The sequence below is a fragment of the Lissotriton helveticus genome, chromosome 1_1 (assembly GCF_964261635.1).
Source record: "Lissotriton helveticus chromosome 1_1, aLisHel1.1, whole genome shotgun sequence".
Classification (NCBI taxonomy): domain Eukaryota; kingdom Metazoa; phylum Chordata; class Amphibia; order Caudata; family Salamandridae; genus Lissotriton; species Lissotriton helveticus.
The window spans coordinates 88,265,203-88,409,381 of NC_136057.1; the positions used below are offsets into that span (position 1 = coordinate 88,265,203).

General features: G+C 49.0%; 1 protein-coding gene across 1 annotated transcript; it reads left to right on the plus strand.

Moving 5' to 3' along the window:
- Window positions 1-4,339: 4,339 nt before the first annotated feature.
- Window positions 4,340-90,229, plus strand: LOC144753841 (uncharacterized). The gene is made up of 2 exons (XM_078641416.1): window positions 4,340-4,477; window positions 86,409-90,229. The coding sequence occupies exon 2, from the start codon at window positions 87,607-87,609 to the stop codon at window positions 88,618-88,620; it is 1,014 nt and encodes a 337-aa protein (XP_078497542.1). The 5' UTR covers window positions 4,340-4,477; window positions 86,409-87,606; the 3' UTR covers window positions 88,621-90,229.
- The last annotated feature ends 53,950 nt before the right edge of the window (window positions 90,230-144,179 follow it).

The window sequence follows — 144,179 nt, forward strand, 5'->3', positions numbered from 1 at the left end:
TCATTGGGCTTGCTTACTAGCCCCCTGCACACACCAACACTTGGTAGAGCAAGGGGGAGGGGAAAACAATACTAACAAAGAGAATTTGGGATCACCGAAGAAAAGTGCAGCTAGTGAAAGTTAAAACTAGCTCGGATGTGTACCCACTCAAAACTTTATTCCTGGGTCATCGGGCTAGTTTTTAAAATGTGAAGGATCGTGGTGACAGGAGAAGACTAAGATGCCTTCACCCCTCTTTACTGCCATGGTGTTGACATGTTTCTGCCATTTAAATTGTGCCCACAGTGTCGGGTCACTTCCGGCATTCATCAGGACCCTCCCGATCCCAAAACGTAGTACCCTCTGATCCTGGCATAGGTATCTATGGAATGCATTCCTTCCAACATGGGGTTCCCTAGTTCACCTACACTTCATAATCTGTGGGAAAAGCACACGGAGGGGAGAGAAATATTACTAGACTTCATATGATCCTCCACAAAGTATCAAGGAGTGGAAAATATAAACCCCTGGGTGCTTATTCCCTCTTTGCATCACATCCACGCACCACCTCAAAGCTCACAGTACCCTCTAGGAGTAATATTTGGAGCATTGCATCCAAATCGTACTAAATTGTGGGACAGTGTCCACACCTCATAACACTCAGGAAAACGCTTTAACCATCACTAATGCTGCGCAAGAAAATATCACTCACCGAGATTCACCAATCGAATCGCTTGAATTAGCGAGGTGTTGGGAGGGACCCTGTGTAGTCAAACTCTATAAGGAGATAAAGCATATACATAATGGTGTTATAAATAGGCATGATTATTTGATATGTATGAATGGGGAAAATCAATAAATCTGGATGCAACTCATAGTGCCATTTGACACATTCGGAAGGGTCATAACCGCTGAAAGAATGCTTGGATTACAGTGGAAATGCTCCAGTTCACGATATACTCGCGTATACCACCACACATGGTCAAAATTAAAGTAAGCTATCGCGTATTTACTTTGTCGGTGTAACTGCACACCCAGTACTGTAATCTATGTCTACATCTTGTAGATGTTCCTTCCCAGACCCCACCCCTAGCTCCTTACTTCTTCAAGGTGGGTACATTTTCTGGACATTCTCCAACTCTCGCCATATAGGTGCGAGTTGCGGTCCTCCTCCTACCCTAAGACAGGAGAAGTTCAGGTAACGCGGGGGACATAGGAGTCACATGATCTTGACGTCTACGGCGTCATGCGTCCGATCTTCAGATCTATACTGTGATTTTTTTTAGAGGTTATTGGAAAGATAACTTTATTTAATGCGTGTCTATTTCTCAAGTTACCAAAGGAACCACTAATCAAAACTGGAGTCTATATAGTGGTCAACTTTATATATTCAGGGTGTTCCAAGGAATATCATCAGTCAATCCCAACACGTGGCTTTTTATTCTGTACACCCACTTCGGTTCCCTCATCAGGAGTAATCTCTTTTTATCTCCTGTAGATGGTCTGATTCCTGGTTAGTCCATCACCATCCAGGATAGGTCATTTACTGTGTGGTGTTCCTCTAGGTAGTGTGCAGTAAACCTTGTATTATATTTCTGCCATCTAATGGTACTTCTGTGTTCTTACTCCTAAGGTTCACATTAACTTGTGTCTCTCCTACGTTTTCCTTCATCAAGTTTTTTCTATAGCCACACAGCATGTTCAGTTGTTTGTATTTCTCATATGTTATTTAGTTTTATTCACAGATAGATGCTCATGGGGCAAGGGGGCATCATGGAACACAAGGTTGTTAGTAAGCAAGCCCAATGATGAAGCATGTCACAATTTTGTGAGTAAGAGCAGTTTTTTCTCACTGAACATGTGCCAACTTTTATTATCCACTTTCCTACTCATTTGTGTGTGTTGTGGTGACAGTACTCACTCTGGCAGCCGGACAGGCTGCTGACTCGGACTGGCATCAGCTCTATTGCCAGCGCTGGTGGGCTCAGTCTGTGTGTGACATAGTAACTCACGGAATCCATACCGCTGGGCTGGTGAGCATATGGCAATGCTGACCAGCTTCACCAAAATGGCAAGTCAGGCGTGGCCAACTCTGGGTCCGGGAATCAATCCTCATCCACAGTGCTGTGGTGCGAGTGGCAAAGAGGACCTGAGCTACCATTAATTTGCCCAACACACTGACAAGTGTTAGTGAACACTTCCTGAAATGCCACGCACTCGCAACGCTGCCAGTAGCGCGGGAGGGCAGAACTGCATGGTTACCCCGTGACTCAGCCCCCCACTTATTAAAATGTCTCAAGGATTCACAATTATATTTTAAGTATCTACGTAGCCAAGCCATTGGGTAGTGACTCCTCAGTGATGCCGCGTTGTATCGGCATGTGGTGTGTCCAGTCCCAATACATTGTAACAAAGTAGAGAACTTCGAGGGGAACAGCGTGCATCACGCATTGCCACTCAATCATGGTGCATTATAGCAGCTGAGGAGGCTCTATAAAGTGTGACTCTAGATTTCAGTGTGGTGATGCGGACCACCACACTGAAATGCGTTAGTCGAATGCCTCATGCATGGTATGTGGCAGGGCTGGCCATACTGATGCAACTAAACTGAGGTCGTGGGCACGTGGCACGCCAGCTTACTTGGCAGTCGGAATCTCTGCTATAATGAATGATTTTTATTTTGCTTCTGTGAGTTGTTAGTGAGTGTGTTTTGAAATACAGCAGCCTGCCAGGCTGTGATCTAGACTACTGTTAGCTGACTATAATTATGAAGGGTGAGGCACCGGAAATCTGTGTCGGGCCTCTCACATCCTACAAGACTGGACTCGAGAGAGAGCCACCTGGCCCATCCTGCCAACAGGTATCCGAGGCTGTGGCAACATGTCCCTAGTTCAATTTCCTACCTGCCTGGGCCCCTTGGAATTGTTGCTATCGCCTGGCAACACTAGTATTTTGAAGCTGGTGACATCCACCTGTTCAGAGAGCTCCTCTCACGTCCAGCGTGCCTCCTGATTCGAGACAGAAATCACAGCAGTCAGCATGAATCCTTATGAAATACACCATTTGTGCTGCATGTGCAATACAGAAATAGACAAACAGATTTAGCTCCATCAGTCGATATCACAGAAACAGCTTCACATCATGGCATGCATGGCGAAAAGTAATGGTGAAACCATAGGTGACACACCTATTGCTTATAAATGGTTTTAGGAGTGTTTTAGATATTTTAACTAGTTGCAGCAGTTAACAGTAGTGTTGTGCCTCTGACTGTACAATCAGTGTATTCTCTGTAAATATTTGTCTGCAAAACTTGGAATATATGCAGACTTCCTATGCTTGCCTCACTTGTCTATGTATGTCACAAATCTCTCTGTACAGTAGTTGGACATAGGCTGTGTCCCACTTTTGATATTGTACTGAATTTACTGACTATATCTACATTCTTATCATTAAACCCTGTCCGGATGGACAGACTATATGGTTTTCAATTTTGATCTATATGATTTTTTCATTATTTTGCGCTTGTTAGGGACCACTGTTCCTTGAAATAATCTGACTGTACAAGGGCACTAGGTTAGTGCCATTCCATTTCTGGTGCTTTGCAGCACTTAACTTTTTACTTTCTTGTTGAGCAGATGGGTGTAATTTCTGATATTTATACGCTTTCCTCTTCCTCTTTGCTTAATTATGCTGGCCAGAAAGTGTCACTCATAGTCATTGAAATGTCACTCATAGCAATCTAAACCTTGGTAGCTATGATAAGGAATAACCCAAAAACACAGGAAGATTAGAAAAAGTCTGACTTATGCCACACTGTATTTGGACTGGTGTATGAAATTGCATGGTATTTTTCTCTATTTACTTTGCTATGTACCATGATGTGCATCTGAAAAACCCGATAAATAAAGCATTAACAAAAATTCAATGAAAAATGAATAAGCTGACCAGTTCAATTGCACCACTATCACATATTCTCATATATTTAATGAAATATAAACTGTCTCTTCCAGTTGATGACTTTCTGTAAATACTCTTTAGTCCTCTGCTTCAGTGTTTTGAAGTCGCTCAGGTGAAGTGAAGCTGTAAATACTTTCTGAGACATCTAAAAACCCAGGCATTTCCGGCCACAAAATGCTTGTTTGTGTATATTCACTCGAGACTGGATGTGATGGTTCTTTAAGTGGCCAGCAGAGGGCGCGCCTGCCTCGCCTGTTGATGAAATCCTCTGAGCACATTGTATGAAACGGAGAAGGGTTTCCTGTTCCAGGTCAGCGGTGGCAGAGACAGCACAAGCAGCAGATGTTGACATCATTTCCGGCTTCTCCCTCTGTGTTCAGCCTGCTATAGAGGAGGAAGGACGCCCTGTCTCTCTGTGCAGTTATCTTCATCTTCAGAGCCTCACAGCCCCCCCACCTCTCCCAGACCCCAAATCTGCACCTGCCCCATCCAAGCCCTAGGAGGAGAGACCCTGGAAATGTCTTCACAGGTTTCTGCTCAGGTAGGAGATTGTCAGCACCTTGTGCTGTGTTTGTAGAAATAGACTGAATCATCCTGGAGGAAATCTATCCAGGGACCTCTGGGGGGGCCTTTCCGTCCTGCCCTGGGGGTGTTTGTGGTCATCATTCGTTTTAAGGTGAGGATCTGTACACTGCACTGCATCTTAATGCACTGTGAGAAATATGTGTACAGTGCACTGCATTTCACTGCACTATGATTGAGAAATCTATGCACGCTGCACGGCATCTTACTGCACTGTGAGGAATCTGTGCACTGCATCTTACTGCACGATGAGGAATCTGTGCACTGCATCTTACTGCACAATGAGGAATCTGTGCACGATGCACTGCATCTTAATGCTCTGTGACAGATCTGTGCACACTGCACTTTACAGCACTATAAGGTTTCTGTGTCACGACAATGCATCTTACTGCACTGTGAAAAATGTGTTCACATTGCACTGCATCTTAGCGCTCTGTGAGGAATCTGTGCACACTCTTTGCTCGGCTTTCGCTGTTAGTTTGCTGACTTGCCCCCTGTGTCAGAAGCATGTCCACCAGCCAGCTGAACGTCAAGGCTCCCCTGCTGCCCCATGTCCCGTTGTCCCTGTTTTTATATCTCAGTCTAAGTAAAACCTCTGTCATTGCAATAGTTTTCAGCAGCATAGGTAGGCTTATAGCATTATCTGCTGCAGAGGTTGTGTGTCTGCTGCAGGGATTGTGTGTGTGTGCATTGACCTTGGGTCTGCCTGGTAGGAAGCCTTTCAAGCAATGGAACGTACATGTCTGTGTTTTTGATGTACCTCTGCAGGTTGGATGTGTGTGCATCTGAACAGGGTAGAGTTGTCTTTGCAGGCTGTGCGTGTGTGTGTGTGTTTGAGGCTCGTCTACTGTGTGTCTATTTCAAGTGTGTCTGTCTTAGCAGATGTTGCCGGGACTGTCAGACACTCTTCTTGGCCTCTCCTCTCTGTCCCGAATTATAGTTTGGAAGAATTAGGCAGCTTTGAGTGAGACTTCAGCACGACTTTCAAATATGTGAGTGCCCACAAGCACCCAGGGTTACGTGTATGACCACAGTGTGTTGATGAGGATTGTGCTAGGATATGAAGCCTACATGAAGGATTCCAAGACTCTTGAAGTCATTCTGCTCTAGTTGTCACTTCAGCAGGAAGGGGAGAACAAGATGAGTGAGCAGAAAAAGCAAAAAGAGGCCAGAGAAGAGAAATAAGAGTAATACGGAGAGAAAACACTCGAAGGGTGGAGAAAAGTCATTAATAGATATCGGCCAAAATGTGAAAGAAAGAAATTTGTATGGGAGGGAACTAAAAGATGGCCAGGAAAAGAAATCTAATGAACATTATTTATAAATTACCAAAAGTTGAATTCTATTTTGGGAACTAAAAATGTGATTTAAGTGTGACGTGAATGTGAGTCTTCAAGTGTTATAGGTGTAATGTGCTGTTTAATGGTACCAATACTTGAACCAACTTTATAGCTTTGGATCTAGGATTTAATCCCAATCACCGAATGGTGTTAATGAACCAAAGGGAGGGATCAATGTTTTTTCGAGTTACCAATCTCAGCTCAAGTGAGATAATTAAGAGGTCCAAGGTTCCAACCGTCCTCCTTTATAAATGTGTTTATGCACATACTGCACAGATCTGTGTTACCTTTGTATCAAACATACCAATCCCAATAAACTCTGCTGGAGGTGGCCCTTTCTAGGGTGCTTTCCCTCAACTTTTTTTTTGCTTTGGTCCCTCCTGGTTTTCCTCTGATCTATGTAATAGCCTAAGGACTTTGATCGCTTTTTACACTGCCATTCAGTGCCAATGTGATGTGCTTGTCATATACATACTGGTGATTAGTGATTAGTGTATATATGATTGGCTAAATTAAGTTTGCTGTCAGTCCATTGTCTAGAGGTAAGACATATACCTAGGGCATGTAACTCAACACCTTCTCCGTGGGCCTGCAGAACTGGTTGTGCCACCCACGAAGGTAGTTTTTCAAATGTGCCACAGATTTGCCATGACGGGGCCTGTGTGTGTAGGTTACTGTGACTAGGCTTGGCATTTAAGAAGACGCTTGCCAAGGTTCTGCATGTCTCTTGCTATATCTGAGTACTCCCTGGGGACAGGATGCGATGTTGGTAAAGGGTAGGGCAGGTGCGTGTGTCTGCTACATACACTGGTAGTGAATGGCACCGAGTAACCACTCGGGCTCTGCCTTTAGGAGTTAGAGACGCTTTGGGGATTGGATACATACTACGCTGGTTTGGTGCTAGGACATCAACAAGAAGAACTATTGGGGCGGGGGGCTGCAACTGGATTATCTGCAAACCAGTGGTGGCCTGGGGCTTGTTGTGCTCTAGGACTGGGACTTTGCCTGGATGCTGCTGGCGTGCAGCTAATTGACAACTGTTGTGGCCCAGGTCCCCAACCACTCTCCAAGGGTAGTTGACTGGCCTCCTGTCCTCGAGTTCCCAGGGACAGAAAAGATCTCCCTGTTTGCACAAGATCGTAAGGACCACGCAGGTTGAGGCGTAAACATGTGGAAGTGATCGTCGGTTTGGACAAGGACCCTCCCGACGTGTGCAGTCATCAGAAGAGTGAGCTGGTAAATTTCAGTGGCACGCCTGGGGTGGCTATAGCGTGACAAGTTTGACGAGTGCAGGGGACGTTTAATGAGTCCGAGAGGCTCGAGCTTACAGCTCGAAACCTCTGCTAGTTTGTATTCCTAAGAGTATGGTTTCTTAGCAGTGTTGAGAGAAGTTTGCATAGTCTGCGATAGCCAAGCGATAGCCAAGCTGGCAGCATAGTGGGTGGCCGACCTCCATATTGGGGGGACAACAGTGCCTCACATCGCGGCCTCAGTCTGAGGTCACTGGCTCCCTCTCCCCAGGCCCATGCCACAAGGTACTACTTTGTTAAGGATAGCGTGACTGAAAGGTCTTGTCGTGCCTTGTGTGCACCCACAACTTGCTCCCTGGAGCAAATGTAGCTCCCACCTCTGCCAGAGGCGAAATCATTCTCCAAATTGGGAGCATGCCAGCTTCTGGTGTTGCAGTCTTTTTCCTGCGGGGAAGGCGCCACTGCTGCATGAGGACACAATCTGAATGGACGAAAACACGTAACTGTTTCCTTCCGCTTTAGGTGGTCCCTTAATCTAATCAAATTGTCGACAGCAGGGGTAATCTGTATCGTTGGCTGGTGTAGTTTGAGTGGTTGAGGGGCTAAGTCGCAAGGTGTAGAAAGAACCTGTGATTTCTTGACCATTACAAGTATACGGAGTACGCGATAATGGGAATGTTGTTGTGTATGCAAATGTGTTAGCAGAAAAGTAGAATACCTCTGAATAGCCTGGATATGTTTCTGTTGCTTTTAATGTGGAACGGATTGCTTGTATTGTGTGTATGTTGCTTACAAGGCTGAAGGGATAATGGTGCAAGTGAACACCCAGGACAATTATATATATGTTAATGCCGTTATGCTGCTAATGGATGAGTTTGAAAATGTTATATATAACTGTAAAGTATAAACGCAATATGTATGTCATTTTGATTTCAATGTTTGTGCAATACAAAGACCAGAGTTGTATACATACTGTGTGGAGTTTTTTGTAGCGTCCACAGGGTGTTGCGAGGTTGAGAGTTGTTCCAACACTTTACACTTTGACCCTGAGGATAAGCCTGACTGCTCTGTGCCAAGCTATCCAAGGGTGACAAAGGTTATCAGACAAGTGTATCGTACTCATCCTATCCAGGACAGTGGATTCTGCCTGGCTTAGATGCATACCATCCTGCATACCATCCTGAAACTGCTGGGTCTAACAAATTCCTAATAATATATACATTGAAAACAAATTTAAGCTGCATCGATTTTGCACCCAAGACCAAATCAATCTGTCCCAACTCTAGACATGTTTTTGAAGAGCCATGTCTTCAGCTTCTTGCTTAGCTCAAGAAGTGAGGAGGAGGCTCTGATGTGTTGAGGGGAGTCGTTCCACACCTTAGGAGTTATGTATGAGAAGGGTTGGCCTCCTGATCTGTTTCAGAGTATGATTCTGGCTGAATGGAGGTGCATAGGGGGTTGATGGAAGGAGATGCAGTTGTGTAGGCAGGGATTTGTTGGGTAGTGTCTTGAATATGTGGGTGAGGAGTTTGAACTGTGGGCGCTTATGTATCTGGAGCTAGGGAGCTGTTATATGTGTTCTGAGTGGGAGGTTGAGGATACATCTGGCTGCCGCGTTTTGGGTGGTTTTCAGCCTTCTGATGAGCTGTTTGATGATTCCTGCATAGAGTTCCTGTAGTCCAATCTACTGTTGATGAGTGTGTGGATGGCGGTCTTATGGTGATTCTCGGGAGCCATTTGAAAATGTTCTTTAGGGTGTGGAAGCAGTGACGGCATTGACCTGGGCGAACATGTCCACCTTTTTGTTGATCATGATTCCTAGGTTGCTGGCGCACAAGCTGGAGGTGGGAGGAGGTCGTAGGTTGGATGGTGGAGTCCCATGGACGGGTGATGCTTCCAAAGATCAACACTTCTATCTTGTCAGTGTTGAGTTTGAGACAGTTAAACTTCATCCTAGTGGCTACTTCCATCATGCAGGTAGTGAACTTGTTCCTTTTGTTGTGGATTTTGTCACAGAGGGACAGTATTAGTTGTGTGTTGTCAGTGTAGGAGAGGATATTGGTGTGGTGGGTATGGATGGCGTTGGCCGGTAGTGTTTTTTAAGTGTTAAATAGTGTTTCGCTGAGGAGTGAACCTTGAGGTTGAGGAGATGAGATTTCTAGTTTCAGGTTGACTGTCGGAGTTCTTTTTATTTGGAAGAAGCAGATCAATTGCATGCAGGTCCTTGAATCTCGATCCTGTGAAGGCGCCTGATCAGGATGAAATGTGGTACCATGTGACACACTGCCATGAGGTTCAATAGGATGACAGCCTTACTCTCTGCTCTGTCTAGGATCATGCGAATGGCGTAGGTAGGTTCAATGAGCTCTGTTTCCATGCTCTGGTTGGGCCTGCATCCAGACTGGGTGGCCTTGAGGAGCTGGTGGTTGACGAAGTAGCTGGTCAGATGCTTCTTGATGATTTTCTCTAGGACTTTGGCCATGTGTGATAGGAGCGTGATTAGTCAGTAGTTTGAGAGTTTGGTGAGGTCCACGGAGTGTTTCCTCAGCAGGGCTGTGACAGTTGCCTTACTCCGGGTTTCTGGGAAGAGGACCGCATTGATGGAGTCATTCAGGATGGGAGTGAGGACTTCACTGATGGTGGTTAGACCTTTGTTGAAAGTGTGGTGGGGGTATGGGTCCAAGGGGACCCCACAGTGGATGGTCTTCATGGTTGCAGTAATCTCTTTTTGTGGAGATGGCGTTCTACATGGTCAAGGTCCAGTCTTCAGCTGAGATTGGAAGACTGGCTGCGATGTTGCTGGAGTCAGGTTGAAAGTTGAAGTTGGCGTAGGTTGCTGTTATCTCCTTCCAAAAGAAGTTACAGAGTTTGTTGCATTGGGTCCTGTAAGGGGAGATGTTGCTGGTGGTGGCTGTAGCACTGTGAAGTTCTGACTATGAAGAAAATTTATTTGGTGCTGTTGTTGCTGGCTTCGATGCGTTGGGTGTGGGCTGTTCACTTGGCATTTCAGACATGCTGGGGGAAGCATGTCACGGCAGATTAGACAACATCATTGTCTGCTGTGTCTCGGATCATTCTCCACTTGCTTAACAGGTGCTTACAGTGCTGCATTGCCATCCTGAGTTCTTCTGTGTACCAGTTGGCTTGCTTTTGTGCTCTTGATTTCTTTTTTGTGCTTGACGAGGGCCAGGTTGTTGGTGCAGGTAGTGACCCATTCATTGAAGTTTTGGATGTCTTCCACTAGGTTCCTGGTGTGCTTTGAGAGGCGTATAGAGAGGGCAGAAGCCCAGTCCTTCTCCGAGATGTTCTTGCAGCAGCAAGCCTGTTCAGAGTTCATGGATCTCCTGTGATCAAGGAGGGTGAGCTTGAAACTCAAAAGGGTGTTGTCAGTTCAGGTGATAGGCTTTTGTTTGTAGACTATGATGTTGTTTGGTGTGGAGAACAGAGGGTCAGGAAGTGTTTGGCAGTATTGGTGGGCCTGGTGATGTGCTGAGTAAGGTTGGAGTTCGTAAGGCTTTTGAGGAGGGTATTTGAATTTCAGTCATTACGACCCTCTAGGTGAAAGTTCGGGTCTCAAAGGAGGATAAAAGTTCTGGAGTTCATGGCAATCTCAGAACTAGATTCATCCCAATTTCCAGTCTTTTTGGTACACAAAACTATATCTCTATATTATCAAAGTCAAGAGAAGCCTTTTCCCATTTTTCTTTTGTATTGTACTTTGGGACTGATGACTTTTGATAATTCACTTTGTTGTTAACCTAAAAAGACATAAGTTGGCTAGTTCACTTTAATTCTTCCAAACAGTTTGAGGACACTGAATGCTTCAATCTCTGACCCAAAGAGAACCTCATTTAATTTGTGAACATCTGAGGAAAAAAAAGAAAATTGTGGTTTTCCCCACACGGGGTTTGGTCCGTGTGAAGGTCACCTTCTTCAGATAGGAACTGTTGTATCCTCTCTGGTTAATTACTTGATGTCTTGAATACTACGTGGAATAAACATCAGGTCCCCTGTAATCCCATACTCTTTACGAAGAGACAAAAAATGGCCAAAGTGTTCCCCAGTCACACTGAGAGTGGATGGATCCCCTTCTAACAATGCTATGATGTGACTGGCTGTGATGGCAGCTGATTATTCATCTGTGATCGCTTGCACTCCTAAGGGGAATGCGGCTGGCTGAGGGTGGGGAGGGCAGGTGTGTGTCTGTCTGTCTGGCTGTTTGCTGTTATATGCTGATTTTCCTGTGTCCCTGATGTGCCTGACAACCTGACCATTTCTATTGCTTTGCCTTCCCTGCCTGATACTGGAAATAGGTGGGGAAGGGGGGGGGGGAATCTTGAAATCCCTTTCATTGTAGGAGCACTTTTCCTCTGAGCTCAGTGAAATCCAACTTCCTTTTTTCAGACAATTTGAGCTCTGTGACTTTATCAGTCATACGCCATTTAAGAAGAAGGTGACCTAGAGCAGCTTTGACTCACCTGATCTTTGAACTATTCAGCCAGGAAAGGAGCCACATCTGACTGGAAGAAAGCTCTGGAACATCTGCACGAGGCACTTCCTGTCTGGAGGTGGCTTTAAACCGGTGAGCCACCACAAACCACAGGCTCCTTCCAGACCAGCTGGTCTCAGAGCAACAACAAGCATCATCCAAGGCAATGGTGCTGTAGAAACACATTTTCTGTTGGTTGTTCTGTGACCACAGGTGCTATGGCACCTACCGTCGTGAAAAACAGCTATCCCAAAGCCGCAGCCCGAACACTGCACAGATGGATCACCGACAGCGCCAACACCTTAGCCCCCCTCATGAAAAACAACAACACCCACGCCAAGAAAGCTAGATGTTTTAGCACCGAACTTCGAGAGTCCAGACGCACCTGCCACCGCCTCGAAAAGGACTGGAGGTACACCAAATCCATAGAAGCCCACAACAACTTCAGAGCCGCCACTAAAGTCGACCACCAACTCTTCAGAAAAACGAGGAAAAAAGCGCTCGTAGACAGAATCTCCACCCACGCACACAACAGCAAAGAACTCTTCAAAATCAACAAGAAGTTCGCCCAACCTACCAGCGAGTCCACCGACATCCCAACCTCAGAAGACCTCTGCGACAACCTCAGCACCTTTTCCCCCCACAAAATAAAGAGCATCTACGACAACTTTGATGAAGACAACCTACACACTGAACCCTCAACAACTACCCTCGACACCATGAAGCCAACGATCGACAACTGGACAGCCCTCACCACCGAAGACACACTGAAGACGATGAACTCAATCTACCCCGGGGCCCTTACGGACCCCTGCCCCCACAACACTTTCAACAGAGTCGCCAACACCATCGCACCCATGCTCTGCCACACCATCAACCGCTCCCTGGCAACCGCATCGTCCCCCGATGACTGGAACACGCTGAGATCAACCCCCTCTTCAAGAAACCCTCGGGGGACCCCACCGACCTCAAAAACTACAGACCCATCTCCCTGCTCCCCTTCCCAGCAAAAGTCATTGAGAAAGCCATCATCAGCCAACTCGCCACATTCATCGAAGAGCACAACATTCTCGACTCCTCCCAATCTGGCTTCAGTTAAAAACACAGCATGGAAACCGCCCTCCTCGCCGCAACAGACGATATTCGCACTCTACTGGACAAAGGAAAAACAGCAGCCCTCATCTTCCTCAACACAGTCTCTCACCCTAATACACAGACTCCACAACACAGGGATTCAAGACAAAGCCCTTGATTGGATCTGCTCATTCCTCTCCGGCAGAACTCAGCGGGTCAGACTCCCCCCTTTCCTCTCGTACCCTACACCAACCACCTGCGGTGTCTCCCAGCATCTGCGCACACTTCACTGGCTCCCCATCGAAGCTAGAGTCACCTTCAAGATGCTCACTCATGCTCACAAGGACCTCTATGACACCGGACCAGCATACCTGAACAGCCACCTCAAATTCCACGCACCCCAATGACCCTACGATCAGCCCAGCTCTCCTACACCATGGTCCCCCGCACCAGAAAGACCAGATCAGGCGGCCGCTCCTTCTCCTTCTTCGCGGCCAGAGCCTGGAACGCCAACCCTCTCCACCTCAGACAGACAACATCTCTCCACATCTTCACAAGAAACCTCAAAGCCTGGCTCTTCGACAAACCCCCTCCTTGATGGACTGGAAACTGCGAAACCCCCTTCCCCCAGCACCATTGAGACCCTCACGGGTGAGTAGTAGTGCTTAACAAAGGTGTGATTGATTGATGGCACTCGGGAACCAAGAGCATACTGATAGATCTGAAACAGACAGACAAAGCACAAGCCATCGGGACTGCATGGTAGCAGAATAAGACATTGTCAGAGCTCTTCTGAAATAATTCTGATTTTACAGTGGGAAGGAATGAATTGAGGGACCAAAGATAGCTGAATTTGAATGTGCTGCCTTAGTTCACAGAAGGTCCCTTACTCACATCTAGCCCTCTGGAAGGAAAGTATGTGACGCAGGACCCGGGTGCTGGATTGCAGAAGCGACATAGGAGTGTGGGGCACCAACACGTCAGCCAATGAGGTTGTGTTGCCTTTGCACTCTGTAAAAGACTTGATGAGTAAGACAGAGAATTTTAAAGTGGATCAGTTTTTTGCCTGCAAGCCATTGAAGAAACATTATTTTTCCGGCATCGCTCACTCTAGCATTATTGGTATATTTTGACCACACTGTAGTCTTAGCAACGTAGTTTGCAGCAAGCTGAGGTAGAAAATAAAGGCTCTTACCTCCTCCACTTGTTTAGGGCTGTGGTGCAGTGGCAATATAATTTTATGATCCACGGTTGTAAAATGCAAGAAGAGCAAACCTTTTTAATTTAAAGATGGAAACTTAAATGTGGTGACCAGGTTCTTAATCTTTTCAGCTACAACCGGCATGGGCCAGTGGTCCAACTTCCCAGCTGATGTTGTTCCACCAACAACAAGAACTTCCGTTTCATCTCTGTTCATCTGAATATATTTAGTAGTCATCAGGACATGAATGACTGTCAAGCAGACCCCCAGATGACTGATGTAATTGTCAGAATCCTAATCCAGTGTATGGAAGAGCTGTGTGTCATCGGCATAGGCTTACACTTTAAACCAAAGGAGTGGACTAACCCCTCAGTGCTGCCACAAACAGATTAAAGAGAAATAGTGAGGTAGCATAGCCCTTGAGTTGCTCAGTTATATGGCTGAGCAGAAGAGGAAAGTTCTGAGAACCCCTACACTGATAGGAGCAGAATGATTGGAAAGTCTAGTCTGCCTGCAATGCCTTCCATCGAGGGATATTTGACTAAAAGCAAGTGTTTGACAGTCTCTAAAGCAGTTTAGAGACTGGACTCAGTCCTTAAGCTTCCTGCACCACTAAAAACAGCAGCAGCAACGGGAAGTTTTTAAGACGCGGCAGCAGAAACATATTCTAGTGGACTCCAAAGAGGGCACTTATTCAGCACTGACTTTATCTCAAATTGAGTACCTTGCAGCTACCAGACCAGTTGAGGTCTTAACTAGTCTAACTCCGCTCTATGTCTTGATACCAAGCCCCTGGCCTTGATCAATTGAACACAGAGTGGCCAATCTGTCAAAAAAAGTGTAAACAAATCTAGTTAAAATGTATCTCATTTTGGTGACATGCCATTTTCCCAGTGCGTATTGGCAATTCACCAGTTTCCTTTTGAGACACCCTTGTACAAACCACAATGTTTGGTGGGTGATCCATTTGCCTTCCCACCATGGTAGGAGAGTTACCCCAGCATTCTGCTGAAGTAAAATCTAACGTTTTCCAAATTGTCAAAAGTTCATATTGGAGTTCTACACATACAAACTGACAAAGCATACCATGTGTGTGTAATTCTGTACATATATGACCGGAAATTATACAGTGTCAAAACATTTACACCTGGCAGGTATTTTTGGGTGGGTCGCTGTCGGGCATCAGCCGATCCATTAACGACTTTCTGACTGGACACTGGGATGCTTGGTGCCATAAAACTAACTTTGGTGGGTTCTTTTGTGTCTTAAATGTTTTTGTGGGAAAGGAAGGATTTTTTTAATGTTTATAACTTGAAACACAGTAGCAAGGACTCTGGCTCAATGAGTTGTCCAGTTTCTATTTGGCACCAATTTCCTATTGACTAGTTTTGTTTAAAAACGTAGGAAGAGCCACTGAGTCCTAAAGACTTCTGTCCACTGCCTGATGCCCCAGAGAGGTCTGAAGTGGGCATGCTCTTGGCAACAGATGCTGGAATGGAGGAGGAGACTGAGCCTCTTCCTGACCTCTTGGTAGCCACAGAGCAAGATGGGTCAGTGGATGGAGTTAACCTCTCTCCCACCCTGACCCCTGAGCAACAGAATGACTGCCGCCAGCTGCTGGGACAGTTTTCTGATCTGTTCTCCCTGGTTCCTAGTGTCATAGATTGGTGCGTCCATGATGTAGATACAGGAGACAGCTTACCTGTGAAGCACAAGGCTTACAGAGTGACTGACAGGGCCAGGGCTTGCATCAAAAAGAAGTCTCAAAGATGTTGGCTCTTGGGGGGATTTAGTCCTCCAGCAGGCCTTGGGCCAGCCCAGTGGTCTTGGTCACGAAGGCTGCAGCGCTGGGCGCCACACCCGAACTCCGGTTCTGTGTGGACTACAGAGGGCTCAATTCGGTCACGTAGACTGACGCGCACCCCATCCCCAGAGCTGATGAGCTCATTGATCGGTTAGGGGCTGCACGGTACCTCAGCACATTTGACTTGACGTCTGGGTACTGGCAGATTGCCTAAGACTGATGGGGCCAAAGAGAGGTCTGCATTCTACACACCAGATGGGCATTTCCAGTTCCGGGTTATGTAATTTGGGATGAAGACTGCTCCTGCCACCTTTCAGAGGTTGGTCAACCAGGTGTTGGTTGGACTGGATGAGTTCATTGCCACCTACCTGGATGACATTGCAGTGTTCAGTGTCACATGGGAAGAAAATCTGCGCCACCTCTGGTAAGGGTTGTTGGCACTGCGGAAGGCACGCCTCACGATCAAGGCGAGCAAGTGCCAAATCAGGCAGAGTTCTGTGGTGTACTTGGGACACCAAGTTGGGAGCAGCCAGCAGGCCCGGACTGGTAAGTCCGGGCACCGGGCAATGCCCCGGTAGGCTGGATGGGGTGGGAGCCGGTTTTGTGCCAGGGGGCTGGTTGGGAATTGGACCCTTGCCCTAGTAACGGTATGACCCGAGTCAGCCGGGTAGCAGCTAAATCTGCTGAATAATTAATGCTGTGTACGAATGCTGGCAGTATTCCATGTTAAAATTAATAAATAAATGCACCTGCTGCTCCATGGCATGCGCAGATGTCTCCTCCGCCCGGCCCCTGCGTCTGCGCGCGGCCGGCAAGCCGAGGTGTAGATCACTCTTTAGGGTGGGGTCTGGATTGTGAGATCATGCGCGTGCGAGGGCAAGGCCAGGCATTGATCTCGTGGTCTCAGAGGCAGAGAGAGACGAGTAAGTGACCAATAGAGAAAAAAGAGAATGTAATAATTTCTAGCCCCCCCACCCCACCCGCCCCCTGTCTGCAGGTGAGTCTCTAGTCAGGACCGTCCGGTCCCAGTCATTTAAATTGCTGACTGCATGCTGTTGTGTAATTGTAATCCGATTTCTGAATCATCATGGGGCAGCTGGTCTTGGGCGCGTGGGCCGGATTCGAAATAGTAATTAAAAGCAAAAAGCCTTGTGGTTAGGCCGTGATCGGGAGGGGCAGGGCAGGGGCAGGGCTGCTTATTATTTATTAACATTAACAACATGCAGCGGATACCGCTGGCCTGGCCGTAGCGCCCTAGGAGGACGCCTGCCTGATGTCATGTCCTGCTTCCAGAGAGCGTGGGAGTAATTAAATGTTGGTGAGAGCAGAATTTACTCTGGTACAGATTCGACTGGCATGGCTGCTCACTGGTTTGCAGGCGGTCGGGAAATCATGGTGCTCGCCCCGCAGCACACTGCTACTCGCACCACACTAAGACCTGCCCAGCCCACTTGGGCCCATCGCAATGTGGGCCAAGGCCAGGAGCTAAATGGTCACGCCGTCCGCCGGCGAATTATTTCCGGCAGGCAGTCTGAGATGGCCGATGGTGAGAGGCTGAGGGCTGATGGTCACCGGTGAAGAGTTACAGTGTCACGCTTCCTCAGCATGGGGGCAGAAGAAGGCCAGAACTAACGTTGTAAGTTAACCAGCCACTAGTCAAATAAACACGATGAATCACATCATGTAATGTTAGGAGAGCACGTGATTTATTACTCTAGTACTGCTGCTGCAGCAAACGCTGTACATTTAAAGTATGCTGTGTGAGATGAGTTTTGATTCTACTTAATTGTCTCTGTCATTAATAGCAGACTGCCTCTCATGAACACTGGGGTGACGTCTGCCTGTGACCTGTGCCTTTAAAGTGAGTGCATGTGAGATTTCTCACTCTGCCACGCAGTGAACATTGCCGATGGTCAGGTCCTTTCGGAGAGATGGGAATTGGATGTACCGAGTTACATTCACCCAGATGTTTATTGCTCGATCCACCTGTAAGAAACACTTCCCATGGTTCCATTTTTAGCCATTACCTTAGAAAAGCTGCATTACCGTCGCATTATATCAGCACCCGCCTGTGGTGTTTCTATTTTCGAAAAATACTCTGCCATTTAGCAAATAAAAGCTTACAATTTGCTACTTAAAAAACGGATTTACAAATGAATGCATTTTAGCCAGAACTGTACTTTGCACAATTGAAAGGCAATGTTTGACGCTGGGCTTTATTATATTCCAAGAATAATGCATTCTTAATTGTGCACCGTGATCTCATGCAGTAGCGCTCTATCATAGCAACCTTATGTAAAGCCTGCCAAAATGTCACTGGCTGGCTCAGACCTGTAACTTTCACAATCACTGCCCGGAGTGTAACGTACTTTTTAACACTTATCTCGTGATTCACCAAAATAACAGACACGCTCTCGCTTCTGTCGTAGCCCTCATGGTTTTCTTGAGGTGGTATTGTTACTCCCCTTCATACCAGCCATTTAGCAATCGCTAGACTGAGTGAAAAACCCCATTCTATCTACCCTTTTTTGTACGAGCTGGCTGCTGCACTCTCAGTCTGAAGTTGGACAATTGTTTGTTTAAATGACTCTTTCGAGTGTATACACTGAGACATAAACAACAATCTGTTGCTTTTCGACGCTTTTCCCTGGATAGTGTTTCACGTTTTTTTTTAATTCCAACCAATGGTATTCGAATGTGTCCCAGGTGAGTCAAATGGTAGATAGGAGTATCTTTAAAGCCCCAGTAAACTGGACATTTTCGTTCATTCGCTCATTTTGATAGGAAGAGTTCCAGGCCATAGTAGTTAAGTGGGAACCTTTTAACCACTGAAACACTACACAAATTTGTAAGCATTTCTTGAAGATGGGGCATTCTCTTGTGATTGCACCATTCACATTTCTGACCCAGTTGTGGACTGTGATATAAGCTGGCAATAAAATTGTTTTAGAAGTAATACTTCCTGCAAGTTGCTGCTACTGGAGAAATGTAGTTTGTGTGCAAGCCATACAGTTAATTACATTGGCTTTGAATGCCCCTTTCAGAAACTCACACTTTTTTTCATCCCACTTAAGACCCTGATGTCCAGCTCTTCCATTTCTGGTGCTTTGCAGCACTTTTAAGATGATCTTATAAATTCTAATTGCTTAAATGCCTGTAATTTCTATGTTTCCCTCATCTTCATTGCTTGATTTTTGCTCACGAGAAAGTGTCAATCATAGTCATTGAAATGTCACAACATTGGGGAGGCAAAGCGTATCAATACAAATATGTAGCCTTAAATGCCATATAAATCAACATAGATGACAGGAGTAATAGTTTTCCAGTCGGTGACGTGATTTTCAAATGCTTTTATTGTGTATCATAAAATCCACAGCCAAACTCCACAGCCTACGCGTTTCGCCCAACACGGGCTTCTTCAGGGCTGTAAATAATGTACATATACATATCATAAGTACAATATAAAAACACACACATATATAATACCTAATTCCAACATACAAGCGAAATGATACAAATGTATTTTTTTTTTAAACTTATTCACATTATCATTCTCTGAAAAGGAGAAAAAAAAAGGAGAAAAAATGAGAGAAAGAAAAATGACCAAAAGGCCTGTCTAAGTACAGAGTAGTTTTACATCGCAGTCACTAGGACGGACCAGCCAAAGAACAACAGTATTTACATCACAGTAGCTTAGACAGGCAAGCCAAGATTTAACCTCTGATTTACACTTGGTGTTATTTGTCTCTATATTGGTTTATCCCTAAAAAGGTTTAACCAGTATTAATACACACAAGCTAATACACCATTTTATCAAAGTAGAGACTTTTATATTGTTGGAAGAGAGAGGTTCCAGATTTCCTATTTAGCCATATGTCGACTAATAGGGCAGAAAGACCGTGGGATCATGGAGCTATTAGTAGTTATTGACACAAATATAGGCAGGAACCCCCTATAAAATATATGGGGCTATTGGTAATGGGGTGATTGAGGTTCTAATAAGTTATATGTTGATATAAAAGCTTTCAAAGGGTATACCTTAGTATCGTATCTCAGTACTGTTTTGGCTCCGAAAACTGAGTAATTCCATGAATATGGTTCCAAAGGACTAGCGAATGTGTCCCCTTTCCCTGAGACCACGCTTGAGTCAGGTCAGGTATTATCTCCTGATCTAGAAATGACAAATACCATCATCTTATAAAGTTCATAAAGCTTAGTTAGAGATTACACATTGTATACATGTAACGCAGTATACTAAACACGCTTACCCTTTATGTGCTATCAAACCCCTTGTTTAGGAGGATGAGATGAAAACTTCGAATTTAGCCGTGTCGCTATACCATGCCGATTAGGGCACAGTATCTGTAAATAAGAGAAGGAAATGTGTGTTAGCCTCTTCCCCTCTTATATCCATAGATACTAATTTTATCCAAAATTAAAAATCATTACTATTAATCAAACGGTTATAATTATATCCTTCCTTTAAACCTCATTGACATGATCGTCATATCCACTACTAATGTTTATGTTTCTAATACATATTGGTGAGAGCTCAATGTCCACGGGTCCCTCTAGTGGCCAAAATGAACATTCTCATGTCTCCCTATGACTTTTGAGAACTGCAGTAATACTTTCTCACATGCGTGACTCATTGTGCATTGGTGGTGCGACTCGAGTCAAAACAAGGCCAGCAATTTAAAACAAAACAGAAGCATAGCGCAGATTTATATATACGACCCTCTTTGCCTGAAACATTACCCTTAGCATCCATCCTGTCATGAAAGAACGACTTTACCGCCTGCATCAGACCTGTCACGATCACCTGTTCTTACCTCCTATGTCAGGACCCTTCTCCCTCGGTATTCTTTCCGGAAGTGTGGATAAGCAACGCTAGCATGGGCCCCTTTTTATCATGACATTAATTGGAAAATTCATTTCACCTGCCTCGCGCGCGAAAAGGTTACCGCGGTGTTCCAAAAAACTCGTACCGGAACCGGCATTAATATCTGTGCCGGTAATTGTATACCAAGTTTAAACATGTTTATCACAACATTGGAGAGGCAAAGCGTATCAATACAAATATGTAGCCTTAAATGCCACGCGTAGGCTGTGGAGTTTGGCTGTGGATTTTATGATACACAATAAAAGCATTTGACAATCACGTCACCGACTGGAAAACTATTACTCTTGTCATCTATGTTGATTTATATGGCATTTAAGGCTACATATTTGTATTGATACGCTTTGCCTCTCCAATGTTGTGATAAACATGTTTATACGTTAAGACCATTTTTGGTGGCTGGTCTTAGGAGGTGGGCAAGAGTGATAAATTTAAACGCTTACCAAAGAACGGTTGAAATGACTGTTTGTTAGTGCAGCAACAGTACCTGCCACCTTTTTGTGTTGTAAATCATTGAAGTGTCACTCGTAATTGCACTGAAATTCAGAACATGTCACACATAAGCAATCCGAAACCGTGGCAGCTATGACCGCATGTTGTTAATGGCTGACTGGGGTCGGGATATCAAGGCAATGCAGGTTCATACACACTGCCAGTGCCAGTAGACCAAACAGATCCACCTCCACAAGCACCCTCTCTGCTTACTGAGAAGCACGAGTGAAGCCTGTGTGCAAAGCTTGCCTCCAAAGCTATGGGACTCCAGTCCAGGGTGTGGGGCTCGACAGCCAATAGGTCAGTGAGAGGGGAGAAAATTGAGACACGAGTCCAAGGGCCATTGAGACTGACTCGGAGTTAGCCACGCCTGCATGGGCGGACTCTCCCAAATGAACAGAGCACTGGTGCCTAGATTTATCATTATCCTAGCCCGTCGTTAAGTGGCACAAAAGACAGCCTTGAGTTGACCAACGGCTGCAAGCAAAACATTTTTTGCAACAAAAGAGGACCCAAGTACAGCACCAAATGCGCATTGCATGCAGGGAACACCTTTAAATTGTGCAAAGTGGGCACATCTTGGTGGGAAAAGTGCAGGCACTCTTAGGATTTCATGCAAAGCTATAGCAAGTAAAATCAGATAAAGTGGTACCTGCTCACTTTCCATGCAATGGTAGCGCCAAATAAACCCAGACACAAGCCATGGCAAAAACACATCATGTAATACACTATGTATTGAGTGTACATTTCACAAAAATTACTATGATGCTATCTACCGACAGGCGGTCATTTGCATGAAGAGAACTGTACTCCAGGGGCTGCCTCCAGTACACAAGGCACTGCTCGTTTTGCCTTTGAGGTATGGATCAATCCTAAATTGTGCTCAGCGTCACACATGTGCTGCAGTTATTGCACTTGTATGTCCAATAACACCAGAGCATGACATTGTGGGTATAATGCAATGTAGATTTTGGTTGTTTACACACACAACATATTTTTGTGCAGTGTTGTGTAGAGTGAATCTTGGTAAATTCAGCTCTAAGATTGTGCTTCGGCTCTACGATTGCATCCAAGTCAATGAGGCAAATAGTTTGCGGGCAGCAAGGTCTGGATGAGAACTGACTGCTTGGCATCCTACCCCCTGCAGTAGCTGTAGAGTAACTGGTCATGGTCTAGGCTCCAGGAGTGGTCCTGCGAGAAACAGTAGGCTTAGATGTGTGTGGGGCAAGCTTTTGTTTAATTCTGAATGAGCATTAGCAATCAAGCCCATTCATCAAACCTGTGTTCGCTGCACTATAACTTGAAATTGATTATTCATAATATAGTTAAGCAATTAACTATATTGTGTATTTCTGTGTTATGAATGTATGAGGACAGGTTGGCTATACTAGCAGCACACATTGTTAACTTTGATTAATTATTCTTTGCTTATGAAGTGTTTTTTTTGTTCCAAAGACTGTCATCCCTAGAGAGGTGTTTTTTCCCCCTTACTTTTAGGAGATTTGCCTGTTTCTTAAATAATTTTATTTTTAAGTGGATACTTAAAAACATGGTTTAACTGCTTTTCCATGTTCATTTCTGCAATAAATTATACAGTTCAACCTTAGGCTGAGGCCTGAGGGCCATCAATATGGGCAAGTGATCTTTGTACTTCTGTTCTTTAAGCCTACTAGTATTATTACATTTTTGTCTGACCCAGTTTGCATCCTCAGTATTTCATGAATGTGAGGTGGAATGCCTCTATCTTGATTGGCAGCTAGGTCATATATTAGCTTCATGTTTACATGTTATCAGTAATAGGAATTTCACATCAGTTCTACGACAATGTTCTTCCAAATACAAGCCTCTTAATAACGTTTGTTACTAATTTACTTATTTACAAACACATGCAGTCAATCTGAAATATTTCTGATATGCATATCAAGGGTTTGAGTATAGAACACATGAAGGGAAGCATGCCTTTCCTAAATGAACTCAAATTATATTAGTTCCCATACGCTAAAATATCAAGCAAAAGTATTTCATTTTTTAAATAACTGTTTTTCCTCCGTTCTTTAAGAACAGCATGTCCGGGAAACATATTGTTGGTGAAGCTTACATCTCTCGTTTTGTTTGCCAGGTGCCTGGGCATCATCTCTGTGAGGTTAAACATGTGTCTTGCGGCGCCTGTAGAATAAGATGTTGTTTAATGGAGTTAATGACTGTAAAAGAAGCATTTTGACCACTCTCGATGTTGTTGGGCAGGAAGTCAAATGCTTTTGTAAGAGTTGGGTGATGATTTGTGAGAGTGGTGACGGTTTCTTTGGTGACTTGCAAGAGGTTTGCATTGTTTGAAGCAGTGTATTTTTTTATGTCTGTTCTGATCGTCGTTTTGTGAAAAACATTAAGCTTAGCCTACCTTGGAGTCAGATAAACCTTCTATGCACAAGGCAGTATTTAGCCTGTGGGGTAGATTCACAAACGCAAACGGAATATAAAAGATCTAGCTACAGATCACAAGAGTCTATGTATTAGGAACTAGCAAACACTCCCCTTTTCTCTATCTCTTCACCTGCGCAACACTCTAAAAGGAGAAATGTCACATTTTAAGCCTTTTTGTGTAATGTGAGCATTAAAACTCAGTTGGTTGTACTTCTCCAAATAAAAAAAAAAAACAGAAGTGAAACTAACAGCGTGACAGCCAGGCATCTCATTTGGTGACCTCTCCTTCATTTAACTGGTGTGCACATTGCTGAACTAAAGCTTAGACCTGCTAACTGCCACTTGCAATCTTCAATATAAACATCTCGCTTATTATGAAAAGGGCACGCCACTGAGATCTGTTACATTTCAGTGGTCTTCCCTCACTCCCACAAACTCCAAACTCTATAGGACCTTTCTACGTTTTACAGATTTTGGGCACCCGACCGACAACCCTCTTTCCTTCAACAGCACCTGCATTAATGATGATTTTAGGCACACTTGTTGGCCACTGAAAGGTGTTTCCTTATAGTTCTTCTTTTCATTTATTGTGAAGATGCTATTTACGAACAAAGTTCCAAAAAACGTCCATCATTATTTATTAACAGCTCCTCAGAAAAGGTGCTTTAAGTTTTCTTGAAACTGGTTTCCATTACCAGCATATGCTGAAACGCATCTTACTGTGACTGCGACCATGGCCAGTTACATTGGCCGCAATAAGCGTGTGTGTGAAGGAGCCGTTCTTTCCGGTTATCTCCTGGCTGGGGATTCTTTCTCCTCCTGAGATGCCCATTGCAACTGCTGTCAAGTGACTCTTATTTCCCCCACCTACTACCTCTTGTAAACTCTTGGGGACACGTCTGATTTCTTAGTTAAATGGTAGAAAATGATGTATATGTTGATAGCAGGTGACCATATAGATGTAGAAGAAGTTCTGGCCTTCTAAGGGCTAATCATCATTTTAAATGCCATGGCAATGTGACAATCATCATAATAATTTTTTTGATTTGGTGCATGCAGGTTTTCTGTCCACCCTAACAAGAAGTGGAGATGGCTACTATGCTTTTATTCAGCTTTGTAGGGGTGGTAGATGGAACAGATCTGTTGGATACAATTTGAATATGTAATGAAAAATGGGCAGTAAAATTCACCATTTTGGTCTGTCGTTCTCCAAAAATTTCTTGGGGGGAGAACCCCCCAAAACCCCCCTATTAGCAGTCGGGCTTGCTCGCTCCGCTCACTCGCTACGCGCCGGACGGGGGCTGGTCTGGCAAAATTTGCCAGGGCTGCTTTCAGTTCCCAGTCCGGCCCTGGCCAGATCCAAGATATGTCCAGAGACAACATCCAGGGATAGTAACATCATACAGTGTAGGAAAACTATGCCTTCAGCGGCTACAAAAATCTAACAGAGATAAAACGACACTTATCTTTACTTCAACATGGCGTTGATCTGAGGAACTTTTTACAAGGGCCTCCTAAACCGCGTCATAAACGTTTCATATCCGCCGGTATATGCGCTGCTTATAATGAAGCATGGAAAATCACACAAATAGAAACTGCAGAACGAATACGAGAAATTGATCATATCAATCTAGAGAAAGCACTCTCTGTAGTTGACAATGGGTTAACAACTCTGTCATCCAGAATTTATTCTTTGGACAGTATTGTATCCTCTGACATTGACATAATGGAACAGGACTTGCTCATGTTACAACATGGACAGTCACAATTACGTTCTATAATGCTATTAGGCTGGACATTACAAAATCTTCGTTCAGGCTATGTGCCTTGGCGTCTAATCAACACCATGTCATTGTTTTCAGGATTTAACCTTATAGATAAACAAATCTCTTTGGCACAGAGGGGAGCAGACTATGCAGTGCTGAACATTGAGAAACTGGAAAGATTACCATTGACTGTTTCTGAGAAACCAGCGACAGAATTAACCCTGGGCTTAAAACTACGCTACGCTGACGGAGCATGCAAAGTTTGTACTAATTTGCACTTTGCAAATTGCACGTAGTACAGTACCGCTTAATCACGTAGCGTAGCATCTAAATCAACAATATTCTCAGATGCTTTAAAAAAGCAAATTTTACATGCTTAACAGCATATAACCAATTCACAAAAATGAATTTTTGAAATTAAAACATTAGGTAATGAGAGAGCTGATGATTTTGGGGTCCCCCCTAACCTAGGGGGAGCACCAAGCAGATGCCTTGAACACAAAGAGCATAAACAAAAAGCACATTTTGTTGAACTTTAGTGGTGATCCCATCATTTTAGGACCACCCCAAGCACAGTTATTGGCAAAAAAACAATCCCAACCAAAGGCCCTGCAAAGCATTATGGGACGAGATTAGCAGTGGGCAGTGAATATTATAGTATCCAATATCAAAATAATTCTACAAAGAGCTGCAGTTCACCTAGTTATTTCTAGATGTCCCTCACGAGTCACATGCAAAGCATTGAAATTATTCTTACATCAAGCTGCAGTTCCACTGGTCGTCCCTAGATGTCCCTCACGAGTCAAATGCAAAGCATTGAAATTATTCTTACATCAAGCTGCAGTGCCACTGGTCGTCCCTAGATGTCCCTCACGAGTCAAATGCAAAACCATTGAAACCCTTTCATCAAGCATTTACATTTGACTCATTAGGGACATCTAGTAACCACTAGTTGAACTGCAGCTCTTTGTAAAATTATTTTGATATTGTATACTATATAATATTCACTGCCCACTGCTAATCTCATCCCATAATACTTTGCAGGGCCTTTGGTTGGGAATGTTTTTTTGCCAATAACTGTGTTTGGGTTTGTCCTAAGAGGATGGGACCACAACTAAATCGTTCAATAAGATGTGCTTTTTTGTTTTCAAGGCATCTGTATGGTACTCTCCCTAGGTTAGGGAGGATCCCAAAATCATCACATCTCCCACTGCTTGCTAATTTTTCAGTTTCACGATTGTGAAAGTATTATATGCGCTTTAGCATATAAAGATAGAAATACTTATTTTATCATATCTGGTCATGTACAGGAAGCTTTTAGCAATTATTTTGCAATTTTTGCACAGTACAGAAAAGTACACAGTGTCATCAGCTACGCTTCGCAGACTACGTGTACTATGCGAAGTTTAAAGTATACTACGTGAAGCTACGTGTAGTGCTGCTACGCAAACTACGCCCAGGCTTAGACAGAATGGGTTATATATGGCACCATCACTTTGCAAGTGACGATTTTCCATTTTCAGTATTGTTTAAAACATATACCAGCAGGCCGGTATGAAAGGTTGGGTAAAGAATACATCAAGACATCCTGGGATTTACCTTATACACACAGATGTTGGAGTGGGGGACTGCACCACCTGGGGGACGGTGTTTGCTGCAGTGTACACACTGTGCTTTGGCACCCCCTCCATGAGCGTTCTACCAAGCGTTCTGAAGAAGGTTCAGGATGAACCAGCCCTGGATTTGGGGCTGAAGTTTGTGGGCATGTTTCCTATTGTCTCTGAAATTATTCTGGCCAACATTAAAAGTGAAGCGGTTTGCTTTCAAGTGTGCCAGCGCCTAGTGGCACTGGCGGACATGGATCAGCAGCTGCAGTTGCCGAATATTATTGCGGAGGTGTGCACATCTTTAGGTCGCAATAGCTGGGGAATTGGACCATTTGCTCAGGCGCAGAATAAGCCCCCTCTTGAAGAGGAGGGTTGTCCAGTCTTTCCTAAAAAGCCTTGGAACAAGCAGCAGCGGCAGCAACAACAGAAGTCTAGTTCTTGTGCAGGTTCACCACCACCGGACGCTTCTGAACAAAGATATGATTTGCGTCACCACTCTAAAATTAAAACACCAGAGAGGTTCCAGGTTCCTGATCCTTGTTCTTGTTCCTTACAGGAATCGTCAGTTCAACGATTCGACAGAGAAGGATGTCAGGAATGCAGACAAGGCAAGTCTAGGCAAGCAACACGTGACCCGCCGCGCCTGTTTGACGTGAACGTCAAACAGGAGGGACCACCTACCTATAGAGCCCAATTTCAGAAAAAAAAGTTGACACTTTGAACCCAAGTGAAGCGATTTGCTTGCAAGTGTGCCAGCGCCTAGCGGCACTGGCGGACGTGGATCAGCAGCTGCAGTTGCCGAATATTATTGCGGAGGTGTGCACATCTTTAGGTCGCAATAGCTGGGGAATTGGACCATTTGCTCAGGCGCAGAATAAGCCCCCTCTTGAAGAGGAGGGTTATCCAGTCTTTCCTAAAAAGCGTTGGAACAAGCAGCAGCGGCAGCAACAACAGAAGTCTAGTTCTTGTGCAGGTTCACCACCACTGGACGCTTCTGAACAAAGATATGATTTGCGTCACCACTCTAAAATTAAAACACCAGAGAGGTTCCAGGTTCCTGATCCTTGTTCTTGTTCCTTACAGGAATCGTCAGTTCAACGATTCGACAGAGGAGGATGTCAGGAACGCAGACAAGGCAAGTCTAGGCAAGCAACACGTGACTCGCAGCGCCTGTTTGACGTGAACGTCAAACAGGAGGGACCACCTACCTATAGAGCCCAATTTCAGAAAAAAAAGTTGACACTTTGACCCCAAAGTATGCCTCAGATGGTGAGAACCCTGCTACTCGACATTGCTGAAAGACAACTCAGAATAAAGAGGAAAGTGTACATACTTTTTAAAATAGGTTCCGAGGGTTGGAATTCCTATAGCCCTACTCCCAGGACATATTGGTTGGGGTCAAGGACAACAAGTTTTCATGTTTATTCTGTCCTCGGGACAGGTATGCCCAATCCCCTGCAGCACAAACCAATTTGGTTGCCAGTTTACAGTACCACATTATAGATCCATGAAGAGCGTTGTCTGCATTTAAGGTAAGATTTCTACTCATGTGTTCATGCTGTTCTAACTTGTATTTATTGTTCATTACTGCAAAGCCGGTTGTATTCGGGTGAGCGATCCAAGGAAAAGCATTAAGCTTGCGTTGCACTACTGACAGTGGTTCTAGTATAAAAATGTGTACCCACGTTTGCAAAGTTTAACATTGTGAGGCTTTGTATAATGCTCCCAGAATGCTCTCTACTGAGACGCATATACTAGCAGAAGCTGAAAGTAAGATTGACGATTCTTTGTTTTCAAAATAAAATATTCACAACTTCAATAAGCAAATATAAAAAAGTTTTGCTTAACTTTTTAGAAATTTTAAGTAGCATTTTTTTAAGCATCATTTAGTAAAACATGTTTGATACATGCAAGCATTTCCCCAAAATATTGCTAATGGAAAATTAGTGTGAAACCAGTTTTACCAGATTTTGCGACACATGAAAATAAACCAGATTTAGTAAAGCCAATTGGCCTGGCGTTGGATGTCATCCTCTTGGCTTTGTTAATGTGTGTCTTTCTTTGACATGGTTTTTCTAAAACTTTAAAGTGTAGGAGCTGCAGGGTTCTCACCATTATAAACAAGCAAGGACAGTGATGTGGTTGGGCTGAGTGATGTGGTGGTGTCCCCGAGTGATGTGGTGGTTTGCCCCAAGTGATGTGGTGGTGTCCCCGAGTGATGTAGTGGTGTCCCCGAGTGATGTGGTGGTGTCCCCGAGTGATGTGGTGGTGTCCCCGAGTGATGTGGTGGTTTCCCCGAGTGAAGTGGTGGTGTCCCCGAGGGATGTGGTGGTGTCCCCGAGTGATGTGGTGGTGTCCCCGAGTGATGTAGTGGTGTCCCCGAGTGATGTGGTGGTTTCCCCGAGTGATGTGGTGGTGTCCCAGAGTTATGTGGTGGTGTCCCAGAGTGATGTGGTGGTGTCCCTGTGTGATGTGGTGGTGTCCCAGAATGATGTGGTGGTGTCCCCGAGTGATGTGGTGGTGTCCCCGAGTGATGTGGTGGTGTCCCTGAGTGATGTGGTGGTGTCCCAGAGTGATGTGGTGGTGTCCCTGAGTGATGTGGTGGTGTCACTGATGATTGTGGTGGTGTACCTGAGTGATGTGGTGGTGTCCCTGAGTGATGTGGTGGTGACCCTGAGTGGTGTGGTGATGTCCCTGAGTGGTGTGGTGGTGTCCATGAGTGATGTGTGGTGCTGTCCCTGAGTGATGTGTGTTGGTGTCCCTGAGTGATGTGTGGTGGTGTCCCTGAGGGATGTGTGGTGGTATCCCTGAGTGATGTGTGGTGGTGTCCCTGAGTGATGTGGTGGTGTCTCAGAGTGATGTGTTGCTGTCCCGGAGTGATGTGGTGGTGTCCCGGAGTGATGTGGTGCTGTCCCGGAGTGATGTGGTGGTGTCCCGGAGTGATGTGGTGGTGTCCATGAGTGATGTAATGGTGTCCCTGAGTGATGTGGTGGTGTCCCTGATTGATGTGGTGGTGTACATCAGTGATGTGGTGGTGTCCCTGAGTGCTGTGTTGGTGTCCCTGAGGGCTGTGGGGGTGTCCCTGAGTGCTGTGTTGGTGTCCCTGAGGGCTGTGGTGGTGTCCCTGAGTGCTGTGGTGGTGTCCCCGAGAGATGTGGTGGTGTTCCTGAGTGATGTGGTGGTGCCCCTGAGTGATGTAGTGGTGTCCCTGAGTGATGTAGTGGTGTCCCTGAGTGATGTAGTGGTGTCCCTGAGTGATGTGGTGGTGTCCCTGAGTGATGTGGTGCTGTCCCGGAGTGATGTGGTGGTGTCCCTGAGTGATGTGTGGTGGTGTCCCTGAGTGATGTGTGGTGGTGTCCCTGAGTGATGTGTGGCGGTGTCCCTGAGTGATGTGGTGGCATCCCTGAGTGATGGGTGGTGGTGTCCCTGAGTGATGTGGTGGTGTCCCTGATTGATGTGGTGGTGTACATCAGTGATGTGGTGGTGTCCCTGAGTGCTGTGTTGGTGTCCCTGAGGGCTGTGGGGGTGTCCCTGAATGCTGTGTTGGTGTCCCTGAGGGCTGTGGTGGTGTCCCTGAGTGCTGTGGTGGTGTCCCCGAGAGATGTGGTGGTGTTCCTGAGTGATATGGTGGTGCCCCTGAGTGATGTGGTGGTGTCCCTGAGTGATGTAGTGGTGTCCCTGAGTGATGTAGTGGTGTCCCTGGGTGATGTGGTGGTGTCCCTGAGTGATGTGGTGGTGTCCCTGAGTGGTGTGGTGATGTCCCTGAGTGGTGTGGTGGTGTCCCTGAGTGGTGTGGTGATGTCCCTGAGTGGTGTGGTGGTGTCCCTGAGTGTTGTGGTGGTGTCCCTGAGTGATGTGTGGTGTTCTCCCTGAGTGATGTGTGGTGGTGTCCCTGAGTGATGTGTGGTGGTGTCCCTGAGTGATGTGTGGTGGTGTCCCTGAGTGATGTGTGGTGGTGTCCCTGAGTGATGGGTGGTGGTGTCCCTGAGTGATGTGGTGGTGTCCCTGATTGATGTGGTGGTGTCCCTGAGTGCTGTGTTGGTGTCCCTGAGGGCTGTGGGGGTGTCCCTGAATGCTGTGTTGGTGTCCCTGAGGGCTGTGGTGGTGTCCCCGAGTGCTGTTGTGGTGTCCCCGAGAGATGTGGTGGTGTTCCTGAGTGATGTGGTGGTGCCCCTGAGTGATGTGGTGGTGTCCCTGAGTGATGTGGTGGTGTCCCTGAGTGATGTAGTGGTGTCCCTGAGTGATGTAGTGGTGTCCCTGAGTGATGTGGTGGTGTCCCTGAGTGATGTGGTGGTGTCCCTGAGTGGTGTGGTGATGTCCCTGAGTGGTGTGGTGGTGTCCCTGAGTGGTGTGGTGATGTCCCTGAGTGGTGTGGTGGTGTCCCGGAGTGTTGTGGTGGTGTCCCTGAGTGATGTGTGGTGGAGTCCCTAAGTGATGTGTGGTGGTGTCCCTGAGTGATGTGTGGTGGTGTCCCTGAGTGATGTGTGGTGGTGTCCCTGAGTGATGTGGTGGTGTCCCTGAGTGATGGGTGGTGGTGTCCCTGAGTGATGTGGTGGTGTCCCTGATTGATGTGGTGGTGTACATCAGTGATGTGGTGGTGTCCCTGAGTGCTGTGTTGGTGTCCATGAGGGCTGTGGGGGTGTCCCCGAATGCTGTGTTGGTGTCTCTGAGGGCTGTGGTGGTGTCCCTGAGTGCTGTGGTGGTGTCCCCGAGAGATGTGGTGGTGTTCCTAAGTGATATGGTGGTGCCCCTGAGTGATGTGGTGGTGTCCCTGAGTGATGTAGTGGTGTCCCTGAGTGATGTAGTGGTGTCCCTGGGTGATGTGGTGGTGTCCCTGAGTGATGTGGTGGTGTCCCTGAGTGGTGTGGTGATGTCCCTGAGTGGTGTGGTGGTGTCCCTGAGTGGTGTGGTGGTGTCCCTGAGTGGTGTGGTGATGTCCCTGAGTGGTGTGGTGGTGTCCCTGAGTGTTGTGTGGTGTTGTCCCTGAGTGATGTGTGGTGTTGTCCCTGAGTGATGTGTGGTGGTGTCCCAGAGTGATGTGTGGTGGTGTCCCTGAGTGATGTGTGGTGGTGTCCCTGAGTGATGTGTGGTGGTGTCCCTGAGTGATGTGTGGTGGTGTCCCTGAGTGATGTGGTGGTGTCCCTGAGCCCTGAGTGATGGGTGGTGGTGTCCCTGAGTGATGTGGTGGTGTCCCTGATTGATGTGGTGGTGTACATCAGTGATGTGGTGGTGTCCCTGAGTGCTGTGATGGTGTCCCTGAGGGCTGTGGGGGTGTCCCTGAATGCTGTGTTGGTGTCCCTGAGGGCTGTGGTGGTGTCCCCGAGTGCTGTGGTGGTGTCCCTGAGTGATGTAGTGGTGTCCCTGAATGATGTAGTGGTGTCCCTGAGTGATGTGGTGGTGTCCCTGAGTGATGTGGTGGTGTCCCGGAGTGGTGTGGTGATGTCCCTGAGTGGTGTGGTGGTGTCCCTTAGTGGTGTGGTGGTGTCCCTGAGTGCTGTGGTGGTGTCCCCGAGAGATGTGGTGGTTTTCCTGAGTGATGTGGTGGTGCCCCCGAGAGATGTGGTGGTTTTCCTGAGTTATGTGGTGGTGCCCCTGAGTGATGTGGTGGTGCCCCTGAGTGATGTGGTGGTGTCCCTGAGTGATGTGGTGCTGTCCCGGAGTGATATGTGGTGGTGGTGTCCCTGAGTGATGTGTGGTGGTGTCCCTGAGTGATGTGTGGTGGTGTCCCTGAGTGATGTGTGGTGGTGTCCCTGAGTGATGTCTGGTGGTGTCCCTGAGTGATGTGGTGGTGTCCCTGAGTGATGGGTGGTGGTGTCCCTGAGTGACGTGGTGGTGTCCCAGAGTGATGTGGTGCTGTCCCGGAGTGATGTGGTGGTGTCCCTGAGTGATGTTGTGGTGTCCCTGAGTGATGTGGTGCTGTCCCGGAGTGATGTGGTGGGGGTGTCCCTGAGTGATGTGTGGTGGTGTCCCTGAGTGATGTGTGGTGGTGACCCTGAGTGATGTCTGGTGGTGTCCCTGAGTGATGTGGTGGTGTCCCCAAGTGATGGGTGGTGGTGTCCCTGAGTGACGTGGTGGTGTCCCAGAGTGATGTGGTGCTGTCCCGGAGTGATGTGGTGCTGTCCCGGAGTGATGTGGTGATGTCCCTGAGTGATGTGGTGGTGTTCATGAGTGATGTAATGGTGTCCCTGATTGATGTGGTGGTGTACATCAGTGATGCGGTGGTGTCCCTGAGTGCTGTGTTGGTGTCCCTGAGGGCTGTGGTGGTGTCCCTGAATGCTGTGGGGGTGTCCCGGAGTGCTGTGTTGGTGTCCCTGAGGGCTGTGGTGGTGTCCCTGAGTGCTGTGGTGGTGTCCCTGAGAGATGTGGTGGTGTTCCTGAGTGATGTGGTGGTGCCCCTGAGTGATGTGGTGGTGTCCCTGAGTGACGTAACGGTGTCCCTGCCTGAGTGATGTGGTGGTGTCCCTGAGTGATGTGGTGGTGTCCCTGAGTGGTGTGGTGATGTCCCTGAGTGGTGTGGTGGTGTCCCTGAGTGGTGTGGTGGTGTCCCTGAGTGATGTGTGGTGGTGTCCCTGAGTGATGTGGTGGTGTCCCTGAGTGATGGGTAGTGGTGTCCCTGAGTGACGTGGTGGTGTCCCAGAGTGATGTGGTGCTGTCCCGGAGTGATGTGGTGGTGTCCCTGAGTGATGTGGTGGTGTTCATGAGTGATGTAATGGTGTCCCTGAGTGATGTGGTGGTGTCCCTGATTGATGTGGTGGTGTACATCAGTGATGTGGTGGTGTCCCTGAGTGCTGTGTTGGTGTCCCTGAGGGCTGTGGTGGTGTCCCTGAGTGCTGTGGGGGTGTCCCGGAGTGCTGTGTTGGTGTCCCTGAGGGCTGTGGTGGTGTCCCTGAGTGCTGTGGTGGTGTCCCTGAAAGATGTGGTGGTGTTCCTGAGTGATGTGGTGGTGCCCCTGAGTGATGTAGTGGTGTCCCTGAGTGATGTGGTGGTGTCCCTGAGTGGTGTGGTGATGTCCCTGAGTGATGTGGTGGTGTCCTTTAATATTTAACACAGAAACTATAGGAATGGCCCAGACGAGTGCTTTAAAGGCTAAAACATACCTATGTATTAGATTAATTACGATTTAATACTTGCTGTTTGACAGCTGAGTTTACTGGACTTAATATGTATTGTTAGGGTTGCTGGGGCTGTTATTAAATTGTTCCTTGTAATGTTAGCAGAGATCCTATTAACAGCATGGGCATAGTTCACACTGACGATTTACATGTATGCATTAGTGGTGCAGCAGGCGCAGTGACACTAAGACGCATAGGGGCAAGGGGCCTGGCCAACAGTATTTTAAGTAAAGCTAATGTTTTAATGTACATCTTTTTTTGGTGATGTATTTTACGGCTTTTGACGGAGTTTCCTGGGTCCGTTCTCTTTGTAAAATGTAGGCAGACATGACATTTGTATTTGTCTTGAGGACTACAAAGTAATAGCATTTTCCGTGCATTTAAATGTATGCGAAGGGGGAGTTGTGTTTTTACCCCTTACTTCAGCAGTGACTTCCATTTTTTTTCCGGAGCTTAGCTTCCAGTTGTTAGTTGATTTGCATCTCACAGGTGCTGCCAGGCAACAGATTACAATCTTTAGGACGCAGCTTAAAGCACTAAAGTACCCTGTTCTGGTTTCGTTTACAACTGGTGAAAACATGTGATGTTTCACACTCTTGCAGACTTTCGGTCTGTGTTTTTTGTCTGAACTAAATGGCAATGCATTACAATAGCTTAGCCCAGTTACAAAATGAACGTACGCAAATTTGTTTATTTCAATTGTTTAAAGCTTATATTGTTTTTTCTGAACACAAAACTGTTTTTTTTCAATCTTTACACGTTTAAACAAGTAAGAAAGAAGCCACCAGCCAACGTAAGGAAGGGGCAGCCCGGCAAGCCCATCAACCACTGAATATAGATCAGGCTTTTTTTAGCAACAGTTTGTAAAAAGCTTGTTTTCGCCATTTTATTGGCTAATATCATCGGTGTAGCTGCTCGATATTATCATTCGTTAAAAGCATAATATGTACGCTTTCTTGTTCTTAGATCCAATCAGAATGCAAAGCAGTCATTGTGCTGCGCAATGCGAGTCTAGTTCTCAGCTATCCAATCAGAATAGGGAATTGTTCAGTGTGGTTTAAGTCAATGAACGAACAGTATCTGCCAAACGGCAGGTTTTGTCTGTGATCTGCAGCAAATGGCAATTAGCAGCTAGAGCTGCTTGATCGAATGGGGATGCAAGCTCCACTCCTGCCAACGAATGGGGTGGAACCTATATTCCGGGGACGAGAATTGCTTGTGAGTACTGCAACATGAGCAATGGAAGGTCCCATAAAGGTGGTGGGCAGGTAAAACGAGCGGAATGAGTGCAAGCTAGGGAAAATAAGGGTAAAATGAAGTGACGGGTGAGAAACTGAGGGCGTGGGAGAAATGGCTGCCAAAGACAAGTAGGTATGGAACAGTTGGAGATGTATGGAGCTGCTGAGTTGGGGCCGTGGAGATCGGGGGAGCAGATTGCTGGAAAGTGAGCCAAGAGAGCACACAAAAAAAATAGGATTTTGGAAATGGAATTTCTCAACAGACTGCTCTCTTATGTCGAAGTTCGCAAAGTGTATACAGTTGAAAAAAAAACAAGCTGCTTTTGAAGGACAGGCAGCCCTGGGAGGAGGGCTGATTCTGCAGAGCGCGTGAAGTGGCTGGTGGGAAATGTCATGCCTCTCGAAGTACAAGCTCTGGCATTGCGCTGAGGGGGACAGGGAAGAGCATTCCTTTGAAGTCTGAAGCTCTCAGCATTGCTGTTGCGGGTCTGATGTGATGATGCGAGACACAGACAAATGGTGGTTTGTGACGTGGCTGGTGTGGCGGGGGAGCGGAAGGGATTCCTTTGAAGTGTGATGCCGGGGCTCGGGGAGCAAATGGCAAGCGCGCGCGCACGGAGCCATGCACTGTGCGTAATCCGCCTGCCAAAGCCCTCTTTGTAAGCTTTCCTGTTGCACCTCTATATGTCTCGCAGCTGCAATGCGCAAGCGCATTGGCAGGTCGAGACCTAAAAACCAACATTGGTTGCATGCAAAAAATCTTTTTAGTCTCAAAAAGTACATATTGCCACAGTAGTCCCTGGCACTGAGAAAAACTACTTTGTGGATGGATGGATGGATAGATAGACAGCTGGGTGGATAGATGGGTAGATAGATAGATGGGTAGATAGATGGGTGGATAGATGGGTGGATAGATGGGTAGATAGATAGATAGATAGATAGATAGATAGATAGATAGATAGATAGATAGATAGATAGATAGATAGATAGATAGATAGATGGGTGGATAGATAGATAGATGGGTGGATAGATAGATAGATAGATGGGTGGATAGATGGGTGGATAGATAGATTTGTGAACTGTATTTTAGCTAGAGCAAATATGCATGCGTAATTTTGCCCTTGCAAAAATCTATGAAGAGTTTGCAAGTTCACTTTTCCTCCAACTCATGTTTTTTTCACCCAAGAAGTTTTTACTTCTGCCCCTGTCAGGTTTGTCTAAGTGCAGGAAAAGATTTGGGAACAGCTGTTGAAAACACAAACATACAAGTTTGTAGGTTTGCACCGACTCAAAGGGGCTTTCCAGCCCTGGAAGTAATGCTTGCCACTACGTCCAGCCCCAGTACGTAGCTCTGTGGAAAGACGGCATAACAAGAAATTTGCTTGTCTCCAAACCCTGCTAGAATAGGAGCCCCAGCATAAGGAGAGACACTATAATGATAGATCTTATATAATGAGATTGCGGCTATAATTTGTCACCTTGCTGTATGTCACCAATGGAAGGTACGTTGTTTTACAGGACAAGTAGATTTATGAGTAATCAGCGACAGGATATCGTGTGGACAGAAATTGTGTCAAAAATATCAAAGACAAGAATATCGGGTAGGTAAGTGCAAATAGCTCAGTATAAATGTACTATTCTAAACTCCAGATCTATTGACCTTGAAGATATATCTATCATCAAGGTCCATATATGTGGAGTTATACATAGTAAAACCCTACTTACCCATAGGAAATAACCTACACGATATTCTTGTCCTCGATATGTTTGGCACAATATTCTCTCCCACGATTATTGTGTTTCGGAGATTTTGTCCAGATACCTTTTTGGGGCGTGCTGCCCTATGAACAAGTAGATATTTGATTAAACTCCACACCCCTGAAGATGATTACAAGTATACAAGCAGCATAGTGGAAGAAAATAGACCACACAGGAAGGGATGCTGGCTTCAGTGTCAGTTTGGTACAATTATCTGTTCTGTGTTGGCAAGCTAAGTCTGTAGAAGATCTGTTAGCATGTGCATGGAATTGTAGTGAATATCCTGACTGAAAACAAAGGAAGGACAAGGATAAATTGATGGATGTGCAAGCAGAGATCTTCCAACAGCCACCCACCACAGACGCGATAGGACTGCAAGTATCTCATGGGCAACCCTGTCGCGTTGCAGGAAGAGGTCGAGCTGCACACAGAAGGACAAGGGGCAATGGATGGGGTGATGGGGGAAAGAAATCAAATTATGTTTCAAGTAAGGGAAGCCGGGATACGATTGCAAAAAATGAGAGAATGTCAATCCACAAGAGGAATGACAAAGAATTAGATTGTCCCGCCTCTGGCACCATCTGCCCCAGCCCAACCTACCATCCCTGTTCCTCCAGTTGTTCCACCAACCCAGTTTTATCCACTGGGCCTTCCTCCCACTATGATACCAACAGCACAACACATCTGTATTCAGTGGTGCTTGTCCTCACTTTGCTGGTCCTTCAGAGGTCTCACCTGGCCCAAGTTATATCCCATGGGGCCGCCCAATGGTGGTGCTTTCAGGTGACCAGGAATGACCTTATGTAAAAAGGAGTGTGAATGGCTTTCATATAGACTTCTCGGCTGAAGCTTGGGCTGCACGCTCTCCCATAAGACATGCAATCATTGGCATTTCTAATTCTGTCAAAGTGCATCCAATCATACATTCAGTTTCAGTGACAATAGGACCAATTACTGCACAGCTCCAAAGGAGACACTAGCCAGACTGACAGAGTCTGGGTTAACACTGCACAGAGAGAAATATGTGTTCTTGGTCACAGAGGTAGAATATTTGGTGCACACCCATTCGCTTGAAGAAGTGAAACCCCCCAAAAAAACTACTTGCATCATTATGATTGGCTCCGGTTGGGGGGCGTGGCGTAGCCGGGTGCAAGATGGGCGCACCTTGAGTGGGCTCTGCCGGCCAAGCCTGTAATCCGCTATAATCCTGCAGAACTCCTGCCTATCACCAACTGGAGCCCTATCATCGCTGCTCACCCTTCCCTGGTGCATTTTTTGAGCCGTCTCCCGAGGCCCTACGACCCAGCTTCACTCAGATCCGGCGCCGCAAGTGTCCCGGGCCCTGGTTCCTGCCTGCCCGGACCCGGCCTGTGCTGCCTGCCCTGGACCGCCTGGAGGCCGAACATCCAACCCCTTATGCTACAGCCTCAACTCCGCCATCTGAGCCGATGAGTCCCACTGCCGCGGAGGCTATCCGCAGCGGGCTTGGGAGTGTGCTCGCCGTACAGCCTGGCCTATCTTACCCTTGAGTGGGCATCCTGCGTATTCCCCAGTCCCTACTCCATTGTGCCGGGGGGAGCGGCCGGCGCGCTCCCCCCGATTCCCCGCTGCGGGCTGCTTCCCCCTCTTTGACGACCTCCTCACTCCCGGCTGCGCCCTCTGGCTGCCGCTGTGCCTCCAGCAACCCTGCCTCCGTTCCTCCTGCCTGGGCGCATGCCAGCAGCCCACAGTGACCCGGTGCGGAGGCCCATGACCGGAGACTGTTCCATCTTGCTTTTTCCGGCCTGCCACCCACCTCGGCTCCAACTCGTCTCTTGCGTGGTCTGGGGCGACCGCACCTCCGGCTGTGCCCTCCCACCCTCCTGCTGCTGCTGGGGCCTCTCGTGCTACACCACTGCGGGCTGCCTCATCTACAGCAGTTCCCTCCTGCAGCCTCCCTGCTGCCGCTGCTCCAGCCAATTGCCCAGCTTGTTCCTGACTACAAGGAGCACTTTTCCGCTGTGGCCTGCTACCATTCTGCGGGCCTGGGATTGCTGCGGTGCCTAAATCAGCCTGCATCTCCAGCCTGCCGCTTTCCACAGCTTGGGTACTGCGCAAGCACAGCCTTGAGCTCTCAGATCATTCTACTAGGCCCCACCTGCCTCCTGTGCATCGCTGTGGCCCATGCCCAGAGCCTGGGTTTTGTGCCCTACCCGAGGGGGTCACTGCGGCGCGGCTGGGAGCTCGCCCGCCACGCCTGCTGGGCATTGGCCTCGTGGGGGGGTGTCATTTGCCCACTTTGCATCCCCGCTGCTCCTGTCCTCTCTGGTCGCACTTCCCATCCTGACCACCCGGGTGGGGTGTCTGACTCTGCTGCGGATCTACTCTCCTGACCCATTCTCCTGAAGCGGTGATTCCCTGACCAAGGGAGATGTGTGGCGCAGTGATCAGGGCGACTGACGCTGGAATCTGGGGATCACGGTTCCATCCCCAGAGCCGGCGACAGGTTAGCCCAGCACCATGTGACCCTGGGCAATAGCTTGCTTAATCTTCCCGACGGCCCCCAGGGCCTAGAGACCTTTACGGGTGATTGTTCGGATTTACAAATGTGGATTATTATTATTATAGTACTGGACACTGCTTATTCGCCACAAACTGGGCACTCCTGGAATCTGGCCATCGCCATAGGTAAAGCTGACCCTAAACAACCCTGGCTCACGTTTGATCAACGAAGACAGACACGCCAGGAGGGCACCGGCGTCGATGGGGGCGACCAGCCTGCCTCCAAGGAGATGACTGGTGCATGTGGAGATGACCTCAAAGCCATCATGTTGGAGGTCAAGTCAGCAGTGTCGGGGATTGCCACCCAGCTTGAACAGTTGTCCTCCCACCTGGAAGTGGGCAAGTCCAGGGTGGACTCACACGATAACCGCCTGCTTCACGTTGAGACAAGAGTGTCCAATGCGGAGGATGCTGCCACCCAAGATCGCAAAAAATTACTCCAAATGGACAAAATACTTGAACTAATCCACTCCAAGAACGAAGATTTGGAAGCTAGAGCAGCATTGCGTGAATTGTTTGGGGACGCACTTTCCCAGGTCTTCATCGAGGAGAGAGGGCACCGCTCTCTTGGCCCTCGCCCTGCCCCTGGACTGCCTGCTTGTCCGATTATTGTGAAAATACTAAATTTCTGGGACCGCGAAGCAATTTTTCGGGCAGCCAGGGAAAAGGGTGAGATCCGGCACCAGGGTAACACACTGTCACACTGTCATTCCACCCTGACTACACCTTGGCGGTGCAGGCTGCCCGCCGCAAATTCCTGCCCGCAAAGCGCATTCTACTAAAGCATGAAGTCTCCTACTCCTTGGCCTTGTGGGTCAGGCAAGGATCCAAAATTCTGGTCTTCCCGGACCCAAAGGGTGCCCTCGCCTTCGCCAAGAAACTGGATTGCACCCATCACACCACTCCAGCGAATTCCCAGGACTCTGACGCAGTTAACCTAAGCGACAATGACTGAAAAGTATTCCTTATCTGTTCTTGGCTTTGAGTCTTCTTTTACATGGCTGTATATCGCTGATTGACATGTTCATATTGCTGCCCCTTGTCTGACCGACTGTTTGCCCCTTGCAGCTGCACCAGCGGGCCGGGCTCCCATGCTCTTCTACCTCTAGACTGCAATGTTTTCCTTAGTATGCTGATATTTTTGGCTTGGCCACCCTGCCTTCTCTGGCAGGGGTGTATGCCGGACGCTGCCATGCCCCTGGGGGATGATTCCCACCTCGGTTATTGACTTTCCCTCTCCCAGTTGTGGTTCCCCGGGGAAGCTGTGGGTGGTTACTCGACCTGTTTGGGGGGTTGGTGTGGGTGGTGGGTGGGAGGATAATTGGTTGATGCGTCCTCCTTTTGAGACACTTTCATATTTGACTGCAATTCTTTTGTTTCCATGCTGCCCTATTCATGTTACCACACTTCATTTCGTGTGGTGGGTTTGTTTGGGTTGGGGGGGTTTCTGGGTTGCCTTGTCTTCTTTAGAGGCGTTATTGTTCACATGTTTTGACTTCTTGAACTCCTCCTGTCTGCATCACATCACCACTATGCATGCCCACTGCACCGACTTTGTACAGCGCACTGCGCCCTTCTCTAGGTTGGTGCTCCCTGGTCTGACACCGCCTGCCTCCTCCCTCTCGCCTATTCATGCTCCACCTCCCTTGCTCAGCCATACGTATCTGCAGGCACTGGCTGGCTCCATTGCATACCCCATGCGGCTGCTCTGCCCCCTCTTTCTCCACGTTGCCCCCTCCGTCATAGACCCCCACTCTTGGCCACTGACTGTATTTGCTGCCTTGCGTTCCACTCTTCCCTACAGTGGCACAGCATGACTGACACCATATGTTGGACCTGGAATATCCACGGTCTTAATGACCACCGCAAAGCCCGACTCATCCATGCCCACCTACTCCAGCACAAAGTGGACATTTGCCTTTTACAAGAAACTCACCTGCGACTTCTGCCAAACTTCAGTCCCGAATCACACTCCTCTTTCTATTCCAATTATTCCCGGGGAGTGTCCATTCTGATGTGCAAGGGGCTTCCGTGGTACACAACTCAGGTACTCACTGACCCTGACGGACGGTACGTTATCCTGCATGGCTCCTTGTATGTCCTTGCTGTCCTAACCATTAATGATTGCGGCAGTGTACTGCCCTAAGACAGACAACCCTGATTTCTTCACGCATATCTGGCACCTTATCTCATCCCTGGGTCCTGCTGCAGTCCTCTGGTGGGGGGACTTTAATGTTACACTTTCTGCAGTCGTGGACCGCTCCGGCCCCTACACTACCCACCCACATTCAACGGCTCTCCTTCCGTCCATACTCGTCGACAACTATCTGTATGATGCGTGGAGTCACATGTGGCCGGAGGCCCGCGAGGGAACTTGCATTACCAGTGCCCGTGGCTTGTATGGATCTCTGGATCACCTCTCCTGATGTCCTCACCTGGCTAAATTCCACTGATTATATGGTGTGCACCCTTTCTGATCACGCGCCAGTCCAGCTCAGTTTTCCTCGCTCTCCGCGGCGGGCCTTCACTTGGCGGCTCCCCCCGAATTCGCTCCGAGATTCCGACTTCTGTGGCAAAATTCTAACTGCAATTTCCAACTACTTTGAATTAAATGTAGGTTCTGTCGACTTGCCATCTACTTTGTGGAAGAGTTTTAAAGCTGTGATTCGCAGTAAGTGTATTTCTAACCAATCTGGAGTTCTTCGCTCCATTTGCAACACTTTAGATAAACTAGAATCGGAGATCACGGCCTTGGACTCTGCTCATGCAACCTGCCCCAGCTCTGAGACTCTCGCCCGCCTGCACGAAAAACATTCGGAATTTGCTGAGGAGGCCGATAGAGAACTCTCTTTCCTTGGTAGAGATGCCCGGGCTTGCCATTTCGGTGAGAGCGATCGGCCTGGCAAGACCCTCGCCAACCTCCTTGCCCCCCTTGCCCCCTGGGCTGCATCGTATGTCACGGCACTGCGGGACGGCGGCCCCACTCGGACCACCTCCCCTGAGGAAATTAAGACGCGTTTCATGGATTATTACACACAACTCTATACCGCGGGCTTCACCCCTTCGCGCGAGGACATCAACCAATATTTTGACACCCTCAAACTTGTCTGGCTTGAAAACTACCATAGTGAATTTCTAGACGAGCCTGTCTCCAAAGGAGAAATACTCGCAGCCATTAATAGTTTGCCTGGTGATAAGGCCCCTGGATTGGTCGGTATCCCCGCCTCGTTATATAAGACCTTTGCTCCGCTTTTGGCGCCACATCTGCCCGCTATGTATATTGACTGCTTCGAAAACAGTCTCCTCCTGCCATCGCTTCATGAGGCGATGTTAACGCTCGTCCTTAAGCCGGACAAACCTCCCGAATGCCTTGACTTCTATTGCCCCCTTTCTCTAATTAATACAGACAATAAAATCTTTGCAAAGTTATTAGCCTCGCGTCTTCTCCTCCTCATGGCTCTCATCGCCCTCCCTGATCAGTCCGGTTTCATTCCTGATCGCGCTACATCCCACAACATTCAGACCATATTCTCTGTCCTCCATCAGATGAACCCTAGCCTCCCTGCAGTGGCTGCTCTACTCGATGCCACCAAGGCCTTCGACACCCTGGAGTGGCCCTTTTTTTATTCATTCTTCTACCGCAACTCAGCTTCATCAACATCTTTATTCGTAAAATGTTACTCCTCTACACTCGCCCCTCCGCCTGCTTTCGGATCAATGGACACATTTTCGATCCCATTCCTATTGAGCGTGGCACCCGACAGGGATGCCCACTCTGCCCTATGCTCTTCGCCATCGCGATGAAGCCTCTCGCTGCCAGACTCCGGCCACACCATACTCAGAAGGGCATCGGCTTTTTGGCCCGCGCCCTCTTAGTCTCCATGTATGCGGATGACATTACGTTATATGTCTGCCACCCCCAAGAAAATCTCAGTCCCCTTGTGCGCGAGATAATACGGTTTGGTGGATACTCCGGCATACAGGTGAACTGGAGTAAGGCAGTTCTGTTCCCTCTTACTGATGCCACCAAGCCATTCACCCCGGACTTACCTTTTGTATGGGTTTCTGGCCCTACTCACTATCTAGGTGTCTGGCTGAGCAGGGACGTGGATGACCTTTGGGGGGCTAACTTCGGACGTGGGGTGGACTGGCTTGAGTCCAAAATACCTCACTGGAACCGGCTCCCCCTGTCGCTGGCTGGTCGTATAGCCATTGCTAAGATGGTGGTCCTCCCGAAATTCCGTTATCTTTTTTTAATGTCTCTGTGCCCCTAACTGCCCACTTGTTCATAGGATTCGCTCGCTGATATCTCTTGTCTGGGCTGGCAAACAACCCAGGATTGCATACGATATCCTTACCCTCCCCATGTCCGTTGGCGGCATGTGCGCTCCCAATTTTAAGCTTCATGCCTTAAGTGCCCAGGCCAGCTTTTTACATTTCTGTATTCACCCCACTCCATACCAGCCACACGTCATGGTTAAAGCTGACCTCGTAGCCCCTTGGCCGCTGGACACCACCCTGTTGGCCCCAGCCAGACACCCACGAGCTGAGGTGGACACCGTCGAGACCATGTGCTGTGCCTGATTGGGACTGCGTCGTCTTTCCAATGCTCTGATGCTATCGGCTAATACGATGCCGATTGTACGTCATCCTGCTTTCCCTGCCCTCCAGCCCTCTGGCATGGCCAAACATGCCGCCCGCCTGGGGCTGGCGACACTGGTGGACCTCTACCCCGGAAATACGTTCTATTCTCTCCCTACCGCCTCTGGTCCCATGGATACCCTGCTTTTTTACCAACTGTGGGCTATCTGTAGGGAGCTGCATCCCAAGTTCCCCCAGCCTCCTCCTTCGATGTCTTCTCTTGACTTCATATACTCGTCCCCCACTCCCCGGAAGTTGGTTACCAAACTGTACGCCCTCACGCTGTCGACCACCTCCATCTCAACTGACTGCGCCCGTGTGGCAAAGATCTAGGTGTGGATATTTCCCAAGCCGATTGGCTCTATTGCTGCAACCAAATGAAGAAATTATCACCCAACTATCGTCTGCGTCTTATACACTTTAAATACTTGCACAGGCTCTATCACACCCCCGTTCAGCTACATAAATTGGAACTCATCCCCAACAATAGGTGCTTGCGATGCTCTGGCCCTGCCGTGGACTTCACTAATCTTGCGTGGTTATGCCCAAAGTGTCGGTGTAGGACTTCTGGCGGGAGGTCTGCATCTCCATTTCTGAGATCAACTCTACAATGGTTCAGCCCGACCCACCGTTATGCGTCCTAGGCTTTGTTAAGTTTTGCCTGGATGCCTCACGCCAATTGGTTGCTATGCTGCTCATCCTTGCATGGCATAGGGTGTCCATGTATTGGGGGCACCTAAGTTCTACCAATGGCTCCAGGATGCTTCGCGATGGCAGACCCTACTATCTGAATTCTGGGACCACATGCCTGCGAGATCTCGCCCACTCGACATATGGGTCCCCATAGTGTATACCTTCATACTCAATCACAACTGAGCTAGACTGCCTCTCCCGCGCTCCCCTCCGGCACTCTTACCGCAGTGGCCGCCGGTGCTGGTCAGTAGTCGCCTGCTTCCCTGCCATCATCCCCCTCCTGTCGGGCCTGCTCCTTCCCCTGCAGTGCTGTCACTACATCCTACAGTTACGTGTTGATAAATTGTACTTTTGCCGTGCTGTACAAGATATTGCTTATTTCTGATTGGTTTTTCCTACCCTTGCTGTATTCTGCAAATGATCTAATGTGTACGGTGCTCTGATTTGATGCAAAAATGTACTTTGTTAATGCTAATTTGTCAATACAGATTTTGCAAAATAAAAAAAATAAAAAAAGATTGGCTCCAGTTCCCTGAAAAAAAGACCAGGTGCAATCAATTCTAGGTCTAATTGAGTATTACTCAAAGTTTGTAAAAAACAATTGCTAGTAGAACGGAACTGTTAAAAGTGCTCAAGAGGAAGGGCTTTACATGGGGACGAGGCAGCAGAAGTGTTTTGAGGAGATAAAAAAGAGATTTGTGTTGCTGGCATTCTTGCACCTTTCAATGTTAATGCCAACACCATTGTGACAGTGGATGCAAGTGACACAGGGGTTGGAGCAGTATTGTCAGGTTAGCTCGTTTGGCGCCAAGGTGGCAAGAGTACAACATTTTGTTTGGAGTTTATACCTGGCTAGCAAAATGTGCCAGCATATTGCTTTTCACATTTGCCCTTAGATTGGAAGAGTGTGGATGAGGTAGGGGTGTCCAAATGTGGAAGGGAAGAAGCAACTGCTAGGGTGGAGGCCTAGTCCAGTGGAGTCAAGGTGCAGTGGGCAAATCTGAGGGGGCGATGGCCATGGAGAAGGATGAGGTGTTGAAAGCAGTTCTAAGTCTCATGCTCAAAGGCGGAAGGAGAGAGAGCACTTTACCGGTTACCTTGAGGCCCTTTAATGCAGTTGTGAACGAGTTGTTGACTGTGGCTGATGAAATTATTATGCAGGGCGATAAAATTGTCCCTCCGTTTGGCATTCGCAGGAGGTTGGTCGCTTTAGTATATAAAGGACATTTGGGGCACACAGTGACGAAGAAAAGAGTGAGATGTTAATATGGTGGCTAGGAACGGATAGTGATGTGGTTGAATGGGTTGAAAGGCGTCTTGAATGCGGTCAGTGGGAAAAGAGGTTGAAAGTCCGACCACAAGCTGTACGGAGTTCTATCCATAATTCCGGACAGGTGTGGCATAGTGAGTGCCTTGACTTTATTGGTACCTGGCAGGGGTTGAACATAACAAGAGATTTGGTGTTGTTCTAATCAATGTTCATTCCAGATGGTTGAGTGTATGTCTATTCTCTGAGATCACCACTCGGGTTACTATAAGGGTATTGTGTGAGATTTTTAGAGGGGTAGGTTACTCTGCTGTGCTCATAAAAGACAATGGAACCCAACTGACATCTGGAGAGATGAGAGAATGTTTGAGTTTTGTGGAATTAAACACTCTCTGAAAGTGCTCTATAATCCTCAAGCCAATGGGATTGTGGAGAGAGCCAACCGCATGGTTAAGAGCGCGATAGAATTGGCCTTAGCCAATGGGCTAGATGTGGGGGAAGTCATTCATGATTTGGTGTGGGCAGAATGCACCACTGAAAATTTCACTACCAGTGTAGTGCCCTTTTATGCCATGAGGTGGAGAAATGCTGCGACCAAGCAATTACCTTGTGGATAAGGGGGTTGGTTGGTGTGAAAGGGGAGAGAGTTAAGGATGAGAGTGATAGTCCGTGTCTTACAAGTGAAAGGAAAAGTCATTCGAACATTCACAAATGTGATTGGGTCAAAGAGAGGTTAGGCCACATCCACAGTGCTTTGAGCAAATTCCATGGTCTCTTCCAAGTCAAGGAGGTACATCAGTGGCATGTGGTGTTGGTCAATGGTAAAAGATAGAATCTTAGAAGGGTATCAAAATATTGTTCTGATAAAAAATCACCAACGAGGAGAAAGGATGGAGGTGCGTGTAGTGGTTACATGTTAACAAAGGATCGCCAGTTGTTAGTTGACTCACGGGGCTAATGGGGATGAACGAATGAGAGCCGTTGGACCAGATGTCGATCATTTGGGAACAAATTGCTTTATTGATAGTAAAATACACCATGTGTTCAGAATATGTCATGTTCCCGGAGAGCCCTACGTGTGAGGAGACCTCCTAATTACTTGCGGGATTTTGTGTTGGAGCAGTCCATTCACTGTTTGTCTTATTTCTACTATGAACATTGTGTGAGAGTTTCTTGAACAGTTTTATTTAGGGTAGTGGATTGATATCTTGCATCTTCAATATTAGTATACAGACACAGTATCATTATTCAGAATCTGCAATGCTATTTGTAAATCAAATATTATGTTATTTCATGTGAATGCTATTTCTATATGTGCTTCTTTTCCTTTTCTATTGATAAAGAACACTTCGTCTTTAATGGTATTTTCCCCATGTCTTTCTTTGGCTCATCCTAAAACCTTCACATCTGCAATGTTCCTTCTCCTGTGGTTGAGGAAAGGGACAAATGTTGTGGTCTTCTTTAGGTGGGTACTGCTAGACGAACTATTAGGGCAATGAACTTTGCTAGCGGAGGTTCAAGAAATTTGTTAACTCTACGCATTGCATCGAAAACACGAAATTCATGCAAACATTTCGCCTCCACCACGTAGCGGAGTTAGCTACTGCACCCACAACTCTTTGATAAGACAACTTAACCTTTACATGCTAAAAAAGCATATGACCAACTCACAAAAATGAACTTTAAAAATATTAGGCATTGAGAGGTGATGGTTTTGGGGTCACCCCTAACCTAGGGGGAGGACAAGCAGATGCCTTGAACACAGACAGCACATCATGCTGAACGATTCGGTGGTGGTCCCCTCCTCCTAGGACCACCCCAAGCACAGTTATGGGCAAAAATACAATGCCAACCAAAGGCCCAGCAAAGCATTATGGGGCGAGATTCTAGAGTTTAGTGAATATTATTGTATTAGCTCTCAGCTGAACCCCAGAGCCTGCCGCTTAAGGAGTGTTTTGATATTGGATACTATAATATTCACTGCACTCTAATCAACGATCTAATGTTGACATGGTAGCCCTTAAAACAATGATTCAAGATCAGAGAGTGGGGCAAATGAGCTTCCTCTAGGGGATTACTCCCAGGACCCAGCGAAATGAGTGTCTTACAAACTCTGCACTCACACTCCTGGCATCCTACAAGAGCCTCCAGGTTCATAGCCCTACAATGCACCCCCCCCCCACCCTTGTAGCTCGAGAAGCTGCCTTCTGGAATAGCTAAGAGGACTTACCAAGATTAGGGGGAAATTGGCCGGGGTTTCTGGCACAAGGCGCGGACGGGCTTGCCTTTGGTGCGCCTTCGGTGTGCCGGCAGGGCGCCTGTTGCACGCGTCTGCTGTGCGTCCGGCTCAGCACGCTGTAAAAATAGGCTTGGCCGGGAACAACTAGAGTGCCTCCCCCCAAATGCAACAGAAGCCGCTGCGGACAGATGAAGGAATAATGCCCCCACAAAGCCCCCAAAAAGATCGGTAAGAGCCCCCAAAGGAGCGCTGCTGCAGGACAGGGACAGCGCTGCTGCAGGACAGGGGCAGGGGCAGGGACAGCGCTGCTGCAGGACAGGGGCAGGGACAGAGCTGCTGCAGGACAGGAGGCAGGAACAGCGCTGCTGCAGGACAGGAGACAGGGACAGCGCTGCTGCAGGACAGGGACAGCGCTGCTGCAGGACAGGAGGCAGGAACAACGCTGCTGCAGGGCAGGGACAGCGCTGCTGCAGGACAGGGGCAGGGACAGCACTGCTGCAGGACAGGGGCAGGGACAGCACTGCTGCGGGACAGGGGTAGGGACAGGGCTGCTGCAGGACAGGGGTAGGGACAGCGCTGCTGCAGGACAGGGGGCAGGGACAGCGCTGCAGCAGGACAGGGGGCAGGGACAGCGCTGCAGCAGGACAGGGGGTAGGGACTGCGCTGCAGCAGGACAGGGGGCAGGGACAGCGCTGCAGCAGGACAGGGGCAGGGACAGCGGTAGCGCAGGACAGGGGCAGGGACAGCGCTGCTGCAGGACAGGGGCAGGGACAGCGCTCCTGCAGGACAGGAGGCAGGGACAGCGCTGCTGCAGGACAGGGGCAGGGACAGCGCTGCTGCAGGACAGGAGGCAGGGACAGCGCTGCTGCAGGACAGGAGGCAGGGACAGCGCTGCTGCAGGACAGGGGCAGGGACAGCACTGCTGCAGGACAGGGGCTGGGACAGCGCTGCTGCAGGACAGGGGCAGGGACAGCGCAGCTGCAGGACAGGGGCAGGGACAGCGCAGCTGCAGGACAGGAGCAGGGACAGCGCTGCTGCAGGACAGGGGCAGGGACAGCGCTGCTGCAGGACAGGGGCAGGGACAGCGCTGCTGCAGGACAGGGACAGGGACAGCGCTGCTGCAGGACAGGAGGCAGGGACAGCGCTGCTGCAGGACAGGAGGCAGGGACAGCGCTGCTGCAGGACAGGGGCAGGGACAGCACTGCTGCAGGACAGGGGCAGGGACAGCGCTGCTGCAGGACAGGGGCAGCGGTAGTGCAGGAGAGGGGCAGGGACAGCGGTAGCGCAGGACAGGGGCAGGGACAGCGCTGCAGCAGGACAGGGGCAGGGACAGCGCTGCTGCAGGACAGGGGTAGGGACAGCGCTGCTGCAGGACAGGGGCAGTGACAGCGCTGCTGCAGGACAGGGGCAGTGACAGCGCTGCTGCAGGACAGGGGAGGGGCGAGGAAAAGCGCTCCTGCAGGACAGGGACAGGGAGAGCGGTAGCGCAGGACAGGGGCAGGGACAGCACTGCTGCAGGACAGGGGCAGTGACAGCGCTGCAGCAGGACAGGGACAGCGCTGCAGCAGGACAGGGGCGGGGACAGCGGTAGTGAAGGACAGGGGCAGGGACAGCCCTGCTGCAGGACAAGAGAGAAGGACAGTGCTGCTGCAGGACAGGGGCAGGGACAGCGCTGCAGCAGGACTGGGGCGGGACAGTGGTAGTGCAGGACAGGGGCAGGGACAGCGCTGCTGCAGGACAAGAGAGAGGGACAGCGCTGCAGCAGGACTGGGGCAGGGACAGCGCTGCTGCAGGGCAGGGACAGCGGTAGTGCAGGACAGGGGCAGGGACAGCGCTGCTGCAGGACAAGAGACGGGGACAGCAGTAGCGCAGGACAGGGGCACGGACAGCGCTGGTGCAGGACAGGGGAGGGACAGCGCTGCTGCAGGACAGGGGCACGGACAGCGCTGGTGCAGGACAGGGGGCAGGGACAGCGCTGCTGCAGGACAGGGGGCAGGGACAGCGCTGCTGCAGGACAAGGGGCAGGGACAGCAGTAGCTCAGGACAGGGGCAGGGACAGCAGTAGTGCAGGACAGGGGCAGGGACAGCGCTGCTGTAGGACAGGAGGCATGGACAGCGCTGCTGCAGGACAGGGGCAGGGACAGCAGTAGCGCAGGACAGGGGCAGGGACAGCGGTAGTGCAGGACAGGGGCAGGAACAGCAGTAGTGCAGGACAGGGGCAGGGATAGCGCTGCTGCAGGACAGGGGCAGGGACAGCGCTGCTGCAGGACAGGGGGCAGGGACAGCGCTGCAGCAGGACAGTGACAGCGCTGCTGCAGGACAGGGGCAGGGACAGCGCTGCTGGACAGGGACAGCGCTGCTGCAGGGACAGGGACAGCGCTGCTGCAGGGCAGGGGCAGGGACAGCGCTGCTGCAGGGCAGGGGCAGGGACAGCGCTGCTGCAGGACAGGGGCAGGGACAGCGGTAGCGCAGGACAGGGGCAGTGACAGCGGTGCTGCAGGACAGGGGCAGGAACAGCGCTGCTGCAGGGCAGGGGCAGGGACAGCGCTGCTGCAGGGCAGGGGCAGGGACAGCGCTGCTGCAGGGCAGGGGCAGGGACAGCGCTGCTGCAGGGCAGGGACAGCGGTAGTGCAGGACAGGGGCAGGGACAGCGCTGCTGCAGGACAGGGGCAGGGACAGCGCTGCTGCAGGACAGGGGGCAGGGACAGCGCTGCTGCAGGACAGGGGGCAGGAACAGCGCTGCTGCAGGACAGGGGGCAGGGACAGCGCTGCTGCAGGACAGGGGGCAGGGACAGCGCTGCTGCAGGACAGGGACAGGGGCAGCGCTGCTGCAGGACAGGGACAGGGGCAGGGACAGTGCTGCTGCAGGACAGGGGCAGGGACAGCGGTAGCGCAGGACAGGGGCAGGGACAAGGCTGCTGCAGGGGCAGGGACAGCGCTGCTGCAGGACAGGGGCAGGGACAGCGCTGCAGCAGGACAGGGGCAGGGACAGCGTGAGGTGCCGGGTTTTTAGGAACCCGGTGGTGCCAGGGGATAACACCCGAAGACCTCTGAGTTCTCCCTTGTTCCAGACCACAGAAACAATGAGTCTTCTAGTCGCAGTCAGAGATCAGGTTTTATTGGTAGCTACCAAGTAACACGTGTCCTAGAAGCATGACAAACACGGGTCATGTATTCTCAGGAGACTGTTCGTGTTCGTTTTTACAGAACCAGCCTTCTCCTTATATACACATATAATGGCTTCGAGCAAGAATTCTTGAGTTTATGATATGGCTATAAACATATTTCTGCAATAATACAAAGTGCGGAGTCATGTAAGCAAGCCCATATTTTAGATGTCCAGTTCGTGATAGATTACCCAGTTAGGCCCGGGACTCCCATCAGATATCGATGAAACCTCAATAAAGAAGGGCACCTCCTAGTCATAAAACTGGCCATAAACAAGGAACGTGGACAGGTGCATGTTTGCAGAAAGCATGGTCTGTATGTAGTGAATGGTTTGTGGAATGTTATGCATTGATGCTATCGTATTCGGCCACTGGGCGAGGAGCTGCCCAAACAGGTTTGGCTTAAGGCCATGGAGTCAGTTGGGACAGGTCAGGGGGAAGTCAGGGAAGGTGGACGTGTCCTTTTGGATCAAGCTCGACCTTTAATTGACTTAACATGAGGGCAAGACGTAAGATGGATGCTGTTCACAAAATGGAGTCTAAGGGATTGGGACGGAAACTACGATTTAGGGGTGTTGGCAACCCTCGATTGTGACGCAAATACATAGGAATGATGTCCTAATCATTATCGGTTCATGGACACCAAAATCGTCATGGTACGTTGATATTTTGTGACACGGGTATTGGACCTCGATATTGGGATAACAACAGGGTCCAGATTTTCAGAACCACAGACCCTCCTTTTGCCCTTATGTAAGGCAATAACTCATGTTAATCCGAGTCCAAATCTGTATGAAGGAATTCGTGGAGATGCTGCTGTAACATCATTCTGTTGCTCAGTTCGTCCCTTGACACAGGCTTCCGTACACATGAAGTAGCACAGAGGCCACAGAGTGCAGGAGCACACTGTACACACAGGCAGAACATAAACAGAAGTGTTAAGATCATCCCAATGAAGATCAGTGCTTTCCATCCCCAGCCGGCGATCAGTTCCCAGAACCACCCTAGCAAGGACCAATCCCCTTTCTCAACGTGAAGGGAACCAGATATTTCATGTAGTTTAGAGATGGCCTGGTATACTGTCGGCGCATTATCAGGGATGAATATGCAACAACTGGATTGGATGACTCTACACACACCACCACGATCGGCGAGTATGATATCAAGGGCAATTCGGTTCTGAAGGGTCATAAGTCGATCCGACTGAAGCTCGGTTGTCAAATTGCCAAGTGCTCCGGCCGTCGTAGTCACAGCGGATTCAACTATCCTTGCTAACTGGCGAATATTCCTGCTGTTCACCATAGGCCCCCAAAATGGCAGAAAACCTTTTGCGAAGTCAGCGAATTCCTGACCCGCGGTGTCGTCTTTACTCACGACACCTCTAGCTGTCCTTGTCCGATGGTAATCTGCTCGGGCCGTGTAGGTGGGAGGCAGCAGAAATGAGATGAAACACGTGCCTGAGAAGTCAGGGGGTAACCATGTATAGGCTTGGTCGTGGCAGACGAAATACGTGCCTTTGGCTGCTAAGAGTATAGGGGAAGTTCGGGAAGCGAACACATATGTTTCTGTGCAAATGCTCTTTCCTAACTGTGCTGTGGGATCCCTACCAATACCTTGTAAACATAAGTGACCTCGGTGGGGCACTATCCAAACTGGGCGGGATTTCTTTGCTGCTTGGCTCTTGATCAGGTAAACGCCATGTTTGGTTACGTTCCAACGAGTGTATGGAGTCAGTTCATCTTTGGGGATAGTCAGATATGTGTCGATATCCCTACTCATATTTCTTATCCCTGCTATTAGTGCCTTGTTACTGGAATCGCTCTCAGTGGAACGGGTCGGGTATGGTTCTAGGGCGAATAGGAACATGGTCTGAAAAGCCCACAGAGAACCATAATAACTAAATGGCAGGATGAAGTATGGGATACCCTTATCAGTTGTGTGCGGCATGAGTCCGCATATCCAACAGTTTGATGTGTTCATTATAGACTGGTGTTGGTATAGGAGTTGGATGAAAGAGTTATTTACAAATTCGAGTCTTCTGGCAGACTCGTGTTCAGGTAGAGGGTGAAAGAGTGTGGGGAGAGAGTGGGAGGAGGCATTGGCAGAGTGTCATTTGAGAATAGGGAAACTCGAAATACGAATAGAGCATAACCAATCAAAAGCATCACAGTGCTACACAGCATTAGAACACATATTATTAAAAATCTTCTCTTGGACAGTATAGTACACAATTGTTTTTCAAAGTTCGTAGGTTTGACAGGTCTCTCTACCCTTGGAAACTCCATCCTCTACTTGCTGCCCGCGGTGGTAGGTTGATTCTGCCAGGGAGTGCGCTCCGTTCAGTCCGGGGTGACTCCCTCGGACCAACCAGAACCGTGGACCTAAAACTTCCTTGGTTGCACTCCCTACACTTCAACCGCGACCCTAGCAGCGGAACCGGATGGCGGTTCGAAAATCAAAAATGAGCTAGTTCCCTGGGACGAGAGAGCTGAAAGATCAAAAATAGTTCTTGGGGGGGAAAAAGGGAAATCACATTAGATCAAGTTTTATTAGTCTCTGGGGCTAGATCTCAGGTCGTACCGTCGCTTCTCAGGTACGGTGTGGTCTTTAAACAATGTCTCAGGTTCGGTAGTGTCCAACTGCATAGACGGTGACACAAGTCCTTGCAAAATACGATCACTCTCCTTTTCGGTACCAGTCTCTTTTAAACGTGCATCGCTGAAAGGGATGAAACGGGGTACGGATTCAGTCTCAGAGTTGGCAAGTCCTTCATCGACCCACCGGTCGTATGGAAGGGGCAGAGGGACCCGTTTGCAATGGGTCCCATGCACCCAGTTCTTTTTGCCGTCCACCCGAACCGCTGACCTCGTGGAAAGAAGCACCAAATATGGTCCGGTCCACCTCGGCTGTCCGTTGCTGGTGCGCTGGAAGTTCCGCACCAAGACCCACGTGCAGGGTTTGATTGTATGACCTGGATCGTCAGAGGCTGGCGGAGAGGAACTGTGAACCTGTTGGTGTAAAACACGCAATTTAGCTGTCAATTCGCACAAATAATCAAGCAGTACGGGGTGTTCTATGTCACTAAGTTTCTTTGGTCTTGGCACGCCCCAGACGTTGGCTGGGCGGCCAAACACTATCTCGTGAGGGCTAAGACCTAATCTGGAATGGACAGTCATCCTAGTTGACAAGAGTGCTAGGGGCAAGGTGTCAGGCCATTTAAGACCCGTGCTGGCTTGGATCTTGGCTAGCTTGAGTTTCAATGTGCCATTGTAGCACTCTACTAATCCAGCTGATTGGGGGTGATTTGCAGCGTGGAATTTCTGGTGTATGCCTAGACACTCACACACTCTCTTCATCACTCGTCCTATGAATTCACTTCCATTATCACTCCAGACAATTCTAGGCATACCGAATCTCGGGAAGAACTCTTTGACAAGAGCTTTGGCAGTTGTCAAAGCGGTATTGTCTTTAAGGGGGTACGCTTCCACCCACCTTGAAAAGGCGCAAACAACAACGAGCACATACTTTAGATTGTTGCACCTCTCCATGTGGATGAAATCGAGCTGCAAAACCTCGAACGGATACGTAGGAGGCGCAAAATGACCAGCTGGAGTTGGAGTTCCTTTACCGGGATTGTGTTTCAGGCATATCATACAGTTTCTGACCACATTTTCTGCATATTTTGGGATATTGCTGTTCTGCCATACTGGGGCCAATAGCTTACATATTCCTTTCGAACTGATGTGTGCCATGCCGTGAGCCATTGTTACTACTGCAAGTACGTATGCATTAGGTAGTAGCCATCGCTGGTGTTCCGATAATTCGACCCAACAACCATTCGCATCCAATCTACCCTTACTTTCTCTCCACTCATTCAACTCATTCTCAGTTGCCTCAGCTTGTATAGATTTCACGCTTTCAATGGTGTCCTCACACATTCCCACATCAGCAATACATCTAGCGGGACCCGTTACATACATTCGACTCATCGAGTTCCTTGCGGTCTCTTTCGCCACCTCGTCTGCAAATGCATTCCCGCGGCCAACATCATCTTGAATTTTCTTGTGTACACTGCATTTTATAATGGCAACTTGTAGTGGCATGGTCAGAGATTCAAGGAGCTCATTAACTAGCTGACCATGTTGTATCTTTGCACCATGTGATGTAAGGAACCCACGTTCACGCCATAATCTCCCAAAACTGTGAGCCACGCCAAAGGCGTATTGGCTGTCAGTGTACACATTCACTCGCTTTCCTTTTGCTAACACGCATGCTCTGGTAAATGCAATAATTTCCGCAGCTTGTGCAGAGTTGTGGGAAATACGTGCGGTCTCTATAATGGTGTGTAATGTTGTTACGGCATATGCGGCAGTCGTATCACCATTCGGTAACTTGAAACATGAACCATCAACCCATAAAGTATCGTTGCATTCAGGAAGGGGAGTGTCCTGTAAGTCTACTCTCCCTTTTGTCTCTTCTTCTGTCCTGAAGCAGCAGTCATGGTTATCAATTTTGTCTGTGTCTGTTTCTGTCGGGATGGGTAATAGTGTAGCAGGGTTGAGTGTATCACACCTCTTTATGTGTATGTGACTTGCTAGCAGTGTAAGTTCGTAACTGGATAGTCGAGCGCTAGTAAGATGTTGTGTCTTTGTCCTGTTTAGTAAAATGTCTACTGCAGGGATTCCGCTGTATATCTAGGTCTGGACATTACAGTCAAAGATAAAACCCTGACCACGAGCGTGCACCAAAAACCCACAGATAAGAATTCATTATTATCTTATCAATCTTACCACCCGCGGGCACTCAGGGACAATCTCCCGGTAGGCCAGTTCCTCCGGTACAGGAGGAATTGCTCTAGCACCGAGAACTTTGTGGAACAATCGCAGGTGTTAGGAGAGAAACTTTTACAAAGAGAATACCCTGCAAGAACTATCAAAACTGCGAGGAAAAGAGCTCTTAATACACCACGCAGTGCTTTGCTAGAAGTAAATAAAAAAGAGAAAAAGGACTGCCTACCGGTGGTTATGACTTTTAACCCTTTAGCCTCCAAAATCCAGGCAGTCAATACGTAAACACTGGGCGATTCTCTCTAATAAAGACTTCAAGATGCCACAACCCACTTTTGCTTTTAAACGCACCAGCAATCTAAAAGATAAATTGGTTCACACTCGTGTACAAACAACAAGAGCAAACAGCAAACCACATCTTACAGGACATCATCCCTGTGGCACCTGCTCTGTATGCCACCTTACTGAAAAAACAACTCATGTCACCCTACAGTCAGGCAGAGAATGGGAGCTAAGGCAATTTAGCAATTGCAACACCACAAGTGTGGTGTACAAACTAAGTTGCGAATGCGGCCTCCAGTATATAGGCCTTATGACACGGAAAATAAAAACACGCATTCAAGAACACCTAAGCACCATAAAATCTGGGAAGCTGACAACGAAACTTGTACAACACTGCCACACGAACAAACATGCATTCAAGTGGGTAGTTCTTGAGAAGGTGACAGGTGACACATACACAGTGGAACGTCTGTTAGCCAGAAAGGAAGCTAAGTGGATTTTTCAGGAGAAATCCGATAAGATGGGGCTGAACGATTTATTGGAGTGGAATAAGATACACTGAGTTCCACTTTGGCATCTGTATGAGGGTACTTTTATACTCTTATTGCTGTAAGACATGTCCCTGGTGCACTTATATATACAATCTGGAGCTCCCTTTAATGTGTTTTTAAGATGGGCTTAATATGTATTCTGTCCACATAATATGAAAGCACCATCTTTCAATTCACAGTGATTCATAAAAATAAAAACTTTATTTGTGTTTAAAAAAAAGATTTTCCACCTAATTTAAAGGTTCCCTTTTGGCAGGTCTATAAGGTCCCTTTGATTTATTCAGATTGAAGGAATGTGCAATTTGGCCCCTTGCAAACTACAAATAAGACGAGACTGTTTACAGAAATGTGCATAAAGTTCTAAATGGGTTGTGTTGAAAAAAGCGAGATCGAGATCACGCGTCAAAATCTCGCGTGAGGTCGATCCTGCCTAGCACTTCTCATTCTTTGGAATATGAACATGCCCAATCCAAAATGGCCGACGCGGTTTCCTCGCGAGACCACGGGCAGTATTACAAGTACTTCCCAATTCTAATGACAACATGGCATGGCTGAGATACAGCAGCCGCTTCTCTACTGTCCGGTAAGGAACTGGGGGGTCTAAACGCCGGGTTACAGGAGGCTATGTTCAGCGCATGTGTGCAGAGGGCTCAGGATTTGGTTCTGAGACACACAGTGTTCGCGCTATTAATCGACCTGGTGAGACTTTTTTTGCACTCTGCAACTTGGTGCAGGGATGACAGGGGGTCCGTTTCTATTAACACTGTGTTAGTAACGTGCAGGGCTTTCTAGTTAAACTGGAGCAATGTGCATAAATGTACACATTTGCCCATTTTCTACCTCGTGAGACTCTGTGTGGGCTCTGCAACTGGGTGCAGGTACTGCAGTTGGTCCGTGTATATTAACACTCCGTTTTTTTATTAACGCTCTGTTTACAACGTAGCTAAAGGTGAGCAATGTGTATAAATATACACATTTGCTCAATGCGTACTGAGTATATTGTTTTGTCTTTCCCATCTCCATAGCATTCTGAAAGGGAGAAGTGAACTATCGACTTTTTGCGATTTTTCTTGTCTTTTGAGTACAACCGCGTCCCGTCTGGCTGGTAGGAGCACCTATGGCCTGTTGAGGGTAATTATCAGAGAGTCACATGTGTGTTAGAGTAAAACACGGACTAGAGGCTTTATGTTAACCACAATGGTGCGGATTTTATGTGTTTACAGTTGCGAAGACATGTGGGTCCACCTGCAGTGGCTTTAATATACATGACGCCCTGATGAAATTGCCTACAAGTTACCAGGCAATGAAACATGTCGGCAAGTAAAAGTATGAGTGGTTAAATAGGTGATAACCACCTCTACTTTTTTCCTTTTATTTTTTCCATACACAACACAAGAAATTGAATAAAAGTATTGTGTCTGTGTTGTGTTATGAGTGTTTTAATGTGTTGATTGACACTGTACTGGTTATTCTTCTCTATGCTCACTGCACTTTTTTCTGCACAAATCTTTTGTGTATTTGGACACTATTTTCTGTTCTAAGCTTGATGGTACCGATGATGACAACAGGGCAGTCCTGACGAGTACCAGTCAGGTCCCCGCTTGGTGGTGCGCCCGTGAGGTGCCATCTCGCTTTCACCCACTTTTTTTCGGTTTATCACTATATTTGTTTTGTCACGAGATTAAGTGTGGTATGATTGGTCTCGCAACTGTATTTTACTGCTGTATGAGAATCAGGCAATTTTTGGGAATTAAGCACTAACCCCAGATATTTTGGCTACCCCAATTAAGATGTAACAAGGGGAGTAATGTTTGCTAAAAGAATAGCAACGAACGAAATATTCTAAATAAGGGTGAATTTTCACATGTGCTTCCATAGTCTAGGTCTTTGTGTATTTGCTGCATATTGAGTGGAGGGCGACCTATTGACTAGCTTTTCCCTCTAAAGCTCCTCTTTTGCTTGTACTGCATGTGGAACCATAACAATCAGAGTATTATTCATGACTAATCCAGCAGACTGTCGAATGCAGACAGCTGCTGCGGCGGTGGCTCTCAGACAACTTGGTAGTGCCTTAGCCACAGGATCTAGAGTTGCCGAAAAATACGCGCATGGGCGCTGTTTGTCCCCAAAGTGTTGTGTTAAGACTGATAATGCACAGCCTTCCTTCTCATGGACATATAATGTGAAAGGCTTACTGTAGTTGGGGTTTCCCAACACAGGAGCCGAACACAATGCATCACGCAACTTGTGGAAACTTGTCTGACAATCTTCAGACCAGGGCATAGGATTGGGCGTATCTTTACGGAGTAGTGCCAGCAAGGGTTTAGCTAGTAGTGAGAAATTCGGTATCCATTGTCTACAGTACGATGTAATGCCCAAAAAGGCTCGAACTTCTCTCTGTGTCCTTGGGGCACTCAGTTCTGTAATTGCCTGTATTCTTTCTGGTGTCAGTCTCCTTCCCTCCTTCGACAAGATGTGACCTAAGTAGGTTACTTCTTGTCGGCAAAATTGTAGTTTGGAAAGGGATACTTTGTGCTTCATGTCACATAAGTGATGCAATAATGACAACGTAGCTCTTTTGCAAATTTCTTCAGTGTCTGCGGCGATAAGCAGATTGTCTACGTACTGAATCAGAGTCGAACCATCTGGTAGAATAATCGTGTCCAGTTGTGTTTTCAGGGCCTGACTGAATATTGATGGGCTTTCTCAGTAGCCTTGAGGAGCGCACTTGAAGCGGAAGCTTCGTCCTCCTAAATTGAAGCCGAAAATGTCTCTACTTTCCTCAGCAATCGGGATGCTGAAGAAAGCGTTCTTCAGGTCAAGCACCGAGTACCAATTTGCTGAAGCTGGAATCATTGTCAATAAAGCAGTAATGTCGGGGACGACTGGAAACTGTGGAATAACTACCTTGTTCACTTCTCTGAGGTCGATCACGAATCTGTATGCAGGCGGTTGTAAAGGATCAGTGCGTTTTAAGACGGGCAAAACCGGACTGTTACAGACATTTCCTGTCGTTTCTTCGATGACGTCTTTATCAATCAAATCATAAACAATTTTCAACAATGCTTTTTCGCATTCGCTAGATATTTTGTATTGGGGAATACGTGGCAACCTAACGTCGGCTTTCAAAGTTATGACATATGGTGTTATCTCCAAACGACCTACATCATTAGAACCATTAGCCCAAAGTATATCAGGAAGTGACAATAATTCAGTTGGAATATTTTCCTTTGACAAATACATCGAAGAAATGACCTTCTTACCTAAAGTAAGTTGTACTCCCGAGGGAGAACAGTACAAGGTCGCATATAACCTTTTTAGTAAATCCAAACCTAACAAATTTTCACCACAACCTGTTGTCAAAATGAGGGGTGCTTCTAATTCGCATGGGCCAACAGAAAGGGATATAGGACTAGAGATCAGGTTTCTAACAGGGGCGCCAGAGAAACCTACTGAGACGTTCATTTCGCCAGACAAAGGTGCGCCAGGAAGTTTCGAGTGCATAATAGAACTTTTTGTAGCACCAGTATCCAGCAGAAATGGCTCTGACACTCCTGAGGTAATCACCTCGACATAAGGTCCATTCTGATCTACCGGAACTGAAACAACTCCCTCACTTTGTCCATGGCTGTCCTAGCAATCATTACCCTCATTCTCGTGTTCGGCGTAATAGTCGTCAGCATAGTACTGAGCTGACTTAGGTGATGAATTATTCTGTTGGTCAAAGCTATTCATGGATTTCTGAGGCGGAAAAGAAGTTGTATTCTGAGTGAAATTTCCACGGCCTCTACATCTAGGGGCATGCTGAACACCTCTTCCCCTTACACCTTGAGCACCGTTTAAACGTCGGCAAGAGCCGGACAATTACCTTTAAAATGACCCTCTTCCTTGCAATACGCACATTGATTCGGGCCATATGTAGGACGCTGATGGGAAAACTCGTTACCTTGCGCGTTCCTCGAATACTGCTGTCGTGGTTGATGGTCGGGCTGACTAGCCGTGCGAGGCGGATAGGCCTGCTGGAGGAGAACCTTAGTTTTTAAATCTTTCGTCTTTTTATCTGCCTTGTCTAGCTCGTCCCTACGCCTATTTTCATAGTACTGGGCCGTAGCTAAAATCTGCGCTGACGTAGAGACAGCCCAAGCACTCTCAGAGTCTTTTAGTTTATTACATAGTTCAGGGAGCAAATTATGTACGAACTTATCCACAAACAATCTTTGGCCACCCTCGGTAGCCATATCTTGACCACTGTGGTCGGTGAAAGTTTCCTCAAATCTCGTGAAAAAGTCAGACACATTCTCATCTTTCTTTTGCTTGCACGCTGATAGCTTGTCCCAATTTACGCGTACTTCAGGCATTATTGTCTTCATGTACGCTATAATTCTACCGGGAAGTTCGGCTATTAACGGCTCAGGTTTAAAACCACCGATTTGTCTAGCATCTGTGGTCGCAATGTTCGCCCACAAGTCACCTAGTTCCTGATCGTGATCCGTATGACGTATCTTGCTCCATAAAGGATGTGGAACAACGTTCCCAAATAACATGTCTACATCCGCTAAATTCATTATACATGAGCTTGCAGTTTGCGATAACTCCTTATAATACCCAGTTGGGTTCTTACGAGGGTCAGGTAGTGACTGCTTGAGTGCTAATACTTCCGATCTTTTCCATGGGACATGTACCCATACACGCTGGAAATGGGGCAGAATTGGTGGATTAGCATTCGCATCACCTTCCCTCCAAACTGGAGGAACCTCTCTAATGGGGTACTGTCTCGCTCTTTTCCTACTAGACGTACCATATTCAGACAATGACCCAGAGTTACCACCTGTACTTCGATATGATAATAATACCTCAACTGCTTTGTCGACATCGGGACCTATAATCATGCCTTTCCCAAATTTAAATCGTACATTACACAACTCTCGAGCGTTGCTCTCTTGACCATTATCTTCCAAATCCTCACACAGAAAAACACACATCCGTTCAAAAACATATCTTTGCGTCGGTTCATCCCATTGACGGAAAACGTTCATGACGGACTCTACATCATATCTGGCTGTATCCAGAGCCCAATTCCGTGCTAACTTATTCAGGGATTCCCTCTCTTGATAATCAGGCATTTGGCTTCGTAACTGTCTTTGTCCCGTATTAGGGGTCGTTTTAGGCGACCGAAACAGTGGTGAAGGAATGTTAGTAACAATGCTGGCCATTTTATGGCAGACGAAAGGTGAAAGCGGAGGAATAACTCGTGGCAGAACAGAGTCACGCAAAGCAGAAACAGAAGCATTCGCAGAACTAGCATCAGAAGAAACAGAAGGTGCGCTAGGCGAAGTTGTAGAAGGAACAGTAGGAGAAGTAGATGTGATTGGTGAGCCTTGAGGAGGCTGCACTAGAGAAATAGAAGCCAGCTGAAGAGTAGCTGGTGAGTGCTGTAGAGGAGCTGGTATAACAGCTACCAGAGGTGCAACTAAAGGTTGCGGAGGTGCTGTGGCATTTTGCGCATAGGGTGGTGGCGAACTTAGCAAATGAGCCATTAATGGATCTTTTTCACGCTCTTTTACTGTCTCTTGCTGAAGAGATGGTAAAACAGGATAGCATTTATCTATTGCCATTTTACGTTGCCTGTGCAACTGCTCACTTATTCGATCCTCTTCGTTGTCTTTAAATTTTATCGCGGCTTGCTTTACTGAAATACCTCTTTCCCTCTTATTCTTCTTTTCTAATTTAATTTCCTTCTGTTTGGCCTCTTTACGCCATAAGCGGAAAGAGTCAAACATCGCCGGTCGGGCTTTCTTCTTGAACAGTTTGACCTCTAGGTTATCTAAAACTTCTGAGTCGAAACTACCATATTGGGGCCATTTTAAAACACCATCCTTACGGGTGTATTTTATCCACACTTCATTATATGTGATAGGACCTACGCCATGTTTTACATAGAGCTCATACGTTGGAGTTCCAATTGGAGGAACCGGACAAGAATCCTCTAATCGGGAGTCCTTATTATAACCAAGACAAAACAAGTTTCCAAGTCTGCTAAAACCAGGCATCGTCGCTCACTAGTCTAGCTTCAAACTTCAAAGGTTTATCTATTACGATATTTCTCGTGAAAACACGAGTCCTTCGGCTTTGGGGCTTGCAAGTACCAAATCAAGTCGTATCTCAAGGATACCAAAAACTAAGGACAAACTAAGGACTGGGAGACGCTCCACTTATACTTAACTGAAGTATTTGAAGATCGGTGACGTCGCTAGAAGACTCGTCTATCGTTTCGCTCTACCAAGGATCACTGGGTCCAAAACAAGGCGATAGTCAGGGCAGCAGTCCTTCGTAGCCGTCGGGACGCGGGGAACCTCGCAGCAAAGACCTTCGGAACCACGTCGACATACAGGGGTCGCTGAAGTGGCTGGCCGTCCTCCGGAATTTTCACACGAAGCTCCTCACGAACATCTGGCTTGGACCGTCGCCGCTTGATACCGCCCCACGTTGGGCGCCAACTGAGGTGCCGGGTTTTTAGGAACCCGGTGGTGCCAGGGGATAACACCCGAAGACCTCTGAGTTCTCCCTTGTTCCGGACCACAGAAACAATGAGTCTTCTAGTCGCAGTCAGAGATCAGGTTTTATTGGTAGCTACCAAGTAACACGTGTCCTAGAAGCATGACAAACACGGGTCTTGTATTCTCAGGAGACTGTTCGTGTTCGTTTTTACAGAACCAGCCTTCTCCTTATATACACATATAATGGCTTCGAGCAAGAATTCTTGAGTTTATGATATGGCTATAAACATATTTCTGCAATAATACAAAGTGCGGAGTCATGTAAGCAAGCCCATATTTTAGATGTCCAGTTCGTGATAGATTACCCAGTTAGGCCCGGGACTCCCATCAGATATCGATGAAACCTCAATAAAGAAGGGCACCTCCTAGTCATAAAACTGGCCATAAACAAGGAACGTGGACAGGTGCATGTTTGCAGAAAGCATGGTCTGTATGTAGTGAATGGTTTGTGGAATGTTATGCATTGATGCTATCGTATTCGGCCACTGGGCGAGGAGCTGCCCAAACAGGTTTGGCTTAAGGCCATGGAGTCAGTTGGGACAGGTCAGGGGGAAGTCAGGGAAGGTGGACGTGTCCTTTTGGATCAAGCTCGACCTTTAATTGACTTAACATGAGGGCAAGACGTAAGATGGATGCCGTTCACAAAATGGAGTCTAAGGGATTGGGACGGAAACTACGATTTAGGGGTGTTGGCAACCCTCGATTGTGACGCAAATACATAGGAATGATGTCCTAATCATTATCGGTTCATGGACACCAAAATCGTCATGGTACGTTGATATTTTGTGACACAGGTATTGGACCTCGATATTGGGATAACAACAGGGTCCAGATTTTCAGAACCACAAGCGCTGCTGCAGGACAGGGGCAGGGACAGCGCTGCTGCAGGACAGGGGCAGGGACAGCGGTAGTGCAGGACAGGGGCAGGGACAGCGCTGCTGCAGGACAAGAGAGAGGGACAGCGCTGCAGCAGGACTGGGGCAGGGACAGCGCCGCAGCAGGACAGGGGCAGGGACAGAGCTGCAGCAGGACAGGGGCAGGGACAGAGCTGCAGCACGACAGGGGCAGGGACAGCGCTGCTGCAGGACAGGGGCAGGGACAGCGCTGCTGCAGGACAGGGGCAGGGACAGCGCTGCTGCAGGACAGGGGCAGGGGCAGCGCTGCAGCAGGACAGGGACAGCGCTGCAGCAGGACAGGGGCAGGGACAGAGCTGCAGCAGGACCGGGGCAGGGACAGCGCTGCTGCAGGACAGGAGGCAGGGACAGCGCTGCTGCAGGACAGGGACAGCGCTGCTGCAGGACAGGAGGCAGGAACAACGCTGCTGCAGGGCAGGGACAGCACTGCTGCAGGACAGGGGCAGGGACAGCACTGCTGCAGGACAGGGGTAGGGACAGCGCTGCTGCAGCACAGGGGGCAGGGACAGCGCTGCAGCAGGACAGGGGGCAGGGACAGCGCTGCAGCAGGACAGGGGGCAGGGACAGCGCTGCAGCAGGACAGGGGGCAGGGACAGCGGTAGCGCAGGACAGGGACAGCGCTGCTGCAGGACAGGGGCAGGGACAGCGCTGCTGCAGGACAGGGGCAGGGACAGCGGTAGCCCAGGACACGGGCAGGGACAGCGCTGCTGCAGGACAGGTGCAGGGACAGCGCTGCTGCCGGACAGGTGCAGGGACAGCGCTGCAGCAGGACAGGGGCGGGACAGCGGTAGTGCAGGACAGGGGCAGGGACAGCCCTGCTGCAGGATGAGAGAGAAGGACAGTGCTGCTGCAGGACAGGGGCAGGGACAGCGCTGGAGCAGGACTGGGGCGGGACAGCGGTAGTGCAGGACAGGGGCAGGGACAGCGCTGCTGCAGGACAAGAGAGAGGGCCAGCGCTGCAGCAGGACTGGGGCAGGGACAGCGCTGCTGCAGGACAGGGGCAGGGACAGCGGTAGTGCAGGACAGGGGCAGGGACAGGGACAGCGCTGCTGCAGGACAAGAGACAGGGACAGCAGTAGCGCAGGACTGGGGCACGGACAGCGCTGGTGCAGGACAGAGGAGGCACAGCGCTGCTGCAGGACAGGGGCACGGACAGCGCTGGTGCAGGACAGGGGGCAGGGACAGCGCTGCTGCAGGACAGGGGGCAGGGACAGCGCTGCTGCAGGACAGGGGGCAGGGACAGCAGTAGCTCAGGACAGGGGCAGGGACAGCAGTAGCTCAGGACAGGGGCAGGGACAGCAGTAGTGCATGACAGGGGCAGGGACAGCGCTGCTGCAGGACAGGGGGCAGGGACAGCGCTGCTGCAGGACAGGGACAGCAGTAGCGCAGGACAGGGGCAGGGACAGCGGTAGTGCAGGACAGGGGCAGGGACAGCAGTAGTGCAGGACAGGGGCAGGGATAGCGCTGCTGCAGTACAGGGGCAGGGACAGCGCTGCTGCAGGACAGGGGGCAGGGACAGCGCTGCAGCAGGACAGTGACAGCGCTGCTGCTGGACAGGGGCAGGGACAGCGCTGCTGGACAGGGACAGGGACAGCGCTGCTGCAGGGCAGGGACAGCGGTAGTGCAGGACAGGGGCAGGGACAGCGCTGCTGCAGGACATGGGCAGGGACAGCGGTAGTGACAGCGGTGCTGCAGGAACAGGAACAGCGCTGCTGCAGGGCAGGGACAGCGGTAGCGCAGGACAGGGGCAGGGACAGCGCTGCTGCAGGGCAGGGGCAGGGACAGCGCTGCTGCAGGACAGGGGCAGGGACAGCGCTGCTGCAGGGCAGGGACAGCGCTGCTGCAGGACAGGGGCAGGGACAGTGCTGCTGCAGGACAGGGGGCAGGGACAGCGCTGCTGCAGGACAGGGGGCAGAGACAGTGCTGCTGCAGGACAGGGGCAGGGACAGCGCTGCTGCAGGGGCAGGGACAGGGGCAGGGACAGCGCTGCTGCAGGACAGGGGCAGGGACAGCGGTAGCGCAGGACAGGGGAAGGGACAGCGGTAGCGCAGGACAGGGGCAGGGACAGCGCTGCTGCAGGGGCAGGGACAGCGCTGCTGCAGGACAGGGGCAGGGACAGCGCTGCAGCAGGACAGGGGCAGGGACAGCGCTGCTACAGGACAGGGGCAGGGACATCGCTGCTGCAGGACAGGGGCAGGGACAGCGCTGCTGCAGGACAGGGGCAGGGACAGCGGTAGTGCAGGGCAGGGACAGCGGTAGTGCAGGACAGGGGCAGGGACAGCGCTGCTGCAGGACAAGAGAGAGGGACAGCGCTGCAGCAGGACTGGGGCAGGGACAGCGCTGCAGCAGGACAGGGGCAGGGACAGCGCTGCTGCAGGACAGGGGCAGGGACAGTGCTGCTGCAGGACAGGGGGCAGGGACAGCGCTGCTGCAGGACAGGGGGCAGAGACAGTGCTGCTGCAGGACAGGGGCAGGGACAGCGCTGCTGCAGGGGCAGGGGCAGGGACAGGGGCAGGGACAGTGCTGCTGCAGGACAGGGGCAGGGACAGCGGTAGCGCAGGACAGGGGAAGGGACAGCGGTAGCGCAGGACAGGGGCAGGGACAGCGCTGCTGCAGGGGCAGGGACAGCGCTGCTGCAGGACAGGGGCAGGGACAGCGCTGCAGCAGGACAGGGGCAGGGACAGCGCTGCTACAGGACAGGGGCAGGGACATCGCTGCTGCAGGACAGGGGCAGGGACAGCGCTGCTGCAGGACAGGGGCAGGGACAGCGGTAGTGATGGGCAGGGACAGCGGTAGTGCAGGACAGGGGCAGGGACAGCGCTGCTGCAGGACAAGAGAGAGGGACAGCGCTGCAGCAGGACTGGGGCAGGGACAGCGCTGCAGCAGGACAGGGGCAGGGACAGAGCTGCAGCAGGACAGGGGCAGGGACAGAGCTGCAGCAGGACAGGGGCAGGGACAGCGCTGCAGCAGGACAGGGGCATGGACAGCGCTTTAGCAGGACAGGGGCAGGGACAGCGCTGCTGCAGGACAGGGGCAGGGACAGCGCTGCTGCAGGACAGGGGCAGGGACAGCGGTAGTGCAGGACAGGGGCAGGGACAGCGCTGCTGCAGGGCAGGGACAGCGCTGCTGCAGGGCAGGGTCAGGGACAGCGCTGCTGCAGGACAGGGGCAGGGACAGCGCTGCGGCAGGACAGGGGCAGGGACAGCGCTGCGGCAGGGGCAGGGACAGCGGTAGTGCAGGACAGGGGCAGGGACAGCTCTGCTGCAGGACAAGAGAGAGGGACAGCGCTGCAGCAGGACTGGGGCAGGGACAGGGCTGCAGCAGGACAGGGGCAGGGACAGAGCTGCAGCAGGACAGGGGCAGGGACAGCGCTGCAGCAGGACAGGGGCAAGGACAGCGCTGCAGCAGGACAGGGACAGGGACAGCGCTGCAGCAGGACAGGGGCAGGGACAGCGCTGCTGCAGGACAGGGGCAGGGACAGCGCTGCTGCAGGAAAGGGGCAGGGGCAGGGCTGCAGCAGGACAGGGGCAGGGACAGCGCTGCAGCAGGACAGGGGCAGGGACAGAGCTGCAGCAGGACAGGGGCAGGGACAGAGCTGCAGCAGGACAGGGGCAGGGACAGCGCTGCAGCAGGACAGGGGCAGGGACAGCGCTGCAGCAGGACTGGGGCAGGGACAGCGCTGCAGCAGGACAGGGGCAGGGACAGAGCTGCAGCAGGACAGGGGCAGGGACAGAGCTGCAGCAGGACAGGGGCAGGGACAGCGCTGCAGCAGGACAGGGGCCGGGACAGCGCTGCTGCAGGACAGGGGCAGGGACAGCGCTGCAGCAGCACAGGGGCAGGGACATCGCTGCAGCAGGACAGGGGCAGGGACAGCGCTGCAGCAGGACAGGGGCAGGGACAGCGCTGCAGCAGGACAGGGGCAGGGGCAGGGACAGCACTGGTGCAGGACAGGGGCAGAGACAGCGCTGGTGCAGGGACAGCGCTGCAGCAGCGCAGGGGCAGGGACAGCACTGCTGCAGGACAGGGGCAGGGACAGCGCTGCAGCAGGACAGGGGCAGGGACAGCGCTGGTGCAGGGCAAGGGCAGGGGCAGGGACAGCGCTGCTGCAGGGCAGGGGCGGGGACAGCACTGCTGCAGGGCAGGGGCAGGGACAGCGCTGCTGCGGGGCAGGGACAGTGCTGCTGCAGGACAGGGGCAGGGACAGCGCTGCTGCTGCAGGACAGGGGCAGGGACAGCGCTGCTGCTGCAGGACAGGGGAGGGGACAGCGCTGCTGCTGCAGGACAGGGGCAGGGACAGCGCTGCTGCAGGGCAGGGACAGCGCTGCTGCAGGGTAGGGACAGCGCTGCTGCAGGACAGGGGCAGGGACAGCGCTGCTGCAGGACAGGGACAGCGCTGCTGCAGGACAGGAGGCAGGAACAGCGCTGCTGCAGTGCAGGGACAGCGCTGCTGCAGGACAGGGGCAGGGACAGCGCTGCTGCAGGACAGGGGTAGGGACAGCGCGACTGCAGGACAGGGGCAGAGACAGCGCTGCTGCAGGACAGGAAGCAGGAACAGGGCTGCTGCAGGGCAGGGGCAGGGACAGCGCTGCTGCAGTACAGGGGCAGGGACAGCGCTGCTGCAGGACAGGGGCAGGGACAGCGGTAGCGCAGGACACAGGCAGGGACAGTGCTGGTGCAGGACAGGGGCAGGGACAGCGCTGGTGCAGGACAGGGGCAGGGACAGCTCTGGTGCAGGACAGGGGCAGGGACAGCGCTGGTGCAGGACAGGGGCAGGGACAGCTCTGGTGCAGGACAGGGGCAGGGGCAGCGCTAGTGCAGGACAGGGGCAGGGACAGCGCTGCTGCAAGACAGGGGCAGGGACAGCGCTACAGCAATCCAGGGGCAGGGACAGCGCTGCAGCAGGACAAGGGGAAGGGACAGCGCTGCTGCAGGACAGGGGGCAGAGACAGCGCAGCTGCAGGACAAGAGACAGGAACAGCACTGCTGCAAAACAGGGGCAGGGACAGCGCTGCTGCAGGACAAGAGAGAGGGACAGCGCTGCAGCAGGACTGGGGCAGGGACAGCGCTGCAGCAGGACTGGGGCAGGGACAGCGCTGCAGCAGGACTGGGGCAGGGACAGCGCTGCAGCAGCCCGGGGGCAGGGACAGCGCTGCTGCAGGACAAGAGACAGGAACAGCGCTGCTGCAGGACAGGGGCACGGACAGCGCTGCTGCAGGACAAGAGAGAGGGACAGCGCTGCAGCAGGACTGGGGCAGGGACAGCGCTGCAGCAGGACAGGAGGCAGGGACAGCGCTGCTGCAGGACAGGGGCAGGGACAGCGCTGCTACAGGACAGGGGCAGGGACATCGCTGCTGCAGGACAGGGGCAGGGACAGCGCTGCTGCAGGACAGGGGCAGGGACAGCGGTAGTGCAGGGCAGGGACAGCGGTAGTGCAGGACAGGGGCAGGGACAGCGCTGCTGCAGGACAAGAGAGAGGGACAGCGCTGCAGCAGGACTGGGGCAGGGACAGCGCTTCAGCAGGACAGGGGCAGGGACAGCGCTGCTGCAGGACAGGGGCAGGGACAGTGCTGCTGCAGGACAGGGGGCAGGGACAGCGCTGCTGCAGGACAGGGGGCAGAGACAGTGCTGCTGCAGGACACGGGCAGGGACAGCGCTGCTGCAGGGGCAGGGACAGGGGCAGGGACAGTGCTGCTGCAGGACAGGGGCAGGGACAGCGGTAGCGCAGGACAGGGGAAGGGACAGCGGTAGCGCAGGACAGGGGCAGGGACAGCGCTGCTGCAGGGGCAGGGACAGCGCTGCTGCAGGACAGGGGCAGGGACAGCGCTGCAGCAGGACAGGGGCAGGGACAGCGCTGCTACAGGACAGGGGCAGGGACATCGCTGCTGCAGGACAGGGGCAGGGACAGCGGTAGTGCAGGGCAGGGACAGCGATAGTGCAGGACAGGGGCAGGGACAGCGCTGCTGCAGGACAAGAGAGAGGGACAGCGCTGCAGCAGGACTGGGGCAGGGACAGCGCTGCAGCAGGACAGGGGCAGGGACAGAGCTGCAGCAGGACAGGGGCAGGGACAGAGCTGCAGCAGGACAGGGGCAGGGACAGCGCTGCAGCAGGACAGGGGCATGGACAGCGCTTTAGCAGGACAGGGGCAGGGACAGCGCTGCTGCAGGACAGGGGCAGGGACAGCGCTGCTGCAGGACAGGGGCAGGGACAGCGGTAGTGCAGGACAGGGGCAGGGACAGCGCTGCAGCAGGGCAGGGACAACGCTGCTGCAGGACAGGGGCAGGGACAGCGCTGCTGCAGGGCAGGGGCAGGGACAGCGCTGCTGCAGGGCAGGGGCAGGGACAGCGCTGCTGCAGTGCAGGGGCAGGGACAGCGCTGCTGCAGTGCAGGGGCAGGGACAGCACTGCTGCAGGGCAGGGACAGCGCTGCTGCAGGGCAGGGTCAGGGACAGCGCTGCTGCAGGACAGGGGCAGGGACAGCGCTGCGGCAGGACAGGGGCAGGGACAGCGCTGCGGCAGGGGCAGGGACAGCGGTAGTGCAGGACAGGGGCAGGGACAGCTCTGCTGCAGGACAAGAGAGAGGGACAGCGCTGCAGCAGGACTGGGGCAGGGACAGGGCTGCAGCAGGACAGGGGCAGGGACAGAGCTGCAGCAGGACAGGGGCAGGGACAGCGCTGCAGCAGGACAGGGGCAAGGACAGCGCTGCAGCAGGACAGGGACAGGGACAGCGCTGCAGCAGGACAGGGGCAGGGACAGCGCTGCTGCAGGACAGGGGCAGGGACAGCGCTGCTGCAGGAAAGGGGCAGGGGCAGCGCTGCAGCAGGACAGGGGCAGGGACAGCGCTGCAGCAGGACAGGGGCAGGGACAGAGCTGCAGCAGGACAGGGGCAGGGACAGAGCTGCAGCAGGACAGGGGCAGGGACAGCGCTGCAGCAGGACAGGGGCAGGGACAGCGCTGCAGCAGGACTGGGGCAGGGACAGCGCTGCAGCAGGACAGGGGCAGGGACAGAGCTGCAGCAGGACAGGGGCAGGGACAGAGCTGCAGCAGGACAGGGGCAGGGACAGCGCTGCAGCAGGACAGGGGCCGGGACAGCGCTGCTGCAGGACAGGGGCAGGGACAGCGCTGCAGCAGCACAGGGGCAGGGACATCGCTGCAGCAGGACAGGGGCAGGGACAGCGCTGCAGCAGGACAGGGGCAGGGACAGCGCTGCAGCAGGACAGGGGCAGGGGCAGGGACAGCACTGGTGCAGGACAGGGGCAGAGACAGCGCTGGTGCAGGGACAGCGCTGCAGCAGCCCAGGGGCAGGGACAGCACTGCTGCAGGACAGGGGCAGGGACAGCGCTGCAGCAGGACAGGGGCAGGGACAGCGCTGGTGCAGGGCAAGGGCAGGGGCAGGGACAGCGCTGCTGCAGGGCAGGGGCGGGGACAGCACTGCTGCAGGGCAGGGGCAGGGACAGCGCTGCTGCGGGGCAGGGACAGTGCTGCTGCAGGACAGGGGCAGGGACAGCGCTGCTGCTGCAGGACAGGGGCAGGGACAGCGCTGCTGCTGCAGGACAGGGGAGGGGACAGCGCTGCTGCTGCAGGACAGGGGAGGGGACAGCGCTGCTGCAGGGCAGGGACAGCGCTGCTGCAGGGTAGGGACAGCGCTGCTGCAGGACAGGGGCAGGGACAGCGCTGCTGCAGGACAGGAACAGTGCTGCTGCAGGACAGGAGGCAGGAACAGCGCTGCTGCAGTGCAGGGACAGCTCTGCTGCAGGACAGGGGCAGGGACAGCGCTGCTGCAGGATAGGGGTAGGGACAGCGCGACTGCAGGACAGGGGCAGAGACAGCGCTGCTGCAGGACAGGAAGCAGGAACAGGGCTGCTGCAGGGCAGGGGCAGGGACAGCGCTGCTGCAGTACAGGGGCAGGGACAGCGCTGCTGCAGGACAGGGGCAGGGACAGCGGTAGCGCAGGACACAGGCAGGGACAGTGCTGGTGCAGGACAGGGGCAGGGACAGCGCTGGTGCAGGACAGGGGCAGGGACAGCTCTGGTGCAGGACAGGGGCAGGGACAGCGCTGGTGCAGGACAGGGGCAGGGACAGCTCTGGTGCAGGACAGGGGCAGGGGCAGCGCTAGTGCAGGACAGGGGCAGGGACAGCGCTGCTGCAAGACAGGTGCAGGGACAGCGCTACAGCAATCCAGGGGCAGGGACAGCGCTGCAGCAGGACAAGGGGAAGGGACAGCGCTGCTGCAGGACAGGGGGCAGAGACAGCGCTGCTGCAGGACAAGAGACAGGAACAGCACTGCTGCAAAACAGGGGCAGGGACAGCGCTGCTGCAGGACAAGAGAGAGGGACAGCGCTGCAGCAGGACTGGGGCAGGGACAGCGCTGCAGCAGGACTGGGGCAGGGACAGCGCTGCAGCAGGACTGGGGCAGGGACAGCGCTGCAGCAGCCCGGGGGCAGGGACAGCGCTGCTGCAGGACAAGAGACAGGAACAGCGCTGCTGCAGGACAGGGGCACGGACAGCGCTGCTGCAGGACAAGAGAGAGGGACAGCGCTGCAGCAGGACTGGGGCAGGGACAGCGCTGCAGCAGGACAGGAGGCAGGGACAGCGCTGCTGCAGGACAGGGGCAGGGACAGCGCTGCTGCAGGACAAGAGAGAGGGACAGCGCTGCTGCAGGAGAGGAGGCTGGGACAGCGCTGCTGCAGGACAGGGGCAGTGACAGCGCTGCTGCAGGACAGGGGCAGGGACAGAGCTGCTGCAGGACAAGAGAGAGGGACAGCGCTGCAGCAGGACTGGGGCAGGGACAGCGCTGCTGCAGGGAAGGGGCAGGGACAGCACTGGTGCAGGACAGGGGCAGGGACAGCGCTGGTGCAGGACAGGGGCAGGGACAGCGCTGCAGCAGCCCTGGGGCAGGGACAGACCTGCAGCAGGACTGGGGCAGGGACAGCGCTGCAGCAGGACTGGGGCAGGGACAGCGCTGCTGCAGGACAGGGGCAGGGACAGTGCTGGGGCAGGGACAGTGCTGGGGCAGGACAGGGAAGGGGCAGGGACAGCGCTGCTGCAGGGCAGGGACAGCGCTGCTGCAGGGCAGGGACAGGGACAGCGCTGCAGCAGCCCAGGGGCAGGGACAGCACTGCTGCAGGACAGGGGCAGGGACAGCGCTGCAGCACGACAGGGGCAGGGACAGCGCTGGTGCAGGGCAAGGGCAGGGGCAGGGACAGCGCTGCTGCAGGGCAGGGGCAGGGACAGCGCTGCTGCAGGGCAGGGGCAGGGACAGCGCTGCTGCAGGGCAGGGGCAGGGACAGCGCTGCTGCAGGGCAGGGACAGCGCTGCTGCAGGGACAGCGCTGCTGCAGGGCAGGGACAGCGCTGCTGCAGGACAGGGGCAGGGACAGCGCTGCTGCAGGACAGGGACAGCGCTGCTGCAGGACAGGAGGCAGGAACAGCGCTACTGCAGGGCAGGGACAGCGCTGCTGCAGGACAGGGGCAGGGACAGCGCTGCTGCAGGACAGCGCTGCTGCAGGACAGGGGTAGGGACAGCGCGACTGCAGGACAGGGGCAGGGACAGCGCTGCTGCAGGACAGGAAGCAGGAACAGGGCTGCTGCAGGGCAGGGGCTTGGACAGCGCTGCTGCAGGACAGGGGCAGGGACAGCGCTGCTGCAGGACAGGGGCAGGGACAGCGGTAGCGCAGGACACGGGCAGGGACACCGCTGGTGCAGGACAGGGGCAGGGACAGCGCTGGTGCAGGACAGGGGCAGGGACAGCGCTGGTGCAGGACAGGGGCAGGGACAGAGCTGGTGCAGGACAGGGGCAGGGACAGAGCTACAGCAGTCCAGGGGCAGGGACAGCGCTGCAGCAGGACAGGGGCAGGGGCAGGGACAGCACTGGTGCAGGACAGGGGCAGAGACAGCGCTGGTGCAGGGACAGCGCTGCAGCAGCCCAGGGGCAGGGACAGCACTGCTGCAGGACAGGGGCAGGGACAGCGCTGCAGCAGGACAGGGGCAGGGACAGCGCTGGTGTAGGGCAAGGGCAGGGGCAGGGACAGCGCTGCTGCAGGGCAGGGGCGGGGACAGCACTGCTGCAGGGAAGGGGCAGGGACAGCGCTGCTGCGGGGCAGGGACAGCGCTGCTGCAGGACAGGGGCAGGGACAGCGCTGCTGCTGCAGGACAGGGGCAGGGACAGCGCTGCTGCTGCAGGACAGGGGAGGGGACAGCGCTGCTGCTGCAGGACAGGGGCAGGGACAGCGCTGCTGCAGGGCAGGGACAGCGCTTCTGCAGGGCAGGGACAGCGCTGCTGCAGGACAGGGGCAGGGACAGCGCTGCTGCAGGACAGGGACAGCGCTGCTGCAGGACAGGAGGCAGGAACAGCGCTGCTGCAGGGCAGGGACAGCACTGCTGCAGGACAGGGGCAGGGACAGCTGGTGCAGGACAGGGGTAGGGACAGCGCAACTGCAGGACAGGGGCAGGGACAGCGCTGCTGCAGGACAGGAAGCAGGAACAGGGCTGCTGCAGGGCAGGGGCAGGGACAGCGCTGCTGCAGTACAGGGGCAGGGACAGCGCTGCTGCAGGACAGGGGCAGGGACAGCGGTAGCGCAGGACACAGGCAGGGACAGTGCTGGTGCAGGACAGGGGCAGGGACAGCGCTGGTGCAGGACAGGGGCAGGGACAGCTCTGGTGCAGGACAGGGGCAGGGACAGTGCTGGTGCAAGACAGGGGCAGGGACAGCGCTACAGCAATCCAGGGGCAGGGACAGCGCTGCAGCAGGACAAGGGGAAGGGACAGCGCTGCTGCAGGACAGGGGGCAGAGACAGCGCTGCTGCAGGACAAGAGACAGGAACAACGCTGCTGCAAAACAGGGGCAGGGACAGCGCTGCTACAGGACAAGAGAGAGGGACAGCGCAGCAGCAGGACTGGGGCAGGTACAGCGCTGCAGCAGGACTGGGGCAGGGACAGCGCTGCAGCAGGACTGGGGCAGGGACAGCGCTGCAGCAGCCCGGGGGCAGGGACAGCGCTGCTGCAGGACAAGAGACAGGAACAGCGCTGCTGCAGGACAGGGGCACGGACAGCGCTGCTGCAGGACAAGAGAGAGGGACAGCGCTGCAGCAGGACTGGGGCAGGGACAGCGCTGCAGCAGGACAGGAGGCAGGGACAGCGCTGCTGCAGGACAGAGGCAGGGACAGCGCTGCTGCAGGACAAGAGAGAGGGACAGCGCTGCTGCAGGAGAGGAGGCTGGGACAGCGCTGCTGCAGGACAGGGGCATTGACAGCGCTGCTGCAGGACAGGGGCAGGGACAGAGCTGCTGCAGGACAAGAGAGAGGGACAGCGCTGCAGCAGGACTGGGGCAGGGACAGCGCTGCTGCAGGGAAGGGGCAGGGACAGCACTGGTGCAGTACAGGGGCAGGGACAGCGCTGGTGCAGGACAGGGGCAGGGACAGCGCTGCAGCAGCCCTGGGGCAGGGACAGAGCTGCAGCAGGACTGGGGCAGGGACAGCGCTGCAGCAGGACTGGGGCAGGGACAGCGCTGCAGCAGGACTGGGGCAGGGACAGCGCTGCTGCAGGACAGGGGCAGGGACAGTGCTGGGGCAGGGACAGTGCTGGGGCAGGACAGGGAAGGGGCAGGGACAGCGCTGCTGCAGGGCAGGGACAGGGACAGCGCTGCAGCAGCCCAGGGGCAGGGACAGCACTGCTGCAGGACAGGGGCAGGGACAGCGCTGCAGCAGGACAGGGGCAGGGACAGCGCTGGTGCAGGGCAAGGGCAGGGGCAGGGACAGCGCTGCTGCAGGGCAGGGGCAGGGACAGCGCTGCTGCAGGGCAGGGGCAGGGACAGCGCTGCTGCAGGGCAGGGGCAGGGACAGCGCTGCTGCAGGGAAGGGACAGCGCTGCTGCAGGGACAGCGCTGCTGCAGGGCAGGGACAGCGCTGCTGCAGGACAGGGGCAGGGACAGCGCTGCTGCAGGACAGGAGGCAGGAACAGCGCTGCTGCAGGGCAGGGACAGCGCTGCTGCAGGACAGGGGCAGGGACAGCGCTGCTGCAGGACAGGGGTAGGGACAGCGCGACTGCAGGACAGGGGCAGGGACAGCGCTGCTGCAGGACAGGAAGCAGGAACAGGGCTGCTGCAGGGCAGGGGCAGAGACAGCGCTGCTGCAGTACAGGGGCAGGGACAGCGCTGCTGGAGGACAGGGGCAGGGACAGCGGTAGTGCAGGACAAAGGCAGGGACAGTGCTGGTGCAGGACAGGGGCAGGGACAGCGCTGGTGCAGGACAGGGGCAGGGACAGCTCTGGTGCAGGACAGGGGCAGGGACAGCGCTGGTGCAGGACAGGGGCAGGGACAGCGCTGCTGCAAGACAGGGGCAGGGACAGCGGTAGGCAGGGACAGGGACAGCGCTGCTGCAGGACAAGAGAGAGGGACAGCGCTGCTGCAGGAGAGGAGGCAGGGACAGCGCTGCAGCAGGACAAGGGGAAGGGACAGCGCTGCTGCAGGACAGGGGGCAGAGACAGCGCTGCTGCAGGACAAGAGACAGGAACAGCGCTACTGCAAAACAGTGGCAGGGACAGCGCTGCTGCAGGACAAGAGAGAGGGACAGCGCTGCAGCAGGACTGGGGCAGGGACAGCGCTGCAGCAGGACTGGGGCAGGGACAGCGCTGCAGCAGGACTGGGGCAGGGACAGCGCTGCAGCAGCCCAGGGGCAGGGACAGCGCTGCTGCAGGACAAGAGACAGGAACAGCGCTGCTGCAGGACAGGGGCACGGACAGCGCTGCTGCAGGACAAGAGAGAGGGACAGCGCTGCAGCAGGACTGGGGCAGGGACAGCGCTGCAGCAGGACAGGAGGCAGGGACAGCGCTGCTGCAGGACAGGGGCAGGGACAGCGCTGCTGCAGGACAAGAGAGAGGGACAGCGCTGCTGCAGGAGAGGAGGCTGGGACAGTGCTGCTGCAGGACAGGGGCAGTGACAGCGCTGCTGCAGGACAGGGGCAGGGACAGAGCTGCTGCAGGACAAGAGAGAGGGACAGCGCTGCAGCAGGACTGGGGCAGGGACAGCGCTGCTGCAGGGAAGGGGCAGGGACAGCACTGGTGCAGGACAGGGGCAGGGACAGCGCTGGTGCAGGACAGGGGCAGTGACAGCGCTGCAGCAGCCCTGGGGCAGGGACAGAGCTGCAGCAGGACTGGGGCAGGGACAGCGCTGCAGCAGGACTGGGGCAGGGACAGCGCTGCTGCAGGACAGGGGCAGGGACAGTGCTGGGGCAGGGACAGGGAAGGGGCAGGACAGGGAAGGGGCAGGGACAGCGCTGCTGCAGGTCAGGGACAGCGCTGCTGCAGGGCAGGGACAGGGACAGCGCTGCAGCAGCCCAGGGGCAGGGACAGCACTGCTGCAGGACAGGGGCAGGGACAGCGCTGCAGCAGGACAGGGGCAGGGACAGCGCTGGTGCAGGGCAAGGGCAGGGGCAGGGACAGGGCTGCTGCAGGGCAGGGGCAGGGACAGCGCTGCTGCAGGGCAGGGGCAGGGACAGCGCTGCTGCAGTGCAGGGGCAGGGACAGCGCTGCTGCAGGGCAGGGACAGCGCTGCTGCAGGGACAGCGCTGCTGCAGGGCAGGGACAGCGCTGCTGCAGGACGGGCAGGGACAGCGCTGCTGCAGGACAGGGACAGCGCTGCTGCAGGACAGGAGGCAGGAACAGCGCTACTGCAGGGCAGGGACAGCGCTGCTGCAGGACAGCGCTGCTGCAGGACAGGGGTAGGGACAGCGCGACTGCAGGACAGGGGCAGGGACAGCGCTGCTGCAGGACAGGAAGCAGGAACAGGGCTGCTGCAGGGCAGGGGCTTGGACAGCGCTGCTGCAGGACAGGGGCAGGGACAGCGCTGCTGCAGGACAGGGGCAGGGACAGCGGTAGCGCAGGACACGGGCAGGGACACCGCTGGTGCAGGACAGGGGCAGGGACAGCGCTGGTGCAGGACAGGGGCAGGGACAGCACTGGTGCGGGACGGGCAGGGACAGAGCTGGTGCAGGACAGGGGCAGGGACAGAGCTACAGCAGTCCAGGGGCAGGGACAGCGCTGCAGCAGGACAGGGGCAGGGGCAGGGACAGCACTGGTGCAGGACAGGGGCAGAGACAGCGCTGGTGCAGGGACAGCGCTGCAGCAGCCCAGGGGCAGGGACAGCACTGCTGCAGGACTGGGGCAGGGACAGCGCTGCAGCAGGACAGGGGCAGGGACAGCGCTGGTGCAGGGCAAGGGCAGGGGCAGGGACAGGGCTGCTGCATGGCAGGGGCGGGGACAGCACTGCTGCAGGGCAGGGGCAGGGACAGCGCTGCTGCGGGGCAGGGACAGCGCTGCTGCAGGACAGGGGCAGGGACAGCGCTGCTGCTGCAGGACAGGGGCAGGGACAGCGCTGCTGCTGCAGGACAGGGGAGGGGACAGCGCTGCTGCTGCAGGACAGGGGCAGGGACAGCGCTGCTGCAGGGCAGGGACAGCGCTGCTTCAGGGCAGGGACAGCGCTGCTGCAGGACAGGGGCAGGGACAGCGCTGCTGCAGGACAGGGACAGCGCTGCTGCAGGACAGGAGGCAGGAACAGCGCTGCTGCAGGGCAGGGACAGCGCTGCTGCAGGACAGGGGCAGGGACAGTGCTGCTGCAGGACAGGGGTAGGGACAGCGCGACTGCAGGACAGGGGCAGGGACAGCGCTGCTGCAGGACAGGAAGCAGGAACAGGGCTGCTGCAGGGCAGGGGCAGGGACAGCACTGCTGCAGTACAGGGGCAGGGACAGCGCTGCTGCAGGACAGGGGCAGGGACAGCGGTAGCGCAGGACACAGGCAGGGACAGTGCTGGTGCAGGACAGGGGCAGGGACAGCGCTGGTGCAGGACAGGGGCAGGGACAGCTCTGGTGCAGGACAGGGGCAGGGACAGCGCTGGTGCAGGACAGGGGCAGGGACAGCGCTGCTGCAAGACAGGGGCAGGGACAGCGCTACAGCAATCCAGGGGCAGGGACAGCGCTGCAGCAGGACAAGGGGAAGGGACAGCGCTGCTGCAGGACAGGGGGCAGAGACAGCGCTGCTGCAGGACAAGAGACAGGAACAGCGCTGCTGCGCAACAGGGGCAGGGACAGCGCTGCTGCAGGACAAGAGAGAGGGACAGCGCTGCAGCAGGACTGGGGCAGGGACAGCGCTGCAGCAGGACTGGGGCAGGGACAGCGCTGCAGCAGGACTGGGGCAGGGACAGCGCTGCAGCAGCCCGGGGGCAGGGACAGCGCTGCTGCAGGACAAGAGACAGGAACAGCGCTGCTGGAGGACAGGGGCACGGACAGCGCTGCTGCAGGACAAGAGAGAGGGACAGCGCTGCAGCAGGACTGGGGCAGGGACAGCGCTGCAGCAGGACAGGAGGCAGGGACAGCGCTGCTGCAGGACAGGGGCAGGGACAGCGCTGCTGCAGGACAAGAGAGAGGGACAGCGCTGCTGCAGGAGAGGAGGCTGGGACAGCGCTGCTGCAGGACAGGAGCAGTGACAGCGCTGCTGCAGGACAGGGGCAGGGACAGAGCTGCTGCAGGACAAGAGAGAGGGACAGCGCTGCAGCAGGACTGGGGCAGGGACAGCGCTGCTGCAGGGAAGGGGCAGGGACAGCACTGGTGCAGGACAGGGGCAGGGACAGCGCTGGTGCAGGACAGGGGCAGGGACAGCGCTGCAGCAGCCCTGGGGCAGGGACAGAGCTGCAGCAGGACTGGGGCAGGGACAGCGCTGCAGCAGGACTGGGGCAGGGACAGCGCTGCAGCAGGACTGGGGCAGGGACAGCGCTGCTGCAGGACAGGGGCAGGGACAGTGCTGGGGCAGGGACAGTGCTGGGGCAGGACAGGGAAGGGGCAGGGACAGCGCTGCTGCAGGGCAGGGACAGCGCTGCTGCAGGGCAGGGACAGGGACAGCGCTGCAGCAGCCCAGGGGCAGGGACAGCACTGCTGCAGGACAGGGGCAGGGACAGCGCTGCAGCAGGACAGGGGCAGGGACAGCGCTGGTGCTGGGCAAGGGCAGGGGCAGGGACAGCGCTGCTGCAGGGGCAGGGACAGCGCTGCTGCAGGGCAGGGGCAGGGACAGCGCTGCTGCAGGGCAGGGGCAGGGACAGCGCTGATGCAGGGCAGGGACAGCGCTGCTGCAGGGACAGCGCTGCTGCAGGGCAGGGACAGCGCTGCTGCAGGGACAGCGCTGCTGCAGGGCAGGGACAGCGCTGCTGCAGGACAGGGGCAGGGACAGCGCTGCTGCAGGACAGGGACAGCGCTGCTGCAGGACAGGAGGCAGGAACAGCGCTACTGCAGGGCAGGGACAGCGCTGCTGCAGGACAGGGGCAGGGACAGCGCTGCTGCAGGACAGCGCTGCTGCAGGACAGGGGTAGGGACAGCGCGACTGCAGGACAGGGGCAGGGACAGCGCTGCTGCAGGACAGGAAGCAGGAACAGGGCTGCTGCAGGGCAGGGGCTTGGACAGCGCTGCTGCAGGACAGGGGCAGGGACAGCGCTGCTGCAGGACAGGGGCAGGGACAGCGGTAGCGCAGGACACGGGCAGGGACACCACTGGTGCAGGACAGGGGCAGGGACAGCGCTGCAGCAGCCCTGGGGCAGGGACAGAGCTGCAGCAGGACTGGGGCAGGGACAGCGCTGCAGCAGGACTGGGGCAGGGACAGCGCTGCAGCAGGACTGGGGCAGGGACAGCGCTGCTGCAGGACAGGGGCAGGGACAGTGCTGGGGCAGGGACAGTGCTGGGGCAGGACAGGGAAGGGGCAGGGACAGCGCTGCTGCAGGGCAGGGACAGCGCTGCTGCAGGGCAGGGACAGGGACAGCGCTGCAGCAGCCCAGGGGCAGGGACAGCACTGCTGCAGGACAGGGGCAGGGACAGCGCTGCAGCAGGACAGGGGCAGGGACAGCGCTGGTGCTGGGCAAGGGCAGGGGCAGGGACAGCGCTGCTGCAGGGCAGGGGCAGGGACAGCGCTGCTGCAGGGCAGGGGCAGGGACAGCGCTGATGCAGGGCAGGGACAGCGCTGCTGCAGGGACAGCGCTGCTGCAGGGCAGGGACAGCGCTGCTGCAGGGACAGCGCTGCTGCAGGGCAGGGACAGCGCTGCTGCAGGACAGGGGCAGGGACAGCGCTGCTGCAGGACAGGGACAGCGCTGCTGCAGGACAGGAGGCAGGAACAGCGCTACTGCAGGGCAGGGACAGCGCTGCTGCAGGACAGGGGCAGGGACAGCGCTGCTGCAGGACAGCGCTGCTGCAGGACAGGGGTAGGGACAGCGCGACTGCAGGACAGGGGCAGGGACAGCGCTGCTGCAGGACAGGAAGCAGGAACAGGGCTGCTGCAGGGCAGGGGCTTGGACAGCGCTGCTGCAGGACAGGGGCAGGGACAGCGCTGCTGCAGGACAGGGGCAGGGACAGCGGTAGCGCAGGACACGGGCAGGGACACCACTGGTGCAGGACAGGGGCAGGGACAGCGCTGGTGCAGGACAGGAGCAGGGACAGCGCTGGTGCAGGACAGGGGCAGGGACAGAGCTGGTGCAGGACAGGGGCAGGGACAGAGCTACAGCAGTCCAGGGGCAGGGACAGCGCTGCAGCAGGACAAGGGGAAGGGACAGCGCTGCTGCAGGACAGGGGGCAGAGACAGCGCTGCTGCAGGACAAGAGACAGGAACAGCGCTGCTGCCGGACAGGGGCAGGGACAGCGCTGCTGCAGGACAAGAAAGAGGGACAGCGCTGCAGCAGGACTGGGGCAGGGACAGCGCTGCAGCAGCCCGGGGGCAGGGACAGCGCTGCTGCAGGACAAAAGACAGGAACAGCGCTGCTGCAGGACAGGGGCAGGGACAGCGCTGCTGCAGGACAAGAGAGAGGGACAGCGCTGCAGCAGGACTGGGGCAGGGACAGCGCTGCTGTAGGACAGGAGGCAGGGACAGCGCTGCTGCAGGACAGGGGCAGGGACAGCGCTGCTGCAGGACAGGGGCAGGGACAGCGCTGCTGCAGGACAAGAGAGAGGGACAGCGCTGCTGCAGGAGAGGAGGCAGGGACAGCGCTGCTGCAGGACAGGGGCAGTGATAGAGCTGCTGCAGGACAGGGGCAGGGACAGAGCTGCTGCAGGACAAGAGAGAGGGACAGCGCTGCAGCAGGACTGGGGCAGGGACAGCGCTGCTGCAGGGAAGGGGCAGGGACAGCACTGGTGCAGGACAGGGGCAGGGACAGCGCTGGTGCAGGACAGGGGCAGGGACAGCGCTGCAGCGCTGTCCCTGCCCCTGTCCTGCACCAGTGCATTTTTTTATTAGGCACAGGGAGATTAAGTGATTTTCCCAGAATCGCAGTATGTTCAGCATCATTGCCGAGACTCGAACCCAGTTCCCCAGATTCAAGGTCGACCGCCCTAGCCGTTAGGCCAACTCCTCTTCCCTGATTGCATGATTGCACCAGATTATGGTCTTTGAAAAAAGATTTAGTGCAGCCACATATGGGTCCTCAATTTAATTGCAATTTAGGTTGAAGTCACCTAGAAAGATTGTGTTCGGATGTTTTAAGGTCTGTACTGTGATTGTTATTTGCTCATGAGGGTCTGTTTGTCTCCAGGAGGGTGGTAGATAATGTGTAATTTGGTCAAGGAATAAATCCCATGAGGACTTCAACTCCCATATATTCACAGGAGGATATCTTCTTCATTTGGAATCGCTTGGTTTGTAAGGCTGATCTGTGAATGCACGCAACCCGCACGCCCCCAACTTGGTTTTAGTGTGTGGTCCAGTCTAATGATGTTGTAGTTAGGTGGAACTAAGTTATCTAATAGTGGTGTGGAAGAGTTATTTAATCTGGTCACTGGTAGGATGGTTGTGTCTAGCAGGGATGTGGAATTCCTATAGGCCGAAGCCCAGGACATATTGTTTGAGGCCAAGGGCAACAAGTTTTCATTTGTGTTTTGTCCTTGGAACAAGTAGGCCCAACTCCCTGCCGCACAAACCCTTTGGCTGTCAGTTTGCAGTACCACATATGGATCAGGGAAGGGCACTGTCTGCAGTTAAGGTAATATTTTTGTCCATATATTAATGCTGTTGAAGCTTGTATTTATGGTTCATTAATTGAAAGAATTTATTATTAGGGTGAGAGTAAATGTTGTAAGTTCCGACTGCACTACTGGCCGTGGTTCCACTATAGAAACGTCTGCACACGTTTTCAAAGTTTGGCAATATGAGGCTATGTATAATGCTCCCAGAATGCTCTCTTATTTGATGCAAATATTTGCAGAAAATTGAAAGCAAGATTGATGATTCTCTGCTTTCAAAATAAAATGTTCATAAATAAATGAAAGTAAAAAAAAATCGCTTTAAAAAAATCGCTAAACCACTATAACATTTTATGTACCATTTCTTTGCAGCTGCAGCATCATTTAGTAACCTGTGTTGATGCACACTAGTATTTCCCAAGACTATTCATTATGGCAAATCAGTGTAACCAGTTTCAGTAAGATTATGGGAAACAAAAATAAACGAGCATCGGCAAAGCCAGTAGGTCTGAAATTGGTGGTCAGCTTTTTAGTTTTATCAATGTGCGAATTGTTTTAGCATGGTTTTTGTAAAACCTTGGCAAAAGTAACAATTGTTTTTGGTCTCAAATAGCATATTTTGCACAGTAGTTACTGGCATTGAGCAAAACTACTGTGTGCCCATATGCTCCTTGTGAAAGCAGAATGCTGTCACTCGCAGTAAAGCCAGCCGATACAGAGAGAGAGAGACAACATTTTAATAAACGCAATACGTCATGGTCAACGCCAGACCAAATTAGAGAACCAATTAATAAAGAAAGTCTAAAAAGTGCACCCAGGGTATATGTCCTTGCATTAAGTGCAGCTATACCGCTTTCGTGAATTCTCAAGAATTTACAGAAGTAGGACAAAAAATAGTACCCCTAGAAAATATTTGTGAACTGCATTTTGGCATGAGCAAATATGCATGTGTATCTTTGCTCATGTGAGCATCTGAGTGTTTGCAAGTTAACTTTCCCTCCAACCACTCTTTTTCCCAACTCTGAAAGAAGGTTTACGGCTGCCATTGTAAGGAGTAAATTTCCAACATTTCTCAGTATCGGAAAAGATCAGAGAAGAGTTGTTGAAAACCCGTAAAGTATGTAAGTTAGTAGGTTTGCACAGACTCAAAATGGAATTCTAACCCTAGAACTATTGCTTACCACTAGAACTATTGCTTACCACTACCTTCAGCCCCAGTATGTAGATCTGGGGAAACGTGGCAACATAAGGTGACCGCAAATATTCAAACACTACTATGGTATGAGCCCTGGCATAATCAGAGAGGCTATATCAGAGCTCTTATATAAGGAGTTTGCGGCCATAATTTTTCGCCACACCACATGGCACTAAAGGGACAAGTGGATTTCGTTACAGGACAAGTAGATTTCTGAAGCATCCTGCCCCTTGGAAAAGTAGATATTTTATTAAATTCCACACACTGACCTAGATTGTGACAGGATGGGGTCGGCTATGTCTTTGGCATATTTAGCTGCTGATTGCAGTTGTGCGGTAAGCTTTTCAGTATCTTTTTAGGCTCTCTTTTTCTGTCTTGATTACCTGGGAAGAAGGTGATCTGTCTTACTTTTGAGAGGTTTATAGTAGAAGCTGTGATTTGTTGCTCGAGAGAAGTATTTATAGCTATAGTGTGTATTTTATAAGTTGTTTCTGTGTGGTGAGGGTATGTTATGTAAGATTGGCAAAGGCCATTAATGTCTAACATCTGGTTTGTTGTCCTGTTGAGGCGTATAGTTGTGTTTGGCAAAGGCATAGAGACCCGTCTAGGTGTGCTTGATACTGTGTGTTTGTGGTGGTTGGAGATCTATGCAGTCTCCTAGTGTCCTGAGCCTTAGGTATTTCGACTGCCAGCTTAAGGTTTGTCATGATTAGGGCTCCCAGTTTTATGGTATTTATTTTTTTGCCATTTCCGTCTGTATTTATCTATATTTATTTTTGGGCCATTTTTTCTGTATTTATCCACATTTATTATTGCCACTAGCAAAATACGACGGTACAGCTAGTATTTTTCCACATTTATTTAAAGTGACACTGCACTCTAACTACACAGGGAGAGAATTGAGTAACACCAGGCTCCTAATCTGACTCTGGCATAGCCTCTTAGAAGGGGTGAAAGAACAACAAGGACTCATCAACAAGTAAAGGGTCTTTAATAGACCTGTGAAGTACTCGGGTGCGGCTGGCAGCTCTGTGTGTGCCTGAAAGCTGTCTCAGCCCGGCCTGACACCTCCTAGCCCACTAGTATTCACCCGTTTTTATATATAAATACAGATAAAGGAAAACTTGTTTTCCGTCTGTATTTATATGTAAAAATCCGTAAAAACGGAAAACCGGGAGCCCTAGTCATGATATACCATAATTCTTGTCTATTGTCGACTCTACGTTGTTAACACATGCTTGCCCAGTAGAAGTAGCATTGTTTGTGGTGCTGGGAAGGGGCGACTCTAATGAGGGTGTGCAGGCTTGTTCTTTGAGATATTGTTTGCCTGGTTTGGTGAGTTGTGCGAAGAGGTATACCGCACAGTGAGTGGGAGGAAGTTTTGATCAGACACTTGAATAGCTTACTGATTATTACTGATGTGCACAAAACTGTTCATCAGCATTTCCATCTTTACACCTCCTCAATCTAGTGTTCCAGTGTTCTCAAGCTTTCTATCTCGAGAATGCCTAGAGCCCTCTCATCCCTCTCTCAAAATGAACTCAGACTCTGGAAGTCTGTATTAGCTAATAAATGTTATTCCTTAGTTCCAGTTCGCATTCTTTAACAATCTCTGGTTTTAAATCCACAGATGATTGAAGAGTGGGCGTAGAAGCAACATGGTGATCAGTAATAAGCAAATAATGAAAACTATTAAAGGACTGATGCTAAAGAAGTAAAGTTGCTTCAGAGCTCCAACAAGAGAAAAGTATCCAGGAAAAAGATGTGGTGATGAACTTGGATTAGAGTAAAATAAAGAATGTGAAAGCAGTTTTTCTAAATAGATTTCCTGCTGCTCTAATGGTATATGAAGAATGCCCTGGAGATGCCAACCCAGGGCAGGAAGACCATCTGTCTGAACCAGAGAGGACAAGCATCAGTCTAAAGTTCTATCCGATCCAGGAGAAGATAATACACACAGAACAAGTGGGACTTGAAGAGTTTTTAACAGACCTCAGCAAATGGAATACTTTAGCATCATATCCAGTGAATTGTCTTTAAATCAAAAACAAATATCTGTTCATCACTTATACAGTATTAATGAAGCTGCTTAAAAAACCAGGTGGTCCGGTTAGGACTAAGATATCTGCTAGTTACGAACTAGCGACGTGGGTATATCTGGGACCAAGGGAAGGAGAATGAGGGAAAATAAATGCACCTCTATGACCAATGACCACATTTTGCTTGTAGTCCGGGTCCACATGTCCACTACCATTCTTACCCATTAGAAGTGACCTCAGGTATTTGTTACTGGGCAAGACCTGCAAAATCCTTAACATCCTTATTGTAGTCTTACATACAGATATAGAAGACATCCGTAAGAAGGGTGACAAGAAACAATGTGCTGCTACTGATACATAATAGTATTTTGAATGTTCATGCCAATACATTATTGAATATGTACCTAGCTTTGAAATACTGAACACCAACCAAAGACCTGATCAGTGCTGCATTAACTCATAAATAAGTATGAGAAAAGGGTCAGAGAATCCACATGGATGTATTAAAGAGGCAATAATCCCATGAGAGGCTTCCCCATAAGTACTAGGGGCTGCTGATATTAAGGTTGTAGGGTGAATTAGGTTGCCTACAGAGGTTATAAACTGTGAACTCCTCAGAGAAGTGGTCTTTGGCTAAATAAATGTCCAAGTGTTAAGTTGAACAAGTGCAGCACATTTGAGTGGGTGATGCTAAACACATGCTGAATAAGATTTAGTCTTGTCTTATGGCGTGTCTGCTAGAAAAATCCCAACTTGGAGATATTAACTTCAGAAAGAAATCTTCTCATAATGGAATGTATACAAGATAAAACCGAACTTGGAGATATTAGCACCGAAAATAAGTTTCATACATGCTCTGAATGTGAGAAGAGCTTTAGTTTTCGATCCAGTCTGAGGCAGCATGAGAAAATTCACACTGGGGAAAAACGTCATCAGTGCTCTGAATGCCAGAAACGCTTCACTCGCAAACACTATCTGACTCGACATGTGAGAACTCACACTGGGGAAAAACCTCATAAGTGCTCTGAATGCAACAAAGGTTTCCTGTATAAATTCAGACTTACTGAACATGAGAGAACTCACACTGGAGAGAAACCTTATCGATGCACTGAATGTCACAAAAGGTTCACTCAAAAAAACGATCTCAGTCGCCATGAAAGAACTCACACTGGAGAGAAACCGTATCAGTGCTCTGAATGCCTAAATAGTTACCGATTTAAAACAGATCTCACTCAACATGAGAGAACACATACTGGGCAAAAATCTCATAAGTGCTCTGAATGCCAGAAAACCTTCAGTCGGAAAACATTTCTCACCCAGCATGAGTTAACCCATACTGGGCAGAAATCCCATCAGTGCTCTGAATGCCCAAAAAACTTTAGTCATAAATACCTTCTCACTCAACATGAGAGAACCCACACCGGGGAAAAACCATATCACTGCTCTGAATGCCAGAAAAGCTATTTCCTGAAAAGTGGTCTTAAATTCCATGAGAGAACTCACACTGGAGAGAAACCATATAAGTGCTCTGAATGTCACAAAAACTTTAGTGAAAGAGCTAGTCTCACACGCCATGAACAAACACATACTGGGCAAAAACCTTATCAGTGCTCTGAATGCCTAAAAATGTTCAGTTATAAAACCAGTCTTATTATACATCAGAGAACTCACACTGGCGAAAAACCTTATCAGTGCCTTGAATGCCAGAAAAGCTTCAGTGTGAAAAGTCGCCTTACTGTTCATGAGAGAACACACAATAGGGGAAGAACCTCTTCGGTTCTTGGAATTCCAGAGAAGTTTTAGTTATAAAATAATTCTCACTCCACATGTAAAAGCCCACACTAGCTAAAATAAATGTATGAGTGTTATGAAGGCATGTAAAGATTCAGTTGGAAGATCCATGTTATAAAGGAAAAGTGTTTATTAGTGTTCTGAATTCCAGAAAAGCTTTATTCATAAATTAATTTCAATTAAAATGAAAGAACGCGTCCTGTGCCAAATCCATATCACTGTTCTGAATGTCAGGAACACTTGAGTTGTAGAATGGATGTCTTTCGACATGAGAGAACCCACACTGAGAGAAAAACCTTAAAAATATACTCTTTGCCAGAAGCACTTGTCATATCCATTGCAGTGGTTGTACACCATCTATACTAAGAGCAAAACTGGTTTACTTCCAATCTCAAAAAGCTGACACTGATAATTCCTCAAATAGGTCTTTGGTTCTACCAAGTACAGTCCACAGCCCCTCTTCTAAGGTTCATGGGTTACCTTTGCAACAGCTTTGAAAATGATTTGATGTTTTCCTTTTAAACATCTCTTTATTGCACATGTTATAGCTTACGTTTTAACGCACCCCTCCAAGTGTACAGTCCATTCTTAAGATTAATTCATGTCACATCTTATAAACTGATCAAACATTTATACATATATTCCTATCTTTCTCACGTAGAAGACACCTGCGGAAAAATGTACCCCCATTCCCACATCTTATAGAGAATAGAAAGATGCTCTACTATCCCTCTTCAAGTGTAGCCACCCACCCGTCAGAGGTGCCCACACCCTTGACCCTTTCCTCCTAGCCCCTTGTCTTTTTTTTGCACATACTGCCACTTCCTTATGATAAATAGCCATTAGACGAGCAAGCCATTGTTGGACCCATGGTGCAGACAGGTCTTGACATGCCGTAGCCAAGCTTTGCAGCCAAAGTAAGCAGCTGTGAGTTTTCATATCCCTCTGTGCTGAGTCCATGGATAAGGGGCAGAACAGTCTTGAAACGCGTCAGACATGGTGGATATTGAATGAAAGTCAGGAATGCGAGCGTCAACAGGGCATTACAACTGGATGGTGGGGGAGAGCGTTGTTTGCCCTTTCAGAGCTCAAGGGCTCAATTGAAAATTCCTTTCACGCGAGCTGAATTCGATACTGTCAAGGGGATGAACACGTCAGAGATGATCACGTACTGAGGTTGGGAATCTATTAGGTTATTGTAGCTGTGACAGGACGAACTTTGGATTATGAGTACTGGTGGTTATGTGTTTGTAGGATAAACAGTGAAAGAAATGTTGATTCCTATCAACCAGAACAGCCCTGATGAAGTCATTGATGCACTAACTTGTGCATGACGAAACACGATGTTGGCTGCGCTTTTGGATTATTTGACTACACTCAGGAATTTTCCAAATTTATCTTTACTGGATGAACTTTTCTTTCTGAAAACACCTTATATATTTCAATTTCAATTGGAAGAAGAATTTATGTCGGACTTATCTACAATTTGAAAAATGATTTGCGTTACAAATTTTAATAAATAAAAATAAATAAGAAGGACTTGCTGTGGAACTGTAAATACAGCTGTACCTATATTGGAAATGTATGGACTAATAACCAAATATATTATTGTATGATGATGTTTGATGTTTGTTTATTTTAAGAGTGCACAGGGAGGAATATTTTTGAGTTAGTGTGGTGCCCACGTAGTGGGTATTGTGAGGTTGTCAGGTAACCAACCTCTCCATCCCTTTTGCAGCACTGTTTTTTGACTTGATGTATGGTAACTTGCCCGAACTAATAGTAGTGCGCCCAACTCTAAACCTGGTTACCATAATCGGTGTTTAGTACTCCCTACGTATCGGAGTCCGCATACACATTGAAGGACATACACTGCGTAATCAGTGCAACAAGTGAAATACTCTGTCAATTTGATGGGCACATCGGAAAAAGCAGTGGTGTATGAAGAGGTATTGACCCCAAACTTGCAGGCCCAACACGTGCTACACTTAAAGAAGCCTTTTTTGGGGGAAAGCCAACTGCTTTTGATGGAAAGTTCCGGACTAGTTTTCACTAAATCGCTGCGCATAGAGTGTCCTTTGCGGTAAGTAAAATTCGGTTTACTGGGGAGAATTTGCTGGAGATTCAAGTCAGTAAGGACTATGGGTCATTGTGTGTTAATGATTTTCTTGATGTTGTTGGATTGTCTGCTATATGTGGAAATAAATCTGCACACTTCGGTCCCTGATCTATTCTCACCCATTGCATCAGCAACATTGACCAGTGTAGACGGTCCCTCGATAATGGACCTTGATGCAGATTTCAACAGTTCCAGTCTGTCCCTACGGTTTGCTTTCTTTAGGGCAGCCTCTAACTTATTAGGATCATACCCTCGCTCAATAAATCTCACTTTGGCCGCCTGTTGTGCTGCATCCATGGTTGAACTGGAACTGCATGATCTGCGAACTCTCAAAAATTCGCCATATGACAAACTGGCAATAGTATGGCAAGGATGAAAACTTGAGGCATGTAATAACGTGTTGCCCGCCGTAGGTTTTCCAAATAGGCCAGTTTCCACATTACCTTTGTCTATAAAAACTGAAATGTCTAAAAAGTGGGTGCTAATAGGGTCAATGTGTGCAGTAAAATTGAGGCTAAAATGGTTTCTATTGATAAGATCAACAAAACTATTAGCTTCCTCCTGAGTCCCTTTCCATACAATAAAAACCTCATCAATATAACGCCACATATCCACTACATGTTTGTCATATATTGCCTTGTTGTCCACCTTGCGGACATACTAAACATGCATAGCTGGGGGAGAAGCATATCCCCATTGCCACACCTTGTTTTTGTCTGTAATATTTACCATCAAACATAAAAACATTATTGTGGAGGCACCAATGTATCATCCTTTTAACCTCATCGCTGCTTGATAGTTTCCCCTGCTGTGCTGGACAGCAATAAAAACAGGTGTGGTCATCATGAGCTCAGCTCGTCATAAGCACACGAGCACTGTGCTGCATGACGAGCTGAGCTCATCATGAGCATGGAAGGGGTTAAGCATTGGGTTATGTCTAAACATAGAGATACTGCTGCGCTTTAAATAAAAATCCACAGCATTCAATCCATCAGAATGTTTGAGGCTAGTATACAGAGCAGCGATATCAAGTGTTAAAAACAGATACTCCTTTGTCCATTTGAATGTATTCAGTTTTGATAAAAAGTCACTCGAGTCCCGTAAAAAGGACGGCAGATTCATAACATGTTCTTGGAGATAAAAATCAACGTATTTAGAGGTGCACTCAAATGTACTGTTAATTGCCGAGATAATTGGCCTTCCCGGAATAGGGTCAATACTTATGTGCACCTTAAGGATGAGATAAAATGTGGGCAAAGTTGGATACTCTTTGAATAGATATTTGTACTCATCTTTAGAGATGAGTCCTTCTCTTTGCCAAAGCAGGAGGTCATTTTTATACTCTCTGTTCATTTTTCTGACATACGCTGCATCGCACATTTCATAACAGTGTTGGTTGTTAAGATGGTGAAATGCTTCTGTCCTATACATTTGTTTATCCCATAAAACAATGTTCCCCCATTTGTCTGAATTGTTAATAACCACAGTGTCGTTGTTTTTAAGTTTTGTCATGAGTTGGAAATAATCCTTATTCTTAGCATGCGACTTTGAGTTAGATTTGCATGTGTTCTTATGTAGAGTTTTTAATTCATCTGTTATTCAAGGAATATGTTCAACGCATCACGTGGCATAAGGGGAACAAATGTAGAGGGTTCTTTAAATCGACTGCAGCCTGGAGACGAAATATTGATGTTTTATTCTAGTGCGACCTCCTGTGTATTCATCTCATCATTATTTATATGAAAATTATCTCCTATCAAAGCATGTAAAGTTGTTAATAAAGGAATTTCCCCTGCCGTGAGGCCTTCGCTCGATGTTTGTGTCGATGGCATTGATTTCAATTTGCCCTGGTTTTTTATAGTGAAATATTTTTTTAGTTTTAGCTTGCGAATAAACTTATACACATCAACTCTGGTCTGTGCATTGTTGAAATTGCTTTCAGGATAGTAACTTAACCCCAACGCCAAAAGCTGTTTCTCCGTGTCATTGAGTTGGATGTTGGTTAAGTTTACTATGGTATGGTTTATTGTCGATGCTGGGCACACCAATTCTTTTTCTGTTGCCCTTTGTTTGTTGCGTTTGGCGCATTTACGCCTCTCCCGCCTTCAACAATTTCTTTCTTTGATTGCTGCCCCTGTGTGTTCAACGGTCGTAATGATTGCTTCCTCTGTTTGCGGATAAAATTCATTTCCTCTGCATACGATAGGGGCCCCAATGCTGGCCCATGTGTACTGTCTGCATTGCTGCTGAAGTCCGATTCTGTGTCGCTGGGGAGCGTGCTTACATCAGAGGGAGAAGCCATTGCTTGATTGCAACTATTGATGCCAGTTGAATGAGCATTGGATTTGCGAGCGAAAGTGAAAACCTGCCCCTGCTCGTAATCGTTTTTGTCTCTGGCAAATTTCCACACCTTCCTAGCTTTAATTGTGTCCTCTTGCTTCTTAAGTCTGTCTTTCATATCTATTGTGTATTTTTCCACAAATTCTTTGTTGTTTGGTGTAATAAGCAAGTCGATTTCACCCTGTATTGGTGCTATTTCCTTGATGTTGAATTCTCTATCAATCCTGGCATATTTGATTAATAGACACACGAGATGCATTGATGCCTCAAGGTTACCCTCTGCCCATTCTTTTAAAAGAAGGGGGTTTGGGATTTCAAAGCTCGGAGCGAGCATTATCCTGAGGCCTCTCGGCACCCGGCCCGTCTCGTGGTATTTTTCTAGAGATTTTACCTCCCACCATTTGGTGAGCTCGCTCCGGCTATTTTTTTCTAACAGCTTGAGCAGGCTTCCGACATCTGTATTTGATTCTGTTTGACTGGGTGTCTGTTTTTTGCTGTCTGAAACCGCAGGCAAGTTCAGAAATAACTCATTATCTGCCTTCTCTCTCTTCCTTAGCGTTTCATCCGACATTGCACTGATGTTATTCTGAATTTAAATGTCACTAGTTCCACAGTATTCGTACTGTCACAAACACACACCACGCAACCTATAGCACTTTCCCACCTGCTTTAATGTTCCGAGTAGGTTCCCGACTAACTGTAAGAGTAACTGGCTTCCCTCCAAGTCGTCCGACCCGACGAGGTCACGCAAAAAACTGCAAGCGGGTTTAGCAGAAATGACGAACTTGTAGGGGGCTTGACCATGAAAAAGCTCCAACTGAGCTACCAATCCGCACCGGCCTGGAAAAATTATCAGCCTCAACCGAGGGAGGGGTCCGTTCAAGAAAAACCAAGCCGTTTCTTCTGAGAGAACATCAGGTAACACTTCAAATGCTGTGACGAGCACCGTTAGGAGAGTAACCGACACTTACATACGCTGGTTGCTGGTGCAATACAAAGTTCTTTATTCTTTCATCAGTGCAATTCGTAGGACGCGTTTCGGCGATCCCAGTCACCTTGCTCACATAAACGCCATTGTGCTCTACAACAAGTATGTAAAACCCACCCAGAAGGTCATGTGATGGGCCGACACCCAACTAATAGTCAACATAGGAGAAATCATATTTGTAGTTCACTATAGGGCACTGGCAACGCACATAGCATAGCAAATTGTATTGGTGGCAGCAGTAATAAGGTAAATGATAGTGCAAATACTCTCCTCATGTAACCCAATTCATTATAGCCTAAAGAATATATTAATATAAAATATATAATTACAGTATAAATACTCAAAATCATAACAATATGCATTACCTACTGGCATTCATAGTGGGTAGTTATAGTTAGGACTAGGCAAGTCACAAAAAGTGTTTTGTGACTTGCCTGTATCTTTGGAGGTTGCAAGCAAATGGGTGGTTCCTGTTCGAAGAGCGGCCACATCAAAGGCAGGACCCAATGTGTGTTTGGTACTTTCTCCTCAAGGAGCTGCACCCATGAGCTGGTTCAAAATGTTTGCCAGGGTTTTTTGTGAAGGAAGGATGCACTCATATTCGTGGAGTTAAGAACGATGTCATTTTGGTGCACGGTCATAGACCGAGGAAAGGAAGAAAAGCAAATAGCTGACACGTGTTTCGCCCGTGGCACCTAATTGGCCGAGGGCTTTCTCAGGCTGTATATAATAAATGCATGATTAGTCCAAAAACGTACGTACCATGATTATAAGAACAAAATAAAGGAGGTAGAGCGTTTAGACAAAGACCCAAGTGCAATGAGGTCAGATTGACCCAAGCCCCAAGTGCAATGAGGTGTGAGGGACATAGATAGGGGAGGGGGTAAGGAATTGGAAAGCCAGAGTGAAAGGGTAAAGCGGTAAAGCAGAAAGAGAGAACAGAGAGACAAAAAGAAGTGCAGAACACAGAGTGTTTAGAGGTGAAAATACGTTCCTAAATCAGTGAGGATGGTTATATGTGCAAATAAGGCAAGGGGTGGACAAGAAAGAGGGTGTAACATAGTTAAATATCAACGTAAAAAAACAAAATCCATAAGGCAAGTAATATGGTGGTCATTGGTATAAGGTGTATTGCGCCAAGGTGCGCGTTAAGTGCATCCTCTTAATAGGTCAGCTTTTATGCTACAAAATAGGGGAAAATACCTATATCTTCGCCGCTGTTGGACAAATCATCATGACATTTTCCCAAAAAATTGCTCATGTAAATCTTGTTGTGCATGGTAAGTTGTTTTGGGCATTCAGTCAAGTGGTGGCTGAGAAAAAGGGGGATGGTCAAAAAAGTGTGTTTCCTATGTTAGTTTCCATATGTCCTTTAGTCGAAGCTGCAGCCCAAAGCACTGGATTGAGTTACACCAAATTTGGTAGAAAGGAAGATTTAGTTTCTCAGATCACACTTTCAGTTATTTGGTGTAAATCCATTCAGTAATTGTTGAAAAACTTAAGAAAATAAAGTTAGTAATATCAATGGCTGCAGAGATATTAAGAAAAAAAACAAGCTTATGCAGGGAAATGCACACTGATTGGCTGCCAGCACTCCAGCCAGGAGTGTTGGCAGCCATCTTGGGACTCGGCTTCAGCTGAGTCCAACAAAAAAAGGGAAAGAGAAAAGGGGGCAGGGTAGGTCTACCCTGACCCCAAAACCTTGGTCTTAGGGGCTGTCCCTGGGTCCCTGCCAGGCTAAAAAAGCTTTTTTTTATTTAAAAAATAAAAGCGATACTGCGAAATTGCAATAATTGTGAATACACAGGACAAATAAAAGATAAACAAGTGCAGGCTCTCAAGCTTGTTTTTAAACGACCCCGACAGGCTAGGTCCTGAAGAAATAACATAAAAATAGGAGGGGTGCACAGGAACCCCTCCTCGGGCTTATAAAAGCCCCGGGGACTGCCACCTCCACAGGGCAGTGCTTTGAATTTATGCAGGGGGTGCCTGCATAGCTTCCCGCAGCCCTCCGGACCACTATCTCCTTGGCAAATTTAAGAATGAAGTGAGGGGCCACGGGACCCCCCCCCCGGGATGGCCACCAACGGATTCAAAAAACTTATAGTTAGGAATTAACATTAAAAATCCTTAGAAATTCACTGGAAAAAAAACAGGTTACAGAGATGATACAGTTAGAATTTTTTTTTTAAGACCCCTTACAAATTCACTTTAAAAACAGGCTACAGGGATGTTATAGTTAGGAAATAGATTAACAAAAACTTAGAAATTCACTGAAAAAAACAAGTTTTAGGAACGTTATAGTTAGGATATAGGATTAAAAAAACCTTAGAAATTCCCTGAAAAAAAAGGTCACAGGAACGTTATAGTTAGGCTCACATTTTACACATACAAAACCAGAGAAATTTAGCAGTTATAGTTAGCTGAGCTTACTATAACTTACGCCCCCACAATGCACTACTTATGACCTCACATCTTACATCAGTCAAGACCTGGTCAATGACATCACTGATGAATTCTCAATGAGTGTGTGAATGGAGACGCCTCTCGTACACTCCCAAGCTTGCCCATATGTCGAAAGTGTGAAGGATGTTAGGAAGGTGACCATTTTAATATATTCCCTTGGTTTATGAATTTGAAGTCTAAAATGTACTCCCGCTATATGGGTGCTTCATAGCAAAGCTTTATGTCGCCATGTCACCTGATTTTATTGAAGTGTATTGTTATCTTGCACTTTCTTAGCTGCCCTGTTAACAGCTAGTTACAGTGACATTTCCTTTTATAAATATTTAGGTATATTTTTACAACTTTTAGATAATTTATGAATTCAACATGAATTAATCTAGTCCCTTTTTATATAACGTTTGTATAAACACTTATACTTTTATTTCTGGACTCATTCTATTTTTGATCTTTTTGAGAATGTATTGCTAATTGTATGCATTTGAATGTGTTTGTACTTTTTATGGCCCTGGCTGCCAAAATAAAGTGATCTTACTGAGTGTGTGAATTTGTTATTGAATGGATTGGTGTATTGTTGGTTGCTCCAGTGTATAAATCAGTGAGTCTCAGAGGTTTGTGTGAGTGGGTGAATATGTGAGTGAATGCATCAGTGTGTTCTTGGGCATGTCAGTGTATGCTTCAATGAGTACTTGGGTGTGCTAGTGTATGCATCAGTGTTTAACTAGGTGTGTTAGTGTATGCATTAGTGTACGACTGGGAAGGCGAAAGTCTTAACGTTTTTGAAAACTACAATTACAAAGTCCAGTAAATACTAAAAAAAAATAATGTTAAAGGAGTGACAATCATGGAAAAGTTAGGAAACAATGCAGTAAACAGAATTGAAAAATAGATAGCAAACGAGTACCAATCATAACAAAATATAGACAACCATTATAAATGTATTTCAACAAAACAGTTAAACAACATTCCCTCCAAGTCGTCCGACCCGACGAGGTCACGCAAAAAACTGCAAGCGGGTTTAGCAGAAATGACGAACTTGTAGGGGGCTTGACCATGAAAAAGCTCCAACTGAGCTACCAATCCGCACTGGCCTGGAAAAATTATCAGCCTCAACCGAGGGAGGGGTCCGTTCAAGAAAAACCAAGCCGTTTCTTCTGAGAGAACATCAGGTAACACTTCAAATGCTGTGACGAGCACCGTCAGGAGAGTAACCGACACTTACATACGCTGGTTGCTGGTGCAATACAAAGTTCTTTATTCTTTCATCAGTGCAATTCGTAGGACGCGTTTCGGCGATCCCAGTCGCCTTGCTCACATAAACGCCATTGTGCTCTACAACAAGTATGTAAAACCCACCCAGAAGGTCATGTGATGGGCTGACACCCAACTAATAGTCAACATAGGAGAAATCATATTTGTAGTTCACTATAGGGCACTGGCAACGCACATAGCATCGCAAATTGTATTGGTGGCAGCAGTAATAAGGTAAATGATAGTGCAAATACTCTCCTCATGTAACCCAATTCATTATAGCCTAAAGAATATATTAATATAAAATATATAATTACAGTATAAATACTCAAAATCATAACAATATGCATTACCTACTGGCGTTCATAGTGGGTAGTTATAGTTAGGACTAGGCAAGTCACAAAAAGTGTTTTGTGACTTGCCTGTATCTTTGGAGGTTGCAAGCAAATGGGTGGTTCCTGTTCGAACAGCGGCCACATCAAAGGCAGGACCCAATGTGTGTTTGGTACTTTCTCCTCAAGGAGCTGCACCCATGAGCTGGTTCAAAATGTTTGCCAGGGTTTTTTGTGAAGGAAGGATGCACTCATATTCGTGGAGTTAAGAACGATGTCATTTTGGTGCACGGTCATAGACGAGGAAAGGAAGAAAAGCAAATAGCTGACACGTGTTTCGCCCGTGGCACCTAATTGGCCGAGGGCTTTCTCAGGCTGTATATAATAAATGCATGATTAGTCCAAAAACGTACGTACCATGATTATAAGAACAAAATAAAGGAGGTAGAGCGTTTAGACAAAGACCCAAGTGCAATGAGGTCCGATTGACCCAAGCCCCAAGTGCAATGAGGTGTGAGGGACATAGATAGGGGAGGGGGTAAGGAATTGGAAAACCAGAGTGAAAGGGTAAAGCGGTAAAGCAGAAAGAGAGAACAGAGAGACAAAAAGAAGTGCAGAACACAGAGTGTTTAGAGGTGAAAATACGTTCCTAAATCAGTGAGGATGGTTATATGTGCAAGTAAGGCAAGGGGTGGACAAGAAAGAGGGTGTAACATAGTTAAATATCAACGTAAAAAAACAAAATCCATAAGGCAAGTAATATGGTGGTCATTGGTATAAGGTGCATTGCGCCAAGGTGCGCGTTAAGTGCATCCTCTTAATAGGTCAGCTTTTATGCTACAAAATAGGGGAAAATACCTATATCTTCGCCGCTGTTGGACAAATCATCATGACATTTTCCCAAAAAATTGCTCATGTAAATCTTGTTGTGCATGGTAAGTTGTTTTGGGCATTCAGTCAAGTGGTGGCTGAGAAAAAGGGGGATGGTCAAAAAGTGTGTTTCCTATGTTAGTTTCCATATGTCTTTTAGTCGAAGCTGCAGCCCAAAGCACTGGATGGAGTTACACCAAATTTGGTAGAAAGGAAGATTTAGTTTCTCAGATCACACTTTCAGTTATTTGGTGTAAATCCATTCAGTAATTGTTGAAAAACTTAAGAAAATAAAGTTAGTAATATCAATGGCTGCAGAGATTTTAAGAAAAAAAACAAGCTTATGCAGGGAAATGCACACTGATTGGCTGCCAGCACTCCAGCCAGGAGTGTTGGCAGCCATCTTGGGACTCGGCTTCAGCTGAGTCCAACAAAAAAAAGGGAAAGAGAAAAGGGGGCAGGGTAGGTCTACCCTGACCCCAAAACCTTGGTCTTAGGGGCTGTCCCTGGGTCCCTGCCAGGCTAAAAAAGCTTTTTTTTATTTAAAAAATAAAAGCGATACTGCGAAATTGCAATAATTGTGAATACACAGGACAAATAAAAGATAAACAAGTGCAGGCTCTCAAGCTTGTTTTTAAACGACCCCGACAGGCTAGGTCCTGAAGAAATAACATAAAAATAGGAGGGGTGCACAGGAACCCCTCCTCGGGCTTATAAAAGCCCCGGGGACTGCCACCTCCACAGGGCAGTGCTTTGAATTTATGCAGGGGGTGCCTGCATAGCTTCCCGCAGCCCTCCGGACCACTATCTCCTTGGCAAATTTAAGAATGAAGTGAGGGGGCCACGGGACCCCCCCCCCCCGGATGGCCACCAACGGATTCAAAAAACTTATAGTTAGGAATTAACATTAAAAAACCTTAGAAATTCACTGAAAAAAAAACAGGTTACAGAGATGATATAGTTAGAATTTTTTTTTTTAAGACCCCTTACAAATTCACTTTAAAAACCGGCTACAGGGATGTTATAGTTAGGAAATAGATTAACAAAAACTTAGAAATTCACTGAAAAAAACAAGTTTTAGGAACGTTATAGTTAGGATATAGGATTAAAAAAACCTTAGAAATTCCCTGAAAAAAAAAGGTCACAGGAACGTTATAGTTAGGCTCACATTTTACACATACAAAACCAGAGAAATTTAGTAGTTATAGTTAGCTAAGCTTACTATAACTTACGCCCCCACAATGCACTACTTATGACCTCACATCTTACATCAGTCAAGACCTGGTCAATGACATCACTGATGAATTCTCAATGAGTGTGTGAATGGAGACGCCTCTCGTACACTCCCAAGCTTGCCCATATGTCGAAAGTGTGAAGGATGTTAGGAAGGTGACCATTTTAATATATTCCCTTGGTTTATGAATTTGAAGTCTAAAATGTACTCCCGCTATATGGGTGCTTCATAGCAAAGCTTTATGTCGCCATGTCACATGATTTTATTGAAGTGTATTGTTATCTTGCACTTTCTTAGCTGCCCTGTTAACAGCTAGTTACAGTGACATTTCCTTTTATAAATATTTAGGTATATTTTTACAACTTTTAGATAATTTATGAATTCAACATGAATTAATCTAGTCCCTTTTTATATAACGTTTGTATAAACACTTATACTTTTATTTCTGGACTCATTCTATTTTTGATCTTTTTGAGAATGTATTGCTAATTGTATGCATTTGAATGTGTTTGTACTTTTTATGGCCCTGGCTGCCAAAATAAAGTGATCTTACTGAGTGTGTGAATTTGTTATTGAATGGATTGGTGTATTGTTGGTTGCTTCAGTGTATAAATCAGTGAGTATCAGAGGTGTGTGTGAGTGGGTGAATATGTGAGTGAATGCATCAGTGTGTTCTTGGGCATGTCAGTGTATGCTTCAATGAGTACTTGGGTGTGCTAGTGTATGCATCAGTGTTTAACTAGGTGTGTTAGTGTATGCATTAGTGTACGACTGGGAAGGCGAAAGTCTTAACGTTTTTGAAAACTACAATTACAAAGTCCAGTAAATACTAAAAAAAAATAATGTTAAAGGAGTGACAATCATGGAAAAGTTAGGAAACAATGCAGTAAACAGAATTGAAAAATAGATAGCAAACGAGTACCAATCATAACAAAATATAGACAACCATTATAAATGTATTTCAACAAAACAGTTAAACAACATTCATCATTTACATAGCTATTACAACTCTTTATAAATACATATACCTATTTTACAACTATCATAACTCTATTATAACATAATTTAAACTTTTTCAATGTAACTTTTCAGTGTTCTGAGGAAGTGAGCTGTGCAGCGTAATACATGGAGTCAGTCAATAATGAAAACCAAAAGTTTCAGTTCTATTGGGTCCTCTTTAACCACACCCACATTTTGAGAAAACCACACTCAAAACAATGAGTTTGAGGAACTGTTTTTTGTACCTTCAGGAGATAACGAAGACTCTGCCTGATACGTTAATTATCACCTGTGTACTAAAAAGTTTTCCAGAGGTATCCTTACTGAGGAAGCACACCAAGAGCAACATGACCATGCATATTTAAAAATCCTAAAGCAGAAAGCAACATCTACTGATGTAAAAGGATCGTCATCTACGCCTAGCCAACTTTTTGCAAATATCACCATTGCAACAACTTGCATTGAGTTTTAAGAAATATTTCTTCACTGTTCTGAATGCTAACATCTTGTTTTGAAAGAAAACAATCACTGTATCACCATTTTGAAGAAGATAAATGGACGCTGTTGTTCCTTTAAGTTTGTTTTGTTTTGTTATAAAAGCACAAGGAGATGTGCCAATGTTATATTTTTTCAAGACACAGGAATTTCCTCAAGTGATTGAGAAGCAGGAAGATGTACCATCAGCCAACCATCTCTGAAAGTTAAAACTTCACCAACCAGCATCGGAGTTTAAATAGTGGTTGTCCCAAGAAGTAATTTGAAAATATGAGGCCATTATTTTCTTGTTGCATAAATGTCTCTTTTATTAATTTCCCCCTTTTTTGTTACTCTGCTTTCTTAGAACATTTCCTACTTTGTGAAACATGTACTCCTGTTTTTTCCACTTGATGAGCAAATTCCATGTTTAAATAAGACTTTACTCTCATTCTGCATTTTATGACATCTTTTTTTCAGAAACTGCTTTGTACTCTTACCAGCTTCTCTTTTTATTCTCCGCCTTATTTTGTTTGTCTGTGTCACTTTGAAGTTGATAATACTGTTTCCCCAGTTTCTTTCTTTTGGGAATGTTGTCAGGTATTGTTGTTCTTCTTTTTCAAAACTGAATATCTTGAAAAGTAATAATCAATACATTAGGATCAAGAATAAATAATCTAATTATTAATACACTAATTACCCACTTTATCAATATTGCAATATAACATATTAAGAGTCGGGTGAGAGCCTGTATATGGATAGCTAAATGGGTATAACAGTATCTGTACAGATGTCTCAGAGGATGTGAGAGTATCTAAAAAAAAACCTCCATAGGTATGCAAATGGTTGTGACATTGTATAGCGATGTGAGAGCGTCTGATAGTCTATGAATGGATATTTGAGAGGATGTAAAAGCGTATGGGTATGTAAATCAATAAAAGGGTCTACGGGGGGAGGAGCCAAGATGGCGATCGGAACAGTCGCATAACAGCTTGGCTCCGAGGGCCCTTCCTCCCCGCACGTCTATCCTGACGATAATTCTGAGCGAGGCTTGCTGATCCCCGTTGTTAAAGGGAAACGATCACTAAAGGGAAACGATCACTTACCGTCTGTTTCTGGGGCTCCGCCGTGCAGTAGATCCGAAGAGCTGTCCCCGTCTCCTTGCCGGCCTTCGTGGTGCTGACGTCGGGGCCTCAAGTGCAGAGGTTGCCCGGCAGTGTTCGTAGTGTTGGTGGCCCTGGTTGCGATGAGAAGCCGGTCAGTGGGAACCTGGGAGCCGAGAGCCGAGAGAGTTGGTATCAACCCACTCCCAATAGTGGGTTGCCCCGTGAACCCGAGATATCGCCGCGCCAGAGAGAAGCCGAGAAGCTGTGTCGGCCAGTTCCCCTTGGGGGTGACGCCCGGCCATGTTAATAGTCCCGTCTGGGAACCGGCAGTTGGCTCCCAGCGAGTCGCAAGGAGCGCACCCGGACTTTTGGTGACTCTCCTTTCTGCATCGAGTGTCGACTATAGAAGTCCAGCCGTGAGACCGGCTGATCCTGGTGGTCGGACTGGACTCGGAGGTGGTGGGGAAGCGACGGAGACCGAGATGGCTGAAATGGCGGATGGCGCCTTGGAGTACACCCCCCCCCCCCGGGATGGAGAAACCGCTGTGCTTGAGAACCCCGGAGTTCGCCTACATGGGGTGGCGGTTACGCGTGCCCGCGTACTGGCTGCACTGATGACTCTGCGGACTGTTCTGCTCCAGAGATCCCGGGACTTGGTGGGAAGGATCGCCGTCATTGCTGACCTGCCATTTTGTAACGTTGTAGTTTGCCCCCGAGTCTGTGCCGACGTATCTCCTTCTGCCGCATTGTCATGTTCCCCGGATGAGTCTACAGCCTTGACGACACAAATAGATTTGGTCCCGGAGCTTATTGTTGTCCCACTTGCGTGGCATCCGGTGGTCTCATCGGGGTCTTTTTCTGGCCGGCAAATTGAGAAGCCCCATCAATCAGTGGTACCTGAGGCCCTGACAATGTTGCTGTACTTTCCACATCCTGAGCTTTCCTTTCCGAGCTTGGTGGCCCTGTCTTTGGACTTGGAATTGTTGGTGGACTGTGTATTGTTGCTTTTCGGCCTCCACCGTACATCGTCAGTTGTTTTTCGGTGGCTGGGACGATGTTGGGCGGCGGAGCTACCTGGTCTGCCCGGAATGATTGAACTTTTCGTATCGAATTGTCTCCCGATTGCAAAGCTGCTTAACAATGTTATTATTAATAAAAGTGGCCAGGGGTGACCTCGCTTGGGACTTGGAGGGACTTCTTGCTGGTCAATGGTGATTCCAGGGCACGTCTAGAGTGGGCTGTAATTGATTGCGTTCTCTGTGCTTGCTGATCGTTGTACTTTTCTATGGCTTCTGTTTACACGATTTTAGTATGCGGGGTGGGAGGGTCCGAATGTCCGGATTGCCGGCCCTTCCCCTCATATCTTCTTTATAGTCTTTCTCTCTTGCTTGTCTTTATTTCCTTCTTTGGGGTAATTCTGGGGCGACAGGCACGCTGTTAGTGGGGTAGGCCATAGCCATTACGGTGATGTGGGGTGGCGGGTGTTGGGGGGGTTTGTTATTTTAGTTTGTTTTGTTCTATGGTCCCTTTTTTTGGGTCTCGCTGGAAATGCATCCGTAAGGATGCATCCAGCTGGAGACCAGTAGCGATCACTGTGGGAGGAATGACGGACCAGAGGGTGCACGAGCTTTTTCTCTCTGGATTCGTGTGCGCGAACGCGCACGTCGCGTCCCGCGCCGTACACATCGCAGACAGACACTCGCTCACACACACACACCCCCTCCCCCACAGTCACACACACGCACTCCAAAACACATACATGCACACACACGCACGCACACACACACATACACAGGCCGCCCCCCCGCACGCGCGCGCGCGTACATGCTTCCCCCCCCCCCCTCCCGCCCCGCCCGCCCGCCCGCAGCAGCAGCTCAGCAACGCACTCACCGGCTTCCTCTCCTCAGCTGTAAGGCCCGGCAGCAGGACTCTTCTTCCCTTGTTCGGCACCGGGGCGCAGGGTAGGCTCCTGCTTGCTCCGGTGCACGGCTCCAATCGCGGCTCTTCCGTGGGAGGCGGGGTAGGCTCCCGCCCTCCTACTTCCTGTTTCCTGTTGTCGCGCCGGCCTGCCTGACTTCCTGGTCGCAGGCCGGCAGAGTAACGAGGATGTTTTGCGGTATGTATTTATTTATTTAATTATGCATTTTTATATAGCGCAGACTTTACCCGAAGGCGGTATTTATTTATTTATGTATTTATGCATTTTTATATAGCGCGGACTTTACCCGAAGGCGGTATTTATTTATTCATATATTTATGCATTTTTATATAGCACAGACTTTACCCGAAGGCGGTATTTATTTCTTCATGTATTTATGCATTTTTATATAGCGCGGACTTTACACTTTTGGTGCTTTGCCCCTTTGGGTAATTAATTTGAGTATTTTAGCCAAAGATGGCACATAAATCTTTTCTTCGTGCCAAGTATTAGTTAAAAACTCTGTCTTGAAAGCTTCCAGGCCCTTCTACATACTTGTTAGCTCTGGGTTGTTTTCAGAAAACGTCACTTGAGTTCCTCCATGTCATTGGTGCGATTTTCCCACAGTCTTGCACGGGACGTGCATGAGAGAGAGTGAGCTGGGGCTGCTTATAGCCATTGTTTAGTCTAGTGTATGCGTGTTTACATCCGTGCTCTAGATTTATAAGCAGCCATGGGGGGAAAACAGATTGTGCCAGATTGATTGAGGGCATCAGGTGAAGAATGTTTTCTTTTTACTGTCCTTTTTCTTTACAATTTAGTGTGTGCTTTCGCTTTTTAAATGTAAAAACGTGTCATGTTCAATCATTTTTTCCAGAAATCCTGTCAGTAATGTTTCATCCCCAGAGAAATCTGCCTGCACGTGTGCTTAGATTTGTATTAGATCATTATGCTGAAATGTGAAAAATTGCTGCTGTTGAAGTACTTTAGCGTGTTTATTTTTTAACAGTGTAATAGTTCAAGTTTTATTGGAACTAATAGTTCTGTTTTATCTAACAGTTTAAGATCACCCCTAACCCTTTATGTTGAATGGCTACACAGCTGCAGTATTGTTCAGTATTGTTTCTCTCATCTTCTTTGTGTCTTTCTCTAAAAGCAGAGGCTGCAAATCATCTTGCTATTTCATGTACTGCTTTCAATTGAATGCCACCTGATAAACTAGGGCATTACTATTGCAGTTCTGTGTGAGTTGTGTGTACGTAAACACTTTACTTAAACGATTTTAATAAGAACAATTAAGTGTTGACCTATTTCTGTTATGTGTTTGTTTTTGTGAAAACGTGTTAGTCTGGGACTGTCTTCATATCTTGTGTTTCTAGTAAATGTTTTCCTTATAGACCAGCGTGAGTACCTGACCTTGACCACTGTGATCACAAAATTCTTAAGCACCCTGCAACACTGGGGATTTACAGGAATCCAAACACCAGCGTAAAGTACTCGAACAACAATAACGTCTGTCCTATAAATGTCACAAAAAAATGTTAATATTTCACTTCTGTTCTTGGATTTTCGTGAAAATACAACACATATTGCATTACAAATGCTATAGGTGTCACATTTGTGAAAGTTAAAACTATTGGCATTGTAAATGACAAAGCTATTACTTTAGCTATTACTATAGCTATTTTCACAACCAACACATAAATAAAAAAAATGTAATTCACAATACCAATGGCTCAAACTTTCCTAATGCGAGACCTATTGCATTGCAAATGCTTGTTCTTTCTCTTCTTAGTGGGGTTAGATGTATCTCCCTCTTTTATCCTTTCCTGGTCGGGCGTCCGCACTTGCCCCTATTTTATTGTCCTGGAAGGGTGGGTTTTCCATATGATGTACTCGCTAAATTGCTCGCCATGGTGTTACCTTTACTCCTGGCCTGCATTCGGCGGGCGTAATGTGTTATAGGCCTAATTGTTCATCATAGATTTCTGATTGCGCGGAGGGATATGCCCTCCCATCTCTTCTTGTCTACTGTGTAGTGTGATGCCTTTAGTGGTCTAGCCGCACCTTCTTCTTCACTACTATCAAAATGAAACCTCTCATACCCTTATGCTTCGTAGTGCCTACGACCATATATTATGACGCCATGGTTATTCCTTGCACCGTAAACATTTGCAATGATCCTGTTTCTTTATCCTGAGTTTGCGGCCGGCCCCTGTGGTTGTAGGCTTGCGCCTGTACTGCTTTCTTGACTCAATAAAGGTTTTAAATAAATAAATAAATAAATAAATAAAAGGGTCTACATAGGTATGTCAGAGTATGTGAGTCTTTGAATGGCAATATAAATGGTTGTGACACTATATAGCTATGTGAGAGGGTCTTAGTATGTGACAGGGTGTATGAATCTCTGGATACGTGAATGGATATAAGGGTCTACATGGGTATGTGAGAAGATGCAAAAGTCTATTGTCAGTGTCTGTATGGGTATGTGAGAGGATGTGAGTTTGTGTTTTGTTATGTAAATCAATATATTGGTGTCTGTGAGACTGTGTAAGACTGTATAAGTATGTGAATGGTTGTGACACTATATGGCTATGTGAAAGGATGTGACAGTGTATCTATGGGTGCCAGACAGGATATGAGACTTTGGGTATGTGAGAGTATGTCAGTCACTGTATCTGTATTTATATGGTATTACAATGCAATGTTTCCTCTAATTGTTTTCCTCTGTGTGCGGCAGTGGAGGGTCTCTGTGCGCTGCAACCATGGCTACGTACGCCAGGAACTAGACCACGTGTGTGTACAGCGCCAAATGTCACTAAACGTTTACTTAAAAAAGTGAAAAGATGGTGCATTTCCACACATACAGCACCACATTAAGGGTCTTAAAGCAGGTTTGCAAATTGGATAAACACGCCATGACATGAATAGGTTACACAGACATGTACACTTCAGGTTTAGAAAAGCACAAGACGCCAACGGTGGTCCCATCATAAGATTTTACTAAGTCAGAAACGCCACCTTTCTCTGCTCCGTTCTGCCATAACCCTGATTGTTCACTCTGTATTCATATTAATCACAGCCTCTTCATGAGCTGTGATTAACACGAATACTTAGACAAAAGCACGCAATGTGCTCCGTACTGTGCTTTACTAACAAAACAAACAAGTACAGCAAGTTTAAAAACACAGCGTGTACATTCAGAATAAATTGAAAGTACCCACTGTGTTTTTAAAATTGCTGTACTCTTTTGAGTGAAGCGCGGTGCTGGGCAGATTGTGTGCTTTTAGTTTAAGTATTCATGTTAATCAGAGCTCGTGAAGGGGCTGTAATTACCATGAATACTTAAACTGAAGCACAGAATATGCCCCACACTGTGCTTTACTCAAAAGAGTACAACAAGTTTAAAAACGCAGCGCGCTGGAGGTTACACGAAGATCTCAGTAACAGGAGCATCACATTAAACATAGCTCCATGGGCACTTCACAGCGCTAAGGAGCAACCCACGGGCTCAGCAGTCAATCACAGTGCGATAGATACCGACATTAACAGCATCATTTATGTGCATGCCTGTCAAGTGGCACGCATCAGGCGTGGGACTAACGCATTTCAGTGTGGTGATCCACATCGCCATACTGAAATGGAAAGTCACGCATTTTAGGTATAGCGCTTGGCTCAGTAGTTAAGCCGTTTTGCTTCTAGGCTGAATGAAACTAGCTGGAATGCCGTCCCTGCAGGCAATAAAGTATTGCTTCCCCATCTAATTTCTTGCTGATGGGTGCAAATTTATTGCGCATGGCTGCATTTCTATTGCGCCCCCACCACCCTACAGGCTGGTATATGTGAATCTCCCTGCCCCCTGGACTAATGCAGCAGCTTGTGACATTATCCTACTTCTGACTGGCAGCTGTACCTGCGCAAGACTTCTGACATGGCTGCAGTGCATTGTGCACACCCGGGGGATGCGACCTGAGACGGCCGGAGGGCCGCACTATTCCCTCATTGCCCCAGACCCCGCTTAAACTGAAGCTGCTAGCGGGTGCCGCCTGGGGACCACTTTCACCACAATGTCCTGCCACGCATTCTAGGACTGAGGTGTGCCCGGGGTGCATCCTCTAACACTAAAAGCACCAGAGCCTACCCCGCCTACCTGCTTGCCGTGCCCGTGGGCCTGCAACCACAGAGACACGATCATGGCATGGGGAAGCATAGAGACCTGTAAGGCTGGGGAAGAATCACGACATGCTATCCGAAAATGCACCAAAAAATAGGCTTAACTGCCTGATGAGCACGCTGGAGATGCGTGGACCTGGGAGCACTGAAGCTGACACGGTGCTCACTGACTGAGGCCAGCGGCATTGATAACCACTAGAGGAGTGGATGGGCCGGTAGTAGCGCTGCTTCTGTACAATAATGGCCTCATGCCGAGCTAGCTTCAGATGGAATTTCCCAGTATCACTGGTGCTTTGCAGCGGTTTGAGATCTTGGAGTTTCTGGCTGCTCAAATAGGTGTAATTTCTAATATTTATATGTCTCCATCTTCATTTCTTGATTTTTGCTCACACGATGGTGTCACTCAGAGTTGTTGAATGCCACTCAAAATTGCGCAGAATTTATGAAAATGTCACATATTGCAATCTGAAACCTTGGCAGCTATGTATGTTTTTGCGGCTATACACTGCGCCAAAAATGCGTGCACTGTTGCCTCGCTTCAATTGGTGCTCACAGCGGCTGCTTCAAAAGCAGAAAGGATTGCGTTGACTTGGTACCCAGTCCTGCCAAGTACCATGCATCACGTGTGACACTAACGCATTTCCGCATCACCCCACTGAAATGCTTTGTCACGCAATTTTAACACCACTGAAACTGGCTACCACGTTGGTGCTAGCTCACCGGCTCTGCTGCTCCAGACTTGCCGCCAGCAGCTCTGGCAGTTTTGGCTCATAAACAGTTAAATTATTGTGCTCTCCACAGCTCTGATTGAGTGAGTCACTGAGAGTGCTGGCTGCAGTGCTACAATGTTATATTTGCGGCGTCAGTCGCCTGCCAGCCTGGCTGCATTCATTAATTAATTTCCGGGCTGCCCGCGGCGCCGCGCGCCAGGTTGTCTTCCAGCTCGTCTTCCAGCTCACACTCTCTGCCGATTAACACCGGCGTGGAGCACGCCACTGCTCGCACTGCCGGCCTCTATGGTGCATGCTGCAGCCTCGACTCATCAAGGTGCTGTGGTCAGTGGAGTCTGGACCAGAGAGTGGAACCTGCTGCCGCTGCAGTCCTGGAGAGAGAGTTAACAGCCAGTGCTTGCAAGCAGCCCTGCTTAATGAGTCTGTCCGTGCCGTAGCTGCCGGAGTCGAGTTTGGGGCCTGCATCCTCTCATAAGCTTGTCTGCAGTAGCGTGGCTCACTCTGCAAGTCTACTTACAGGTAAGGTAAATCCTAATTATTTTTTAAATTTAAAGTGTCATGAGCATACGTGCGGAGAGCCTGTTACAGATCTGCTCACGCCCTGTCTCAGTGTCCGGTGCCCCGTGTGCCACCAGTTCGATCCCGACTGGGACTCATGCCCGTCTGCCTTTCATTTCGGTCCTGACCGGGACTCCCAGGCAGAAAGGGCCACATCGGCATAGTATCGGGGAGCAGTGGTGGTGCCAGCTGATGCCGCCCAGCCACAGCGAATCTCAGGTGACACAGGCTAGAGCTCTGTTAGGTTACCCAGTGCAGGACAGAGTTTGCAGCTGTAAGGTGAATGTGCACTACACAAGTGCAGCAGACAGTCAAGCACTAAGAGCAGCAGATCGCTCCTCCTGACCCCAGAACGGCACAGCGAGGAAGCCTGTACCCTGAGGGTGGACGGGGTTGTGTCTGGACCGGCCACAATCAGAGAATCTATAACTAGCTGGACGGGTGGCTGCCCGGAGCTAATGAAGCCTACACTGGCCTCAAGCTTTTTGTCAGCGCACGAAGGGGAGAGCTGAGACCATGGCGATTTGCCCCCTGAGATGAGGTTGCAGCTATCTCTTTCGTTGCTGTTCTGCCACCAGTGCTTTCCGATCTTGAGTTGGCAGGTCAGGTCAGTGTTTTGTCTGTTTGTGGGCTTATTAAGCTAGGGCTGGACTGGACTGCAGATTTTTCTGAAGAAAAAAAAAAGCCCTGCAGTAAGCTTAAATGGACGGAATCTGACATGCAAAACATGTACATAGCTATAAGGACACCCTGAAACCGTGTTTGCTATGGTGTACATCCTGATGTACTGTTGCACTGACTGGATTTGCTATATAAAATAGCTTTGGGTGTCACAGTCACATTGCTCAAATGGGTGTAGTTTCTGATATTTATGTTTCCTGCGTTTTCATTGCTTGGTTTTGCTTGCAAAGAAAGTGTCACTCAGTCATTAAAATGTCACTCAATATTTCACTAAAATTATAAAAATGTCACACATAGCGATCTGAAACCTTGGCAGCTATGGGTACCTGAACCTTAAACTTGCCTCCTTTTTGGTACATAGCCCTTTACTCAAGAGTACAGCAAGTTTAAAAAACAGCGTGTACTTACAATTTATTCTGAAAGTACACGCTGTGTTTTTAAACGTGCTGTACTCGTTTGTTGGAAAAGCGCAGTGCGGGGCATATTGTGCTCTTTAGTTTAAGTGTTCATGTTAATCACAGCCCCTCACGAGCTGTGATTGACATGAATACTTAGACAAAGGCACAAAATGTGCCCCGCACAGCGCTTTACTTACAAGAGTACCGCAAGTTTAAAAACACAGCATGTACTTTCAGAAAGAACACGCTGTGTTTTCAAACTTGCAGCCCCAAACTGCAAGCCCCAAGCCAGACAGCCAGCCTTACCTGCACTCTGGAGTCCAAACGCCGCATCCAGGAAGTTTTTCGTGCCGCTTGCTTTTTTAAAGCGGCGGCGCAAACTCTCTTGAGATGTCCGGTGTGTGCGCGCGCTCTACACGGCAGTGCGCGCTCGGTGGAAGAGAGATGCGCGCGCACCTCAAAGGGAACAGTGTTACAATACCTGTATGGGAATATGAGAGGCTGTGACAGTATATGAATGTTTATGTGAGAGTCTCTGTATGGGTTTATGAATGGGTATAAGAATGTATATGGATATATGAGATGATATGAGAGATTGTATGTGTACGTGAGAGGATATGAGCATCTTTATAGGTATGTGAATGGATATAACAGTGTCTAGGTATGTGAGAGGATGTGACAGTCTGTTTGTGTATGTGAGGGGGTATTGCTGTGTAAAGTCCACATTTGTAAAGCGCACAATCACCCGTAAGGGTCTCTAGGCGCTGGGGGCCGTCGGGAAGATTAAGCGAGCTATTGCCCAGAGTCACATGATGCTGGGCTAATCTGCCGCCGGAGCCGGGGATCGAACCGTGATCCCCGGATTCCAGCGTCAGTCGCCCTGGCCGCGGCGCCACACCTCTCCCTGTGTCAGTATAGCTAAGTGAAAGGATGTCACTTTGATCTTATAGTGTCTGTTTAGGGATGTAGGAGGATGTAATAGTGTCTGAATGACTGAAGGGGTGTGATACTGTCTGAATCCTTCTAAATAATACTGTATAAGTATCTGAAAGAATGTCAGTCTGTCAGTCTGTATATAGCTATGTGACTGTATATATGACTGTCTGCCTATGTGAGAGGGGGTTTCTGTATAGGTATATCAATGGGTATAAGGGTGCCTGTATACATATGTGAGACAATGGGAAAATGTGTATGGGTATGTGCAAGGGTGTGGGAGTCTGTATGAGTATGTGAATGAGCATAAGGGTGTTTACGTAGGTATGTGAAAAGATGTGATAGTCTGTATATGTGAGAGGGTGTGATTATGGTGAACGGGTGTCAGACTGTATGGGTATGTGGATGGGAATAAAGGAGGTCTGAATAGGTATGTGACAGGAATTTACACTCTGCATGAGTATGTGAGAGCTTATGGGTACATAAGAGGATGTAAATCTCTGTATGAGTATGTGAATGGGTATAACAGTGTATATGTGGGTATGTGAGAAGGTGTAACTCTGAGTATGTGAATGGGTGTCAGACTATCTCTATAAGTATGTGAATGGGAATAAAGAAGATCTGAATGAGTATGGGAAAGGGCCTCAGAGTTTGTGTATAGTTATGTGAATGGATATGAGGGTGTCTGGATATGTGAGAGTCTCTGCATATGTACATGGTTATGACACTATTTGTATGGATATGTGAGATGGTGTAACAGTGTCTGTATGAGTATGTGGATAGGTGTCAGACTGTCTCCATAAGTTTGTGAATGGGACTAAAGGAAGTGTGGGAAAGGGTGTCAGAGTTTGTGTATAGGTATGGGTAGGTTGCCAAGACATGAAAGAAAGATGGCCGCAGTGTACGAGCTCCTGGTTGCTGCTCCTGGGGTTTGGGATCGCCATCGGGTCTTATACCTTGATTGCCCCTGCCATCGAACCTAACTTCAACCATCTGCCGAAAGTGAACAACAACAACCACTTACCTGAGGTGTCAGCTGTCTTGGCTGCAGGGCACTGTTAGACTCCCCATATTGGATAGGCTGTGGCGAGGTGCAAACCGGGTCCCTGGAAGCCAGATTGGAGGAATCCGGTGAGTGGCTAACTCCTCTTACATTACCGCCTAATGTCCTGGTTCCTGGGCCTCTAAGGCCGGGATCCTCTCACACACAGCGGACTACTGCTCCATGGGTGCCCCTGCTGATCTGTTCGCAAGTCCCACGCCGGTTTGTAATGGGACTGTGAGTCTGCTCCGGGGAGCCTGCCTGACTTCGTGAGTTGCATGCCGGATTGGTACGAAGATGTGTTTGTTACTGGGAGTCTGCTCGACTCTGACTCCTAGCCTCCAGGATTATTTTTCCCCGTCCCACGGGGCTGATGACCTGGGTGTTGGTGCCTTTATCTGACCCTGCCTGACTGTTCGATGCTTGGCACCTGCAAGAGATTGTTCGAGAAACACCAAGACATGAAGGCGCTCTCCTCTCGACTAGAGTCAGACAGACTACATGAGTTCTTCAGTCTACTCTTGCTTGACCTGTCTGAACGGCCTTTGTGCCAACCCGCTGGTTTTACGGAGGGGGGGCAGGAGCTTCTGAGGTTGCTGACTGCTACCTGCATTGAGGACTGACCTGCGGAGGGGAGAAATCCTTAGAAGTTTGTATTTTTTTCTGTCTCTTTCCTCTCTATCTTTGAACAGCCCTTTGCCCTTGACCTTGAAACATGCTGACACTGTTGGGTCGTTGCTCTCTTTTTTTTTGTGCATGGGTTCAGGGTTGGTGGCATGCTCGATCCCTGGATTTAATTAATTTTGGGTGAGTTTCCTGTCTGACTGATCCAGATCAGCCGGTCCTCCGGGCCCTCAAGGCCTATACCACCATTTTTCAACCCATTTCAGCTCATTCTCAGAAAATGGCGCCCTCCTCGTCAGCAGTGCATTAAAACTAAAAGAGGACTTGCACCCTCCTACATATAACCCTAATGACGTGACTGCCATCTTTGAGTGCCTATGACCTCTTGGTTATTAGAGAAAGAAGGGAAAATGGGATAAGATCATGGAAAAGAAGGAAGAAATTTGGAAGCAACATGACGAATTGGAGGAAATAAATAGGAAGAGAGAGATTTAGATAAATGTTAAAAAAACTTGGGAGTTTCAATCTATCGCTCTGTCCTCTCCTCTTCTCTCTCCCGTTTCCTGGGCATTTACTCGCTCCTCAGTGACACCTTCCCCATTTGCATAATGGATTCAATCCTAGTGCCTACAGTTCTCCATGCCTTCGCTATTAACTATCCTCCTAATTTATCAAAAAATGCGTCTAAAAAGCACAAACATCAGCTACTAAAAACCTGCCCTAAAACTCTTTATCTCAGATATATATTTTGCTCCAACAAGGGTAAACTAACCAATTACCTCATCTTCTACTCCAGAAAACGTGCTTGATGCAGGAATGTCTTTCATTCCACGCTTCGTATCAATGGCACAAAGAAAATTCCATATGTCCTCAAACTTTCTGCTCACCCTTATTCAATGCCACCGCCACCATAGTCCTCTACAACAATGTTATTATCTTAATCCAAGCCTTGAATGATAGTTTAACTACAATGGATAAGATCTTCCCTATCCTCAAGAAAGCTCACAGCAGCACCCATACAATAGCGAGGAGGAATGGAGTGATGGGGCCAGACGCCCTCACATAGACGGTGTATTGCTCTTGCGACATTGAGAACATTTGAACCATCTGTTGCAAGGAAGGAAAGTATACAACGGGTTGTGTGTGTTTACGTTTTTCTTTTTTCTCCATAGTATTATATTTATTTATTTATTTTGGAATCTTGTAAAGCGTTTGGTTACGCACTCCGGCGTGTCCCCGCGCTGAGAATGAGCATGTGAGAGGATCAGGAAGCTAGAGCAGTGCTAGGCGGAAAAGATGAGTTTTGAGGGCTCTACGAAATTTGGTCTCAGAAGGTTCGAGACGCAATTCAGTGGGGATCAAATTCCAATTCTTGGCTGCAAGGAGTCTGAACCATCTGCCCCCCATCCGAGCTTTACGGATTTTGGGGACAACCGCCAGACCCGTGCCAGAGGATCTAAGCATCCGCTCTGGTCTATAGGGGGTGATGAGGCTGTTTAGAGGGGCGGGTGCTCTACCTCCAAAGATGCGATGGCACATGTATAAAGCTTTGAAGGTAATCCTTTCACGGATCGGAAGCCAGTGAAGGGACCTCAAAGCGGCTCTAGAGGGTGTTCTCCTAGGAAGCCTCAGCACCAACCGGGCTGTGGCGTTTTGCAGTACCTGGAGACAGTTGAGACTTTTAGCCGTAATACCCAGATATAGGAGATTGGCATAATCGAGTCTCGATGTAACCAAGGCATGCACAAGAGTCTGTCTGGCACCAACAGGAAGCAGGTCAAGGACCTTACGTAAGCTCTTAAGTATCCCGAAGCACATTCCAACCACCCGATTTACCTGGGGAGCAAAAGACAAATCGGAGTCGAATAGTACCCCAAGATTTTTGGCCTGTTGACACGGCACGGGGGTTGAGCCCAGACAGTCAGGCCACCATGCCGAGGACCACACAGACGGCCCCCCACACCCCCCACCACGAGCACTTCAGTTTTGGACCCATTCAGCTTCAGGCAGTTGTTAGACATCCAGGAGGCAAGCTCCTGCATGCAAGCACTGAAGTTGAATGCCGTGATTCCGGGTGCCCGTGACAGAGAGATGGCCATCTGTGTGTCGTCGGCGTACGATACCAGTTGGATGCCATACCTTTCCACAATAGTGGCTACAGGGGAGGCGTAAAGGTTAAACAGGGTGGGGCTAAGGGCAGAGCCCTGGGGAACCCCTTGATCGAGATTGAACACACGAGAATAGTGTTCTCCTTGTCTAACCTGAAAGCCCCTCTGTCAGGAAGGACTGCATCCAACTGAGTGCCATCTCATTTACTCCGCCATTGTTAAGACACTGTAGCAAGGTGGAGTGTGCTACAGTGTCAAATGCGGCACTTAGGTCGAGTAAAATGAGAGCCATAGTATGTCCCTCATCTACCCCTTGCCTGATGATCTCGGTGGCCAGGAGCATCGCAGATCCGTAGAGTGACGTGCGCGAAATCCAAACTGGGTTGGATGCAGAAGGTTGGCTTCCTCCACCAAAGTCATAAGTTGGAGATTGGCCCCCTTCTCTGCCACTTTGTCCATATAGGGAAGAAGGGAAATAGGCCGGAGGTTATCCAGCCTGTCCCAACTGAGGTTAGGTTTTTTTTGGAGCGGGAGCACAATCGCTTGCTTCCACTTTATGGGTACGGTACCGGTCCTGAAAGAAAGATCCAGAACATCTCTGATGAAAGGCTCAAGAATTTCTATACTCCCTCCAAGAAGTTTCGGTGAGGCCGGATCACGGGGGGACCCTGACTTGATAGTTGAGTGAGTGGGGGAGGGGGTGGTGGGCTACAGACCTTTGGGTGGTTTACCCGCACTGGTGTTGTCACGTTGACAAGTTTGTGGGTGGTGGGGGTACCTGCAGAGTGTGGGGAGAGGGGCATGACGGGTGTTGTTAGTTATTTTGGATTTCGTGATCGAGGTGAGGGGGGGTTTGCTTTTTTGTTTCAGACAACTGTACACATCATGACACTAAAGCAAGGTGGCAGGACAGTGTGACGGAGTACATCACGACATTGCAGAAACAACAGCAGTGGGGAGGGGGAAAGGGACCCACTGATGAGTTGGATGTAGTGCACCACCACGATGGCTACATTTAACACAGGAATGTATTCAATCCTCTCCTGGAATGTGAACTGGATGGGGAGTAAGGTTAAGAGAGGATTAGTGGTGGCCTATTTTAAAAGATTGAAACCTGATGTCATTCTCCGACAAGAGACACACTTAAAAGGCACTCAATGTGGGTTCCTAGGCCGAGGTGCATATAAAACGATGGCCTCGCTAGATTTTCCACTGGGGCAAGGGGTGTGGCAATACTCATCAGGAAAAACCACCCACCCTTCCGTATAGAAAGCACTTGGGCAGATCCCAACGGTACATATGAAGCGATCAAAGGTGTGTGGAATAGAAGACACATCACGTTTTTTAGTGTATAAGCACCGCCCAAGCTCCAACGGAAAACAATGGATAAGCTTGCAGCGATTTTATTAGAGGCGGGGTCAGACACGCAGGGGATAATTTTAATGACGTAATACGAGTGACCGTACGGCTGTCCCAACGGGGAACCCCAAAGAGACGCCACTCAAACGGTTTGCAGATACATTAACGCTCACAGACATATGGCGCAGGCAGCATCCTCGGACCCGAGCCTATTCCTATTATTCAGGAGCGCACAAAGCCTTTTCGAGGGTAGATGACATATTTGCACCAGTGGGGGAACTAGGGGAGGTACACAAGATAGAATATTTGGCAAGGGGTCTCTCAGATCACTCACCCTTGTGGCTCGCAGTGGGTACACGTACACAACGACAGAACGGGGAATGGAAATTGAATCCATGGGAACTCAAAGACCCTCAGTTTGTTCAGGAGCTCAGGGTAGACACGGAGTTGTATTTTAACGAGAATGTGGGGTCGATGGATTCGGCGATTACACTATGGGAGGCATGCAAACCGGTATTTCGGGATAGGGCATAAAACATTATAGCTCACAAAATACTGAAAGAGGAAGAGGTGATCACGGGGTTGGAAGCCCAATTATTGCAGCTCGAATCACAGGCGAGCTCGGGCAATGATCCCTCCATGCTACGCAGTCTACAACTCCTTCAGCAGGAATACTTTTCGCTGGCCAAAAAAGACGCACAACATACAATACAAGCCATGCACCAGGGTCTGTTTGACGTAGGTGACAAGACAGGTAGGCTGTTGGCATGGCTTAGCAAGAAGGAGCTTGATAGTAGATGGGTTTCGCTAATACAAGCGGAGGATAGTCGAACTCATTTGACCCCAGTCGCGACAACCAACGCCTTTGCAGACTACTATGAGGCATTTTACAAGCAGCGCGAACTAGCCGAGCTGTCACAAATACAAGTATATCTTTGGGAGATACAGCTCCCCAAATTAGCGGACAGTGTGTCTAAGGCATTGGACGATAAGATTACAAAAGAAGAAATGATGACAGCTATTGGCCAACTGAAAACTGGAAAGGACCCAGGACCTAATGGGCTACCTCCTGAATTTTTTAAGCAACATGCAACGCTTTTTAACCCGCACCTCATCCAACTATACATGGAGATGCATGAGACTGGATGCCTCCCCAGAGACTTGCGGGTGCTACATCGCAGTCATCCCCAAAAAGGACAGACCACCACAGGCGTGTAGCTCATATCGCCCTTTCTCCCTCATAAACATGGAGACCAAGATACTAGCCAGAGTATTAGCAAACAGGCTGACCGCAGTAGTCACTGGCCTAATTTATAGAGATCAGTCTGGCTTCATGCCCAAAAGACTCAAGTTGAGGAGACTGCATAACTGGTTGGAAGTGGTTAGCAAAAGAGACGATCCACACCTTATCCTCTACCTCAATGCCGAAAAGGCATTTGACACTGTCCACTGACCTTTTCTTATGTCTGTTTTGGAAGAGTTCAGGTTTGGTCCGTATTCAGGCATTGTAGCCCTGTACTTTATGAGAGACCTGTGGCCAGGGTTAGAGTTAATGGGGTAGTGTTGCGGGAATTTCCAGTAGGTAGAGGCAATCGACAGGGCTGCCCGTTATCCCCCTTGATTTTTGTCCTGGTGCTGGAACCACTTGCCGGTGTGATTCGACTGCACCCGGGCATAATGGATTCAGTAATGGAGAGAATGTTGAGACCGACTAACGTATATCCCTTTATGCGGATGACATATTAATGTATGTCACAAACCCGGAAACAACACTCCCTAGAATCATGGACAGCTGTGAGACATATGGTGCACATGCGGGTACAAAATTAACTGGGGGAAATTATACTTATATCCAGCAGACAAGAGTGGCGGCTATACTGTAGGCCCAGGCCAACTCCAGTTGGCACGGGAGGGCATAAAATATTTAGGGATCTACGTTACAACGAACACGACAATGGCGCTGAATCACAATCTATACAGAGTGCTCAGGGATTTCCAAGTGGAAGTGGAGAGGTGGAAGACTTTGCCACTGACGTTGCAAGGCAGGGCAGCACTATACAAAATGATAGTGCTCTCAAACTTTCTTTATGTACTGCACAACACTGGGATGCATGTGACCCAGTGGTAGTGGGTTTGCGTCGGCTGTGGCTGTGTGTGGAGGCTCGTTTTGCTACTTTGACTGAAAAAAGTGGCATTTAAAAAAAAATTGGTGTATTTTATTTAGCACTTACTTTTAACTTCCTAGTCCCTGGCTCCCCTAGTCCCGATCCGGCACGGCTGAGTGCCGCTTGTACCGGCGGGCTGACGGGGTAGCGGGCGCCATCTTGGACCGGGGCATAGAGGCTGCTCCGGTCAGCGCTGCAGTCTTCGCGCTCCTCCCTTACTTAAGAGCTCCCCAGGCGCGCGCACAGTGGATGCATGTGACCCAGTGGCAGTGGGTTCGCGTCGGCTGTGGCTGTGTGTGGAGGCTCGTTTTGCTACTTTGACTGAAAAAAGTGGCATTTAAAAAAAAAATTGGTGTATTTTATTTAGCACTTACTTTTAACTTCCTAGTCCCCGGCTCCCCTAGTCCCGATCCGGCACGGCTGAGTGCCGCTTGAACCGGCGGGCTGACGGGGTAGCGGGCGCCATCTTGGACCGGGTCATAGAGGCTGCTCAGGTCAGCGCTGCAGTCCTCGCGCTCCTCCCTTACTTAAGAGCTCCCCAGGCACGCACACAGTGGATGCATGTGACCCAGTGGCAGTGGGGTCGCGTCGGCTGTGGCTGTGTGTGGAGGCTCGTTTTGCTACTTTGACTGAAAAAAGTGGCATTTTAAAAGAAATTGGTGTATTTTATTTAGCACTTACTTTTAACTTCCTAGTCCCCGGCTCCCCTAGTCCCGATCCGGCACGGCTGAGTGCCGCTTGAACCGGCGGGCTGACGGGGTAGCGGGCGCCATCTTGGACCAGGGCATAGAGGCTGCTCCGGTCAGCGCTGCAGTCCTCGCGCTCCTCCCTTACTTAAGTGCTCCCCAGGCACGCACACAGTGGATGCATGTGACCCAGTGGCAGTGGGTTCACGTCGGCTGTGGCTGTGTGTGGAGGCTCGTTTTGCTACTTTGACTGAAAAAAGTGGAATTTTAAAAAAAATTGGTGTCTTTTATTTAGCACTTACTTTTAACTTCCTGGTCCCCGGCTCCCCTAGTCCCGATCCGGCACGGCTGAGTGCCGTTTGAACCGGCGGGCTGACGGGGTAGCGGGCGCCATCTTGGACCGGGGCATAGAGGCTGCTTAGGTCAGCGCTGCAGTCCTCGTGCTCCTCCCTTACTTTCAGACCCCCCAAATGCGCATGCGAAGTGGACGCGCGCAGCGGGCGCGCCAATGGCAAGCCCGTCTGCGCCCGTCCGCGGCCGGCCGGGGCTAGGAGCCCCCTATTATGCCGGTTTTGTAACCTACTCGTCAGCCCAGCTCCGTTCCCTACAAGGTTCGTGGCCACCGGCAGGCTCCACTATTGCCCATATTTCTACACTCGGCCTTAGGCAGGCACTTCCGATTCCTTCTCCCATTCCTTGTATGTCATCCCTGCCCTCCCTCCCCCTTCCCTCACTGCAGCCACCTTCCCTGCCCTGTGCTGCCCCTGCTATCTCAGTTTTTCTTCTGAACACCAGATCGGCGGTCAAGCACCATCATGAACTGTTTGTTCTGCTTGACACTCATAAGCCGGATCTTCTGTTTCTTACAGAGACCTGGTTCTGCCCCGATTCTCTGCCAAATATACTAGCGGCCCTCCCCTCCTCCTACTACGCTCGTCATGTCGATCGGCCTGCTGGGAAGGCTGGCGGCGGTGTCGCCTTGATCGTCCGATCTGAACTTCACTTTCAGCTGCTATCTGCTCCCTCCATCACAGCGGTCGACTATCTAGTCGTTCGCTCTGCCTCTTTTCAAACGCCTTTGACCTGTCTACTTATGTATCGCCCCCCTCAACAAATGCCGCACTTCATTCTCGCTGTTCAGGAACTGTTGGTAACCCTGGCTGTGAACAACTCATCTGTTCTAGTGCTAGGTGACTTCAACTTTTGGCCCTCCGACCCTGCTGAGGACCATATGTCCAGAGAATTCTCGGAATTCCTTTTTAGTCTTAACTTCTTGCCTCACGTCCATACCCCTACCCACATCCACGGCCACACCCTGGACCAGGTCTGGTTGCTTAATTGTCCCGTTTCTCCCCCGGTTGTTACCCCATGTGCCTGGTCTGATCACTTTTTAGTTTCTTTCTTCTTGCACCCCAGTCTCGCTAAAAGACCCCCTCTCCCTAGGAACACCTGGGCGCGCAATTGGAACCACCTCGATATGGCCTCCCTTTGCTCTTCTCTCTCAGCCTCAAGCCCCAATATTGAAGATCTTTCCTCCTCCTCCCAAGCGGACACTATTAACAAATGCCTCGCTAGAGGGTGCAACCAGGTGGCCCCTTTGAGACGCATTACTGCCAGGCGCGCCAATGACGCAAATAGGTGGTTTAACGCTGAACTCAAGGAGAGGAAACTTGCAGTACGGCAGGCAGAGCGCGCCTGGAGACGCGCCTACTGTCCCACACTCAAACTGCAATACACCTCACTTCTTAACCAATACAAGAAAGCCATTCTCTCTGTCAAGACTAACTATTTCTCCTCGAAAATCCTGTCTGCCGAAAACCAATCGAGAGAAATCTTTACTATTGTACAGGACCTGGCATTCTCTGACAGAGTTACCCTCAAACCTTCCCCTTCCCTGGCCCTCTGTGACTCTCTCAATAATTATTTTATCGAGAAAATCACAACAATCAAGTCTAATATTCCACCTCCCACTCCCTCTTTTTCCGATCCTCAGCCCCCGCCTAATTGGTCATATCTCGATCAAATACCTCCCCTGACCAGAGAGACGTTCTTGTCCCGACTCCTAAGGGTTAAGTCAGGATCCCCCTCCGACATCTGCCCTGCACGTATCCTAAGACAAATCTATTTGGCTTGCCCCCTGCCCCCTCTCACGTTTCCTAATGGCTCCCTTGCCCAGGGCATTGTTTCACACCCTCACAAATCAGCTATAATAATTCCTATTTTAAAGAAGCCCGGTGCAGACCCCACCTCTATGGCAAATTATCATCCCATCTCCTTTCTCCCCTTTTTAGGTAAAATACTAGAACGACACGTCACTAAAGTGCTCAGTGCCTTCGCTGAGGAAAATGACTGTTTAGCCACTTGTCAGGCAGGCTTTCGCCCCGCGCACTCTACGGAGTCAGTAGTTCTCTCCGTCATGGACAAACTCCGAGAGGGAATGGATACCAATCTACCCCAGGCATTGGTCCTTCTCGATTTTTCCGCCGCCTTTGACACGGTTGACCAATGTACGTTCATTACTGAGTATGGGATCTATAGTAATCATATTTATAATATTCTAAGAAAGAACTGGCACTTACTTAGATCTGAAACTCTTTCATCTGATCTAGTATCTCCTAAACCTAAGGTTGTGTATCGAAAGGGATGCACTATAAAAAATCTATTATGTCCTAGTTATGTTACCAAACCCAAATCTAAGTCATCTAACTGGTTCCCTGAAAAGCCAAATGGTTTTTATATCTGTGGAACATGTTCAGTCTGTCAATTTGGCCAGAACAAAAAGAAGACCTTTCAGTATAATGGTCCAATGGAACATCGTATAAAAACGTTCATCAACTGCAATACCACACACACTGTATATGTCATCCAGTGTGCATGTAATAAAATGTATGTGGGCAGCAGTACTAGATGTCTCAAAGTACGAATACAGGAACATCTAAGAAATATTAGACATAGTGATATGTCTAATCCAATAGTACAACATATATTGGAGACTCATCCGGAAAATCAGAACATTACTTTTCATGCGATTGACCATGTAAAGAATAATGTTAGGGGTGGTAATAGAACTGTACACCTGAGGAAGATTGAATCTTTATGGATCTGTAAACTCAGATGTGTGATCTCAGGTCTCAACATTAACAATGAATTTCATAATTTCCTTTAGAGACCAAGGGTCTTTCTGTTACTGTCGAAGATGGCTTGAGACTATGTTCATTTATGTCTGTATTTTGTTGGTTCAATAATATGACTAACTGTAACCAACATTGAACTATAGCAGAGGCACACATTTCATATAGGACAATACCCATATGTCTGAAAAAGACTCGCCTTTATTATTTTTACCCAAAAATTGGTTTTGTCACAAATAGCGGATAATCTGGGCGGAAAATCTAAGTTGAATGTGTCACTATATAAAATAATACAAATAAATTTTGGTGTAACTACCTGCTCCTGATAAAGAACCATTTCTCTAGATAGTCTTTAAAAACTATCAACACCAGCAGCAGATTGTTCCTTTAGAGATAAATATAATTTGAGAGATGTCAACAATGGATTTGAAATATCGTGGTCAAAACTAGTATATGTCTAGAATAGACATGACTCTAGGAGTGTCTACCTGCACCAAGATGGCGGGACCGTAATAATGACCTCGACGCCTCTGTATATACAATTATATTTTGAATATTACCATATCCAAAACCCTACATCATTTGGTTATACTATTAGCCTGCCGTTTTTTCGGTCAGACACAATTATACATATGTAATATCAATGTGTTTAATTTGGAACGATCACGTTCTTAATTAACATTCTGCAATACGGTTTGTCTAAATTCAAAAACAGCCTGTCCAACTAAGACCCAATACATTGTTGCAAATATAAAAGCGGTATTGCTTATTGAGCTAATATTGCAAATCACAAACAAACGTGTACTATTAGAATCACAACATTCCAAGATGGCGCTTACTTTCGTTTTTAAGCTTTAGACAAATGCGCTGTGATCTAAAGAGCGCGCCATATGTCGGGAATAGACATGACTCTAGGAGTGTCTACCTGCACCAAGATGGCGGGACCGTAATAATGATCTCGACGCCTCTTTATATACAATTATATTTTGAATATTACCAAATCCAAAACCCTACATAATTTGGTTATACTACTAGCCTGCCGTTTTTTCGGTCAGACATAATTACACATATGTAATATCAATGTGTTTAATTTGGAACGATCTTGATTCTAATTAACATTCTGCAATACGGTTTGTTTAAATTCAAAAACAACCTGTCCCACTAAGAACCAATATATTGTTGCAAATATAAAAGCGATATTGCTTACTGAGCTAATGTTGCAATTCATAAACAAACGTGTACCATTAGAATCACAACATTCCAAGATGGCGCTTATTTTTCGTTTCTAAGCTTTAGACAAATGCTCTATGATTTAAAGAGCGCGCCAATTCGTGACAATTAGTGATTGACTAATGAGGATTAATTCCAATTAGCCCCAGTATATAAGATGCAGGGTTTAGCCTTCTTTGTATCGAGGTGATTCCTGGTTGGAGCCGAGACGATCGAGGACCCTTTACGGACCCGAACAACTATATCCGGGTGAGTTGGATCTAAAAAACCGCCCACTTTCTGTAAATGTAAACGGGGTACTCTTCCCGGACTGAAGTGTAGTATTTAAAATCTATTATAACGGCCCGGTCTAAATATAAACAAATGTGTTGGATATTGTACAGCTATGTCTTTATGGGGACGAGATTGCATCGCTTTTTAAACTCGATATTCACGCTGTTCGAGTTAAAATGACAGAACTATGCATTAACAATACTGGTTTTGACATGTCACCATTTCATTTTGCCTTTGGCTGTGTGAATTAAACGGTTGCCTTATGCCCACTAGTCATGCAAGTAAAACAACAGGACAATGTTTTAGAATCATTGACCTTTAGTTAAAACATTTTGTCTAAATGGCATATATAATGGATTAATCTTGATCCAGAATATTTTGCTATATATATAAAGCCTTTTTGTCACTTTGACTAAAATAAGGTTTGGAACCATATAAATATGTTTAACTTTCCTAGGAATGGTTAATATGACCATTAAGGGATCCCACTTATTGGAATTATAAATAAATATGGTCATGCTTTTTACAAACAGTTTGTAAGGAATATTATTTACTCTAGGTCTTTACCCTTTAAAATCGACCATTCAATGATCAAACATGATGCCTTAACTACATGAATAAAGGATCTAAAGTGAAACTTAACGTAAGTAGCCGATAACTCAGTTGAGTCAACTAATACAGCCATAATACAATAGATTTTACAATAAATCCCTGTTACTGTGCTTTTCAGAATCAGCAACCGTGAATATATAAAGGGTCACTGAATAGGAAACTCTTTTTTCTAATATATGTAAGTATAAACACCACCAAAATAAACGTTAGACGTCCCCGTAGTGTAACTGTTTTGATAAACCTATCTCTTTAACATTTCTAGTATCACCGTCAAGGATTTACAAGATACTATCAACCAGAACTCATAAGAAATTGTCAACTAGTGTAGATCATACGAATTGTTCAAGGTATGTCCATAGACTGTATACATTGATACTTTTTAGCTTTATAACAATAGAATGCTGTTCGTCCCCCCTGTTCCTTTTGTGAAAAACGTACTGTGTAAAGAATGTTAGTATTGTAGTGTCAGAAGACTTTGCCTTATAAACTGTATTGAAGTCGATGTATGTGGTTTTATTTTATTTTTGTATATAATTGTAAATAGTTCCTTTTTATATGTACTTTTGTAGCCCTGAAGAAGTCCCTGGATGGGACGAAACGCGTTGGCGGTTCCAAAAGCGATGCTGTCAAAAAGCTTTTAAAGACTGAATAATAAAGAATAACTGAAAACTGAAAACATCGACTTTTTCGTGGAACTAAATTTTCTTTGATTTATCTATTTGTAACAAATTGTGTTCAAGGTGTGCTGGGCTAATATGTACTGTTGAACTGTTGAGGGTCTGGTTCTTTGAATCCGCCCTTAATCTGAGGGAGTATAGGGAATTGTGCTCTCAGCCCCTTTTTTTGCACCTTTTTCATTGATCAATACTGATAGGGATTTTTTAGACTGGTGCTGGCATTCTATGCTTCGATTCCCTCTTTTGCCTGTGGACACGGTTGACCACTCCATCCTTCTCACCCGTGTCAGGGCGGCTGGCATCGGGGGATCTGCTCTGGTTTGGCTCTCCTCCTTCCTGAGGGACCGCACTCCGGCCGTCCATCTGGCCGATTTTTCTGCACCCTCCCGCAAGGTTCAATGTGGCGTTCCACATGGCTCCTCCCTGCCCCCCTTTTGTTTAATCTGCACATTTTCCTCTTGTTTTTGCACTACAGCAGATGTAGGTCACGGTTTACAACTACGCCAATGACCTCCAGCTTATCTTCAATCTGTCCTCTTCCCCAGAATCCATTCACAATTTCCAATCTGTTATGATTTTTATCAGGGACCGGATGAACTTCAACAACCTGAAGTTAAACCCTGATAAAACCGAATTGGTCCTTACAGGTGGTAGCTCCAGTCCCTGGAATTCTCTGTTTTGGACTCCCTCCCTGGGTCCTCCTCTCTCCCCCTCTTCCTCAGTCAAGACCTTAGGGATAAAATTGAACCATCACCTCACTCTGCACTCCCAGATTAGCTCAGTTGTTTCATCTTGTTTCCTGACTCTCCGCACTGTCCGAAAGATTTCACGCTTCTTCTCCCTCTCTGCCCTCAAACTCATTCTTTTAGCCATGGTCATTTCCCGTCTCGACTATGGCAACGTTTTGTACACCGGTGTCCCTGCCTATGACCTTCGGCGACTACAGCTGGTCCAAAACCAGGCTGCCCAACTTGTTTATAACCTCCCTAAGTCTTACCACGTCACCCCTTTACTCAAAGCCTTGCATTGGCTTCCCATTCGGGAACGCGCCCTCTTCAAGATGGGTTGCATAACCTTCCAGGCCCGGGCAGGGACGGCCCCCGCCTTCATCAATTCTGAAATTAAGGCCTATACCCCCAGCAGAGAGCTGCGCTCCTCCTCCCAATCCCTTCTCTCTGTACCTCGCTTCAAGAAGAAGAAATTGGGAGGCATGAATTTCTCTACCCTTGCCCCCGCCTTTTTGAATACCCTTCCCCTTTCCCTCAGGTCCTCCCCCCACTACTTGGAGTTTCGGAAAGCTCTCAAGACATTCCTCTTCTCTCAAGCTTTTCCACATTAGCGGCCTGCTTCCTGTCCTGCCCATGGGATTGCATCCCCAGCGCCAAGAAACCGCTCGGTAATCGTGCGTTTTATAAATATTTTGCAATACAAAAACTCAAACTCAAACACCTATCAGCTCATTCGGTGGAGATGTTCACTAAAATTGATGACCTACTACGGACTTTTCTCTGGGACGAGAGACGTCCGAGGATAACACTAGTGACGCTACAGCGTAATCAATACAACAGCGCTATTTCCCTGCCTGATCTTCGGGCATAGTATTGGGCAGGTCACCTAATTGTCGTCAACGAATGGCAGCACGTAGAGAGAGATCATCCTACATACATACTTGAATGCACACAGTTTACCAAACGCCCACACACACATTATATATGGGTGGAGTGGCACTGCACAGCTCTTGACAGCAACACAGATTGTGGTGGCAGCATGGAAACAGGCTGAGATACAAATAAAATGGGATGGCCGTGTCACTAGGGAATGCCCACTCTGGGTGGGAAACCGACTTCAGGAAATCACAAAATTGTGTGGTTTCCGACAGTGGTACTTGCTAGGCATTTCACAACTTGAGGATATATTACACCGGAAGGAGCTGGTTACTTTCCCACACCTTCAGGCTGAATAAGACATGAACACCACTCAAAACGCCAAATACCTGCAGCTGGCCCATGCATGGCGAGCGCAACACATAGACACCAATGACATTCCCGGGAATGCACCTTCGGAGAGGCGAATCCTGATCGGGGAGCTAGTGGAGAAGGTTGTTCTGGACATATAGAATGATAATAAATAACAAGCCAGACACTTTGCAGAAGCTACGGGCGAAATGGGAGTCGGAGTTGGGGAGATGGAGGACTTAGACTGGGAAATGGCGTTGATGCATCCTCGAGAGGTGGCCATTAGGTCCAGGCTCCGACTGATTCAGTTTAAATATCTGCACAGAGCATACTATGACAGAGAGTGACTGCACCATATAGGGAGGGCAGAAACGCCTGACTGCTTGCGCTGTAGGGCATCCGCAGGTACATTCTTTCACACAGTGTGGGATTGTTCTAAGATTCAACTGTATTGGGCTACCCTGTTGGAAGAGCTAGAAACTGTCCTGGGAGAGACGATTCCGCTTAGTCCCCAGTTTGTTCTGTTGGGAATATCCACTCAAATTGACCTCCCCAAACCAAAGTTAACCCTACTTCAATTTGGATTAGTGGTGGCGAAACGCGACCTGGCTAAGGCATGGGGCAGTGTGAGGTTCTGTAAGAATCGTAATGACGTTTTCGGGTATGAACGAATATGGACGAGTTTGGTATCAATGAACCGCAAATAACGAGTTTAGTGGGTGCATGCGTTTTCGCTGCGCTACTCGGAAGGGTTCAGGTTATTTCCTGGTTTCTTCATCTGAACCCTCGGGTTCCATTTTAGACACGGCATCCATTTTGTTTTCTTGCCCTCACGTAGTCGGCACACAGGCCAATGTTCGCTTCATGACCCTGGGTTTCCCAAGCCTTACGGAAGATGCATATCCCTTTTGTGCGTCTTTTATTACGAGGGGGATGACATTGCAAAGGCAGATGGCTCCGCTCGGGGGTAATCATGCCGTGTCGGTCTATTGTTTCAGCCTTGCGTCCGCCAGGCTCGAACGCTTTGATCCTGTGGTCCTGCTTCCGACATTATCCCCACACCCTTCGTCGAACTGTTGTCTGTTTTCCTTGCACCTGTTTCTGTCTCCCCCCTTTTTCCATTTACAACTAGATTGGAATGTGCCTAATGGTGAGATAAAGTGCTTTTACAGTTGGGAACCGGCAAATGCTACTGTAATCATGTTCCGGGTTTCTGAAAGCACGAATGAAATCCTTTTTGAAGTTTACTGTGGGAACTGAGTTGTAACCTTTTATTCGTTATGTTGTGTAATGACGAAAACGTGTATATAAGGAGCGATCCACATTTGCAATTTGAAGCAGACTCTCAGAACCTACACTCTGTTGTACTTCTTGTGACTTTTGCCTCCCTGCAGTAATAAACGCTGATCTTTGACTCCCAAGGAAGTGTCCCGTGTCTCTGTCATTTGTGCGCTGAACAGGTATCCCACGAAGGTTTCAGGTGTTGTTCCCTGGCACCGCTGGACCTTAGAAAAAGTCCAGTCCTTCAGTTGGCGCCCAACGTGGGGCGACATCAGCGGTACCGGTCCAAAGCCTGACGATTGTGAGGAACTTCGTGTGAAATTTCCGAGGGAAGGTGCACCCCGCTTCATCGATCCTGTTGTCGAAATAAGTGGTCCAAAGATTTTTCCCGCGAAGATTCCCGCCTCCTGACGGCTGCGACGGACCGATGCCCTGACTGTCGACCTGTTTTGGCGCCTGGCGTAGTCCTTTGTACGGCGAGACGATAAACAGGCCTTCCTGGTGACGCCATTGTACTCTCAGTTAAGTATTTGTGGGTCGCTCCCAGTATCCTTGGTTGTTGTTGAAGCTTAGTTGTTTTGCATGGTTCCATTGCATTTGTGGTGCTTAGTTGTTGGTTCTTAGTTGTTATTTGACAGTTGCAATTGCCAAAAACCGAGGGTTTTGTCTTTCACGAAGATTTAGCGCTTCGATAACCCTTGAAGTTTGATACTTGGTTAGTGAGCAAGATGCCTGGCCGTAGTGGTTTCTTTGGTTTCTTTAAATGTTATAACACTGATTCCCGGTTGGAGGACTCGTGTCCGATACCTCCAGTTGGAACTCCAATTTATGAGCTCTATAGTCGACATGGTGTAGGCCCTATTATATATAATGAATATTGGGTTCGTTATACGAAAAACGATGGTGACCTTAGTTGGCCACCGCATGGAAGTTTTGAAATTACGATTTTAGATAATCTTGAAGCTAAATTGTTTAAAAAGAAAGCTAGGCCTGCTATGTTTGATTCCTTTCGGTAATGGCGTAAAGAGGCCAAGCAGAAAGAAATCAAACAGCTTAAGAAAAATAAAAAAGAAGGTATCATTACGATGATGCAAGGTGCAGAACAATATCAGCGAGATAAAGCAGAAAAAGAGATAGAAGTTTCTACTAGACTGCATCACATGCAGGTAGATAAATGTTATCCGGTTTTACCATCTAATCATGTTAAAAAGGAAGAAGATGTGAAGGAGGATCCCTTGTTAGCCTATTTATTGAAATCACCACCTCCTTATGCACAGGGTGCTACAGCCCCTGTAGTTCCTCCTGTAGTTCCTCCTGTAGTTCCTCCTGTTGTTCCAGCGGCTGCTGGTCGGCCTGTTGTTGGTCCTGCGTTTGTCCCACCACCTGCTCCTATTCCTACTGCTCCTTTGCCTGTACCTCCCCAGTCCATTGTTCCTGTTACCTCAACTGTCCTGGCTACCTCTGCTGTCCCTACGTTCACTTCTAATGTTGTTGCTCCTGTTCTTCTTTCTCCTTCTGTTTGTAATCATATCCCTAATACTGTTGCTACCCTTTACTCCCCACTTTCTGGATCGTTATTTCGATCCGATGTCTCTGAAACTCCCCAGAGACGAAGTCAAATCCCTGGTGAAAGGGAGAGTGCCACGTTGGTAACTATGGCGCGTTCATGGATAAGACACCCTGCTAACTACCCTCCGCGCATGGTTTTTGATACATTCTCTCAGTTTAATGAGCCCACTCAGAGATTCGTGTTTGAAGAAATGTGTAACTTTTTTGAGAGAAGAATGGTATAATGATGACTTGGATAATGTACCGCCTGAGATGACGGAACTCCAGAGTCAGTTTTCGAACGGTATGATTGTGGGTGGAAATGTACGACGAGCATTAGAGCGATTGTTAGCCTTTAGATCCACAGTGCCTTCTCGTGTGTCATTTGATGATGACACCGATAATACGAAAACGAACTCTGGTCAATATCCTATGAGAGAGGTTCCGCCAGTATGGATGCCAGGTGCTCCTGCTGCCAATCCCCCAGTTTTGCCACATTTCCAACGTGTTTGGATACACCTCCCATGGAAGCGATCAGAAGTCTTGCAGGTGAAACAATCTTTGCCTGATCCGCGTAAGAATCCGGCGGGTTATTATAAGGAGTTGTCCCAATTGGTAGATGCTACTATTATGAACCTCGCTGACATCGACATGCTGTTTGGTAATATCGTACCGCAACCGATTTGGGCGAAAATTCGCCAAACGAATCATGTGAATGAGTTAGGCGGTGATTGGCCTGCACTAATAGCGGCTGATGGACTACAAGTTGGTGGGGCTAAGCCTGAGCAGTTAATTTTGGATCTACCCCAGAAAATCATTACACTTATGAAAACACTCATGCCAGCGATGAGGGTGAATTGGGATAAATTATCGGCTTGCAAGCAAAAGAAAGACGAGAGTGTCTCCGATTTCTTTACTAGATTCGAGGAGGCATTTGTCGATCATAGTGGTCAGGACATGAGCACCGAAGGAGGCCAACGGTTGTTTGTTGATAAGTTTGTGTTAAATTTGTTGCCAGAGCTATGCAACAAATTGAAAAATTCGGAAAGTGCATGGGCTGTTTCAACCACTGCACAGATATTAGCGACGGGTCAATATTATGAGAATAGGGAAAAGGAAGAAAGTGATCGTTCAGACAAGAAAACGAAGGAGCTCAAAACAAAGGTTTTGTTGCAGCAGGCATATCCTCCACGTTCAAATCAAAATGATTTACAACAGCAGTATCGACCACGAGCCCAGTCCACTAGGATGCAGTCGCGCTCTGACTCCTCTGACTTTAGATCTACGCTTGGGTATAATCAGTGTGCATATTGTAGGAGAGAGGGCCATATAAAATTTGATTGTCCCGCTTTACGTGATCGTTATAATAATGTTTCGGCTCGGGGAGGTCGTGGTGGTCCTCAACAGGCCTCTCGAGGTAGAGGTCGAGGTTTCGTTCAAAATCATGAGCGCTCTACTGTTTCATCGGACGCGAATAATTGTTTCGACCAGCGAAATGCGGGGTCCGATAAATCTGCACAGTACCATGTGGACGATTATTATGTTGAGCATGAGATTGTTGCAGACGACCGTTACTAGGACAGCCATCGACAAAGAGAGGGAGTAGTGTCAGTTCCGGTTGATCAGAGAGGGCCTTACGTCGCGGTTGCCACATCTGGCGTAGTTGAGCCTTTTCTGTTGGACACTGGTGCAGCAAAAAGTTCCATCATGCATTCCAAACTCCCTGGCGCACCTTTGTCTGGCTTAACGAATGTTTCCATTGGATTCTCTGGCGCCCCTGTTAGCAATCCTGTCTCTAGCCCTTTGTCCCTTGCGATTGGTCCTCGTGAGCTGGAGGCTCCATTGATTCTATCCACTGGGTGTGGTGAGAATCTTTTGGGTCTGGATTTGTTAAAACGGTTATATGCGACTTTGTATTGCTCTCCTGAAGGAGTGGAGCTTACGTTAGGTCAGAGGGTTATCTCTCCTATGTACCTATCAATGGATAAGTTCCCACCGGAATTGAGTTCTCTTCCTGCGTCTTTATGGGCAACAGGTCCCAATGATGTGGGCCTGTTAAACATTCCACCCTATGTGGTCCAGTTGAAAACGAATGTTCGATTACCACGTATACCTCAGTATCGTATCTCTCTTGATGGTGAGCGAGCGCTATTAGCGATCATTTATGACCTGATCGAAAAAGATGTCATCGAAGAAACTCGGGGAAATGTGTGTAATAGTCCTGTGTTACCCATTTTGAAACGAACCGATCCAACTAAACCTCCTGTGTATCGTTTTGTAATTGATTTAAGAGAGGTAAATAAAATAGTGATCCCACAGTTTCCTGTGGTGCCTGACATCACAGCTTTGTTAACCCTGATTCCAGCTTCTGCCTCCTGGTTTACGGTGATCGATCTGAAGAATGCGTTCTTTAGTATTCCGATCGCTGGGGAAAGCAGAGACCTATTCGGATTCTCATTAGGTGGTCGCAGTTTTAGGTTTAAACGTGCACCACAGGGCTACTGTGAGAGTCCATCGATCTACAGCCAAGCCCTTAAAAGTCAACTTGATGCATTTGTGTTACCGACGGGTGCGGCTTTGATCCAATACGTTGACGACCTATTGGTGGCTGCAGATACCGAGGCTATTTGCAGATCTGCTACAGTATCATTGTTGCAACATCTATGTGACCTACATCACAAGGTGTCACCTTCTAAGCTGCAATATTGTTGTCAAGAAGTAACCTATTTGGGTCACTTATTGTCAAAAGAGGGGAGAAGGTTGACCCCAGAACGAATTGCAGCAATTGCTCGAATGACTGTGCCAAAAACTCAGAGAGATGTACGTGCCTTTCTAGGTATTACGTCATACTGCAGACAATGGATTCCAAATTTTTCATTGTTAGCGAAACCATTGTTAGCCCTCACGTGTAAGGATGTTCCGACTCCTTTACCATGGACTGAAGAGTGTCAGAAAAGTTTTTCTGAATTACGTGATGCGTTGTGTTCGGCTCCTGTGTTAGGTACCCCTGACTACAGTAAGCCGTTTACACTATACGTTCACGAGAGGGATGGTTGTGCGTTGAGTGTCTTGACGCAACAATTTGGTGACAAACAGCGTCCATGTGCATACTTTTCTTCGACCTTAGACCCAGTAGCTAGAGCATTGCCGAGTTGTTTAAGAGCAACAGCGGCAGCTGCGGTGTCCATTCGACAGTCCGCAGGTCTGGTCATGGATAATGTGCTTACGGTGATGGCTCCGCATGCAGTTGACACTCTCTTGAATCGAACAAAAACTCAACACTTGACGAGTGCAAGGTTGTCTGGGTATGAGTTAACCCTTTTGGCGAGTCATATACGGATAAAACGTTGCAATGTGTTGAACCCTGCAACATTGTTGCCGATCGGCATGGAATCAGGTGATACAGTACCACATGATTGCTATTCAAGAACTGAAGAAGAGGCGAAGGGTCGTATTGACCTGAAAAATACTCCATTGGTAGATCCCGATGGTACTTTGTATGTTGATGGTTCATGTTTTAAATTGCCGAATGGTGATGTGACAACCGCGTATGCTATAGTGACATTGAGTACGGTTGTGGAATCTGCGAGATTGAGTCAGAATTCGGCCCAGGCGGCTGAATTAATTGCACTGACAAGAGCGTGTGTGTTGTCCAGAGGAAAGCGAGTGAATGTGTTCACCGACAGTCAGTATGCATTTGGCGTAGCGCATAGTTTTGGTCGATTGTGGAGAGAAAGAGGATTTTTCACGTCGCATGGCACGAAGATCCAACACGGACAGCTCGTGAACGACCTTTTGGATGCACTTACATTGCCTAAGCAGGTGGCCATAATTAAATGTAGTGCGCATCGGAAAGTGACAGATGATGTGGGCCGTGGTAATGCATTTGCGGATGAGACTGCTAAGGAGACAGCCAGAGATCTGACAAATCGAATGTATGTTACGAGCTCAGTGAGATGGCCAGCGGAGACTAGCATGTGTGAAGACACAATTGAAAGTGTGAAGGAAATACAGAACGAGGCCACTGAGATGGAAAAGACTAAGTGGAAAGAAAGCACGGGGAAGTTAGACGGGAATGGATGTTGGGTTGACTTGTCAGAAAAACAGAGATGGATGTTACCGGATGCATATGTGCTTGCTGTTGTTACAATGGCCCACGGCACGGCACATATTAGCCCGAAAGGCATATGCAAGTTGTTGTCTCCTGTATGGAAGAATGATGGGATTACTAAGTGTGCGGAGAGAGTGGTTAAGAACTGTATGGTATGTTTGATGTATAATCCTGGTACGGGCACCCCCACTCCACCTGGTCACTTTGCTCCCCCTACATGTCCTTTTGAAGTTATCCAATTGGATTTCATCCATATGGAGAGATGCAATAATCTGAAATATGTTCTAGTTGTGGTTTGTGCGTTCTCCAGATGGATTGAGGCCTACCCTCTTAAGGATAATACTGCCCTGTCAACAGCAAAAATCCTGCTCAAGGAATATTTCCCTAGGTATGGAATGCCACGGATTGTATGGTCAGATAACGGAAGTGAGTTTGTGGGAAGTGTGATGAAGAGTGTGTGTCGTGGCCTAGGCATAGTCCAAAAATTTCATAGCTCTAATCATCCTCAGTCGGCAGGTTTGGTGAAAGGATATAATGGCACCCTGAAACTGAAACTTGCCAAAATCCAGGCAACGACTGGTTTATCGTGGCCGGATGCTTTGCCTTTAGCTCTCTTATCGACCAGGGCCACCGTGCACTCTCGAGTAGGGCTTAGCCCATATGAGATTGTGTTCGGCCGTCCTGCGAATATTTGGGGAGTTCCGAGGCCTAAGGAGTTTAACAGAATTGAATATCCAATGTTGATTGACTATCTTTATGATCTGACTGCTAAATTGAGTTTGATTCATCAACAGGTCTTTGAAGCTTTACCGGCACAAACTGAGGGACCTGGTCATCGGCTCCAACCAGGTGACTGGGTGCTTACCCAAAATTTTGGACGAAAACGAAATCTTGAGCCAAGGTTCGTGGGTCCCCACCAGGTGTTACTGGCAACAAGGACGGCGGTTCGACTGGAAGGCAGAAAGCATTGGGTGCATGCCACCCACACCAAGAAAGTTCCGTTTCCTTTGCCAGCAGATGCATGGATCAAGAAAGGAGTCGCCTCGACAGAGACCAGTACGGTCCCGGGCTTTATGCCATTTAGTGATGCTCAGCCTGTAGAAAACGGTACAGTCCGATCAGAGCCGTAGGGCCGTGCGGGTACTTTCTTCTGTTTAGCAGGTTTCTGACACTAGGTCGATTCCTTTGTCGGTTTCTGGGAACTCCTGGAAATTGATAATCGCTACTCAGAACAAAGTGCGTCAAGAACGTCATGGCCGTTTTTTTTTAGAAGATGGGGTTTTCTAAGCTGTCGGAAATAGAGAGAGTAACGGCGCAAAGATCTAAATTGCATAAGATGTTCCGAACAAAATATTTCCTGTTGCAGGTTTTTATATTATTTCTAACTGTTTCTATGCTATTGGTGGGTGGAGTGTACTTTGGGAGTCAGTTACTATTGGATACCATTTCACCTACCTCTCCTTCTCATGATCTAAATTTTGTTCCCACTATTTCTCCACATTCTTTCCATCTCCTACCCCAACATGAACAGGTTAGACGTGCGGAATTTATGAACAATTCCTTTGTTCAACTCCTACATCAGCATCAGTTGGTGGTGAATACCACTAATTGTTGGGTGTGTGGGTTAATGCCACATACCATGGATAAGGGTATTCCGTATTTAGTTCTTCCGTATAGTCCCCAGGGGTCAGCTCGAGCATTCCAAAGTATGTTTCGCAGTGCCTTAGATTCCTACCCCCATCGAGAGCCACGCTCAGCAGGTTTTGGTCCTGGCCCGTACCACAAGTCTTTGGTGATAGCTATTACTGATTTAGATAGAGATATTTTTGACGTATCGCTTATCCCAGAGGAGGAAGTACGAGCATATAAGGATCTTAGTGACACTGAGTATAGTGTATCAGTGGGTGATAGACAGCTTAAAAGCTCATCTCCGATCTGGATCGTACCTCACTTGGGTCGTTTCTGTCTGCAAGGTCATGGTCGAAATCCGAGAGCTCAGCTTGGGAAGAGCGCTTGTGTTGACACGTACGTCTTACCGATGCTCTCTTCCCCTGTCTTTCTGACTGCCAAGGGTACCTACTTTGTGTGTTATGACCGCGCATACACATGGTTGCCCCATGACTTCTCGGGCACATGTTATATCGCGAATCTTTTACCTCCGACTTTTACCGTCGCCTCAGATTATCACAAGACCAGAGTTGTGAGAGGCGTTATTAGTAAAGAAGATACTGCCGGTCAAGAGGCAGGAGACTTCTTTAAGGGTTTCCTACCGTTTTGGGGTCCTATGATTAATTGTAGGAATTTGAGACAGTTAACTCGTGTGGTGGAATCGACAGCTAACATAACTGCAAGTGCCCTTGGTAACCTGACAGCAGAGCTTCAGGCGGATAGACTTATGACGCTACAGAACCGTATGGTTCTAGACGTTGTACTAGCAGATAGAGGTGGTGTGTGCAAGGTGATCCATTCGAGCTGCTGCATTTTCATACCTGATAACGCTCCAACCGTTTACCAAGCCATCTCAAAGTTGCATAAAATCTCAGAGTCCATACACGTGGACGAGGGAGATTGGACGCTTCTAGGATGGTTTTGGGGCCTAATGTCGACATGGGGTTGGAAGATTCTGATGATCATAGGGGTTGTTGTTACGTTTCTGTTCACGTGTTGTCTTTGTGTAAAGTGTGGTCCTGCCTTATGTGGCCTTTGTGCTACAACGTGTATAAGAAGGCCACCTGCTACCAAAGAGACATTAATGGATAGAATAATGTTCCAGCAACATCTGAATGATCTGATGAACATCGAGATCGATTCCGACTTCGACTAGTTCTTGCCTACATGAGGGCAAAAGGAGCGTCTGAGGTTCTGTAAGAATCGTAATGACGTTTTCGGGTATGAACGAATATGGACGAGTTTGGTATCAATGAACCGCAAATAACGAGTTTAGTGGGTGCATGCGTTTTCGCTGCGCTACTCGGAAGGGTTCAGGTTATTTCCTGGTTTCTTCATCTGAACCCTCGGGTTCCATTTTAGACACGGCATCCATTTTGTTTTCTTGCCCTCACGTAGTCGGCACACAGGCCAATGTTCGCTTCATGACCCTGGGTTTCCCAAGCCTTACGGAAGATGCATATCCCTTTTGTGCGTCTTTTATTACGAGGGGGATGACATTGCAAAGGCAGATGGCTCCGCTCGGGGGTAATCATGCCGTGTCGGTCTATTGTTTCAGCCTTGCGTCCGCCAGGCTCGAACGCTTTGATCCTGTGGTCCTGCTTCCGACATTACCCCCACACCCTTCGTCGAACTGTTGTCTGTTTTCCTTGCACCTGTTTCTGTCTCTCCCCTTTTTCCGTTTACAACTAGATTGGAATGTGCCTAATGGTGAGATAAAGTGCTTTTACAGTTGGGAACCGGCAAATGCTACTGTAATCATGTTCCGGGTTTCTGAAAGCACGAATGAAATCCTTTTTGAAGTTTACTGTGGGAACTGAGTTGTAACCTTTTGTTCGTTATGTTGTGTAATGACGAAAACGTGTATATAAGGAGCGATCCACATTTGCAATTTGAAGCAGACTCTCAGAACCTACACTCTGTTGTACTTCTTGTGACTTTTGCCTCCCTGCAGTAATAAACGCTGATCTTTGACGCCCAAGGAAGTGTCCCGTGTCTCTGTCATTTGTGCGCTGAACAGGTATCCCACGAAGGTTTCAGGTGTTGTTCCCTGGCACCGCTGGACCTTAGAAAAAGTCCAGTCCTTCAAGTGGTGAACCCATCTCTGATTGAATGGAAAAAATGCATGGATATGTATATGTTGGGGGAAAAGATGACTTATAAAGCACAGGGTTGCCCCAAAAAGGTTTGGAAAATATGGAAACAATGGCTCACACATTATGGACTCTCACTGACTGATTCACAATGTTCCTCAGAGGATGATGAAATTAACGATCAATTGTATTTTTGTGTGCAATCTTTTATATGGACAGGTGGCGGAATCTCAAAACGATACAAAAGGGGATGATAGACGGAGCGTTTGAGCAAATCACCCCCAGTCAACTGATCTGGGTTTAATCCATCACCATTCTTTAGCTCACTCCACCACCCCAGTTCAGACATGGCCATATGCAAATCAGTCTGACCCTGTGCCTCATGGGAACAGTCCAGCCCAAACTGCCAAACCCATGTCTTCCCCGGACCGGAAACAAGCATCCTGGGACCGGTTTCTGGCATTTCAGCCGTCATCAGTCAGGCTAGCTTGAATCCAGTGGCAAAGTGAGCAAGGGACTCACGTCTGAGCATACCCTGCCAACTTAGGGCAAACAAAGCGATACAAAAGGGGGTGATGGACGGAGCGTTTGAGCAAACCAAACACTCACCCCCAGTCAACTGATCTGGGTTTAATCCATCACCATTCTTTAACTCACTCCGCCACCCCAGTTCAGACATGTTATGTTATGTTAATGACTCTTTTATCGCGCATGACTCACCCAGGGGCATCTCAGCGCTCACCAGGAAAGGGGGGAGATCCTGTGGTCAGAAAGGTTCAGAACAAGCAAGTTTGTACTAGTGTTTCCTAAAGGTCAGGTAAGTTGGGGATTTTCGCAGCGTCACTGGGAGGGAGTTCAGTATTTCGGTGCTATAAATGAAAATGCTCTACCGCCTGTGCGGGTTAGCCGTATCCGGGGAATGTTCAGGAGGGCAAGAGCATTTGATCTTAGGTTGCACGCGCTTGCGTGCTTGAAAAGTTTGTCCCTAAGATAAGCTGGACCTTCACTTCTTAGAGCCTTGAAAGACAGGCAACAGATCTTGAACATGGCGCGTTTTGGATTGGCAGCCAGTGCAGTTGTCTGAGCAAGGGGAGGGAAGAGGTTCCAGGGGGGTAGTTCAGGACCATTCTGGCCGCTTTGTTCTGTATTACTTGCAGCTTTGATAGGGTGGTGATTCCTACCTCTGCCAGCAGGGCGTTACCATAATCCAGCCTGCTTCCTATCATTGCCTGCACTACAGTTCTGCGGTGCTCCAGAGGTAGATAGGGAATAATTCTGCGCAGTAGGCGTAGATTGTTATAGCATGATCCTGCAATGTTTTTCACATTTTCCTTCATATCCAGTTTGACACCCAGTTGGATTCCCAGGCTTTTTACTGAGGTAGAATGTGTTGGTGCTGAGCCCAGTTGGGGGGGCCACCAGTCTGGAGTCCAAAGGACTGCGGACTTCCCTAACAGAATTAGCTCTGTTTTCCCCGGGTTGAGTTGTAGTCATTGCTCCCTCATCCAATTTGCGATCGCCAGCATACCACCCATAAAACGTTGTTTCTCTTCAGTGATGTTTTTACCAATTGGGAATAGTAGCTGCGTATGGTCGGGGTAAGAGATAATCTCAAAGCCAAAGGATTGAATCAACTTGGCAAGGGGAGCTAAATAAATATTAAATAGGGTGGGGCTAAGACATGAGCCCTGTGGTACCCCCTTATCCTGTAGGATCTTCTTTTTGGAAACAAATGGGCCAAGCATGATAGTTTTCCTTTAGGAAGTTTCTCAGCCACTGTAGGGCAGTGCCACTGATACCACACTCACTTAGTCTCTCCTCCGCTAGCCTCCTATGATATATCATATCAAAGGCCGCGGAGAGATCTAAAAGAATCAAGATGGAAGAGCTCCCGGCATCGAGAGTACGTCTTAGTGAGTCGGTGACCGCCAGCGTAGCTGTTTCAGTGCTGAAACCCAGTCGAAAACCTGATTGGGACGGGTCAAGTATGTTATTTGCTTCCAGGTATTGGCTAAGTTGAGTGTTTATATTTGCTTCCAGTAGTTTCCCTAGTAAGGGTAGCAGAGATATCGGCCTATAGTTACTTAATTCCAATGGGTCTGCGGATGGCTTCTTCAAGATCGGCCGCACGACGGCTTCTTTCCAAGCCCTCGGGAAGAGACCAGTCTCCATTGAGGCATTAAAAATACATTGGATCATTGGGGCACAAAATGGGGAGACAAGGGCCATCGTACTAGGTGGACATAGATCCTGCGGGGACCCGGATTTGGCTGCTGATAATAGTTTGCTTGTCTCTGCTAGCACTATTCGTTGGGGGGGGGGGGGGCCGACTCATTGTTTAATTGGATATTATTTATATACACAACTGGGAAGTTTGAGTAGATTTTAGCGATTTTTTCATGAAAAAGTATGCAATAGAGTCACATCATTCCTGGGATTCTGATGGCAATTGCTTGCATACTGGGGAGAAAGCAAAGCGAAGCGAAGACATGGACACTAGAGTCAAGCTATCCTGGCTGATGACGGCTGATAGCCAGAAACCAGTCCTAGGATGCTTGATTCTGGTCCAGGAAAGACATGGCTTGGCAGTTCGGACTGGACTGTTCCCATGAGGCACAGGGTCAAGGCTGATTTGCATATGGCCATGTCTGAACTGGGGTGGTGTGGAGTGCAAAAAAACGACGGATTTAGGCCCATATCTCTGTACTGGGGTGAATGTATGACATTGTTCTGCATTCTGTCCATCAACTGTTGTTTTGGCGGGATCTCAAAAGCCTTTCATCCAGAGTAGCGTTCATCTCCCTCTGGCTATAGCTATCACTCCACAACCCAGCAGGCTCCAGCCTACTGGTCTTGCAGGCAATACAAATGGGGAAGAAATCCATGTTTTACAAAGGAGACTAAAGTGGAACAAAATAGACACATCCGCCCTAAACAGGTGGAAAAAACGATTGGCCGAAAACAGCTGAAGAATTTACAAGTGACAATTCCCTGAGAACTGGATTAAACTCTCAACCAGGTATATAATCTCTTAATAGGTAAACAAAGAAGGCACCCCCCAACATTCAGAGAAAGGTCTTGTTGTCAACTCCAACCTCGGTGCAAAAAAGCAGAGCAAAGTAAGAGGTTACTTAGAACTGCCTTATGCAACCACAAGCGAGAGGGAAAAAACGAAACACTCCAAAACCTACTTCTAGCAAGGAAAACACACAGAAAAAATGTCTGGGATCATAAAAGGAAACAACAAGACTTCGAATGGCTGCACGTCTTCACTTTGCTGACTCCAAACTAACAGGCGGAATTCTGGTCGTATATTAACAGGCTCTCAGGGCACAGCCATGATCGACGCAATATGGTCGCCAGTGACAAATGGATAAATCATGTAACTTTACTATACTTTGCACCCCCTAACCCACCATCACTGGGCACGCAAAGACCCCTCATCATCAAGGGTTCGACTGACACTATATCTAACGCTAATCTTTTACCCCCCAAAATTGGCCTAAATAGATTATGTTCAATGCAGTACGCAGACAATATGGTGTTACTGAACCACACAAAAATAGGCATGCAAAGATTACTAGATGCACTAAACATTTACAACAACAACAACGAATTACGAGTGAACGCAGGAAAAACAAAGGTAGTGATATTTGGGAAATATACCAACAAACTCAGACAACAGTGGAGACTGGGTAATTTAAAAATAGTAATAGCGACCAAATACAACTACCTGGGCGTTTGGCTGATGAGCAATGGGAAACCAAAAGCACACATTGCTTCAGTTGAAACAAATGCCAAAGCAGTAACGTTCGCTCTGTGCAAACTGTACTCCAAGCTAAGCAGCCCGTCGACCAAAGCAATTAGAATGGTTATAAATGCCATATTCCTCCCGGCAATCACATATGGTCAGATAGCATTCCCAGCAGCTTTCATTAACACTATGGAACATGCTAATTGTCGCGCATTTAAACAAATCTTTCAGATTCCAGCCGACGCTCGCAATGCTCTGGTGCGATTGGAATTTGGACTGAATAAACAGAGATATGAGCATTGGGCCTCAATGGTGCGGTTCCATCGAAAGGTTTGCGCAGCCCCCCGCACACAAGGAAGTCTATTCTAAAGATAGTTTTTACGAAAGGAATCAACCCCTGGCGTGAAGGCCTGCATACTGCCTGTAGTAAATTGAACCTCGACATTACCAAACTGCAGGATGTTACTCAGCAGCCTGGTATCCTAAAGTCCATACTGAAAAAACGAGTCAGATTATTATCAAAGGAAGAGGACTTGAAGGAACTGAATTCATCCAGTAGTAATATTGTGATACTTGCACGGCCCTATGAAGACCACCTACGGCAGCCATACCTCGACACGGCATTAAACAAGACGATTTTAAAACACATTTTTATGGTGAGACCTATGGTCTTGCCGATCATATACATCAACAACTTGCAAACTTTGCCACCAACATGAGGAATCCTTGGTCCATCTGGTTTGTACATGTCATTGTCTGTTACACGCACAACGCACTTTATTGAAACCCTCGTTCCTAAAACATGGGGTGCTGACCTGTACTGAAGCTATGAAACTTCTTTTTAATATGGAGACTCCAACGGAATTGGCAAGGTTTGCATATAAGGCTAAAGAACTCTTAGGTAAAGCCGGCACATCGCACCTTTGAAATGAAATTACTTGGCGCGAAGAAGTCATGCTTCATTTAGGATTGTACATCTCTTTTACTTTATTGAAATGAAATCATCTACGTATATTTAGTATTCAGTTTAATTTTGCCACTGTCGGACTGATGTATTTTACCATAACATCAAAACTTTTTACTTAAAATATGGTTTGAACATTCCGAAGATAATTACGAATGCATTTCATAACTCGGTGACTTCATCCCTCACCTACACGACTTGGAAACTTTGCATACAAGGGGCAGGATCCTTCAGTATGGAAATTGATTTATTGGCTTTATACCAGGACCCTTTTGATTTTATCTGTTTTTAAGCCCCGTTTGTAAAAAGCATCTTGTTTGTTTTAGCAGATACAATATATCAAAACTCGCTAAGTATGCATTAACTGTAACAAACTAAGTGATATTTTATTTGAATATTTTGTAACAATTTGTATTAATTGACACGATAAACTACTCCTACTCATACTCACTGTTTCCCAATGATTCCTTATTTTGGGTGTGCGGGATGCGAGACAAGAAGGGTCACACAATATTGTACAAATATATGATACAGTTATTTGATTGTCCACCACTGTCGTTCCTGTATGTTTTGCTGCTAAAAAATGCTTTTGTACTGCAACTAAGAAAATGTCAATAAACATATTTAAAAAAAAGATAAAAAGAATGCTGTGAATAAGCTCTCATCCCCCCTCATTTCATCTTAATCACCTTGATCTCACTCTCACACCACGATTTACGTCC

Coding starts and splice junctions, on each gene's coding strand:
- LOC144753841 (XM_078641416.1), top strand. CDS start 87,607: ATGGAATGTATACAAGATAAAACCGAACTTGGAGATATTAGCACCGAA.